The sequence below is a fragment of the Paramisgurnus dabryanus genome, chromosome 4, assembly GCF_030506205.2.
Source record: "Paramisgurnus dabryanus chromosome 4, PD_genome_1.1, whole genome shotgun sequence".
In the NCBI taxonomy this organism is placed as follows: domain Eukaryota; kingdom Metazoa; phylum Chordata; class Actinopteri; order Cypriniformes; family Cobitidae; genus Paramisgurnus; species Paramisgurnus dabryanus.
Genome location: NC_133340.1, coordinates 28,831,838 through 28,948,798, shown reverse-complemented (window position 1 = coordinate 28,948,798; position 116,961 = coordinate 28,831,838). Strand labels below are relative to the sequence as shown.

Genomic DNA, 116,961 nt, shown 5'->3' with positions numbered 1-116,961 from the left:
CACAAAAAGAGAAGTCAATTAAGATCATAAAAAAGATCAACACATTCGACTCAAAAGCAAGAAACAGGAAATTAGAACTAAACATATAAAAGCTAAGTCTATTTTTGGATTTGTTTTTATTGTAAAATTAGTTTAATGATAATTAACCACCCTGATTAATTTGTATGACCTAATTTGTATGTTTTTGTTTGATCTGCTTTTACCTGTGACTGAGTTTAGGGACGGAGTTGTGCGGCATCACAATTGTTTTTTTGTTTTATTTTTTCCACATACTACGAATTAGTCAGATCATAAAATAGGTGCAAAGAAATAAAAAACATTTATTGTAATGCAAAAATGATATAAATGTAATACACTGTAGTTTAAATAATACTCTCGTTTTTGAGTGCAATGCATTAAAATCTTAAAGTGTTACAGAAATTAGATTGAAAATCACCATTGCATTATGAAGTTTGGACAAAATATGTTTGAATTATCATGAAAAATAAGGTCAGAAACAATGCAAAACTTGTGAGGACCAAAACACTAACCACAAATCCAAGTGTGTGACCACAAAGCTAAGAGTTTTTTCCCAACATTTGAATAATTCATTGACAAGCAGATTTACATCTTTGTTAATTTCAGGTTTTAAAGAAGCACTGAGGCGCATCGAGAGCTCTGTTCTGCTTGGTCTGCGTAATTTGGTGAGCAGATTTCAATTTCTGAGAAGCATCTTAATGATTTCCTGGAAGCAGTTTTCATTCGGCAATTGGAAATGAAATGTGATTTTAGGGCCATTTCCAGGGCCTGCTGGGGGGCAGTGAAAGATCGAGATGAATCTGAGGAGCTTTTGACTCTCTATAAGATTATGAAGAACAATTTGGAGGATTTCACAATTCATTGCTTTTTCATCCTAAAAACAGCAGCCTTCATAGAGGCTGAAATGAAGTAAAATACTCTACCACATACGTGTACGCTTCTCTAGACAAGATTAACAATTTTGTTGGGTAGAAAAGTTGTTACTTTTTTAGTTGTTACTTTTTTTAGTTGTTGACTACGTTTTGAAACAGAGATTGTTTTAGTGGCTCATGTATGTTCATGGCATTTACTAATGCTTATTTGTTCAGTGTAATGAAAGAGGTGAAAGATCAGTGGCTCGTGTCAAATGATAAACCAGAATAGTTCAAGGTCTTCACCTTTTGCTCCAGGCTGAATTTAACTCATGGCCCTTTAAAATGAAGGTGCTGATATGAGCTGGTTGGTAATGGAGCCGCTGGATTACACCATGAGATGATCCACGGCTTGCTCTGCAGGACAGAAAACACAAAGAAGATGAGATGTAAAGCAAACGCAGATGTTTCTCCATGTGCTCACATTTTCCAAAATCATAACATGTGCAACTAAAAGTCAGATATTTTAAAGTGAGATTTGATTAATCTTTCAAAGCCCAAATGATCTGAAGTACTTTATGTGATACATATGTTATAACTCTGTACTCTTAGGGGCGGTTTCCCAGACAGTGACTAGTCCTAGACCAGAGGTGTCCAATCCTGCTCCTGGAGGGCCGGTGTCTCTGCAGAGTTTTATTCCAACCCTAATCAAACACACCTGATCCAGCTAATTAAAGTCTTACTAGGCAGGGGTGCGTTTCCCAAAAACATTGTTGCTATCTTGTTAGCAACTTAGTTGGTTGGCAATGGGAAATTGCATTGCAACTAGGGTGGCCATTTGTGCCAGTTCCGCCGGACACATCCCGAACATGTTTTCAGGTGCGTTCTCCGGAAGTCGCGGTAGTCGACCGCATACATCATCAAGGTTTAATATTTCAGGTTAAATTTCAGAAAAGCAACCGTAAAATTTCAAGGTAAGAATGAAACTACAATGATTGTATGTCTTAAAAGAAATAAATGTAAAAAATGTTATGTATTTTAACTGAAATGTGAGAACCTCGATGACGTATGCGGTCGAGCAACGCTCCTAAGAATAAGACGCTCTTACAGCCATATGCTGCTTCATGTATTTATGTAATTCAATGGATTCAGTAATGTGGAATGACAAGTATGTGAACTTCATGCTAGTTGGCTTGTTCGGTTAATTTAGCCTATTCAACCTTCCAGGTAAGTTTTGTAAGCTATTGTTAATTGTTAAAATAACTGATCATATTACTTTTAACATACAGACATCTATTCAGTCTGCTGTTCTGTCTGCTATTGTTTAGTTGAATATTGTCTGTTCTTCGGCTTGGCTTATTTTTTTAATAAACGCAACGTATAGTCCACTGTGTAACTTATATTTCATCTTAATGATGAATTTTTTAATGATGCGGCTTATATTCTGGTGCAGTTTATATTCCGGGAAGTACGGTAGATATTTTGAGGCTTGTGTGTTAAGGGAAGTTTTAGCTAAACTCTGCAGGACACCGGCCCTCCAGGACAGACTTAGGACACCCCTGTTATAGACTAAAATAAATGTAAGAGCTGTCCAAACTGAAAACAACTTGCACTGACATATCTTAAAATATATCAGTGCTCTTTGTTTTGCCTCAAAATTCACACAAGTAATATATTTAAAGTAAGGCTTGTTTGTTAAAACTAGTTATATTTACTAATTAAACTAAGGCCTAGTCCTGTCTTAAGATGTGTAAATATAAACAATTGTGAGAAACATCTGAATGTAGTTTATAACAAAATGAAAAATCACTCCATTAAGTCTTCTAAAAAGCACACTAAATATGTCCTTGGTTGCAATGAAACACTGAAATATGAAACACAAACTAAAAGACAGTCCAAACCCATTCCATCTCTTAAAGCATAATATAAACACGTGTTGTGTGATAGCTGCCAAAAATCTAATTATCGTTCGTTTAAAAACACCTGCTGTCCGGTTCTCCAAAGTCCCCAGATTCATAAATCTAAAGTAAATCAATACAAGTTTGAGGGAGAAGCACTTTGCTAATTAATGGAGAACCACACAAGACTGAAAGAATTTTTCAACACAATTTCATGTCAATGCATTCACCCATTTTATCTTATTCGGACACTTTAAAGAACTCAAGTGATATTGGGATTAGAGAGAAAGCTTTCTTTTTTCATCATACATTTACAGAATTATGGAGACCTTGTAAAATAGTTGCATTTTCAGTGAGATCAGGATTGATGTTTCTTAAATCTTTTTTTATAAAGGATTGAATCTTCTTCCATTTGCTTGGAGGAGGATTCTGCAGCACAAAGTATCAGTGATTATAAATAATACATGCGGCCATGTGTGCCACTGATATTTTATTAAAACATCCCCAAGTCTTACTGATCCATAAGCCGAGGACACACACAGGCGCACACACACACACACGCACACAATTAAAGTGAGACAGTGAAGGATGTGTGGATGTGAATATTGGCTCATAATGGCAGGCAGGAGATGCAGCAGGCAGGTATATGAATCCCCTGTGGCGATATAAACTGATGTTCGGTTCTCACTGACAAACGGCAGGCAGATGCTGAAAGACACCCAACAGATGTGACGTTATAGCCCTGACAAATTATCTTATTAGTGAAGGACAACCATTAGAATCAACCAGAAACAAGTCAAATCTTAACATCACATTGAAACGAGAACAATTGAGATTGATGGTTGCTAGGATGTTCTGGGTGGTGGCTAGGGCTTTACCAGGCAGTTGCTATGGCGATTGAGTGGTTTCTAGGACAGTGTTCATTCTTCAAGGCAGTTGATGGCATTTCTGCATGGTTTCTAGGGCATCGCTAAGTGTTTGCCAGGGTGTTTCAAGTGTTCCTGCAAATGCAGTGATGCTCCGGGTGGTGGCTAGGGCTTTACTATGCAGTTGCTTTGGCTATCAGAGTGGTTTCTAGGACACTCGCAGGCAGTTGCTAGGGTTTCTAGGGTATTGTTAAGTGGCTTCAGTGTGTTTTAATAAATTAGTTTTTAATGAATGCAATAATGATTTGGAATAAAAATATGGTGCTCCAGTTGTTGCAAGGGTGTTAATACAGTACTCCAGTGGTTGCTAGGGTGGTAAAATGGTGCTTCAGTGGTCGCTATGGTGATAATACAGGGCTCCCCTTGTTGCTAGGGTGTTATTACAGTGTCCATTGGTTGCTAGGGTGGTAATACAGTGCTCCAGTGGTTGATAGAAAAGTAATACAGTGCTCCAATTGTTGATAGTGTGTTAATACAGTGCTCCAGTGGTTGCTAGGGTTGTAATACTGTGCTCCAATGGTTGCTATGGGTGTAATACTGTGCTCCAGTGGTTGATTGTATGTTAATAGAGTACTCAAGTGGTTACTAGGGAGGTACTGTAGTGTTCCACTGGTTGCTAGGGTGTTAATACAGTGCTCCAGTGGTTGCTAGGGTTGTAATACTGTGCTCCAATGGTTGCTATGGGTGTAATACTGTGCTCCAGTGGTTGATTGTATGTTAATAGAGTACTCAAGTGGTTACTAGGGAGGTAATGTAGTGTTCCACTGGTTGCTAGGGTGTTAATACAGTGCTCCAGTGGTTGCTAGGGTGATAGAACTGTAATTTAGCAGTTACTAGTGTGTAAATACAGTGCTCCACTGGTTGCTAGCGTGGTAATACTGTGTTCCAATGGTTGCTAGGGTGGTAATACGGTGCTCCAGTAGTTGCTAGGATGGTAATACATTGTCCTACTGGTTGTTATGGTGGTAATACAGTGCTTCAATGGTTGATAGGATCTTAATACAGTGCTCTAGTGGTTGCTATGGTGGTAGAACTGTGATCCAGCAGTGGCTAGTGTGTTAATACAGTGCTCCAGTTATTGTTAGCATGTTAATAGGGTACTCAAGTGGGTACTAGGGAGGTAATGTAGTGCTCCACTGGTTGCTAGGGTGTTAATACAGTGCTCCAGTGGTTGCTATGGTGGTAATATTGTGTTTTAATGGTTGCTATAGTGTTAATACAGTGCCCCAGGGGTTGCTAGGGTGGTAGAACTGTAATTCAGCAGTTACTAGTGTGTAAATACAGTGCTCCAGTGTTTGATTGGATGTCAATAGGGTACTCCAGTGGTTACTGGGGTGCTAATACAGTGCTACACTGGTTGCTAGGGTGGTAATAAGGTTCTCCAGTAGTTGCTAGGATGGTAATACATTGTCCCACTGGTTGCTATGGTGTTAATACAGTGCTCCAGTGTTGCTATGGTGGTAATACAGTGCTTCAATGGTTGATATGATCTTAATACAGTGCTCCAGTGGTTGCTATGGTGGTAGAACTGTGATCTAGCAGTTGCTAGTGTGTTAATACAGTGCTCCAGTAATTGCTAGCATGTTAATAGAGTACTTAAGTGGTTACTAGGGAGGTAATGCAGTGCTCCACTGGTTGCTAGGGTGTTAATACAGTGCTACAGTGGTTGCTATGGTGGTAATATGGTGCTTTAATAGTTGCTATAGTGTTAATACACTGCTTCAGTAGTTGCTACGGTGCTAGAACTTTAATTCAGCAGTTACTAGTGTGTAAATACAGTGCTCCACTGGTTGCTAGGGTGGTAATACTGTGTTCCAATAGTTGCTAAATGTTCCAATGGTGCTCCAGGGGTTGCTAAGGTGATAATACTTGGCTTCAGTTGTTGCTAGGGTATTAATACAGTACTCCAGTGGTTGCTAGGGTGCTAAATGGTGCTCCAGTGGTTGCTAGGGTGGTAATACAGTGTTCCACTGGTTGCTAGTGTGTTTTCAGTGGCCACTACAACATTACTAGGTTCTCTATTTTATGGCCCAAAAATGTCTTGGGTCCATTCTATTAATTTAAGATGAAAAAATCGTGTGAAATTGGGCTAAGGTGCTTTCTTTCTCTTGCGTATATTTCTTGCTTCCATGATTTTTTGTAAACTTCATTGCGAGCCTTACACGGTTGCCCTTTGAGAATCACCCATTCAGTCTGTGTTCAGTAATTATTCTACAGACCATCTGTCATGAACATATGATGAAGTGTTGGGAATATCTCCTGACCAGACCTGGTGACTGTAGTACAGGAACATTTTACATTCCAGAAAGCAGCTATTTTTAGACTCATCGTCCCCCTGGGGAACCTCGCAGGGTTTTAGCTCTGTGCTTCGGCTCTGATTAGAATTGAATGAGGCTCCACATGAGACCACACACACAAAAACAGAGACACCCACACACACACACATTCTCATACAGTAGATGTACGTATTTGCCTACAGTATGCTGATATTTATGTGGGGCTTGTAATTGTCTCGGGATTTAGATTACATTTAGACAAAATGCAACATTCTCTTAATATTTATGTTGCCCAAAAGGTTATTTGTACTGTGAAAAAGTGAGAAAAATTAGATATTTGACTAAATGATTTTCAGGGCAAACCAAAAATGGTTCTTTTAAGGCATATACATCAGTATTATAAACCAGAGCTTGTATTTCATTCGAACAGTCCTCTAAACTCCAGGACATATGTGTCAGTGTGTTTTTGTGTTTTCTCTCCTATGGTTGTGTTTGTATAACTGGCATTACGCCTGGCATCTCAACAGGAGCTGGACGACGGGTACCGGCAGGCACCGGACCATTCCTGTCAACACCCACCCACAAATCCATCAGATTACACCAACCACTCACAGATATTGAGTCGAGGTGCCCGTGATGACTGCCTGCCAAATCTCTGAGGAACGCATTCAAGAATGATTTACAAAATCAATGAAATCCTTTCATTAAAAGAAAATAGCTTCATTCCCTAATGCAGCAGCAGAAATTACTCACATTCTGTGAAAATTCAAATGTTATGCTTTTCTTCCCCTGTTCGGCAGTATTCATGAAAAAAGATTATTCAGCGCTTAAGGTAATAATATAAATAAAGACAAATGAACTCATCAATGAACTCGCATGGTGATCATTCAGCTCGACGTAATCTTGTTTATTATGTACTATCATTTATCAGAAAAAAAACTTATTTAATGCTTTTTTTTGGTTATGTTGTTATATATGTGGTTCATTGCTTGTAATATGCAATCTGTATAGTTGGCCCATGTGCCAAAAATAATAAATTCACATGAACAATCCAGGATAAAGTCCTGCCCTCTGTAAACATTACGTGACGCACCATTGAAACGCAATCATTGTCATGAGAAAGTTATGTCAACAATATGTGAATGTTGCTATGTTTGGTCAGGACTATCATTATAGGTACTCATCTATTATAGATAATGAACAGCCTGCTTTTATAAGACAGATGTCTCCTGCAGTAACACAAATAAAAACACGAGACTCATCCACACAGTGACCACAGACAGCAGTCCCTCCAGAGGCAGAAACAATGATGTCTCTGTTAAATAAACACAATACTCAACTCAACCCTAACCCAAATACCAAACCGCATCTGAAATCAGTCGTAAATTATAGGTTAATCTTACACACATCATTTTAACCTCGGTAAAACCTTTAACTGATTACAACCTGGCAAAATCATGATCTGATTATTTCTTTTAGCAAACTCAACATCTATCACAATTAAATGTACGTATAAGAAAACGGCATCTCTTGATGCAAATATAAAATAAATGTTAGGCCCAAATGAAAGCAGATTTGACCATGATGCAACCCAGAAGCAACAGCAGCATCTGTGCACTGACACCATAATCAGTTTTTCTATGAAATAAGCTGAGTGGATTTCCTATTAGTGCATCATTTGAGTAACGAAATAAATCAACTTTGAGATGCAGAAGGAAAAATGTCACTGCCATCTCTGCCTGGGGGCGAAAGCAGATGGATCCTGGTGAGATAAGCCGGAGCCGGAAACTCCCCACACTGTCAGGTAAAGTAGTGAATCAATGACTGCATGAGACTCCCTTAGAGACAAATTACTGCTAAAATACTCAAAGCTCAGGAGACAAGAGAGTTCAGTAACTGTCCTACAAAAATAACAAACCCACAGTTTGGTTGTTCAAGCATCTTTTTACGACATACAGTAACGTTTTAGGGATAAGCGCCCCCTAGCGGCCAGCAGCTTATCTTACGTTTCAAGATTGTTTGCCTTATGCGTCACATTTAATGTTCTGCATTTTTAAAAGCAGAAAAGGTTTCATAAACATTTGTGTGTAACGTGCTGAGACTAGTGGTAGAATCCAAGTGCAGAAGTTTATTAATAAAGCAATGCAAACAACACAAAAGGGTAATCCATTAGCGTAATCCAATACAGGCAAAGGTCAAAATCCAAAATATAAACAAGAACATGAAACAGTGGCAAGACATTGACAAGGCTTGGTTTGCAGGTTACAACTGACAATACTTCGCAATACGACATTAAGATTGAACCGGTTATATATGCTGCGTCCGAAACCGCCTACTACATACTATATAGTACGCGAAAAGCAGTAGGCGAGGCGAGTAGTATGTCCGAATACATAGTATTCGAAAAACAGTATGCGAAAAGTACCCGGATGACGTACTACTTCCGGTTAGATTTTGCAGTGTGCATACGATGGACGCTTCACTATCCCATGATGCCCCGGACGAGGAGTTATCCAACGAAGAAGAAGAGGCACGCGGCTGTTTTCGCGCTGAAATGACATGACGTGATGACGACGTATGTCACGTGATGTAGCAACATGGCGGATGTAGTACGTCCGAATCTCATTCATACTACCAGGATTCATACTGTACAGTGCCTACTGTTTTAACGCCAAGTAAGTAGGTACTTCATCTTATTCAGTACCTACTATACAGTATGCGGTTTCGGACGCAGCCATAGTGACAAACAGGAAGTGAAGACAGAAGGAATGTGTGAGAGTCCAATGTCCAGTTGGTGGAGTGGGTGCCACCTGGTGGTGGGATGAATGGTATCCTAATCATCAATTACATTATGGTTTTAAAGATATTTCAAACAATATTTTTTGACAAATGAAATCCACTAAAATGGGAAGATTAGTATGGTCTATTAGTTGAGCCTTGTTAACAGGTTTAATCACTGCCTCCAACAACTTGCTCCAACAAATGCATCACACTGTGTAGTATGTGCGCTTATAATGTTTATGCATGTTTATAATGTACAATTGATTGTGCTGTGTATATATCTTGTGCCTGTTTAATTTATAAATATACAAAGAACAAGAGAAAAAATAGACTCATAATGCACTTTTTCATTTAATGTATTGTAAATTATAATAATTCCCCTGACCCTGTCTTTTTTGTTGTTAATATGAACATCTGATGGGAGGTGCAATCTTCATCACTTTCAATTAGTATTAATCCCTGAACGTTTTAAATTAAATTAAATTAAATTAAATTAAATTAAATTAAATTAAATTAAATTAAATTAAATTAAATTAAATTAAATTAAATTAAATTAAATTAAATTAAATTAAATTAAATTAAATTAATGCAGATCACAGTGCCAAAAACACTTCACCTATATGTTTTATGCATAAATATGCACTATGTACCGCCATTGCTTTTAATAGCCTCTCTAATTAAACAATGATGGAGGAATCTGCATTAAGAAAACTAAATTTACTATTATAATGCTTTGTGGTTTGTGTGTTGCTAATGTTATCCTCAGCCTGTCCTAGCCTGACCCGTTTTCTTCTAATATCCCCTAAATGTACAAATATAATGAGAAATAATCCACTAGAAAATCAATACTCTGTGGATGAATGTTTGTTGGAAATTGTGCCCATGTTGCCTTGTTTTTGAGATCTTCATGCATGATGACGTTTATAGTACCCAACTGTTAGCAAGCGCCCTTTTACAGACACATAAAAACTTTAAAAAGCACAAGTGGGGGTATTACTGGTGTGTTTTATGTCAAAGAATAAAACATGAAAATATCTTTCTTGTGTTCTTGTGTTCACCCAAAATCTTATTTAACCAAACCCTGTTCAAAAAGCCCATTGTATGTAGGATGATGGAACCGGAAGTGCTAACTTACTTTTGGGTTTTGCCTAACAATACGTCATCCCTGCGGCCCTCGGTTTAATAACTGTTTGAGATGTGACTTCTGATTCCAGACTTTGTTATCTTGGCAAATCTGAGCCCAGTTTGAGAATCAGGCGACGTTAGCAGAAGTGTCCAATTGCTCTCAATTACATTTAATCTGATTGCTGTCTAGAAGAAGTAATTAAGAAATTAAAGTTTCTATCCTAAGGGCTGGTTTGTCCCATCTGCATCCAAGTCTGTGCTTCAACCTTCATCAATTTAATCTCTCGGAAATGAAAAGCGATTGTGCGGTCGATGCAAATCAAAGTTCCCATCCAACACTGTCACGTTGAAAGAAGAATTATGAGAAGATCAACGCAACAGAGTTGTTAAAGACGATTTCAGAGTTTGTGTTGATCACACTCATCACATGCCTGCTAATGTCTTAATGCATTTATGTGGATATAAAGTAAACACACCATTAAGGATCATGAGATGTAGATTTATGTTTCCTGTGCTGATATATATTTAATTGAAATGGAAAGTCGAGACAGGACACATTAAAAGGTTCATGTCCTCTTTAAAATGGCCAATAGATTTAGTTTATGATTCAGCAAACAGATGCTTCACTTTGATCTGGTTAGTAGATGGCAGGTGGTGCTATAAGGAGAGACGTTCTCATCCACATACAGACAAGCTTTTTTCAAAAGACAAATAACATCAACCTTTAATATATGTATCTCCTTTTATCACCTTTTAAGAAGAGTACACTAGCATGCAGATAGACATCTACAAAACTGCATAATTGGATAACTTATGTAATCTTAAAGGGCTAAAATGGCATTGCTAAAAACACATTATTTTGTGCATTTGGTGTAATGCAATATGTTTGCATAGTTAATTTGCATTATCATATTGCATTATTTTCCATATACCCATATACCACACATTATTGTATCTCCTCTATGCCCCGCCTTTCTGTAACACCTCAATTTGCTCATCGTTGTGAGAAAGTGCGGTGTGATCTGATTGGCCAGCTATCCAATGCATTGTGATTGGCCGAATATCTCAAGTGCGTTAACAGAAATGTGACGTTCCTTACCATTTTTGGAAGATCAGCTCCCAAAGCAATAGTGAATGGCTTTACTATGAAAACGAGCCTGAATCTGACCCAGAAAACGCAGATGAGCAAGCTTTGGTGATAATATTCTTTGTCGTCAAATAAATAATTTATGTCTTTGGGAAGAACCCCTTAAACATCCATACCAGCATACAGACTCTTATGTGTTTTCAACAGGCTGTATAATGAGTTTAAATAGCAAGTATTTGGTCAAATTTTGAACAAAAAATAGCATTTTTGAAAAATGACTTTTGTTAGAGATCAAAACATACAGGAAGTTTTTACTGTTTTTGGATCAGTGTTTTATAAGTGTTTTATAAGTCGGGTAAGAGCACCACCTAGTGGATAATAGGGGAAATATGGATTGCCGTAAAAACTCATCATTGGCAGGGAAGCGTTTTGTGGGTTGGACCCAAAGTGGAATGAGGCGGGTCATGCAAAGTCGCTTGGTTGTTGCCTTAAAGGACACAAAAACAGTTTAGTCCAATTACTGACAAGCAATGACAATGATTTTGATATGATGATGATAAACCATAAGTTATTTTGGTATTGCAATTAATCTTACATTTTATTAATAAAATGTGATGAAAATAAGTTCCAAGGAAGTTCCATGAAAATGTCAACCTTATGAAAAGTAAACTTTTAACCACACTGATACCTCAGGTTTCTACCGAGCCCTTAAGGTGACATTGGAGTAAAAAAATCTAAAGTTTAGTTTTATGTGCTCACACGAAACCTTCGTGTGCAGAATCTTTTTTTTTAAGTTTTGAAACTATCGAGTATGCACGCGAAACAAAACTTTATTAAATTTTTGCTCCATGTCCCCTTAGGGGCTTCGTAGGTTTTAATATTTGGTTGTTTTAAATACACATGCAAAGTCTCTGTTAAAGTTTTTAAAGCATTTTGTAATTATTTTTCATAGTTAAGTAAGTGCAAATTTCAGAATTGTCTCATCCATAACAGAGAGCTGTCACCAAAATGGTTCTTCTAAGCACTAGGGCAGTGCCCTTTAAAGGGGACATTTCACAAGACCTTTTATAGATGTCAAATAAATCTGGTTTCCCCAAACTACACATGTGTAAGTTCTAGCTCAATAAACCATATAGATAATTTATGTTAAAACCTTTTAGGTGTGAGCCAAAATGTGCTGCTTTTGGGTATGTCCTTTAAAATGCAAATGAGGTGATCTCTGCACCAAATGGGAGTGCTGTGGTTGGATAGTGCAGATTAAGGAGTGGTATTATTATAATAAGATCCCCTTCTGACATCACAAGGGGAGCCAAATTTCAATGAGCTATTTTTTACATGCTTGCAGAGAGAATGGTTTACCAAAACTAAGTTACTGTGTTGATCTTTTTCACATTTTCTAGATGGAAAGAAGCACTGAGGACCCAATTATAGCACTTAAACATAGAAAAAGTCAAATTTTCATGACATTTCCCCTTTAAAAGCATCCTAATATGTACCATTAGGTACAGATTTGAATACATTTGATATCTATATTTACATCTGAGGCACTAAGATGAACTCTTTAGATGCAAACCTGTAAAGGGTACTGCCCCAGTGACAGCAAGATACCGCTTTTAATATTTTTAATGACAGTGTGTTTTTTTATTATGTATTGGCTCTCACAAATAGGTGCTAAAGCCTAATTGTGTCTTCTTCGAGTTTTTAACCTCCACTCATTAGCAATGCCTGCTGAGATCCCATCACTGAACAGTATGTATTGCTTATATTTATGATAAATGATTAAACTCTGAGACATTTAGAAACCAGAACATTAGACGTCTGGCTCTTTGGACCGGGTACACCTCAACAACCTGAGAGAGTTTTGCACGAGCAGCACTTTTCTTCAGAAAGTAAAACTCTTGCAATGCATTTTGTTTATCAAGACTTCCACAACAGAGCAGACTCAGAAACCGCTCCCGCAGCCGTCGTAAATTTGCTTATTAAGCTGAAAGCTTTTCAACGGCCAAAACGAGTCAATCTAGTGTTGCAGTGAAATCTTGCTGATTGTAGTTTATCTGGTATATCTGACCCAGGCCCCTCCTCACCGAGCTACACCTCCTGCTGTCTGCTGCACTGCGGTGCAACAGGGAGGCAGGGCGTTAGTGTTCATCGATGGACCGATGCGGCACACAAGATCCCCAGAGAGACGCTGATGAGAGTCTAGTGCACACTAGCTGTGATGTACGAGACAATAAAACTGCTAGAGCTCCAATGAATCGTCTCACAGACACTAATAGACCTGCAGTCGCTTCAGTCAAACCGTTCCTCAGACATCATCTAGTGGATCAAATATGTAAGAAACATTTTAGGTCATATAGGAAATAAAAAAGATGGTGGTCACGTATTAAAGATCATGTGAAGAACATTTTACCACAAAACAAAAGCAGTACAATATGTACTGTAACTAAAGGTCACAAAGATCGCATTTTAAATAAGATCACATCCAAAAACATTGGTCACGTATAAAGCTCAACATTGATAAAACAATTCACTTTCTAGTCTTCAAATTATCTAAACGCTTTGACCATGTAAATCAAAGAAAGCCTGTTTGAACCATATTGCAGATCTTATTTTCATCCATATGGCTTTAAGGAATCCCTATAGTTGCTTTTGAAATGTTGGCTGAAAGGATTAAAGGATTACAATGAGACCCAAACATGCCAAGGTTTGTCTTACGAGGACGTCCAGGTTCGCTCATTTCAAACACACCGACCCCGATTAACCAAACCTGTCTGAGTCAAAGCAAAACCTGTCATTCGACTTCATTTCCATATGGAAAGATTTTCCACTTCACAGGCATCTGTTATGCTGATATGAGTTACTGGCGTTGATCTCTGATTGTAAATGACTCTGTCAGCGAATCTGAGCGCCCGTACATCATGAGATTACTATCATAAAGGTTTTCATTCAACCAGGAGAGATTTTATTGTTGCCAATTAACAGCAAACAAGATCTTAAAACCAGTCAATTGTTATCTGTAATTGTTATCTATTGTCAGTTGTTAGCTATGCGGTAGCAACAATTTACAATAAGTTTCTATTTGTGACTCTGGACCATAGGGTCAATTTATGGAAATAGTTTGATGAAGATGTATGGTTGTTAGGAAAGGACCAGTGTTTGAATTATGTCAAAGATTATGATGGGGTCCCCTAGTTAAGCCCTCGCCCCTCGACTTATCATGGATCAACATTTTTTTGTATGTCCTGGATCAAAGTTTTAATCAAAGAAACCCCAAATTACCCTCAACTTGACCCTAACCATTTTGAACCCTTAAATTAGTGTGAAATAATAGTTTGAGAAGAATTTTTTAAAAGACTCTAACCCTAAAGAAAATAAATAAAGATTCTTTCAGTCAACAAGGTGACCCTTATGTGGTTATTGTGGTAAAAGTGTAGTAACCATATGTTTTTTTTTTTTCTTTTGGTTGTTTGATTACTACACTAGGCACCATTTGAAATGGATCAAACCTTTCATAAAAGTTGTCCTAAAAGCAAAATGTCATAGGACAACGTTGATTAATTTTTTTATCCACTTCAAATGTTGACTAGTATAATAGCAAAACCATGGTTTTACTACAGTAAGCATGGTTTAACTATGTTTTTTGAAAACTAATGATAAAGACTTTTTTTATATATTTACGGTAGGAAATTTACAGGATATCTTCATGGTCTTTGATCTTTACTTAATATCCTAAAGATTGGCATTACAAAAATCTATAATTGTGACCCATGCAATGTATTTTTGTTTACCTGTATTTCACATTAGTTAAACTAACATTAGAATGCAATGTCAGTTTTGTCTTCGTTCATCACTTGAAAGACAGTTTTAATCACTTTATCAGGAATTTGTTTCTGTGTGCTGCTTGTGAAAGAAAATAAAAGTTACCCATTTGTACCTGGTCTAGTATGGCCCCTTCCCAACACATGCACACACACACATAAATGATTCGACTATCAGTCAACTATAGAAAGATTCAAAAATTCAGATTCGAATGTGTAAATCCTTAGTCGAGGACAACCCTAATTAGAAGTAACATTTATCTTAACTAATGACAATGAATAAAGCATTATTGTGAAATGTTAGAGATAAAGTCTATAGAGATTGAAATGAATGCTCATCAGATCAGATGAGATCAAAGCTCAGCACTTCTTATCCGGTCACCTCCAGTCTGTCTCTTTCTGAACAATAGTTTGGACTTTAACACTTCTTATGTTTAAGGTCTCCTATGACTGTAAATGTTTAAGGTATAGAAAACTTTGGTCAGATTGTAAAGTGTGTGTCATTCTGTGATTTCTGTATAAATGTTATATGCTGGCCAGATGTACGAAAAGATAAGCTTACATTATCATCATAAAATGACACATTAGAATTAAAATGATGATTGAGACACAAGTGGTTGCCAAAACTTGTTTCTAAGCATTTTGTTTTTGCCGAGTTGTGTAGGATTTTTGAATGTTGTGCTGGTTGTTGCTGTTTTTGGTGGTTGCCAAAAAGTCCCAAATAGCACCTTTAACACTTCATTGACTTTCTGAAAAAAATCTGCCGTAAAGCTCGAACAAGTGCTGGCTCAAGAAAAGTGGGCATCAAGGGCACACAATGACTAAAAAGGGGGCCGAACACCTGTCTGAAACCTAAAATAACAAATGTGACACCCAATGGTTTTATGGACTTACCGGACACATGCACACGGCGGCCACTGTGAACAGTGTTGGCTTTATTCTTCATTCGCCTTCATTATTTAACTACGCCTTCTCTTAACTGTCTGTCATGTTACTGTGAATGACCTTTGACCTTTACTCATGTGACTAAACAATGAAACACTTCTTAGAGATTCTGAAACGTTCTACTCGTTACACAATCAGTCAAGCGTGAGCCGGTCAAACCATTAGTCCCACGGGAATCAGGGAAGGCTGAGTACTGGGCTGTATGATAATCTGATAAGAACATAAGTCAATGCATTACAGAGAAATCACATCATATTCACTGTTACTATAAGAAAATTATCTGCATGTTTCATTTCAACATGCATGATGATGTTATTTGCATTCAAACCAAACCTTTTAGACAATTTGCTAATTTGTGCACCACTGTTATGATTTAACACATCACATCCTCATATAGAGCCAACTACAAAGAACAACAAAGATACACACAGTCTAAACAATCTGATTTTTTTATTGCAAGTGAGAGAAAAGACTAAACAAGCTTTTCAGGAACTAAAGAAATATTTTTCAATTGCCTTTTTGTCTTCAATTTTTACAGGAGGCAAAACCACAACAAGCATCAAAAATTAATTTATCAGATGACAATCTCTCTTAGACGACAATCACACAAACTCTACTTGTGAACTGAAATAACACAGCCATTTACACAAATAAAGCACAAGAGAGGATTATTTACAATAGATGCTTATTTTAAAGCATACAAGCATTTTAATAAAAGCAGTTAAAACGCCAGCTGGATCAAGATGCTTGCACATGAAAAAAAAAAAAAACTAATTAACTGGGCAACTGTGCCATAACCAAAATTATATATATATATATATATATATATTCATCTGTTCACTTTCTGGCATTGTTTGATTCCAGCTCAGAGCTTTGACCTCCTGAACACATTACTGAACATTAGAAAACCTTCAGCTCCACCTTATGGCAATAAATGAAATCACAAATCATTTATTCAGTATGAAGAGAGCGCCACCTGTCTGATTTACGATGAAAGTGAACGACAGAAGCTCTCTTTGATTAGTTAAATACTTGTAAAACATTTTACACATGTTAAGATAACATTATTATTTAGTAAGTGTTTAATGCTCTAAAATGTATTTTGACATAACACCACGATTATTAGGGTAGCAAATGTTGTCTGTAGGTAGACAAAATATATTTTGTAGTCAAAAACAATAATGTTTTGTCAAATGCAACACGTGGGCTAACACATTTCAAAGCCCCCACACTTCTCTTATTTGGAATAATGACAATATAACAATTGACAATAAATCTCTATTTTAAAGGAATTTGTTAAACAGGGACATTAATCATCTTTTAAAGAGAGCAAAATCTGACTTTTTTAAGTGCTATAATTGGGTCACTAGTGCTTCTATCATCCTAGAAAATGTGAAAAAGATAAACCCAGTAACTTAGTTTTGGTAAACCATTCTCTGCAAGCATGTGAAAATATAGCTCATTCAGATTTCGCCTGTTTTGTGAAGTACAGTAGGTGGCGAGTGAGTCTAATTATGATAATACTGCCCCTTAATCTGAACTATCCAACCACGGCACTGACATTTAGTGAAGAGAGAAAGAAAGAGAGAAATAATTGACAGCACAATTGAGTTTCAATTTCAACAAACCATTATTATGGCGATCCGTGTTTGCATTTCATCAGCTCATTTGCATTTTAAAGGACACACCCAAAATGGCACATTTTTGCTGGCACCTACAAAGTGTTAATGCTAACATGTTATAATAAATTATCTGTGGGGTATATTGAGCCAAAACTTCACATGTGTACTCTGAGGACACCAAAGACTTATTTTACATTTTCTAAATATCTCATAATATGACCCTTTAAATATGTTTGATATTAATAATAATCCTTTAACTTTTTGAACAATTCATGCAAACCTACTGTTTCCTTTACAGTTTCTGTTATTAAAGCTTTTCCTTTAACCCTTACTCAGCTGGTTAAATGTCAAATTTTTTATAACTATTATAAATGTAATAACAAACACATCTACTCTATCTTTCAAAAGCAAAATAAAATTATATCTTGAGGGATTTTTTTTACTTCTATTTTTGATCATATTAACTGGATGAATGCTTGTTTAATACCATTTAAATATTGTATTACCAATAAAACAAAAAAGTACACTTTAAAATGTTGCATACCTACCCTGTTAAATCATTCATTTCAAAATACTTAGATTTTGTTGATTTATGATCTTTATACAAAAGTGAAAAGAAGATGCTGACTCATTTGTTTTTTGATGGCAAAATTGTCCAAAATGTTTTGTTAGAATTGTCAGATTTTGTTTTAAAATTCATTAAAGTCAAATTTTCTTTTACATTAAAGGATCTTATTATATATTAGAAAACAATGTTCACAAAGATCTTGAATATAATGTTAATATATTGTTGATTAGTAGTTGTTTTACTAATACTGCTGTCAAAATTTCATATAGGCTACAAAAGCAAAAATGTTTAAATTCATCCCCAATGATTATGTTGTTCATTGTGGAACTTGACAGCTTTATGTTTTCTTTGAAAATGTTAAATAATTTACGTGCTTAAAACCCTTTGGTTCCCCTGTTGAAAGTTAAAGTAATATTGGTATTACACTTTTACACTATTATACTTTATATGCTGACTCTCACAGTTGTTTTGTAAATGTTATTCTCAATAAATAAAAAACACATTTCAGAGCTTAACCTAAAATAAAGTAAACAAAGCATCCAAGCAAAATCCATGGTTTCACTGGAGAGAAAGAGTAAATAAATCAATTGTTAGTCAAATAACTCTCTTACCTTTATTTGTTGTGGACATTTGGTTTAGAAATCCATGATTTACAAATGCAGATGATGTAAACACGTCTTCATTAGGATTTTGTTTTGGACATCATGTGAAGGATTATAAAATTATATCCCAATGTTTGTGGTATTAAACCAGGTAAGTTTTCCAGTGCAAGTGCTTGTATCAAAATGTATATTTCTGTTAAACTGCATTAGACTTTGTATATAACGAAGAAACTACATGATAAAATAAACCTTTACCAAAGTGATCTGTTACATCCTTCCCACCACACATGTTCACGTGATTCTTTTGTAATTCCACCTGACCCAGGTGTAGTTTCAATATTTATTTTCTAAGTGGTTTGCCACCTAGTGGAAAATAAAAACATTGCAACACCAAAAAGCCCCACCGTTACAATCAAGTCATTATTTTATGCAACCAATCCTTAAATTAAAACAAATGTTATATTTTGCTGTTTTTAACTCTCTGTCTGCTTCACCAGTAACAAAGACATTTCGACAAGAGCTTCAGTTATTTATGTGTTTTAACAGAATATTGAACATCATACAGTACTGTACAGTAAATGCATAACTTTGTATCTTCTCAATATAAATGATCACTTTCAATAAACGAGCAGTTTGAGGTCTTAATATCTTCATCAGAAAGAGCATCAGTTCATTATTTTACTTTGGTGTGCGGTCTTGAGCTGAAAATTGTCATAGCAGGAAATGAGGTTTGTGGTCTGTGTTATTTGTTTTATATACATTAGTCACAGTTATTGTTTTATGTCTATCTCTAACCGTGACAGTATCCTGTATCCAGGACAGATTTTCTGATTGTTATGCCTTTAGACTGATGATCACATTAGTCATCTAAAAGCCTTCATTTCTACACAAATGACCTTGAACTTTCACATCAGGCACGTTCACGACAATTAAGGTAAAAAGAATTTGGATAATTTGTGAATGTTAAACTGAACGTTATTGTGAAGATGTAAATGTGATGATCTCCATCTGTGGTTACACGGATATATGGACACCTGTGAGGAGAACTGACTTCATGCATCCACTAGCCAATCAAAAGTTATTTATACTTCAATAAAAACTAAAGTTAAGTTTGTTTTAAGAAAAGCTTTGTAGAGAACACATGCTTTGATTATTTAGTTATCTAACATAATGCAATTTAAACAAACATGTGATGACTCTACAAATCATTTTTGGGCGACTGTTCCGTTTTAATTGTTACATTTCTGCATTTAGCAAATTTATTTTAAGTGGCTATCATTAAAATGTTATTCATTCACTTTTGGTGACCTGCAGTGCATTACAACATACACATGTGAGTCAGTATGTGTGTGTTTAAACCCATGACCTTTTGTGCTGCTAATGTAATGCTTGAACACTGAGGTATACTGAGGCAGACATTCTTATTCAAGATAAAGTCAACAAGTTTTTTAAGTGCCATAGGGATGACATATTTTTGTAAGCATTCACTTAAGGTTCCATCATCCCGAAATCAATAGTTTTTTTTCAAATGGGGTTTTGGTTAAACACCTTAAAGGGATAGTTCACCCCAAAATCAAAATTCTGTTATCGTTTTCTAACCTCTTGTTGATCTAAACCTGTATGAATTTCTATTTTCTGTTGAACACAAAAGAAAAAAATGATGGTAAACACACAGCTGATTGACTTTTATGAAACCATTGACTTTCATAGTAGGAAAAACAAATATGATGGAATTCAATGGGTATCATCAGCTATGTGCTTATCACGAGGGGCAACCTTCCGATCTCTCTGATGAAGCTAACACAGAAGTGACTTTAAATGCATTCATCGACTGGCCACTAGGGGGTGAATTTTTTTGTTACTCATCCTTTTCAATTATATAGAGACGCGTCATAGCCTGAAAACCACGCCGACCAGGGTGGAAACAATCCAACCGTCTCCATTGACTTTGTATTGCGAGAGGCTGCCTTCCTTGTCATTTCTGGCTTATAACAAAAAGCAGAATAATGCCTAAAAGCTGCTGTGTGACAATATGTACACCTAACAAGCCAAAAAAAACAGAAATAAGTTTTTATAAGCTGTCGACCCCAAAAAACATTGTACTAACTATGCCCACTGGAGGGAAACGTAATCGGCGATCCACTTTTTTCTCCTTAAAGGCTGAGTTTGAAGCTTATAAAAACGTATTTCATTTTATCGTCATTAAAACGGCATGCGCTGTCGTGAGTTTGTAATGTTTGTGCATCATGTTTCCATTTTGTTTGAGTTCGACTTCCCACAGCACTATGCAGAGCGAACAGATCATGATGTTGAAGGACCCATGAGAGCGATTCATGAGCACAGTTCAAAACTCGTTCTCCTTAAACTTTCATGTCATCATCACCGATCGGTCTGTGCAGCGCTGCATGAAGTGGACAACACCCATTAGCGCTGTGCCTTGAATTGATTAAAATGTCAACTGATGATTGACACCGTTTCATATACTCGCCAGTGTTGAATTTTAGGCCCTGGCTATAGCCCATAAACTGCTGGCTGTTATATGAAACATATGAATCATACGTCATCCTGATGAAAAGACATCTGTGCTGACCTACACCAGTAGTTATGTAGGCAGTGGGTTTGGCCCGAGAGGTTTTAGTCATAGGTTATGAATGAAGGGAGAGAGACTTTTCTCAGAATTCCTCTCTGGAGTTTTGGTTGAGTAAAGAAGCCGCAGTCCTGTGCTCTCTCTTTCTCTCTCTCTCTTTCTCTCTCTCTCTTTCTCTCTCTCTCTCTCTCTCTCTCTCTCTCTCTCTCTTTCTCTTTTCTCAGAAGACAAAAACTTCTGGCATCTGTAAACAGGATATAAGACAAAGAAAACACACACACACACACACACACACATTTTGCTTTAACGCAGTTTATTCTCTAAATACTGCATTTGTCCTTCTTTGGCTTGTCATTGTCATGACCACAACAGGCAGACGTTCAGTTTGATGTCATCATTGTGATAATGTGTCACAGTTGAGATTCTGCAATATTATATGGAAAAATGTCTGCAAATGCTTCATTTATATTTAAAATTTATACAAAAAATTAATAATGTAACATTTTCATTATACTTTTGCATCTAGGTTATATTTTAAATTATTTAAGTAATTTTTTGAGACATTTTTGCCTTTATTTGATAAACAGTATTTTAAGGAGACAACAGGAAAATGCAGGGTGGAGAGAGGGGTATTGGAACGGCAAAGGACCTCAAGCCAGGATTCAAACACGGTTCACCGGAAGTGCATCTGCACCATATGTCAGAGCAATGTCCCCTACACCATGGTCTCCAATATATTTAAAAAAATATATATTTAGCAGACACTTACACTCTAAAAAATATTTAACCCAGGGCTGGGTAACTATAGGACAGAACACATTTATGGGTGACCCAAATAATCGGTTGTTTTAACCCAACTGCTGGGTTATTGTTAATCAACCATGTTGAAACAACCCAGCAGTTGGGTTAAAACAACCCAGATGCTCTATTATGTTGAGATCTGGTGACTGTGGGGGCCATTTTAGTACAGTGAACTCATTGTCATGTTCAGGGAACCAATTTGAAATGATTCGAGCTTTGTGACATGGTGCATTATCCTGCTGGAAGTAACCATCAGAGGATGTGTACACAGTGGTCATAAAGGGATGGACATGGTTAGAAACAATGCTCAGGTAGGCCGTGGCATTTAAACAATGCCCAATTGGCACTAAGGGGCCTAAAGTGTGCCAAGAAAACATCCCCCACACCATTACACCACCACCACCAGCCTGCACATTGGTAACAAGGCATGATGGATCCATGTTCTCATTCTGTTTACGCCAAATTCTGACTTTACCATCTGAATGTCTCAACAGAAATCGAGACTCATCAGACCAGGCAACATTTTTCCAGTCTTCAATGTTCCAATTTTGGTGAGCTTGTGCAAATTGTAGAATCTTTTTCCTATTTGTAGTGGAGATGAGTGGTACCCGGTGGGGTCTTCTGCAGTTGTAGCCCATCCGCCTCAAGGTTGTGCGTGTTGTGGCTTCACAAATGCTTTGCTGCATACCTCGGTTGTAATGAGTGATAATTTCAGTCAAAGTTGCTCTTCTATCAGCTTGAATCCTAGTAACTGAGCAGATTGTGAAATACTCAGACCGATCCGTCTGGCACCAACAACCATGCCACGCTTAGAATTGCTTAAATCCTCTTTCTTTCCCATTCTGACATTCAGTTTGGAGTTCAGGAGATTGTCTTGACCAAGACCACCCATCTTAAGTTGCCTGTGCATGTGTGAATGTATGAAAGAAATAAATTACATTTACATTTATGCATTTGGCAGATGCTTTCATCCAAAACAACTTACAGCATTGCATTACAATGTATAGATTTTATCTTCATGTGTGTTCCCTGGGATTGAACCCACAAACTTTAATACTGCTAACACAGTGCTTCAGCATTGTAACCTGAACCGTACAGATATCTCTATCGATTTGTCTGCCTACGCTACATTAGTAACATTTTTAGTTGAATTTAATCATCAGAAATGTATCTCTGTGACATACTCTGAGAATAAAGATGCACATATTCCTGACAATGCCAAAAATAAACTTCTGAGTATTAAAACAGAGTTTGTTCTGCTAATTCATGAACCTCCTACTTCAGTATAACACTGACTCATAGAGACCGGACAAGTTAGACAGCTGCGCTAAACCACACATCATCATATCACAGGTTAATAAGTCACAGACTTTTATTAGAAACAAACAAACACAAATAATCAAATAGAGCTGCAAGCGATAGTTGTGCATGGGGCCAAGCAAACCTGCAAACACAACCTGAAGAAAAAGATGAAAGTTTAAAGGATTCATGAAACTAAATAAAAAAAGATTTAATGCAATCAAAACTTTTTGCTCAGTCCAAAAAAGCTTAGCAACTAATAAGAAACTAAACATTTAAATGCCTGTTGTGGTTTATTTTGATTGACCAGCTTCACCAGACGGACCATGCGGGTAGACCAGCATCACCAGCTCAGACTAACCAGCATAAATCAGTCTGGACCAGTATAGACGCTCATGCAGGTGTATGCAGGGCTTCTCATCCTGAATGCTCAAGCTTTTCATTCTATCGAGTCGTTAAAGCATGATAGTTTATTATTATTATTTAAATAAGCACTAAACCTTTAAGACAGTGTGAAGGACATGAGATCTGTGAGACTTTGTTGACTAGAAACAGAATGCAAACAGTTGACATAACACATAACACACATAACAATGTCCATCCCACACTGACATTCAGAAGACTTAAGGATTGAATCTGCCCACGTACATCATCACTTTATTCCATCCATTTTTTTTTTTTTTTTGGCAAAGCGTTTATGGTATACATACATCAATCACTTTCTGTAGAAGTGTTATTCAACTGAAGAGAGTAAGATTATCAAGACTTCTAAGTAGGCACCAAATGTCCATAAAGGTTAATAGTGGTTTGATACTGGTCTAGATGGTGGACCAGTATAACCATTGCTGGTAACCCTTATCCACCAGCATGTTCTTTCCTGTGAAACTCTTGTGTTGATTATTAAAGCTTTGCTGGTTAAGTTAAGAACCTGATGTGATCACCAGCATCCCATATAAACCATCATAAATTGGTGATCAGACATATGCTGGTCTATATAGAGGAACATACACTGTAAAAAAAAGTTTTTAAGTCATTTCAACTTGACAAGTGATGTGTTGCTTATTAAATGAAGTTGACTTTGCTTTAGTTATGTCATAACTTAATTTTATAAGTTACAGCAACTCATCACTAGTCAATACAGTTAAAATCAAAGCAATATTGATTTGTGTTTTTTTACATGATTCATATAAGATTTAAAAATGGACATACAGTAGTGATCATCTATGGAGTTATTTGATCGTCTGTAATAAGAATTTTATCCTACAGCGGTGAATGAAGAATGTAAATAAAGCATTCAGCTTCAAAGAAACCATAAAATATCCGCCTGATATCTATCAAAGTCGACTGTTTGTTCAGTTCCAGTTCATTCCACATCCAAATGCCCAAAAGGCCACAATGGTGAAATTTATCATCATTTTAAATCTTGTATTTCATAGAAAAAAGCCTCACATACATTGGTGTGTTGATGGAAATGATCAGGGGCCTCATTTATAAAACTGTGCGTAGGATCCTTACTAAAAGTCTACATACAGACAAAAGCCAAAAATGGCATACGCCATTTTTTAAGACTTATAAAACAAAGCAATGTTCCCTTTATAAATAACACATCACCTGCAAGTGTGCGTACATGAAGCATCCTCAGATCCCACCTTGCAAGCCCATTCTCCCATTTAGTTTTTTATAAATCACAACCTTTGCAATAGATAGATAGATAGATAGATAGATAGATAGATAGATAGATAGATAGATAGATAGATAGATAGATAGATAGATAGATAGATAGATAGATCTTACTACGATACATTTAAATCATTTTCACACTATTAAGAGTTCTTCTTCTCGCTGTCAAAAATAACCTGTCTGGATGAAGGTTACAATCAAAGGTTAAAGATGACAGCTGGTAAACTCCTCCCAAAATATGACAGAACTCCTCCCCAAAACACAGGTGAGATGGAAGAATATAAATTTTTTGATCCTAGGGTTGACAGTCAGGGACCTGGGTCTCCAAGGAACCTAACAGGAAGGAGGGTTTCCAAAATCTTAAGATCCAGATTTTGAGTTGAAATCAAGAAAATGGGTCTCGGCGTGAGTGCATTATGGTTATCTTCATGATCAATTGTTTTAGATGCTGGTCCCCGGCATGGGATGCCGATGGACAGATTTAAATTTTACCTTGACCAACTATGCTGAGTGACCAGCATCACCATCTGAGCTTCAACATATTATAAGACCTGCATAAACCAACCTGAATGTTCATGCTGGTCTATGCAGGATTCCTCACTAGAGATTTTATCTTCTGATGTCTCATTTGATTTAGTCTTTATTGGGATCAGGTAAGGTATCGGTTACGTGAGTTATACATTGTTTTGTATGTTTGCTAGACGGGGAATGATAAATACGAGCTGGCATCAACATCAGAGAATGAAATCAAAAAACCCAAGAAGGTAAAAAGAAACAAGAAGGATGTGGATGAACTGAAGAAAGAAGTCGATCTGGTATGAAATCTTTATTTGCATATATTTACATTACACATTCAATTTTAAGAACATGTAAACTACCACTACTAGTGAACTCTTAAATGACTATCACTGTTTACTACTTCACTCTAAAAAATGATGTGTTAATTTTTTACACATAGGTTGTGTCATTCCACTTAACACATTTATGTGTTATTTCATGTTAAAATAAATGAAAGGGACAACAAAAGTTGTGTTTAAAATAACACAAAATGTGTTGTCCCTAAACTAACACAGAATGTGTTGTTTTTAACACATCTGTTTTAGGAGTGTTGCTTGAGTTCTACACACAAAAAGATTATTTTCAGCATGTGCTTTATAGAAATTTATACCATGGGGTGTTGAATTTTTTTCTGATTGGTTGAGAAATGATCCACAGGTGTTGATTATTTTTCTGTAAAATGCACACCTGATCTGTCAAATGAGTGATGTTTGTGGTAACAGTGGTATAAGTGTAATAATTGACTCTGGTCCTTTGAATTATGTAATGAAAAATTGACGACAGGCCATTGAATTATTAGAAAAATAATGTTCACCCAAGGTGGTTACACCTGGGTATGCATTATTTTTAAATAATTCAACAACCCGAATTCAATTATTCCGCTTATACAACGGTAACCACACCTCAAAACATCGATCACATGATATATTTAAAGGAGCATTTCACCCGTAGAAACATTAATCGTAGAAAATGATGCACGACCATTAAAAAACATGACTGGGGTTCTAACTATACAAAGCTTAATGCAAATGGGTGAACTGTCCCTTTAAAGGTATTCGTCCGTTTTTTGTACTTCGCTATTGTGAGTAGGACTATTTCTTCCGCGTCTCATTCAACAGCTCTTTTGCTTGTTCCAAAAAGAAATTTTAAAGCTGGCAATGGAGGCTTGAGCCTTTTATAGCAATTTTTTTTACGTTTTTTTTTTTTTTGGCCATTTTAGCCTTTATTTGATAGATAGTAATTACAGAGATGACAGGAAAGTATTGGGTGCAGAGAGGGGTATGGGATTGGCAAAGGACCTTGAGCTGGGATTCGAACTCGGGTCACCAGAAGTACGTCTGTACCATGTGTCGGAGCACTGTCCACGACACCCTCGGCTCCGACTGTTGATAGAATTCTGATGCAGTTATTAATGAAGTTATTAGAAAGAGAGCAAGAGTGACAGAGACACAGAGAGAGAAAGAAAGAAAGAAAGAAAGAAAGAGAGAGAGAGAAAGCGAAAGAGAGATTGTGTGAACGAGGTTACCTCTGTGCGTCTCTAAACAGTGATGTTATGCGAAGTGATATGCAACTGTAATGCGGTCAAGAGAGCTGCCTGGAACTACGTTTGCCGTGTGTTTCCCAGAAAATACTCAGAATGTTCATTAGCCAATCAGATTCAAGCATTCAGCAGACCCGTAGTATGATTGAACATAATGCTCACTGCATTACCACCTTGGTTGTGAATTATGTTTGAATTATTCAACAGCCCTTCATCAATTATTCCTTATATATTATAATGATGATTGATGGCCAAAATGTGATCGAGGATTGTTTTTGTTCTTCTGTAGGATGATCACAAGTTGACACTGGACGAGCTACAACGCAAACACAACACTGACCTGAACAAGGTGAGCAGAGCTTTAGTGACACGCATTATAAATCTAAACTGGGACTGGCTTCCAAAACTGACAACATTCTGATGCCTTTTTACAGGGGTTGACTTCATCCCGTGCAAAAGAGGTCTTAGCTCGTGATGGGCCCAATTCTTTGACCCCACCTCCTACTACTCCAAATTGGGTGAAATTCTGCAGGCAGCTCTTTGGTGGATTTCAGACACTGCTGTGGTTTGGTGCTTTTCTTTGCTTCATGGCTTACGGAATCCAGGCTGCCTCAGAGGAAGAACCAGCACATGACAATGTATGAGAGAGATTTTTTTTGACTTGTAAGTAATTCTTTCAAAAAATAAAAGTACATAATTCATCATTCTTTCTTTGTAGCTGTACCTTGGAGTCGTGCTTGCTTTTGTTGTCATAGTCAATGGATGGTTTTCATACTATCAAGAGGCCAAGAGCTCCAGGATCATGGAATCTTTCAAGAACCTTGTCCCTCAGGTACACCACAGCAAGTATTCTGTGTTAAAGTGCAGTACACTAATTGAGTGATGATACATTATTTTATTCTGGTCATGTAGCAAGCACTGGTTATTCGTGATGGAGAGAAAAAGGTCATCAATGCTTCGGAGGTGGTTGTAGGAGATGTGGTGGAGGTCAAAGGTGGAGACAGAATCCCAGCTGATGTTCGTATTATTTCCTCGCAAGGATGCAAGGTATATCAAAACTTTAAAAAAAAATTGACAAACACTGAGTCTTCCAAAAAATACCTTTTAATAAAATCCTATTTTATTTCCAGGTGGACAACTCCTCCCTCACTGGTGAATCTGAGCCCCAGACTCGAAACCCTGACTTCTCCCATGACAACCCACTGGAGACGAAAAACATTGCGTTCTTCTCCACCAACTGTGTTGAAGGTATTAAAAAATGTCTGAAGTATGTTGGAAAACAGTTCATAGCAACTGTGGACTAAACGAGTGACATAAATGACGTGAATGTTGATTAATATTTAATACTAGGTACTGCCAGAGGTGTCGTCATCAACACTGGTGACCACACTGTTATGGGTCGCATTGCCATGCTTGCCACCAGCCTGGAAGGTGGACAGACACCAATAGCTAGAGAGATTGAACACTTCATTCACATCATCTCTGGCGTAGCTGTGTTCCTGGGTGTGTCCTTCCTAATTCTGTCCCTGATGCTTGGATATGGGTGGTTGGAAGCAGTCGTTTTTCTTATTGGCATCATTGTTGCTAATGTACCCGAGGGTCTCCCTGCCACTGTAACTGTAAGAATCTATTACTCTCAGACAATGTTTAATATTGTGTCACATCAACAGTACAACAGAGTTGTTCTGCTTTAATGCCGAAACTTTCTATTGGGTCTACTCATATAGGTGTGTCTGACTCTGACAGCCAAGCGTATGGCAAAGAAGAATTGTCTGGTGAAGAATCTTGAAGCTGTGGAGACTCTCGGCTCAACCTCCACCATCTGCTCTGACAAGACTGGAACTTTAACCCAGAACAGAATGACTGTGGCTCACATGTGGTTTGACAACCAGATTCACGAAGCTGACACAACAGAGAACCAAAGTGGAGCCTCGTTTGACAGAACCTCTCCTACATGGGCAGCTCTCGCACGCGTCGCTGGCCTGTGTAACCGCGCTGTCTTCCGTGCCGAACAGAACCATCTGCCAATTCTTAGGGTATGACATCTATAATATACTCTTTAAAGACACTCTCAGTATTGATATTGTGAGCAAAAATGTAATATCTCTTTTTCAGCGAGAAACAGCTGGTGATGCATCAGAGTCTGCTCTGCTGAAGTGTATTGAGCTTTGCTGTGGTTCAGTCACTGAAATGAGAGACAAGTACACAAAGCTTGCTGAGATCCCTTTCAACTCCACCAACAAATATCAGGTATTTTGTATATGCTGAGGTAATCTCTGGAAATCAGATTGTACAGATTTGACTGGGCTTGCTTACAAATTCTAATCTGCTTTGCTTCAGCTCTCAATCCACAAGAATCCCAATCCTTCAGAGCCTAAACACCTGCTGGTGATGAAAGGAGCTCCTGAGAGAATCTTGGATCGATGCTCCACTATTCTGATTGAAGGAAAACAACAACCTCTGGATGATGAAATGAAAGATTCGTTCCAAAATGCTTATGTTGAACTTGGGGGACTTGGAGAAAGAGTGTTGGGTAAAGCCTCCTCATGAACTTTATCTTATAACATTCCATTGAAAACTGCAGAAGAACCTGCTTGTGGTTTGCTGTAACACACATTAGTAATCCTGGGTTCTTTCTCTCACAGGTTTTTGCCACTTTAGCCTCCCTGATGACCAGTTTCCTGAAGGGTTTGCATTTGATTCTGATAATGTGAACTTCCCAACTGAGAATCTGTGTTTTGTTGGCCTCATGTCCATGATTGACCCTCCTCGTGCCGCTGTACCAGATGCTGTTGCCAAATGCAGAAGTGCTGGAATCAAGGTGTTGGGCTTGATTCAAGATTCACAACTTGAATCTGTATGAATCTGTATGAAGTGAATCAAATTATAAATCTTCTATTGCAGGTTATCATGGTTACTGGTGATCATCCGATTACAGCTAAAGCTATTGCAAAGGGTGTCGGCATCATCTCTGAAGGCAATGAGACTGTGGAAGATATTGCAGCTCGGCTAAACGTCCCTGTTGCGGAGGTTAATCCAAGGTATATCTCAACCATTTTAAACAACATCACTATGTTTTCTAATTTTCAAATTCTATAGAAACGACAAAAGCACCAAATTTACTTTAGATGTTTGCTAATACAAAGTATACCTCTTCAGAGATGCCAAGGCTTGTGTGGTTCATGGTGGAGAATTAAAACACATGTCTGAACATGTGCTGGATGATATCCTCAAATACCACACTGAAATCGTGTTTGCCAGAACTTCTCCACAACAAAAACTGATCATAGTGGAAGGTTGTCAGCGACAGGTACCATCAGATGGTTATTATTGCTCATCCTAGACGACTTTACCCAAGTCAGTATAACATGTTGAGTGTTTTTGTGTCTTTATCAGGGTGCCATCGTAGCTGTAACAGGTGATGGTGTAAATGACTCTCCTGCTCTGAAGAAGGCTGATATTGGTGTGGCTATGGGTATTGCTGGATCTGATGTATCCAAACAGGCCGCTGACATGATTCTGCTAGATGACAACTTTGCCTCAATCGTCACTGGAGTAGAAGAAGGTACGGAATGTTACTGAAGTCTTAACTCAATCAATAATAATAAAACTCATTTCTCAAACATGCAACTTTGATCATAGGCCGTCTGATCTTTGACAACTTGAAGAAGTCAATTGCCTACACCCTGACAAGTAAGATTCCAGAGATGTCACCCTTCCTGATGTTTGTCCTTGTTGGTATTCCTCTTCCATTGGGCACAGTCACCATTCTTTGTATTGACCTGGGCACTGACATGGTATGGAAATGATCAAATTTTGAAATGCATTTGAGATTTTATCCTTTATGGTTTAAAATTTATGATTGTTGTTACTCTACCACAGATTCCTGCAATCTCATTGGCCTATGAAAATGCTGAAAATGACATCATGAAGAGACAACCCAGAAATGCTCAGACAGACAGGCTGGTGAACCAGAGGTTAATCAGTATGGCCTATGGTCAAATTGGTAAGAGCAGACTAATATTACCAAAAAGCTCTTTATAATAGTGCACATTAGCGTCACCATTGTCTTATCAATTGTTAATATAGCATTTAATGAGTGTATACAATCAAAAGGTTCATTTTATTTTGCTATACTTCTTTTAAGGAATGATCCAAGCAGCTGCAGGGTTCTTCACCTACATTGTAGTTATGGCTGAGAGTGGATTCTGGCCCAGTGATCTGCCAGGGCTTCGAGTTGGCTGGGAAGACAGATCCATCAGCGACCTTGAAGATAGTTACGGCCAGCAATGGGTAGGTGTCTCAGCCCTGGCCAAACCTGAAAAAGATTAGTGCAAATATTTGAAAATACCTAACATTGTTATATATTGTAGATATAAATGTTATGAATGATATCACTTTCGCTTGTGTATTTAGACTTTTGAGAGCAGGAAAATTATCGAGTTCACATGCCACACAGCCTTCTTCGTCAGTATTGTGGTTGTCCAGTGGGGAGACCTGATCATTGTAAAGACCAGAAGGAATTCCATCATACAACAAGGAATGAAGTACGGAATCACATTATCACTCGTTTATATCTGCTTTTGTGTACTTGTCATTCAGTTTTAGCTCATGGCTGCTTGATACACCTTTAAAATGTCATTGTTTGCACCCTTGTTCTCTTTCATAGAAACAAAGTCCTCATCTTTGCATTTTTCGAGGAAGGTGCTATGGCAACATTCCTGTCTTACTGTCCAGGCATGGACGTGGCTGTCAGGATGTATCCTATCAGGTAAATCCTATCATGTTCAGTTCTTTACTTAAAAAACTTTCAAATTGTCAGATGCTGAACAATAATGTCTTTGCAAAAGATTATAATACTTGTGTTCTTTCATTTAGACCATTGTGGTGGTTCTGTGCCTTCCCATACTCACTGCTCATCTTCATCTATGATGAAGTTAGAAAATACATCCTACGACGGAATCCAGGAGGTAATAATAAATTCAGCTTACAAACCACAATACTTTTACCCATTATTGTGGGATAAACGTAAATTCTATAACTCTTATATTTGTGCTTTTTTTTCAGGCTGGGTGGAACAAGAAACATATTACTGACACGAAAAGACCTTCCTTTGCAATATTTTGCAAGGAGATGTTCTGTGTGGTATGCAAATGCAAATAAAAATGTCAATTAAGTGGAGTCCAGTTTTTCGAATATTTTTGTATACTGAACAAAAACTGTAAGGCAAAAGACAATAATGTTTAAATGCAACCATGTACAGCACAAACATTTTAAAATTGGAGTATCTAAATATCAAGCAAAGGATATAGCTAAACATAATTTGAATCAAACATAATCATAAGATATAATCATACCAAACATCAGCGTCTATGTAGAGATACCAACACATATTAAAACTAGATATATTAACTTAAATATACAATATAAACAGTGATGAGGAAAAAAACTAATTGCTGACTGCCACCTTTATTTTTGCAAATATGATTTGGGATAAGAAAAAGAGTACAAAACGACTGTACAAGTACTGTAAACTCAACAAATTTTATATTGCACCATATTGACAACAGAAAATATTTATATTGTAAACAATTCACAATACTATTTAAAACATTTAAGACTTTTTACATCACTGTTAAAAACTTTTAAAAGACCAGGGAACACCATGACAAATAGCAAATGGCAAGATTCACTCAAATGATACAGGTTTTGAGACAAACAAGCAAAACATTTTATTAAAAATTGCAGCTTAAAAATTGATAAAGAAAAGTTTTAGGACCTTTAGCTGTGTTAATGGAAAAACAAGTTTTCGTGAAGGACACGTGGGCTGTGAGCCTCTGTTGACTGACAACATTCAGCGAATCGTTTACAAAACAAATCAAGTCCATCCCAAATTTATATTTCCAATTCTAATAAAATGCCAATGAATGGAAACAGTTTTAGTTTTAGTATTAATGGGTGAGTGATTTCAAAACACATTCACATGAATTAACAACCACTTACCTCTCAAATGAAGAAAAAAGGCCAAAATTAAAAAAATCAGTTAGTGCCTACTGATCAACATATGATTTCATATAAACTAAGACTAACGAAGTACTCAAAAACCCAATTCAGACTAATGATAGGATAAATGAACATTTGTGAATACTAGCCACCACATGGATTTACTGCAATCACGAGACATAAGGTGTGTTCGAGATCATCCGGCGCTGCGCAGACCGATCGGCGAGGTTTGCCGCTTGCAGTCGAGGGAGGAACTGAAGACGGAGCTGTGAAGCCGGACACCTGCTGCTTGCCGTAGTGACGTGTGCGCCGTGTTTCCTTGTTATTAATCGCGAATGAAGTGAATTAGATGCTGAATTTGATAAAAACAAACCTTTTAATAAAAAGTTGCAACCAGAAACATTTTATATCGAATATTTTAATTGCTGCTTATACTGTATACCCGAAAATAACGGGAAACAAGCCTATATTATTAAAATACCAATAGAGTTTGATATTTTCCTTTTTATTTTATTACACGACAGAATATAACATATTTAAGCATATTAAAGTGTTTTTTCCTGTTTTAAAACATGAATTTATAATGTTTATTAGTGGAACTAAAGGTTGGATTAAACTTGAAACGCACGTGATCGTTGTCATCAGTGAGGCGACCAATCACGTCAAGCTATTACGTCATTACAACTCCGGGCAGCCGCTCTGGAGAAGCTGCACCGGCTGAGCTAGCCGGCTACTCTCGAAACGCTCTCGCGGTACTTAAAAACCATATGACACAGTCACGTGCATGCAGCGCCAGCTGAAGTCGGACAAACTTACTAACCGGAATGCACTAATTCAAGTCAGCCGTCGATCGGTCTGCGCAGCGCCGCATGAAGTCGAACACACCTATTATGAAGGTTAAAGCTAAAGGACACCTGTCAAACTCCTCCCAGATTTACCCAAACCCCACCCATAAAGCACAACAGGTGGCAGAATATAAATCTATGAGCCTGGTCCAGTCACACAATTACCGGAGTCACCAAGAGGATCACAAGAGGAGAAAGATTTTGAGTTGAATTAAATGAGGAACTGATGCTTGGCAAAGGATGAATATGGGTATTTTTGTTAATGTGCTTACATTGTTCTTCGTTTTCTTTCTGCTGATTTATTGTCATTTATTGTGTAGATGTTTGGTCTTTTCTGTGTTGGAGAGGTAAGGTGTGACTTTTCATGTTTATATGCATTGATACAAATTGATCAATCCTGGGAATTCTAGGAGACAATTAACCAATAATGGTAAATATTTAAATAGATATATAAATGACACAAGTTTGGACTTTATGAATGGTGGCAATATCATTTTAAAAGATGTCAACTACGTTAATAAACAGATTTGCTACTTCATTGTTTTATCGTTTGTGTGTTTTATACTGTATACAATAAAATTACTTTTAAAGTGAATTTTCTGTAAGGAGCTGAATTTTACATCTCTGGAAATTGTTCATTTAAAATTGGGTGGGTTTTTCCCGAGGTGACTTAAACTGCAATTCATGGACTGGCCACTAGAGGCTGTCTCCAAAAGGGAGTCAATTACCATAGAACCCCCATGTTAAAATGCCCAACTTTACAGCAGACAATAATATGTTTACAGCATGGTACAAAAATAGTTTTGGTCTGTATAGCTAATTTTTCCCTTGATGACAACTGTGAATGTTTTTGTAACTCATCCATTTAAATTATATAACATTTCTGCATAATTAAGGGCGTGGCCACTTGAGTGATGGGCGAACTGAGTCAAGCTAGGCAGGCGTGGTTTCAGCAACCAGCCACCTCAGCTTCACCCACGTCTCATCTCTTTACACATTTTCGGTAATCTACGAGTGATGCACGGTGACGTGTGGCCCAAGATGATGGCGGCAGGCACCGCCTACTTAAAGCTTCAAAAATGCTCTTCACAAACCTATGGGTGACGTCACGAATACTATGTCCATATTTTTTTTACGGTCTATGGTTTTTCCACAAAAACAGCACTGGCATGAACAAATATCTAGCAAACTGTGCATAAAGTTACACATCTTATTTACATATAATGCAGATTTAAAAAACATATTTATTAACCTCTTCAACCCTGAGGACCCTGTCCCGGGTCCAGAATTTCGTATTTTGACTTAATATAAAAGATTCTTTTAATCTTTGATGCTCCGTCATGGACCCCAGTAACACATATGAGATACTGTTTGAAAGCTTAGAGTCTCTACTTTCTGCAGATATGCATCACTTTGACACATCTTTTACTGTAAGAAAGTTATTTACACTTAATTTACACTATCACCCCCCCCAATATTTTATTATATCATTTAATATTTACATATTTCATATTTTTCAAAAATGACAAACATGGGCAAGTCTTATATCAAATGAAAGCTCTCATTCTCAGGAATAAGGCCACAGTGTTATTTTTGCTCTATTTTTAACACATATCCAACAATCATCGAATGAATAATAAGGTAAAAAATGGTCTTTTGTAAACATATGTGAAACTTGAGTGTGAACTGCCTCAGATAGCACATATAGCCACAAATGATACACCATCTTTTATCTTAGGTCCTACTCTAAACAATGAGTCCATTCACAGCATTTTCTTTGGTTGTGTGCATATATAATCCCTTGCTATTTATTATATGTGCAAAACAAAAAATTAATATTTATATGAAAAATGTATTTTCACACCCTTTAGTAAAATGAGAATAACTTTTGAATGCGACATGCTAAAGAGTTCATTCTTTTTTTGGGTGTTTACTGTCTGCTGCTGCTAACAACCAGAACTGTCTGCAGTCTGCTAGAGCACACAGAACCAGAGTTATACACTATCAAAGACAGTATTTACAACATAAAAAAGAAAATTTGGTGTTTCATCATATGAAAAACAACATAAATAACAAAATTTGTCACAAACAGCAGCTTTTTATGTAACTTCAAAGGGTTTTCTTTAAAATGATATAAAGAAATTGCATTTATTCCACTGTATGTGGTTATGGGGACACTTCAAATGTTCTTAGGCAGAAATTGTATACAAAAAGGGTATTATTCCTCCCTTTAGTTGGAGTAAAATAACTTTTGCATAGATTATGATAGAGAAAAAATTCCTTTTTCCTCTGTAAGCTGACAATTGTTGGAATCAAACAAAACTGTCTTCAGGGACCTGAGATACCCAGGGCCAGAGTTATATACTTTCAAATAAAAACTTTAGAAAAAAACATTAAAAAGCGCCTATTTATTTTTGTGTTTATTAGAGGCCTGACATCACATACAACCATGTTGAGCACTTTTAACAGTGTCTTATGTAATTTCAAAGGGTTACCTGTAAAATGATACCAAACTTTTGTATGTAAACCTCTGCATGTGGGTATGGGATGCTTTTGAAATTGGGTAGGCCAAATCCAGGCGAAAATCCCCAAAATAGCTTCAGGGTGTAAGAAGTTAACCCATACATGTATAAACGTACTGTAAATTATTCTCAAGCCAAACTGTGCAGCTTCTAAGATCTGACATGACTGAACAAAAGTCCTAAAAAAATATTATTTTCTTTTGATACAAAAGAGTGACACATCTTTAAAGGTCAAATCAAAACTCAGTGCTGTGTGAAGATGAAATGACGTCTAAGCCTCTGTTAAAGGGCCCAAGGCAGCTGATGGAAACGATTGAGGAGATCTGTTGGTATAGACACTCCTACCAAAGATTAACAGTAAAACTTTACAATAAGGTTGGAGGTACAGTATGGTAATAAAACACTTAGATAGATATGTCTTCAACCCTGCAAGCCGCTGTATGGGACTGTCTGACACAGTTATTACACTAAAATTCCGAGTAATTTATTTCAATCCTTTTTATTGATTTGACAGGCCAGTGATTTTACCTAGACGGAAGACCCACATATTCAGGATTGGGCGTTTCAAACAAATTTGATACAGAACACACCTCAAATATGCACCATGTACTGTTTATACTGTACACAAATAAACGTGTCTGATGTTGGCCCACTACTGCAACACAGTGTATGGGGTCAACACCTCAAATTTCAGACATATTTTAAATAAGGCATTAAGTTGAGAACATTGAGTCTTCATGTAAAGAAACCACAGTTGACCACAAAAGGCACGGACCAGCTGACTGTACCACATGCTTTTCAAAATCTGTCTCACATGCCAATAAGAAGACAATTATACTGATGACAAAAATGAACTGCAAATGAGTTTTTACTTTTTGTTAATTTGGTAATCCCAGTTCATTATCACACAATGGCAAATGCAAACATTATCCCAGTTTATCACAAAAAAATCACACGTATAATATAATGTAATCACACAATGTGGGATTTGGGGTAAAGCAGGTTAATTCTGCTTAAGTGAGAACAGAAATACTGTTAATTGTCTAATAGTAACATTACATTACGTTACAGATTAAAGTAGGCTATTATTACTAGTGGTAAAAATATAACTAGTATTGAATATGATGCACTTGCTTGTCATGGATGCTGTATGAAGTCAAAATCTCAATTCAACGAGTAATTATTCAAATTAAAAAAAAAACTTTGTTGTAAACATTTATGTGCTATAAAACAAAGCATTTGATTTCTAGTTTAAAACCATACATTCTGCTAAATGCAATATCTTATGCTAACATTATGCAGTTTATTTCTTGGCTCTGAATTGAACTGTTTTGAGGGAACTAAGACTTACCTTTTAGTCAGCAAATACTCAAAAAGCCTCTTAGTTCTTTTAAAATCCTCAACTTTTACACAATGATCCATCGCAATACTTTAACATCGCAAATAAAAACCACTCGGCAGTAAATGTGACCGTTAGGTTTTAAATTGAGCGAGCGCGCGCAGACTCCGTTCAGTGACTCCAGCAGGATCATAGAGATAGCGCGTGATAGCGGAAGCGCTTTAACGCAAGCGCAGACGCGAGCCAGAATGCGTCTTTTACGTTTCCCCAATTCCCCAATACGCTTCAATTAAGTTTGTCCCATGCTGTTGTACCCCTCCCTGAGCCCGAGCAGTCATCTGATGTTTGCCAAATTCGTTCATTTAAAACGTCATAAAAACACAGACTTCACGCATAGCCTGTATAACCTACATATATAATGCATCTAAGTGTGTTCATAACATTCATATTTAGACAAATGCCCAGTTCACGGTTAAATAAATTTGATAAGGTTCATAACAATATAAAATAAAAAATAAATACATTTACGATATAGATATATGTTTTGTTTATTTATTTATTTTTGCTGTCAACTAAAATTATGCACTTTACCAAAGAACAATAGAAATAATATAACCAGTATGAAAAAAGCTCATAAATTTCACTGCAATTTTTACTGCATTACATTTTTATTAATAATATCCTCTGTTCAAGGGTGCAGCAAATGCATGTTTAATGTTTAAGGTCCTTTAAGCTGAAATCAGTCAAGCCTCACCTCTTGATCCAGTTGACCAAGCATCTTATCAGATGCACAAATAATTAAGTTAGTAGACGTTCAAAACAGCCAATATCCAACTATACACCCTTCCTAAAAGAGAATATGGAAGGTCATGCCAGTACCTTATTTTTAAATGTTTGCGAATAAAGTTCAATGCCTGAATATAAATCGTGATTATTCTTTTAAGAAACCACAGTAATATCACATGTCTTCCTTTTTTTTTACAGTGCATTTATTCCCATCTCCTCCCTTTAAGTGTTTGCCTTCAGGAAAAGTAAAAAAAAAACGTATAAAGTATAACTGCATGTACTTTAAGCCAGTAAATAAAGCGACAGTCAAGAGCCGACTAACCAGTTTGAAGAAAGACTGTCTGTACAGAATGAGAAAGACAACTTGTCAACCAAAGAGAAAGACTCATTGTGTGTCTGTGAGAATAAATGTTTGCTGAATTGTTTGTTGAATTAGTAAAGCAAACTCACAGACACAGAATAAATTAAACACAATTACAGATGAATTTTGTGGGACTTTACTCCACATCTGAATCTGTTCTTATCTTGCTGGAATAGGATATAGTTTTTTTATTAATAACCTAATTTATAGTTAGATTTTTTTTATTTGTTGTCAGCCGAGGTCTGTCCTGTTAAATCCCTAGCTTTATGCTCATACTTTTGGAGGTCTGAAGAAAAATAACCTTGAATTCACTCGTTGTTGATGTGTATTTGTGTTGAAGATGTATGCATATGTTTCATGATGGTTCCGTACCCTCAGCTGTGTTGCTGATGGAGGTCGATGTGGACTAAACTTCTGAAACATTTTGAAGGACATGGTGGCTATGAAGCTACTGACTCTATATGTGTGTCTGTGATTTAGGTATAATTTTACAATTCGTACTACTATTATTTTTATTCGGTTCTTTTATTTTAAGAAAGCTGGTGGTTCACTGCTGTGTTATATTCAATGCATCTTTGTGTGAGAAAATGAGGTAATAGTGATCAGACTGTGTTATTAACCTCAACAAAAAGTGTTTTCATTTCAGAGGTATTAGATTTCTTGGTTTCACGAGAAGAAAGTTGCATTGTAAATGACTACTTCCATTTCATAACAATATTTACAAAATATACGTATTAAAAAAATTATTATGGGGCAGTTTCCTGGACAGGGTTTATCCTAGTACAATACTAAAATACATGTTTGAGCTGCCTTAATTTAAAATAACTATGTACTGACGTATCTGAACATATATCAGTGCCATTGTTTTGTCTGATCTGTAAGTTTTTTTTTTTGTAAATGTTCTAATAAAACAATGGTCCTGGATTAATCTAAACCCTGTCTGGTAAACCGCCCCACTGAGTCTGATTATTATCAGCTATTAAATTTGTTGGGATAAATTTTTTTAGTAATACAATCCTATTAGTCATGCTAATGCTAAAAATATTTACAAAAATAAACATTCTAAAATCTAATTGGTCATCAAAATCTTGAAGATTATAGAATTTAGATATTTAAATATGCAACTTTTATTTTTAAAATCAAAAGGCATGCTCTGTAAAAACACGCAGCATTTTTGTCAAATCAACATACATTTTTATGTTACGTTAACTTAATAAGTAAGGTTTAACAATTGCAACTTGATTTTATAAGTAATGTCAACTTTTGAAAAGCCACTTAAACTTAAATAGTATGTTGAATTGACTTGCAAAACCAAGTTGTTTTAACTTCATACTGCATTTTCTTACATTGTGTTGGCTTCGTCAGTTCAACCATCATTAAAACATTGGGATTTCTTTAGCAAATTCTCCATCCATCAGGCATTTTCTTTAACTATAACTGTTTTTGTGTGTTTTACTTTACAAATATATGAAATAAATGTTTAAACTGCATTGAAAAGTAAAGCGATGGTTTGTGGCCCTCAGCTGCTGGAGGCAGAAGTGTGGACTAAACTTTATCAGCTACTGTGAAGGACATGAGGGCTGTGAGATACTATTGACAGAAAACATTTGTTTCATAGTCAAATTCAGAAATCTAACCTTATTCTGCCCATGTACAGATCAAATACACTGTAAAAAAATTCCGTAGAAATTTCAATGTTATTGCAGCTGGGTTGCCGGTAATTTACCGTAGATTTACATTTATGTTATTTACTGGCAAGAGTTTGTTCAAAGTTAAATAAATTTCAAATATTAACAAGTCTTTATCTTTACAGAATAAAACTATACAATAACAGCCTCATGCAAAGCATTCTGGGAACCAGAAATCATCATCAACCTTTTTCTGTTTTTTGTCCAGATTTTGTTTCCCAGAATGTTTTGCTTGATGCTGTTTTTTAGTTTTACTCTGTAAAGATAAAGACTTGTAAATGTTTAATTTTCATTCAACTTTGAACAAAATGTTGCCAGTAAAAAACATAAATGTAAATCTACGGTAATTTACCGGCAACTCAGCTGCAATTTCTACGGAATTTTTTTACAGTGTATAAGTAATTCATTTAAATAACAGAATTTATTCATTTAGAGAAAAATGACCAAAAGGTCATATAAATAATGTAAATATAACGTAACTTATTTAAAAAATAAAACTCAACAATGCAGACAAACTAGGGCTTAAATTAACTTTTAAAAGAAGTTAATTTACTTATTGTTAATTATTATTAACTGGCCACTATATAGATCTATTGATAACACGATAGTTAATGGACCACTCCTTCACCTGGATGTCAGATGAATGACCTACCTGTATGGATGAAGGTTAAATAAATGATAAAACTAAATGACACCTGCCAAACTCCTCCCTAGTTTTCCCAGAAGACCTCCCCATTAAACAGGTGAGATGGCAGGGTATAAATGTGTGATTCTGGACCGGACACACAGACTTTTGTCTCCAGGAGGGGACGAAGTGGACTCCTCAATTCACCAGATTTTAAGTTGACATCAAAAAAAGAAGAAAATGGGGTTTGGGGTAAGTGAATTACAGCTAAAACCACTTCTGCTTCATTTGCTTAAACATGTATTTATCCTCTTCTGTAAATATATTTAGATTTTATTCCTTTAATAATGATTCATTGGTACAAGGTAAGAAACCTGATGTTTATATATTGTTTTATATGTATTACAGACAGGAACGGATGAGTATAAATTGGCACCAACTTCAGAGGATGGAGTTAAAAAGCTCAAAAAAGGAAAGAAAAAGCAGAAGGACATGGATGAACTGAAAAAAGAAGTGGAGCTGGTATGAATTTCATATAAAAATACATACAGATGTTGGAAAAATAATAGTCATGACATTCAAGAAAATAAGTTACAATGCAATGTACAAGGCTTGCAAAAAAGAAAACCCTACTAAAATATTGGTTATATGTTTAGGTTATTTTCAGAAGAAAAACAGAAAGAATGAAAGAGAGAGGGAGATGTATAAAAAGTTAAAACTAATTATTTAAATTATAGAATAGCATTATATTGCATTTACATAGGCTTTCCTAAACTTTCAAAGGATTTTATATTCCTTTACCTATATTGTTGTGCCAATAATGAATGAATCTGATTTCTGACAAAAATTAGATTTTTACACTGCGAGGGTAATCTGTAAATATTCTGCGTTCATCTTTGTGTGAATCTGAGCCTGTTTTCAGAATAAGAAAAAGTGCTGCGGTACAAAGGATTTGATTGACAGTCTATAAGTAAAAGTTATTGACTTTTTGACGTAGGGCAACTGAATAGATTACTAAAGACAGAAATGTGATGGCATTTTTTGGCCATTGAGTTCAAACTTTATCCAATTTACTGTTCAGTTTGTATGTTTCCTTTTTGAGGCAAAATTCTGACAAAATACGATTAAATTTACACCCCAACAATACTGTATGTGAAAAATTCAAGTTTTTTTCTTCCGCAGGAAGACCACAAGTTAACTTTGGAAGAAATTCATCGGAAATACAGTACTGACCTGAGCAGAGTGAGTAGAAGTTTGGTCAAACATTTACTAAATTTTATTGGTTAACATCAATGCATTTCTAATTTGTGTGTATTGTACCTTTAATTACGCCATTTTCATAACTCCTGGCAGGGTTTGTCCGCCTACCAAGCCAAAGAGATCTTAGCTCGCGATGGACCAAACGCCCTGACTCCACCTGTTACAACTCCAGAATGGGTGAAGTTCTGCAGGCAGCTCTTTGGTGGATTTCAAACACTGCTGTGGATTGGTGCTTTTCTTTGCTTCTTTGCATATTCAATCCAGGCCATCTCGGAAGAAGAACCAGCGAATGACAATGTATGAGAGAAAACACTTTGTATTTATATTTGTCAATAATCTAAGTAGCATATATGACTCATCTGTGAGCTACGACCACTATGCTTTTATACTAAAATACATACATTTTTGTAGCTGTATCTTGGACTCGTGCTAGCTTTTGTGGTGACCGTCAATGGGTGCTTCTCGTACTATCAAGAGGCCAAAAGCTCCAGGATCATGGAATCTTTCAAGAACCTTGTCCCTCAGGTACAGACAGAAACTATTTCTGGTTTATGAAGTGACTTTCAAAGAAAGAGTCTTACTCTAATTCATTCCGGTCGTGTAGCAAGCACTAGTTATTCGTGATGGAGAGAAGAAGATCATCAACGCTGAGGAAGTAGTTGTCGGTGATCTGGTGGAGGTCAAAGGTGGAGATAGAGTCCCAGCTGACCTTCGTGTCATCTCTGCACATGGGTGCAAGGTAGGACCAACAGCATTTTATGGCAAATGCAATATTTTTCATGCTGTAAATTACTTTATCTGAAATGTGCATTTCTTTTCAGGTGGACAACTCCTCCCTCACTGGTGAATCTGAGCCCCAGAGTCGAACCCCTGACTTCACCAGTGAAAACCCTCTGGAGACGAGAAACATTGCGTTCTTCTCTACCAACTGTGTTGAAGGTACATAAATAAAAACTTAATCTTCTCAACACTTCACAATAGTTAAGAATTAAATGACCAAATTGTGTAAAGATGATTAAACATCATGATATTTACTAGGTACTGCCAATGGTGTTGTCATCAACACTGGTGACCGCACTGTTATGGGTCGCATTGCCACACTTGCCTCCAGCCTGGAAGGTGGACAGACACCAATAGCTAGAGAGATTGAACACTTCATTCACATCATCACTGGTGTAGCTGTGTTCCTGGGTCTGACCTTCCTAATTCTCTCAGTGATTCTTGGCTACACTTGGTTGGAAGGGGTCATTTTCCTTATTGGCATCATTGTTGCTAATGTACCTGAGGGTCTCCCTGCAACTGTAACTGTAAGAATGTATTACTGTCAGACAATGTTTAATATCATGTCAAATCTACAATTTCTACAGTACAACTTTCTCTTGGGTCTACTTGTGTAGGTGTGTCTGACTCTGACCGCCAAACGTATGGCAAAGAAGAATTGTCTGGTGAAGAATCTTGAAGCTGTAGAGACTCTCGGCTCAACCTCCACCATCTGCTCAGACAAGACTGGAACTTTAACCCAGAACAGAATGACTGTGGCTCACATGTGGTTTGACAATCAAATTCATATTGCAGACACCACAGAGAACCAAACTGGAGCCTCATTTGAAAGAACATCTCCTACCTGGGCAGCCCTTGCACGCGTCGCTGGACTGTGCAACCGCGCTGTTTTTGAAGCTGACCAAGGCAATCTGCCAGTCCTTAAGGTGTGCTATCGATCTTAATATCTATATGGGCTTTATTGAGATTATAAAATGAATTAAAAGTTTGAAACTCATTGTCATTGTGGCTGATAATTTTTTTTAATTTGCAGCGAAAAACAGCTGGTGATGCATCAGAGTCTGCTCTGCTGAAGTGTATTGAGCTTTGCTGTGGTTCAGTCACTGAAATGAGAGACAAGTACACAAAGCTTGCTGAGATCCCTTTCAACTCCACCAACAAATATCAGGTATTTTGTATATGCTGAGGTAATCAGTGGAAATCAGATTGTACATATTTGGCTGGTCTTGCTTACAAGCAACATCAAATTTGTTTTTCTCCAGCTCTCAATCCACAAGAATCCCAATCCTTCAGAGTCTAAGCACCTGCTGGTGATGAAAGGAGCTCCTGAGAGAATCTTGGATCGATGCTCCACTATTCTGATTGAAGGAAAACAACAACCTCTGGATGATGAAATGAGAGATTCATTCCAAAATGCTTATTTAGAACTTGGAGGACTTGGAGAAAGAGTGTTGGGTAAAGCCACCTCATGAACTTTATCTTATAACAATCAATTGAAAACTGCAGAAGAACCTGCTTGTAGTTTGCTGTAACACACATTAGTAATTCTGGTTCTTTCTCTCACAGGTTTCTGCCACTTTAGCCTCCCAGATGACCAGTTTCCTGAAGGGTTCCCATTTGATTCTGATAATGTGAACTTCCCAACTGAGAATCTGTGTTTTGTTGGCCTCATGTCCATGATTGACCCTCCTCGTGCCGCTGTTCCAGATGCTGTTGCCAAATGCAGAAGTGCTGGAATTAAGGTGTTGGGCTTGATCCGTGATCCACAACTTAAATCTGTATCAATTTGTCTGTATTAAGTGACTTAAATTATAAATCTTCCATTGCAGGTTATCATGGTTACTGGTGACCATCCAATTACAGCTAAAGCTATTGCAAGGGGTGTCGGCATCATCTCTGAAGGCAATGAGACTGTGGAAGATATTGCAGCTCGGCTAAAAATCTCTGTTGAGGAGGTTAATCCAAGGTAAACTCAGAACAAATCTCTAGATCTGACAACAACAAAAAGTTGCTTTAGATGTTTGTTAATGCCAAATTATTTCCAGAGATGCTAAAGCCTGCGTGGTCCACGGTGGAGAATTGAAGACTATGACCCCAGAACAGCTGGATGAGATCCTCCAACACCACACTGAAATCGTGTTTGCCAGAACTTCTCCACAACAAAAACTGATCATAGTGGAAGGTTGTCAGCGACAGGTACCATCAGATGGTTATTATTGCTCATCCTAGACGACTTTACCCAGTTCAGTATAACATGTTGAGTGTTTTTGTGTCTTTATCAGGGTGCCATCGTAGCTGTGACAGGTGATGGTGTTAATGACTCTCCTGCTCTGAAGAAGGCTGATATTGGTGTGGCTATGGGTATTGCTGGATCTGATGTATCCAAACAAGCCGCTGACATGATTCTGCTGGACGACAACTTTGCCTCAATCGTCACTGGAGTAGAAGAAGGTATGAAATGTTGCTGAAGGTTTGAGAAGAATTCGCTGGAGAATTACGAAGATAAAACATTAATACTTAATCTACAATGTATGTCGTTCACACTAGGCCGTTTGATCTTTGACAACTTGAAGAAGTCTATTGCCTACACTCTGACAAGTAAGATCCCGGAGATGTCACCCTTCCTGATGTTTGTCCTTGTTGGTATTCCTCTTCCATTGGGCACAGTCACCATTCTTTGTATTGACCTGGGCACTGACATGGTATGGAAACAATAAATGTTGGCTACATTTTTGTAAAGATCTTTAAATTCTGTACTCAAATTATAGATTGAATTATTTCTATTTTTACTACAGGTTCCTGCAATCTCACTGGCCTATGAAACAGCTGAAAGTGACATCATGAAGAGAGAACCCAGAAACGCTCAAACAGACAGGCTGGTGAACGAGAGGTTAATCAGTATGAGCTACGGTCAGATCGGTACGAAGTTTATGTGCTTTCTTTCAAAGATAATAGATATTAAAAAGATGCAGCACTGCTATGACTGTGCAATACTTAGTATGGCTACTCTAGCAACGAAAGTCCCACCTTCCAGGAAAAAGAACCAATCATCATTCGATAAAGACACTTCGATAAAAACAGGGGAATCGCGACCTGTGCATATGCATTGTAGCTAAAGTAACCTTGAAAAAGATGTGTTTTTGGTTATGGTATAGATATCTGTCTTTCCCCATTCAAGACTTTATGTCTGCTTGATTGTGCATTGCAAACATGGCCAGAGTGGCTTGATTTGGTTCTTCGCACATCTCTCAAACTCGGGGGTCGGAATCCTGCAGAGTTTAGCCCCAATCAAACACACCTGAAGCAACTATTTAAGGTCTTACTAAGCATACGAGAAACTTCCAGGCAGGTGTACTGGGGCAAACTGAAACTAAACTCTGCAGGATGTTGGCCCTCCAGGACTGGGTTTGGGCATCTTCAGTGTGGCCAGTTCAGTATGTTTAATGTCATCTTACTTCACTTCAGGTATGATGCAAGCAGTTGGAGGGTTCTTTACCTACTTTGTAATACTTGCTGAAAACGGATTCCTACCCTGGGATCTGGTAGGAATTAGAGTCGGTTGGGAAGATAGATACCTCAATGATCTCCAAGACAGCTATGGTCAAGAGTGGGTGAGTACCAAAAATGAAACAAAATATTTAAGAAATATCAATCTTTTAATTATCGTTAATGTTTTCACTTGTGTACCGTAGACGTATGAGCGCAGAAAGATCGTGGAGTACACCTGTCACACAGCGTTCTTCACCAGCATTGTAATCGTGCAGTGGACTGACTTACTCATCTGTAAAACCAGAAGACTTTCAATCCTACAGCAGGGAATGAAGTATGCCAACACAGGGCCTAGCTTCATAGTGTCATAACATTTCCTGTTTGTTTAGTTCTAGCTCACAGCTCCTTATTCATCTATAAAAACCCATACAATGTGTCAAATGAGATTTATCCTCATGTATGTATGTGTCTTTTTGTAGAAACAAAGTCCTCTCCTTTGGACTGTTTGAAGAAACTGCTCTGGCTGCTTTCCTGTCCTACTGCCCGGGCATGGATGTGGCTGTCAGAATGTATCCTATGAAGTAGGTTTACATATTTTTTACACTAGTTAAAACTTGAATTCCTTTTTTAAATTATCGTATGCTTAGTTTACCTTAATTAAATTGATTTCTAATTATGGTTTTATTGTTTGTTTAGACCAATGTGGTGGTTCTGTGCTTTCCCATACTCACTACTTATCTTCATCTATGATGAAGTCAGAAAATATATCATCAGACAGAACCCAGGAGGTAAAAAACATTGTTTTTTTTTACATTATCTGAGATTTTAAAGTATAAGGAAAACTTCTTTACTTCAACAAACATAATTAAATTCAATATAATCATTCCTCTAAGAGGAAGTTGAAATAAATTAATATCTCTGCTTTATTGTTTCAGGCTGGGTGGAACTAGAAACATACTACTAAGACAAGACCTTCTTGTTGCAAACCTATGCAAGGAGAAATGTATTGTGAAATTTTTAAAACAATACACTATCTGGCAATTTTCTGTCAATAAAAATGTGCAAATTGACTTTTGTTGGTTTTGTGTGTTGTTCCCTTGTTTGGTTTAAAAAAAGAGAGTACAATGAAGATTACTAGTAGCATTATCATATTTAATGGCAAAAATCAAAGTATGTTTTTACAGACAATATGATATTTCAGAGCAATTAGACATTGGCAAAAAAGCTACTGTTTAAATATAAAATAACTAAATGCATTGCCACATTTACAGTGCAAAATTTCGCACAAAAAAGTTCAGTCTTTAAAATACTTAGTTTAGATGCAAACAAAGCTCCACCCACACAAAAGGTCAATGACAAACCAAGCATCTATTGGTCAATAATGAGATTTGTAAATTTCCCCTGCAAAATATAAATGCAACGGTAAATATGGCCATGCATGACAAGTACACAAACTTTTGTTTAACCAAAATAAACACATACAACTTAAAGGTGAATTGTGTAACCTTTAGAAGGATCTCTTGACAGAAATGCAATATAATAAACATAACAATATCATAAGTTGTGTATACAGACTTTAAATAATGAACTGCATTGGTTTTATAATCAAGATGAGCTGTTTTATCTCACCACCGGTCTTCTTACATGGAAGTCACTGGCAGTAGCCCTAAATGGGCAAACTTCTCTATAGAGCGTGTTTCGTCCCTACGATGCGATGCCCTGTTTCTCCTGTGACAGCTACCATATGTGTTTTGAAATTAAGGGGTGAGCTATTGGTTTTAATTTACAATCTCACCAATAGATGTCACTAAAGTTTACACACACCACCTTTAAGTTCATGTGCAATAAAGAAAAACATGAACACACATAAAAAAGCAAAATCATCTACGGCTGACCTATAACTGTTTGTGACAATTTACATTATTTTTAGAAGATCTTTAGAACAGCTGAAGCAAATTAATCTACAAATTCATTGTACGCAGATGACCTCTGCATTTTTTTCTAAGCATTTCTTAAAGAAAAACAGCCAGTTATTACCACTCTTTTAACCCAGGATTACTCTAAAACCTAAGCAAAACAACCACAGGATTATCTTTTCATTCATTTTCCTAATAAAAGAAAAATACAAACCAGAAGTTTCTGGAATATACGACTTATGATTGGTTTTCCGTTGCAAGCCTACTGTAACACTGTAAAGCTGTATGGTTTCTCACAAATTTACTTTGGTAACACAGTCTGGGGTTAACACTTAAAAAACTTTGCCAAGAATGCCAAGCTGGGTTACAAAACAAAGACTTACAACCCCCCACTCAAACCATCTAAAAATGACAAGTGTGAAATGTTAAAAGGGTTAAAGTATTTTAAACTCAGACTTAAAAATAAAAGCGTGGGTTAAGCTCAGTGTAAAAAAAGCCCTCAAAAGTCCCCCACCACAGTCACACTACATTTTTCCCCACTGACTTCCATTAATATGCACCGGAAATGCACGTTTGGGCAAAGGTATACGTTTAGACGTGATATAAAAGAACAGAGGTACGTCACTGTGTGACCGTTCTCTGAGCATGCACTTTTTTTTTTGCATCTCATTAAAGTCTAGTGTGACCACCCCATTACTGTAAGTCAGTTAGTTAGTGTTCAAGTGATGTTCCTCTTTTCGAAGAAAAAAAATAAAAAATAAAGTCAGCAACATGCAAGAAATAAACATGAGAACCTGATGCGTACATTCTATTAACATTCAAATGCCAGAAAACACACAACACAAAATCTTTAAAAGCATAGAAAGGTTTACAACCTCTCGTTTATAACATGGATCATTTTTGTCATAATCTAAACTGCATTATCATTTAATGGTGCTCTCTATATAGCAGACCTTTTAAAGTCAGTCACCTGATATCTGATTAACGTCATTCTTGCTTTAAAAACCAATGTTTCAAATGTAGTAGAAAAAACAATTATTAGAATTTCACCAACTAGAATTTCATCAATCAACTTTTTAATAATAAAAAGTGAAAAAGAAAGCAAAACATTTTAAATATACTAATATAAATAGACAGTGCTGTTTTAATAAAGAATGAAAAAATTAATAGAGTAATACAAACTACAAATTTGACTATTGATCTCTAAAAACAACAAACTAAAAGTGAGATGAGTCAAGATACACCACACCCAAACAGTGGAAAGTCCAAGAAATGCATAACAGGGTTTACACAGTTGGCTCAGAGCAGATGAGGTCCTGAAAAAGGGGAACTGCGGGCCGCTTAATCTTTCTGATTTGAAGGAAGACATTTAAAAAAATACTTCAGCATATTTTTATATGTTTGATTATTTAGAGGACCAACTGTGAGAGTGATCTCTCTGTGTTTATACGGTCCATGAAACTTTGATGCTTTTCCACATCTTATTTACACCATTAGGGTGCACGCATATCATACCCAACTTAACCAAACCGTGCCTAACACAATTGTCTCCCTCCCTACTCCCCCATAAGCATGCACTCACACTGTACTTTGACCGATCCGATGCTTTCATCATTAGGATGTGATTGTATTAAAGAAAACAGGAAATAAAGCGCTCTCTTAACATTAGAGCTCATTGGAATGTCAAGTCTGTTTTTTATTCTCCAAGTCGTTTAGTGAGCGTTGACACACAGCCCTCTCACATGGCTATTATATGGCTTAGTTGATCTGTCGCGTGTGCAGCTCAGACATTCACTTAACCCTGCTGTGTGAAAAGTTTTTCTTAAAAGGCAGATGAAGGTAGGTGGTCACACAATTAATGTCTCTTCTTCTGAACCACAATCACACGTTTCCGCGCATGAGCCCAAGTAAACTGTGCCCACCTCTGCAAGCCAGCCAGGGCGTGAATAACCAAACTGGGATCACACTAGTCAAACTAACCAGATTTTGGGAGTCAAACACGCTCTGTGCGGTTTGGTTGGGATAATGTGAGCGCGCCTTTTGTTTCTGAAACTCAAAATTCCTATTAAAATTCATAGAGAAGTTTATTCATAGAATTCATACAAAATAAACAGTGCTTCATTTAAAAAAAAATTGCATTTCAGTTGTTGACTGCTAGTGAACAGCTATTACATATAATATTAAAGCACATTTTGCTGACTGCAGTCAACACATGCACAAAATTCCTGGATGGACAACAACAATCTTGCAATATGAATACTATCGTGCCTCCAACTTACACAGGATAAAATCTGACTCATGACTTCAACTCGTATACCAAATGCTTTACTCAAAAGACCTTTGTCCTTACAAAAGCAGATATACTGTTAACTAATCCTTACCTGAGCACATAGATCAAAAAACAGTAAGGGGGCATGTACACCAAAGCCAGCAAAATTAAACATTGATTAAATGCCAATAAGACTGAATAAAAAAATAACAATTGTCCCAATTTTTAAAAAATTATCGGATGAAAGGGAGGCTTCATGTCGATGATCTGCAGAGAACAGACCAACATTTCTATGAAGCAGACATCTTATTTTCTAGAAAGTAAAATAAATAAGGGAAGTGACATTATACAAAAACAGTTTGGATGTATTAATGTAACTGAGATATAAACTCATTAACTTTAATAAAGAGACAATGATTCAGTATTCACTGACTGGACAATGCTCAACTGTTAATATGAATAAGAGAAATAATCGTCTGACCTCACAATTTGTTTATGTATTCCTCTTAGTTGGAAGTTTGAGATGCAAGAGGCACACCTATAAAAAGAACACAATCAGGGATTAATACAAGTCTATGGAAACATTTTAACATGGCGTGAAGTACAATACACATCTTTGTCCACATATAAAATAAAGACAATATGATAACAGTATGGTGTTTATATTAGTTTTATTTATATAGCTTATTTTTAAGGAACATGCAGTTGAAATCTACAAAACAAATGAGTGTATATTTAACTCGATATGATCATCAAGTAAATTACACAACAAAGTCAACATGATTTACATACACTGTTAATATCTTTTTATGATTGTAGAAGACAGTGATAGTAGCTTTAAAAAAATCAAGATCTCTTACCTGCTTGGGGGTCACGGTCAGCTCCTATTCCTATATAATCCACCAAATAACAAACAATTAGTTATTCAATAAAGTACAGCCACGGTACTTTATCTGGCCACGGTATAGTCGGCCATCTGCTAACTTCTATCCACTCCACTATAGTACACGGATCTGGTAGCTGGTTACCATTTGATAAAGTAAACTTTTTAAAATATCTTTCTCTGTCGGTGTTGCTTAATCCCCTTACGTAGTTTAACACACTGCTGATTCTCGCCATACTTCTGTAGCCAAAATCATCATTGTGTACAAACAGTAATAATAATATAATAATAATAATAATAATAATAATAATAATAATAATACATTTTATTTAAAGACGCCTTTCAGAGCACTCAAGGACACCGTACAGTAAAATGACAATCATAAAACAATTCAAGACAATATAACAGAACATCAACAGTAAAACATACAATATTTAAAACTGATCAGAAAAAGCTCATTTAAATAGGTACATTTTAAGACGTGATTTGAAAGTAGCCAGACAATCACTTTTTTGTAAGGATTTTGGAAGAGAGTTCCAGAGATGAGGGCCAGCAAAGCTGAACGCACTGGACCCCATAGTGACTAAGCGAACGGAGGGTACTACAAGGGAGATAGAAGAGGAAGATCGAAGTGTACGCTTCGGGGTGTAGATGTGAAGCAGTTCAGAGAGATATAAGGGTGCTAGATTATGAAGAGCTTTGAAAGTGAGAAGCAGAATCTTATACTCTACCCGATATTTAACAGGAAGTCAATGTAAGTGATAGAGAACGGGAGATATATGCTCAATGGAAGAGGTTCTAGTAAATATACGGGCAGCTGAGTTGTGGACCAGTTTGTGAGGTAAGCCAAATAGAAGAGAATTACAGTAATCAATGCGTGAAGTGACTAAAGCGTGAACAAGAATGGCTGTTGAATTGGGGCTGAGAAATGGTCGAAGACGGCTGATGTTCCGTAGGTGAAAGTATGCAGAGCGAGTAATATTATTTACATGTTTTTCAAAAGACAAAGTGCTATTGAGTACAACACCTAGACTCTTAACCTGAGAGGATGGAGATATTGTAGAGTTATCAATGGAAATTGTGAAACTATTAGATTTCGACAAATTGGATTTTGTGCCAACAAGAAGAACCTCTGGTTTATCAGTATTTAATTTGGTTAGGAGGGCCCAGAACAGAGCCTTGAGGGACACCAGCAGTGACAGATGACGAGTATGACCTGAAATTTTTGAGCTGAACAAATGGAGTGCGTCCGGAGAGATAGGATCTGAACCAGGTAAGAGGAATGCCAGTGATACCTAGAGAGAGTAATCTATCTAAGAGAACATGATGGGAAATTGTATCAAAGGCTGCACTTAGATCGAGTAAGATGAGTAATGTTAAGAGTCAGAGCCGGCCCAGCCACTAAACGACACTTGCAATTGCAAAGGGCCTCGTGGCCAGCAGAGGGCCCCCTAAAGTCACTTAGCTAGTGGTTGAAAAAAATCATTCATCAAAAGTAACATAAAATAAATATTCATTATTTATTATTATGGCAATGTTAAAAAGGCTGTTACTTGTTATTATAGTTATTATGAAAGTTCGCTAATAAATAAGATCTCTTTCTTGCCGAGATTGATTGACACACAACATCCAGCGCAGCAGCCAATCAGTGCCCGCGATCTATGTGCAGGCGAGCATCCCGCCCACAGAACGCAATGTTGAGTTGAGCCGGATCGCTGATACAGACGCGAACTTTTGCTGTTGCTTTAAGGACAATTTCTTTAATGTTATGTGTGTTTGTGCGTAAATGCGAAGTAAGTGGATCTTATTTGACTTCGGTTATGACCAAACCTGTGTTCTGTTTAACTTCTCTTTCTTATATTTGCCATCATAACGTGAATTGGTATATTAAGCTTAATAATTAATATTTTAACAGTTTAACGTGGTAAATTAATTCTGTTACGCTTATATTTCACGTATGCCATTGTCATTTCTAGATATGTATGTCATTAGTGTAATTATATTGTTAAACGTCTGAATTTAAAGTGTTTTATGTGTAAGAGTAAACAAACTCATGCGCATATGCGTGGTGGTACATGCCCAGACAGCGCACCGTTGTTAAATCACCTGCTAGCCTTTGCAAAAGTGTATAATGTCACGGTTCAGTGTTTAATATTTAAACTATAGCAATGCATATGACATACAGTAGTCAGCTTTGTTAGATTAATGTTATGAATGCAATGTTAATTGTTCATCTTCAATTATTAATATTATTTGCAAGTTAATTGTTATTATCCACAAACCTATGTTTGTGTCAGATTTAGCTCATCTCAAACAAGCCTATTAACTTTTGTTATGCTATTTACGTAAGGGATAATATATAGTGAGGCGAATGTTAGGTACTATTAACCTTGTTTGTGATGTTTTAGATATTATTGTTAATTTTGTTTATTTGAAAAATTTAAACATTTAAGTGTTATATTTATTATTTTATATAATATTTTATTTAAATGTTATTCTATTTACTCTATTTCGTTTAAATTATACATAGGCTGTTGTTTGTGCCTCTTAAACTCTGGTGTCAATTAAAAATGTTTCTTTGATGGTCAGTGAAAATCACTTTATCAGTCTTTTTATTCAGCAAGTTCATCAGTGTGTGTTCTTTGCACTGCACTGCCATTCAGTTCAGTGGTATCATATTTTTCTGTTAGACATCAAACATAGAACTCAAATCAAGAACTCAAGGGGGCAGTTTCCCTGACAGGAATTAAACTAGACCTAGACTAAAATAAAAGTAGGCTAAGACCTGTCCAAACTGAAAAAAGCTTGCACTGACATATCTTAAAATACACCAGTGCCCTTTGTTTTGCCTCAAAATCCACACAAATAATGTTTTTAGTAAGGCATTTTTGTTAAAATTAGTTATGTTTTCTAATTAAACTAAGGCGGAGTCCTGTCTTAAGATATTCCCTGTCCGGGACCACCCCAAGGTCTTTTATTGTCATTCTGTAGGCTACATGTTGCCACATAAGAACGAAATACGTACTCAGGACCAGCAATGTAAAAAAGATCATTAACATACAGTATACATAGAATAATTAAAACATAATTTAATAGACACATTTAAAAAAATATAACATAGTAGATATAATATGTGCAGTATAGTCATAAGGTAGTCATTGCTTTTCTTTAGGCCTTACTTAAAACGGTCAAAGGGGCCTCCAACCAAATTTTGCTTAGGGCCCCCAAAGGTCTAGGGCCGGCTCTGTTAAGAGTCCAGAATCAGCTGCCATCAATAGATCGTTAACGACTTTTACCATTGCGGTCTCTGTACTATGCCATGGTCAAAAACCAGATTGGAATTTTTCGAAAACAGACTATTCTTTGAGAGGTGGGCATGTACCTGAGATGCAACAACCTTTTCCAAGACTTTTGAAAGGAAATGTAGATTGGAGATTGGGCGAAAATGTGAAAAATTATTAGGATCTGCACCCGGTTTCTTAAGTCTTGGAGTTATAACAGCGACTTTAAAAGATGAAGGAACAACCCCAGAAGTAAAAGAAGAATGAATAATATCAGTTACTGTACCAGATAGAGTGGATAAGCAGGCTTTAACCAAGTGAGTTGGGAGTGGGTCTAACTGACAAGTGGAAGACTTAGATTGTCGGATAAAACGCGATATTTCTTTAACAGTCGGGAGTTCAAAGCTACAAAATAAAGAGAGGTGAATCATGATTAAGCAGAAACGGGAGATCGCATACCAGGCTATTTTGAGGAGCCAATTGTTGATGGATATTGTCAATTTTAGTTATAAAAAAGTCAGAAATTTATTACATAAGTCATTAGAGTATAAGTGGGAAGGAAAGCTATCAGGAGGCCATAGAATATTATTTACTGTTGTAAACAGGGACCTCCCTTCATCTGATCTAATTATAACAGAATAATAATCAGATTTAGCTGTCAGGAGTAGGGCTGTCACTTTTTATTCGATATTCGAATATGCATTCGAACATGACGTGAAATATCCGTATTCGAACTATAAATAAACCATCCGGTTTTTTAAATGCCATGTGTAGCACATTTTTTACAGTAACACCTCGTAATAGGAAGGAGGCTGAGAGTGAGACCGACGACTGCAACTGTGCGCAAGAGAGGGAATCAAATGGGACTAAAATGAACCTCATGTGCATGTCAAGATAGAATTATAGTTTGTATATAAAATGACATATTGTTTATAGTGTTAAATATTATAGCAGAATAAAAAGCTTGTGTTAATACGTTCGCATTATGAAATTAGCATGTATGAAGATAATTTCATCATTTTTACAACGCAATGCAAACTTTATTTTAAACAACAGCATTTGTCTTGTAAACGGATTTTAAATGATCATGTGCTGACTGTCGCGCGTCACATAGACGACAGAGTCAAGTGAGATCTGTTTAACTCATCTATAAGTTTAATTTCATCTCAAGTATCAAAGGGTTTGTGCTCTCTATCATTGAAAACGGGCAAGCAAACAGCACGCGCAGGGTTAATGTTCTTGTGAATGACGGCTCACAAACGCGCGGGATAGGCTTTGTATAAGTGTGCTTGTTGTCAATGACAGTTCTGGTCACAAACACGCTCAAGCGCGGGATATGTGTGCTAGTCAATGATGGGCATTAAATCCGCGAAAGTCCGCGGAGTTTTCTGCCGAAATCTGGGGGCGCGAATTCTGTTTGCGTCTGTCTATATACTCCTGCTGCTATTTAAGTTGTCACGTTATTGTTTGTAACTGTTCTGAATCATTTTTTTTATATATATATAAGTTATTCATAAGTTGATAACCTGCTGTTTCAAACATTAAGTAAAAAGTAATCCAGACAACCCTGTGTATGACTCTCACTGTTAATAATTTTGTGATTGAATCTCCATTACGGTGGGTTTTTGATGCGCGTGGGGGGCGGCGCCTAGATATTCGAATATATTCGGATACATTGCATGATATTCGAAATCCGTTCGAATTAGATTTTTCTCAAAAGTGACAGCCCTAGTCAGGAGAGCATCTCTTTATGAACAGTAAGACCAGTTTTAATGCATAGACGTTCCAGGCGACGTCCTTTAGTTTTTAGTTGTCTCAGTTCAGGTGTAAACCAAGGTGCAGAATGAGAAAAATATACAGTCCGAGTTTTTAGAGGTGCAAGCTTATCAAACACATTATGTAGTCCCTCGTTTTAGTAGGAAACTAAAGCCCTATTCGGACGGGATTTGTTTTACAGGGGGACCTCTGAGAAAATCGTGCTACTCAGAGGTCCTCTGTGTTTTTAATCCCATCCGAATCGGCCATGTCTGTGTTTTTCTCTGACGACCTCTGTAAGAATTCCAGAGCAATTTATCTACTGTTTTTCGCCGAACTCAGAGGTCCTCTGAGAAATTTAATCCCGTCCGGATGCAAATGTCTGTGTTTGCCCGCAATATCTTTTCGTGTTTTGGCCAACGTGATCTGCCGTAAGGTCTTACTAATGCGCGTATATTGTATTTCCTGAGTCCCATTCATTTAGATACGGATGTTTTTTCGCATTCGGCAAAATAAAATAATTAAATCAAGATGAGCTGAATATCAAACACTGTTAAGACTGGCCACTGTAATATCAGTAACGTTATAAGAAACTCCGTTCAAAGTTGTTCAGCTCCAGAATGGTAATGTTAATTAATAAAGATAATAAATTGTTATTAATAATTATTTCTTCATTTCTTTGGGTTTATTATAAGCAGACATAGTTATATAAAACACGTAGGCTAACGTTACTTTAGTAGGATTTGTATATTTTATTTTGATTTGTTAAAATTAAATTAATAAATTACATGTTCTGTAATAGTTTTACATTTAAAGCAAAATGTAAGAGCAGCAGATAAGGTCGAGAGTGTGGTCTTTACAGTGGGTTGGAAAATCAACGAATTGTTGTATTCCAAAACTGTCAAGGTGTGATATGAAATCTCTGGTAAGAGTGTCATTCACATTATCTATGTGTATATTAAAATCGCCCTATATAATAACATTTTGAGATGCAGGACACAACAGTGTTAAAAATACAGAAAAATCGTTTAAAAAATTTGAATTGCTCCTGGGCAGACGACATTAGCTATAATAGTAAAAGGGTCCATAAAATATACATGGTTAATAAGCTAAAGTCTCTGCGTTATTATTGGAACAACACATTTTGTGTTGTTTAAAGCAGCTCATTGGCATTTAAAGACAAACACAAAAAACAGCATGTTTCTTCTCTTACCCAAAAACTGGGTAGGGATAAACTGGGAAGGGTAATTTGAGCAGAAATTTCACAACGGGACACCTGAGACTAATATTACATACTCTAAAAAGGGGCATACAACTGTATAGTTGATATACTTAAAGCCTGTGTAAAGTCCAATACTACATTCTCAGTTTGTCACACCACAGAAAAATGTTTTATTAACCACCTAGCCAAATTTGAATGATTAAAAAACGCCATGTAAATAAAATCAGGCAGGATTCTCTGCTCTCAAACACTGGGGGCACACACCCACTCGCAGGAAAGCTGCCATCTCTCTCAACTTTAAAAACCACTACAACCTGAATGAATGCTTCGTGATTATCACCACCTTTATTGAATCTTTTTATTAATTATTTATTAATTGTAAATCTTATTATTTTTTAGCATTTATTAATATATTTTTTTAATCAAAGTTGAAACTGTTAGGGTTAGGGTCATTATTACTGACAGCCAGTAATAATGACCAATAAAATATCAAGCAATGTTAAATGTTAATCTACGTTAAATACACAGTACAGTGGGAACAAATGGCCATATTTAGCTTACTGGTCGTCATTACTACTGTATGATTGTGTTCTTTTACCATATCAAAGGAACACATACATTTATTTATCATATTTAATCATACAAACAAGCAAAAAAAGAAAAAATATTAGTAAGCTTTACCTTCTTTTTAATCTCTACAAGTGTCTGAAATGCATCTTTGAGGCAAGAAGTAATATTTTTCTTTCCTGTTTTACAGAGTAGCCAAAGATCTAGCAGTGCTGCTGCTGGCTCATCTTCAGCTGAAGCCATTTAGTCAAAGGTCAAAGAGGCATTCCAACATCAGGCTGCATATGAACCCTCATCTCTTTGTGCTAAAGAAATCAATCAGGCCATAGCATATTATATTGCTAAGGACATGATTCCCATTTACACAGTAGCAGAACCTGGATTTCAGAAACTGATGAAGCCTACAGTTTCACTCTGCAAAGTTCCTTCCCTCACAGTCTTTTTATCAAAGACAGAGATACCCAAAATGTACAACAATCTTAAAGTGGAAGTAACAAATTTGTAGCCCAAGGAAAATGGTATGCAGCAACCACTGACCTATGGACCAGCAGTGGAGGAAGTGGCCATCTATACATCAGCCTTACTATCCACTACATCAAAGATGAGAAACTTCAGTCAAATTACCTGGAAACAGTTCTTTCCAGAAGACCACAATGCAGATAAAAACAGGGATTTTTTTGAAAACATGTTGCAAGAGTGGGGCATCAGCAAAGAGCGTGTTGTTAGTGTAACAACAGATAACGCTACTAACATGAAGGAAGCATTTGAGAGTGATGCAATTGCCACCTTTCCCTATCAGTGGATTGGGTGCTTCGGCCACAACTTGATTTCATTCGCATCTTTCCATTGTCCAATCGAATGAGGGGAGAGGCGGGCCTTATGTTGTGGTGAGGGAAGTTTACAGTTGCTTTGAAGAACCGGACTTCACTCGCTCACTCTCTCCTGCGTGTTTGTGCACCTCTCACCCTCAAACAAGGTCAGAGCAAGCGTCCTCTTTTTAAAGTTTCTGCTAATATGACAGTTAACAGCAAAAGAGTGCTCACGCTTCAATATTTGATTGACAAGAAGCTGACTCGGTAGTTGCTTAGCAATATAAAAAGCCGTGTCGCACTGCTCTTTCTTAAATAAAAGCCGGGCGTCGTGCCTTGCGTTTCCAAGCGTTTAAAGCGCTTTTGGTGTGATCAGCCCCTAAGCCTGTCATTTAAAGCCAGTGCTGCTAAGTCACATCATGTCAGAGATTCTTGGGGTGAAAAATGAAGACAGTGCCTTCACCAGAGACCTGATGAGGTTAATAAAGTCAAAGCTTGAGACCAGGTACAATGACGATGAAAACAAGGTGATGGACTTGACAAGATTTGTTGATCACAGGTTTAAGGGAAGTTTTTCTGATAACCTTGAGGCCACAATCAACTGCTGCATTGAGGAAGCTTCAAACCAGACAGAAACAACAACTCTGAGTGAAAGAGCGATCCAAACCAGCGATCAAAGCTTAGGGCATAAAAAGTGAATATGCTAAACTTTTTGCACTTTAATCTGGAGTAAAACGCACTCTAGATACTGTACCTGGAAACTGGCTGAAGAATGTAAATTACTAGTTCTTTATCCACATATTCCTAAACCCCATGACGCTTTGCACAAATTATGGGTGCGACCTTCTGCTGTGTACTGTCACTGAACCAGAACTGGCGTTTTCCATGATGATTAAGGTCATGATTTCATGTATGAGCCAGTGTGAGGATGAAATTAAGAAGTGTCCTGATACATCATATTGAAGATATATTCAATCGTTTCATGTTGTTCCTTGGGAGTGACGGGTCTTCAATGCACAAATATAAAAGCACCGAGACATACCAGACATACCAGTATCTCTACAGTGGGACAGTCAGTCGAGTGTTTAATACATGATGGGATATACAGAGATTTCTTATTTTTAAGCTGGTTTAAAAAGCCATCACCTGAAAAGCTTAAAAACGTCACAACTGTCCCTCTGGTATGAGGTTTTTTGAAACAGCAATTTTTGATCGACTTGTTTGAGTTTTTATAGCGACACATCAAGCTTCACACGATCCAACAGCAGCACTAACTTATGCTTCTCATTCAACAACACATTGTAAGTTATTTAACCAAACCATAATAAACATATTAAACTATTATTACATGTTTTCAGTATTGTTTTCGTTTTATGGAAATATTATTATGCAGTAGATATGAAATTATTTGCTTATTTAAAAAAAAAACATTTAAAACATAACAAAAAAGTTACGTTACGCGCAAACACATCACAAACTGTTATAAACATTAACTAATAAGCAGTTTATGTCGTATGCTATATATTCTGTACTGTAATCTCATTTTTGTAATAATATATAGTAGCAGAATAAATAAACCAGATAAATCAGCATAATATTAGTTGTTTTTGAATAATTATTGTATTTATTGTTCACTGTCAGTTTCTATGAAAGGTTTTACTGGATGGATATGTGGATACAGTTATAGATGCACGTGCGCCACAAACACATTCAGTTCTTGTGCGTGTATTATAGTTAAAACAAATGTTTTGTAGAGATTTACTGCGTTTGTATCAGCTATTATGGCAACCTTTAACTGCACAAGTTATGCTTGTCTTCCTGGATTTCATAATAAGCATTAAAATGCCAGTCAAAACGGCAGACTCGTATCCCTCGCGATAAGATTGCCATTAGCTGTAGTGGCTCACCGGAAGTGTTACCCATCTGAGCTCAAAGATGGCGGCGCCCACATTTACGTCAAGAATAGTGTGGATAATAATGTTCTTTTGCACTTTAATCATTTAAACCACTAAAGTTGTCCGCTTTTGCACTTAATTCTGTTTGAATCCGATTGCTTCAGATTACATATTTCTACTCTGTATTGTTTATTAATATATTTTAACAAGTTTAAGTTATTAAATCTTTTATTAACACTTTAACAATGCAATTTGCTCCTCTTTTCAACCGTTTTTGTAATGCAATTCAACACCGTGGTAATACCATCTACCGTAATAATAAAACCTTCATCAATTACCGCAACATGAAAAGTAGTCCCTGGCACAAGCCTAGTTAATTCACAAAAAAATAAAAATAAATAAGGTTTCATCCTGAATACCCCCAGTATGTTTTCTCTTCAGATGTTCATGCATCGGAGCTGGTAATGCTGTAATATGCCAAAGAAACCTTACAGAGTTTACAAACCAGCCTTTTATTACAATCTGAAGAACTCCCATACTTTAGACCTCTTTGGCCTTTGAAAACTTTTGCAAACTAACTTGTTTGACATTGCACTCGACCCTTCAAACATCATCTTTGAAAATGGCGTACTGGTGGAGATGGCAATAGACATAAGGTTCGCGCCTACTAATGGTGTGAAGGACACAGTGGTTATTTTAGTGGGAACAAAATTTAAAAGGTAAAATAATGGAATCAATTAAAAATACTGATGCTGAAGAATTATCATCGTCGACATAGTCGACTGTGTCAACCAATCACGACAGCTCTACTGGAATTGCACAATAATTGTTTAAAGTGATAGGGTTATCCTTACCGTTATTCTTTCCTGCATCTGTGTCACTCTCCTCACCTCCTGTTAGAAAAAATTACACAATTTAAAAAGCTGATACTATCATTTATACTATTTATCCACAAAATATGTAAAACAGTAAACACATTCGATTCACTGAGTGAAATTGCATAATAATCGTATCAAGCGATGAGGTTATATTTATCTTTTTTCCTTTCCAAATTATTATGACTTTGTGGAGATCCTGTTAAAAAAATGTAAAAGCTGATCTTTATAAAGGACAATTTGTTTTTATTCAAAATGTTATATACATTTGTTTTCCCATGCCATGACATACTTATTGTGTTTCAGCAAATTTCAAGACAACCAATAAATCCTCAAAATATCATCTTAAAAATAACACGACAAATGTTCTTAATCAAAACAAGCTTACCATTGAACCATCTTATAATCTTTTGATATTGTTCACGAACAAATCCTGGGGTACAACAGAAAATGTCAAATTACATTAATAATAAGACATACAATTTTGCTATAATTACCACTTAATTTCTGTTTATGTATCTATTGAATATGTCTACTGTTGAGTACAAAAAAAAAAAACAGGTAACACTTTACAATAAAGTTGTATTTGTTAACATTAGTAAATGTACTGTATTTGTTAGCTAAATTGAACAATGGGCAATATTATATTGTTGTTTAACATTTCTTAATGTTAGTTATTGTCCATAAAGTTATTCATGTAAGTTCATGTTAAACAGTTGCAACTTCAGTGAATTAAGATAAAGCGCTGAAAGCTCATGGTTAGTTTGTGTTAAAAAAATACGATAACTTGTGTTATTACATGGTGCTTTAAAGGGGCCAAGTCACAAGACTTTTTTAAGATGTACAATAAATCTTTGGTGTCCCCAGAGCACATATGTGAAGTTTTAGCTCAAAATCTCATATAGATAATTTATTATAACATGTTAAATTTGACACTTTGTAGGTGTGTGCAAAAATTTGCTGTTTTGGGTGTGTCCTTTAAAATGCAAATGAGCTGATGAAATTCAAAGCGCAATAATGGTGGTTTGTTGCAATTGAAACTCAATTGTGCTGTGAATTTTTTTTCTTTCTCTCTGCACTAAATGGCTGTGCCATGGTTGGATAGTGCAGATTAAGGGGCGGTATTATTATAATAAGAACTCCTTATGACATCATGAGCCAAATTTCATTGACCTATTTTTTCACGTGCTTGCAAAGAATGGTTTACCAAAACTAAGTTACTGGGTTGGTCTTTTTCAAATTTTCTAGGTTGATAAAAGCACTGGGAGCCCAATTATATAGCACATAAGAATAGAAAAAAGTCCGATTTTCATGTCATGGCCCCTTTAATTGGAATGGTTTAATTAATCGTTTAAAGGTCACATTCTTCCTAATCCAGAGTTTCCGCTATATACATTCAAGCGTGGCGGCCCGCCACTCCTAAAACATCCCCGCCACGCCTGCGGTTGTGGATAGAAGGGATACAGCAAACGAAATCTCGTTGGATGAGCACTGTTTTATCCTAATCCTTTAACCAAACCCAACTCTAAACACAAAATTTCACACGATTGTAGGATGTATTTGTATCTAATTTAGCCAGAACCGCTGTTTTCATCCTAATAATCCTACCTCCAAATCTAATCCTTAACTTTTCGGCATTTGCTGTATCCCTTCTAGACAAAACCCACAGCGGCAGCTCGCAAAAAAACTACCGAAATGTCCGCTCTGCGAGACTGGCTGTCTAGAAATAAATTCCTTTCTGGATTTGCGTTGTTCACTCATTTATAAATAAGTCTCCTAAAATATCATAATTTCCTCCATGGGTTTAGTTTCATGAACAACTAGATTTAAATCAACAGAGGATTATTAAGCTACGTTTCTGTTTTGAGAAATAATAATAAAATAAATAAGCCTATACGAAATATGTTGCACTTAAATAATTATTAAATTGACAAAACGAATAAAAAAGTATTTGAGTTTCTGTTCTTTTTTTGTGACGCGCTCTAAAACCAAACCAGCAGAAAGCACGTCATGTTTTTAATGATTATAAATAAGCACAAGGTTTTCTCCTTATTGTGAGTTTACACAAATAAAAATACATCATTTGAAGTTTCGAATGTTGTTTTACTTTTATCTTTATGACTATAAATTTAGGGTAATTTAAGCTGCAAGGTCATCACGCATATGATGTTCACCGGCGCATATCTACACCAACACAGCGCAGGGCTGCGAGAAAAGACATTATTAAACTTTTGATTTAACATATTACGAGTTTTTTGGACATTCATTTGGAATCACTGTACTCATATTATCAACTTATCTGTCCGTTAGTTATTCAGTATAGGCTATAAGCACAGCGCGCTGCTGACCGCTCAGCTGTCAGTCAATCGTCTGTGCTTTAGATCGACACTCAGAAAGTTTCACATTAAATGATAAGATATTTGTCCAAAAACAAAAGGCTAAATACTGAATACTACTTATATGCGACTGCAAGACATTAATAGTCGAATCTGTTTGTAAGGAAACTTACATTATTCCCGTGGAAGAGAAGAACGTTGGTAATAGAAACTTGAGGCAGACGGTGAGACGGTTTTATCTGTTTTCAGACGAAACAGCAGGGTCGGGGTACCCGCGGATGAACCGCATAATATTTGATCTAACGGGTGTAATAGGCTATTCGCGTGTCATTTGTGTTGTAGATGCAGGTAGGGACTCAATAGACGAGTAAAATGCGGGTCTAACATCCAAGACCAAAATTCGACTCGTTTTTAAATGTCCCGTGCTTATTTGTGTTTAAGATCTGTCTGAAGACCGGTGTTGTGTCGAAGTCTGTTCCCCCTATGTTCCACCTATTTTTCCCTTCAGTGTAATGTTTTTATGGCGTTTTTATCACGTTATAGGTTTTATTATTTATATATTTAAAGTTTTAATGGCTACTGAGATGTATATGTGTGCATTTCTGTAATGTATCTGTATTGTTCTTAATGGTAAGTCAATTATTTTTACAGTATGAATCATATTATATGTATAATATTTATTTAATTATGTATGCAAACATTACATTTTTAAAACAACCAGTAAAGGAAAAAAAGAAAAAGACAGGCTATATTTTAAAAGAAATACCCTAATAGAAAACTGTCAAATGTATGAAATATTTAATAAATTGTATTATAAAATACATGATATTATGTCTTATTAGTATAACCAATTCAAATCTTTAATCTTTCTAAATGTAACGTGATGAAAACGCTATAAAAGCACTACACTAAAGGGAAACATAGGGGGAACTGAGTTCGACACAACACCTGTAAAGGTTTATATTTAACTGCGCGATTTGCGGTGTGACCGGCTCGGGGTCACAGTCTTTATGTCAAATGGTACGGGTGTGAAATAAAATTGCTGCTGATGTCGGATAACTGGTCGGTTGTTCTGTCAATCACAGCGGTGCGGATTTTCAAACAGGACTGCATGACTTTTTTAACAGCTCTGTACGCTAAACACGAGGATGAACTTGCAATGCACACTACATTAAAACTACAATGAAATATCCTAACTACGTACGTAGCTGTGTAACGTTTTTTTAATAAAATACAGTTTAGATCAAACATAGAAAAGCAATATGCTATAAGGAAAAGTAAATGACAGCGTGAAAATGATTAAAAAAAATACATGTTAGTTTACTGTAGCCTATATTTTACATTAAATTTTTTTTTACATTTATAATCATCATGGGCACCCCCTGCCGCCACAGCTGAAAAAAATCCTAGAGGAAACACTGCTAATCCCATTTTTAAAAACCTAGTGAGTGTGTAATGTCGCTGTTAGAGCATAAATAATATCTGTAAAATGATAAAGCTCAAAGTTCACTTCCAGGCAATATATTTTCTTTAACAGAATTTGCCTTTCAAAGCCTACAGCGAACAGCTGGTTTGGACTACAGCCCTCTACTTCCCGGTTTAATGACATCACAGCAAGAGTGTTTGACTAAACTCCGCCCAAAGGAAGCTAAGCTGCTGTCAAATCACAACACACTAAACAAACTACACAATCAGAACTCGATACGCATTTCTAAAGGAGGGACTTCATAGAACAAAGAAGACATCAGCCTGTTTTGAGGACAGTGAAAACAGCGCTGTACAGATAAGTAAAACCACATTTTTTAAGTGTTAAACATGGACACATGTTATATTGCGCACTGTAAACACCCTTGAACCCTAAAGCTTCAAAAACACAGAAAGAACGGGACCTTTAAGATCAAAAACTAGAAGTGTAGCGGTATCTGACTAAATTTGTAAACTATAATAAAAGCAGGTTATACATTTATGTAGCAGCTGAAAATAATAATACACCCTTATCCTATTCTGCGAGTCATCTTTACCACTACAGTTTAATACTTACAAATATACATAATTAATAACATATGCTAGCTATTATTTTTACAAATTATTAAACCAAATTAGTGACGTATGACAAATGCGAAGGGCTGTTTTACTACACGCTCTGTGCCTCCGCATTCATTACTACAAAAAGGGTGTACACTACAATGATAGTCTCTACTGAATGCAGAGTCGTCTAAGACAGTGGTTTTCAAACTGGGGGCCAGGGCCCCCACGGGGTCCGCGAGATGGTGCCAGGGGGGCCCCAGTTTTATGACATTTTATAAAATACATTAATTTATCATGAATTCTGTGTAATTAAACCTCAAAAATAATAAGCCAACTAACCAACAGCACTACTAGGAATAATTTATTATGTTTTGTTTAATTAAAATATTACATTTTAAAACTGTTTTTATCATAAATTTACTTTCGGGGGGCCACGAAAAAATGCACTGTACACAAGGGGGGCCGCACACTGAAAAAGTTTGGGAACCACTGGTCTAAGATAGTGCAGTTACCGGAAGCTAGTTATTTTCATTTGTAAAGTTTTGAATATCCCTTTAATGCAATTAAAAAACTTTTCATTCTTGCAGGTTTGCACTTCCTACAATTGAGCTAATAAAATATATAAATATATATAAACAAACGATATTTCATGTCTATATGCTTACTCATTTTGCAAGTAGCCATGCAATAAGCGGGATAATGTGCAGCCAAGCATTTGTTATCATCTGTTTCGTGTCGTGGTCTCAGACTTTGTCAGAACATATTCTGCGATAACAACTGGGTGGCTGTACATTATTCCCTACTTAACAAATACAACCTTGTGTGTGTTACCAAAAAATATATCCTGTAATAAAAAAGTATGTTTGTTTTACTGTGAACATTATAGCTAGAGTGCCATGTCCTGTTTGAACTAGTCTCAATAGTAAAAAAAATAATTCTTATACTATTTGTCTTAAAATTTCATCACTGTTTGATAGTCAACATACTATCTGCAAAGAGCTTGAAAAAAAAACTGGAAATGTGCAGTAAATTACAGACAAGTTTCAAGACCTTATCAATTATTTTTTAAAGAACACAAACATCTTACTATAAATGCAGTCATGGAAGTAGTACAAGACGAAGAGAATGATGATGATAAAGATGACAGTAATCACAATCCCAAAGATAGCTCCTACACCGAGACCTCCTGAAGAAGCTAAACACAAGTTGTTAGTAATCATGGGTATTTCTGTTAACATTACAGCCAAAACATTAAACTAGTCTATCTGAACTTACAAAGTTTTTTAGAATTAAAATACAGCTTCTGACTCACTGCACACAAACATCATTAGAACATCTGACGCAGAAGTACCTTACATCTATGCTATCTATGGGCATATCATGTTTTGTAATAAATAACACCAAAAACCTGATGCGGTCTAGTAAGGGTTAAAAAAAAGTGAGGACACTGTGCAGATAGTGGACAGGACAGCTGTAAGAGTTCTCAACGTTTCAGTTTTAAAAATGAGTGAGAAATGGCTAATGAATTTGCATTTTTATACTCAAATTCAAGCGACATCTAAACCCAAGCTTTTTAGTATAATGATGATAAAAGAAAATTTCTGTCTTACCAGGCAGATCTTTTATACAGAGCGTATTGCTGGTTTTCTCATCCACTTCATTGAAGAGTGTACAGTTGCAGCAGACATCTGGGTTCTTGGTTCTACTGATTGTTATGGACTCTCCTTGTTTTCCCTTTCCCGGATTTAGGATAAATGGATTTTTTCCTTCTGAACAAGTCCAGTTTATATTTTCATTATATTGTGATATAGGTATTATATTACAGTTCAAATATATTACATCAGGGTTTTCTTTTGTTTCCTCGTGTTCTAATTTTGGATTGTTGACACCCTCTGTGAAGAAAACAATTAAAACAGAGAAAACAACATCATCTTTACAGAAGAAATTACGTGATTTAGGGAATAGGGCTGGGATAAACGATTATTTTTTAAACGATTAATCTAGCGATTCTTTTTTCGATGCATCGATTAATCTAACGATTCATTTTATCAGTCCGATTCGACTTCGATTCGATTATCTCCCCATAAATTAACTAATAGCAATTTATACATGTTGTTTTACATATCTGAATGTAAACATTTCAATATATGTTGATTGCTCTTGAAATTTCAAAATAAAAAAAGACTATACAAGTGCAAAATAATGCATTCTTAGTCAGAGGTAGCATTTCATAAAGCGTTTGCAGCTCATTCTGTGCTGTTTAGTAACAGTATAAAAATCTCAAGTTCAAATGACTTTATTTTGCATGCATTTATGAGCAAAACCTCTTCAATGTGCCTTTTGATGGTCACACAGTGTAATTTTTATAACTTGATTTGTTTAATCCACATTGTTTTCGTGCTGTTCTAGTTTATTAAGATAGATGAGGACTCATTTATTGCTGTACAGAGAGTGAATGAAAACAGTGTGTTTTTACATATTTCATTGCTTTTTGTTAAATTGCTCTGTTTAAAACACACTTGGCATCACATTCATGATTTTATGGTAAAATGACACTCTTTCGCGTCAATCCACGAGCATTTAAACCATAAACAAAGCACTTTCACTTTAAATGAGCAGCGCAGCAGAACCGACGCAGAAACGATTGCAGCACTGTTGCTACAGAGTCGCGAGCTCGCACTCCTCATGCGGCAGGGTGCATGCTTGTTAACATGGGCGCTGAAAAAACATGCGCCGCTTACGCACTGCTCACACTTGCTGTGAAGCCGGCGGGGACTGGAGCCACTCGCGTTGCTACTACTCAACGGCGCCGTCTTTTTGGGTCTGACGAATCGACGCGCATTTTTTGCGTCGACGTATTTTTTGCGTCGACGCGTTGTCCCAGCCCTATTAGGGAAAGTACTGTACCCTGGAGTACCACAAAATAACATTGAAGGTTAATTTCAGTTAGTGTTTACATAATAAAATACCAAGGTATATCATTTAAGAGATAGTTCACCCAAAAATGAAAATTCTTTCATAATTTTCTAACTATCATGTTGTTACAAAGCTGTATACATTTCTTTGTTCTGATCAGCACAAAGGAAGATATTTTAAGGAATGATCATGAGCCCTATTGTCTTCCATAGTAGGAAAATACCATGGAAGTGAATGGGGCTATCCATTTAAGTTATAGCACAAACATACAACATTATTGTTGTATGCTTTTGCTATAACTTATGTAGGAAGCTAACGTCATGTATGATGAGTTTATATAGAGACAGAGCGCATTTATGCAAATTGGAAAACCACGCCCACCGGGGAGAAAACAATCCAACCGTATCCATTGACTTTGTATTGCGAGAGGCCGCCTCCTTGTCATTTCTGGTTTATAACAAAAACAGAATAATGCCTAAAAGCTGCTGTGTGACAAGATGTACAGCTCACAAGCCAAAAAACCCAGAAATACGTTTTTATAAGCTGTCGAGTCGTAAAACCCAGCCTTTAAGGAGAAAAAAGTGAATCGCCAACTACGTTTCCTCCTAGTGAGCGCCGTTTTTTGGGGGGGCTCGACAGTTTATAAAAACGTATTTCTTTGTTTTTATTGCTTGTTAGCTGTACATCTTGTCTCACAGCAGCTTTTAGGCATTATTTTGTTTTTTTGTTATAAGCCAGAAATGACAAGGAGGCAGCCTCTCGTAATACAAAGTCAATGGAGACAGATGGATTGTTTCCCCCCCGGTGGGCGTGATTTTCAGGTTATGACACGCTGCGCTCTGTCTCTATAGAAAAAGAGTAAATCCCAAAAAAGCTTTAGCTGAGTTTCACATGCAGTCACAAATATTACCATAGTACTACCTAGACATTGTATCTTGTTTTTATTTTAACATAACAGCACAACAATAGCTTTTCAGTGTAAGTTACATTTGGGTACTTTTGTGTAAATGGACTTAAAATAACATTTACAGAACATGTAATTAGCAGGTTGTTATATTTGCTCACCTTTAACAATCAAGCTGATTTTTTTCTCCTCTTTATTGTTGATCTCAATGGAATAACTTCCAGTATCGCCCAGCTGTAAATTTCTTATGGTGAGTTCTCCATTGTTCCTATCGAGAGCTACACGATTCTTGAATTTAGGATTCAGAATTTCTTCAGTCTGAAAGTCATTGTCCCATTCAACCACCTTTATCACCTCACCACCAGCTGAATATTTCCATGTGATGCTGCTGTCTTTAAGAGCAGTTTTGTCAGATTGAAAACGAGCTTCATCTCCCACTTTCTTCCTCACAACCCCCACCACACCTGTGAACACAGACAATATGTTCATATAGAGTCAATGATAAATTACAGAAAACCTCATCTAGTATCTCAACATAGTATCTTAGTGATAAAAATCTGCTAAAACGATCACTCACAGCCTTCAAAAAGAACTTTTCAACATTATTATTATAATTAACAACATATATTCACATATTTCACATTTATTTCCAGTGCCTTTACAAATTTGCATTGCTGCAAAGCATATTCACAGATAAAAACATTTTACCACAAAGAGTAAACAGTATACAAGTTATTAAAAACTATATATAAGCATAAAACTAATCGAATCCGTTACAAATGCTCTTTTGTGCTGTTCTTTATAGCCTTTATACCTGTAACGTTACACATAGCATTGTATACCCTGCTGAAAACACCAGCATCAAACCAGCATGGGAATCATGCTGGTCTATGCTGGTTTAGGTGGTTCCAGCATACCAGCATCAAAACACAACATGATATGACCAGCATGGGATGCTGGTACTAATGCTGGTTTAGCTGGTGCTAATGCTGTTTGGGTGCTGGTTTAGCTGGTGCTAATGCTGGTGCTGGTTTGATGCTGGTTTAGCTGGTGTTCACTAGCAAACCAGCACCAAAACACAACATATGCTGGTCTTGCTGGTATGCTGTTTTTTTCAGCAGGGTACTGTACTAATTTTAAGCGTCTGCTAAATAAACGCATAAATAAATATAATTGTAGTTATACTATGGTATATTCTTTTTGAGTCTCGTTTAAATATTACGGTAATAATTCAATAAAGTGTTATTACGGCAAGATACCGTCTATGCACGCACTATCATGGTGTCACTGTAGGTTAGCATAGTTATGGTAAAGGCTCGGGCCTGTTGCTAACAACGTCTGATAAAAACAGTACATACGACTGCTAACGTAAATAGTTCATATATAAATAACAATAATGACTAGACAAACAGTAAATTGAATCTGTAAACTATAATATTACAGAAATTAAGTTCGGTTTACAACGGGCCGCGCCCTCAAGTTTAAAGCTTAAACAGAATAAAAATCGCTAACCTGAAACAACAGCGATGAACAAGACCACCAGCAGCAGCATGTAACCACATCCACGCGACATCTTCATATTTATTTAAGTTTATTTACTTTCAACCTTATCGACTAATCGATATTACATTCTAATCAAGAGCTGTGGAAGCACACCAGCAGCCATGCAAAAGGCGGAAGTTTCTAACGAAAGCGAAATCAACGCCCAGCAGCAGCCCTCCGCCATTTTGGAGTGAAAGTCCAGTAGCTTCTTGCTGTTGCCATGGCATTATCAGCTGTTTAAATAAACAATTAGAATGTTGACAATACAGAATAACGTACTATCACTAGTGATCATCAAATCCTTTTAGTTTATTCTACAGACTTGATGTCTTCCATATTTTTTTTCACAAAACCCTAGCTGTCCAGTAGAAACCATGTCAGTTTCTATTCAAATTATTATTTTTAAGTTCAAGCATTATCATTGTAAACACTAAATTAATAACAACATATGAAATTAAATTAAAGACATGCATCAGAGAATTAGGAGTATTGAACAACAAATATATAACTGCTTGATAGTAAACTGTTTTTGCAGTGTTGTCTTATGTATATTAATGTCCAGCAATATTGTAAACAAAAAAACTTTGTATGTAACAAAAACAGCCACTGTCTCCAAAATTATTTAATTATGACATACACACGAATGCATTATGTTCTATAAGATCATCATGTTTGTAGTGTGTTATTTCAAACTTAGTGGAGTAATAGTAGCTATTAATAGTAGCCTAATAGTAAATATCTATAAAGTCACATAAAAGGAAATTCTCATAAAGTAAAGCTCTCAGATGTGTACTAATGGTTGGATTCCTCCACTGACAGCATAAAACACCTATCAGACAAAACAACATTTACTGTAGGCGTCATAAAATTTACTGATGATTTAATTTGAAAAAGTTTCTATTTTCCATTCTGATTTGGCTGAGATTCATTAATGTTAGATTTCTCTCTCAATTAAATATGACATGCAAGAATGAAGTGATATGAGTTCATTTAACATAGGTTAATAGACCGTTTCCCAGGAGGTACACATAACTTTACATAAAAAAATAAGAAATAAATTAATTCAGCAAATTACTTTAATAAGCTCATTTTAACTTAGTGTCATCATTATTATGGTTTCTATGGCTAGGAATTAAGTTACTATTAGTGTTGTAGTTCTCCAAGTTCGGTCTTGGTCTCGAGACCGGTCTTGAGACCACTTTTTAAAGGTCTTGGTCTCGTCTCGGAATCGACCGCATTTTTACTCCGTCTTGTCTTGGTCTCAGACGAAGAGGACTCTGGATATTATTTCAAGACCACAACTGATGGCATATCACGAAATTATTTTTTATCATGAATTATTAAATAATTATTATAATTTACAGATTTTTACGGTGGCAATTTATTATTATTATTATTTTATCAACTTCTCTCATGGCACACACACACACGCACGCGCACGCACGCACGCACGCACGCACGCACACACACACACACACACACACACACACACACACAAGAAGTGCCTAATCATATCCATATTCCACATTTTATCATAAATGATTTAATGCAGTGACTTGCACTGGTCTTGACTTAGTCTCGACCCTTCAAAGTCTTGGTCTTGTCTCGGTCTCGGCCTGTCTTGGTCTTGGTCATGACTTCTTTTCGTTGCAATTCTTTGTCTGTGCTGTTGTCCGGTTGGCATTTTCACCCCAACATGGCGGCCGCGCTACAGAGTTTCGCCTCTTGAGTTCTACGAAATCGGATTCGTTTTTATTTAAATAATTATACAAATATTAAACGGTAAACTATAAAAATAATTGTTTTATTTTATAATGAACATGAAGTGTTTTTGAAGTTTCATTTATTCATTAGATTTATTGGTTTACAATAATATATGAATGCATTATTTATTTATTTTTAAATATTTCCCTAGGTGTTTGTTTGTTAGTTTGTTTATGTGTTAAGTGTTTGATCTAACTTGTCTTTTTGCCCCCCCTGCACTGTATGAGTTTTTATTTGCTCTCTCCTCATATTCTCCCTTTCCACATATTACTTTATGTACAGTACATACAGTACAGTGTGCTGCACGCTCACGTCACGCGTGTTATCATTCTTCTATGATTCTCACCTGTGACCATCGGTCTCTGTGTCTGGGCCCGGTCATTCAGCCCTTACGAAAATTCACCAGGGTTTTTTGTGGTAAAAGTGTAACCATGCTTTTTTGGTGTATTGATTATTAGTTAATAGTTAGAAAGTTGATTCATAATGATATTTCTAATGAAAATAATTATAATTTCTATTGTTTATTTTTAAAATGTGAATGTTGTGTCAAACATAAACAAGTTTTCAAAGGGGTTTAAATGTCAACAATGTCATGTGGACACCTGACTAATGATTACCACTTTTATCATAGCCTAGTCTTTCATGATGTTCATTTAATAGTTTTCACTTACTTTAAGTTGACATAATTCTCTCACTGAATTATGGCTACATTAAGCCCACTTCCCACCCTGTAAAATTTGTTATTTTGTGACCAAAACAACTGTTTGATTGGTTATCATTCCATTTCACGTGAATTGTTTTGTTTCAGCTCACAGTCCATTAAATAGCCTTAACTTTAAATACAGATATGTTGAGGAAAATGGCATTGGTATTCTTTATTGAATCAATAAATGGACCAACAAACTACGACAACATACCCCATATAGTGTGAAAACATGTCCCTTTACAAATTTAAACAAAAGCATAAAGTTTTAGCTTTGGTATATTTCAATATTCAGTTGGATAACAAGTATGAAACATCTGTGATCTGTGACACCTAGTTTTACAAAACAAACCCTTAGGATTTTTCCTATATTGTCCAGAGGTCACAGAACCAAAAACAAAGGGACAGATGATAGTGAAATACATTTTTTATTGCTAAACGTGCATATGTGTATACACTGAAGATGACAAACATACAAAAGGTTTACAAAAGCTATACAGACTTTCGTATGCATAACACTTGGTGTTGCTTAAAGTTAACAGCAGTACATTTAACATATGTTTAATAATTCACCAATATAATTACATTGAATTTTCAAGCACTCATTTCCTCCCTCCAACACACTTACATTAGGATTTATTCTGCTATCCAAACTAATAAAAGTTAATTTTTACTTCAGTCAAAAATTTCCGCCAAATGTGAACATAATGAATCTGAGTTTTAAATGAAACTGGTGTTAACATGACATGAGGGAATAAGATATAAAATAGGCAAACTTAAATGATTTTTGAAAACATGCAGATTATTTTCAGTCCATGGTAACATTTCTGAGAAGGCTCTTATTTTCTAGAAAGTAAAATACATAAAGTAAGTGACATTATCAGCAATAAACAGTAAGAATGCAATGAAAAATCATTAAACAATTTCCTGAGTATTCACTGGACGATGAGCTCAGCTGTAAATATAAATGAGAAATAAAAATCATCTGACCTCACAATTTGACTCTTCTTCGGTGGACTTTTAGCATTTGGTTCATGTGGAAGAGGTTTCTGTAAAAACACAACATTACAAAAACAAACAATGAGTACTAATAACTAACTAACAGTGAAACTAAACCTCTATGGAAAGATTTTAACATAGTGTAAAGTAATATAAACATCTGTGTTTATATAAAATATCGGCAGATTTTTCATCTGATAAAGTCTTTATATTGCTCACTATGAAAGAGTGTATGAACAACACAAATCACTGTAAGCTCAATAGGATCATCAAGTTATTATACAACAAAGACAGCATAAAATACACAATAATAACATTATCAGAATTAATGTTAGGAGCTGTACTATCACTGAGAGAATCACTTGTTTTAATTCTGGTTTGGAGATGAAAAATGTAACTGTTTAAAAAAAACCTTCACCTGGAATCAAAAACAACTCCAGTACCCCATGCTACATGAACCTTAGTACCATCATATACATTAAATGTTTACCATTTAATATCATATTGCAATTCCTTTTTTACTGTACATTTACCTTTTGTTACTTCAAATAATATTTAAAGAATATTAATAAAACTAACAATAATAATATGTTGTTAAAATCTTTCTATGATATTTATATTTACTCACCTACAACAGTCAATGTGAATTTTTTCTCTTGCTCTTTGTTGTTGATCTCAAAGGTATAAAGTCCAGTATGCTCCAGCTGTAAATCTCTTATAGTGAGTTCTCCAGTGGTCCTATCGAGAGCTACACGTGTCTTGAATTTAGGATTCAGACTTTCTTCAGTCAGAAAGTCACGGTCCCATTCAATCACCTTTAACATGTCAGTAGCAGTCTTATATCTCCATGTGATGCTACGGTCTTTAAGAGATGTTCCTTCAGGAATGTCAGGTTTAAAATGAACTTCACCGCCCACTACTGCCTTAATATCCATATCTGTGAACACAAACAATATGTTTATATAAAGTCAATGATCAAGAACAGCTCACTGACAGAAAACATCATCTATCATGATATCTCAACAGGGTATAGTGATAAAATTGTGCTGAGACCATCACAACCTTAAAAAACAAATATAGTAAATAATAATCATAATCAATCATTTTGTTTGCGTGTTTATTCGCTTTCCCGTTAGATCATGTGAGACTCTCGCTCTTGTAGACCATGATTTTCGAATCTTGTAGTGTGAGCATGTTTAAAATTTGATCAAAGAAAATCTGTCATGATTCTTCTTACTGTCACAGCCCAATTCTTTGTACCCTCATGTTTTCCCCTCTATTCACAATCTGGACTGCATTTCCCATGATCCCTCACTCTTCCTCACCTGATCTTCATTTGTAATCATCATAAAAATATATTTATATTCACTCACCCATAACAGTCAATGTGAATTTTTTCTCTTGCTCTTTATAGTTGATCTTAATGGTATAAAGTCCAGTATCCTCCAGTTGTAAATCTCTTATAGTGAGTTCTCCAGTGGTCCTATCGAGAGCTACACGAGTCTTGAATTTAGGATTCAGACTTTCTTCAGTCTGAAAGTCATTGTCCCATTCAATCACCTTTATCAAGTCAGTAGCAGTCTTATATATCCATGTGATGCTGGCGTCTTTAAGAGATCCTTCAGGGATGTCAGGTTTAAAACGAACTTCACCGCCCACTACTGCCTTAATATCCACATCTGTGAACACAAACAATGGGTCAGTTTCCCGGACAGGGTTTTAGTCTGGGACTAGGATAAGGGCCGTTCCTGGAAATCGCCCCAATATGTTCATGAACATAAAATAATATTAATGATAAATAGTCATCAATCAATAACAGTTAACCAACAAAAAACAGCATCCACCATGGTAGATCAACATACCTTAGTAATACAAGTCTGCTGAGACCTTCACAACCTTCAAAAGTAAATACATTTCTGGTGCCTCCTTGGAAAGCAAAATATGTGTTTGGGTATTGTGTTGCTCGTCATGTCAAAATATGTGTTTGGTGTGAACCGAAGTGCATCATTTCAAAATATGTGCCTGCTGCACACGCATCAAAAGAGTTTATGATAAAAGAGACGCTTATGTTTACAAAATACCCGCAAGACACCCTTAACACTAAACTCTGATTACACATGAGATTAGTGAGTATCTGGCAAACATGAGCATCACTTTTATCATAAACCCTTACAAAGCGTCTGTAGCAGGCACTTATTTTGACATGACGAGCCACACACATGACAATGTTTTGACCAGCTTTACATTCGTGCCTCCTTGGAAAAGAAGTCACGAGCCTTAATAAAAGTACGAGATATTGTATAGGCAGCAGGTTGTTATTACAGAAATAAGCCTCAACAGTGTGATCCCAAACCGAAGTGGAGGGTCTTGTTTCATACTAAAGGGGCTTACGTAAGGAGTAATTGATAAAAGGGCCGTTGAATTATTCGAGAATAATGCACACCCAGCGTGGTACTGTGGCACGATGCAAACCGGAGTGCCGTTACACCACGGGTGTGCATTATTTTCAAATAATTCAAAGTCAATTTTCCGCCTATACCACGCTACCACAGACAATGCTCTGGTGACTATTTTTAAAACATTTGACAGGTTAGGTGTGCGGTTTACAGAAAAATAATCAACACCCATGTTATAAAATGTTTGTGTAATATTAAACTGTACGTCAAAATGATTTGCAGAATCCAGGTTAACATGTTTTATTCTTTTTAAGCGGTTGTTATCTCAGAATAACCTTGGAATGTCAAGACTGGCCAATTCTCACGAAGTGCATATAATAGCAAGTGTGAAAAGTCATGCAGTGTATATGCCAAATTCCAATTTTGCATGCATATAATAAGCAAGTCCTTCCCGTTCACTTATGCAGTGCATCTTTTTCATGTCGATTAATTTTTTTTATTGTTGAAATTATTTACTTGGAGAGAAGGAGGGTATGTGTTGAGAGGAAAATTAAATTTCATATTACCAATGGTACATAGTAGGAAGAAAAGTTTTTGTGTTTCCATACAAGGGGTAAAACTGTGGAATAACCTAAATGAGAAGCTTAAGAAATGTCTAAATATAAAACAATTTAGGAAAAGATTTAAAGAAATGATTTTTGAATGTTATAAAAATAGGAAATAGGAATATGAGTTGGTTAAGCCAGAATGCCTGTTGCTAACATATTGTATAAATGCATGAAGATTATGGGTTTGTGTTGTGTAAGAAATGTAATTTATAAGTTGTGTAAGGAAATGTAATGTATTAAGAGTTTGAAGGAGGGGTGGGAATTAATAATTGTTAAACTTCAGCCCACTCCTTTTCAAGCATGCAATGAATCTTGATGGTTGGTTTATCAGTAGGTTTTTTTTTGTTCTTGTTTTTAATTGTTGTTGTGTTGTACATATTGTACATTTTGCATTGTATGGTTGAAATAAATTTGCTGAACTGAAAAAAAAGTTGTAACTAGGGCCGTGTAAGTGAAAGGGAAGGACTGGCTTATCATATTTTTTCATTTTTTTTTACTATTGTCGCTAGGGCAATATAAGTGAACGGGAGAAACTGTGTATCATATGCACGCTAAATTAAAATTTGGCGTATGTATTGCACAACTTTTCAACTGCGTGCTATTTATACACATTTCATGCGAATGGGTTGCAGAATCAAGCATTTTAGAGTGCCGTTTAATAAATAATAATCATTTTGTTTATATACGCTTCCCGGTTCGACTATGTGAGACGCTCCCTCTGGCACAATAGTCTTTATTAGATCTTGTAGTTTGCAATAGACCACGATTTTTTACAAAATAATTTTATCAAAGAAATATTCTTCTTATGTGTTTAATACTGAAGTATTTTTTGTATATTTCTTTCATGTGTATTCAATGTCTGATGTGTTACGTTGCAACTGTGCCCTGATGTTTTCAACTTTATTATTGTTTACCCAAATGATCCATACAATCAGATTCTTGTAGGTTCTCTCATTGTCACTTCAGAGATCAAAGCATTATGGGTCCTCCATGGGGTGCCATCATATTGTTTGTGTACCATGTCTTATACCTCACAAGCAGTACCTTGGGTTAAGAATGTAGAAGAGAAACTATGCTACACAGATCCTCATAAAATCTCTTTCCCCCATAAGCACTTGGTCCTGCTTATTATTTTACATATTAGATGCATTCCAATGCGTTGGCGAGCCGCAAAAGACTGAGCAGCCAAATTCAATAAAATCTAACAATGCCATCAGATTTCAGTATCAGGATTTTAAAAACAAAGGATTAGGAGACACTAATAATTTATGAGTTGTGTTCATTCACTGTGAGAAGAGTGTGAACATTTTAAAATAACATTTAATAATAATAATAATACGTGTTGTTGTTAATGTCATATTTATATTAACTCACCCACAACAGTCAATGTGATTTGTTTCTCTTGCTCTTTGTTGTTGATCTCTATGGTATAAAGTCCAGTATCCTCCAGTTGTAAATCTGTTATAGTGAGTTCTCCATTGTTCCTATCGAGAGCTACACGAGTCTTGAATTTAGGATTTAAACTTTCTAAAGTCTGAAAGTCATTGTCCCATTCAATCACATTTATCACATCACCACCAGCCTTATATATCCATGTGATGCTGCGGTCTTTAAGAGATCCTTCAGGGATGTCAGGTTTAAAACGAACTTCACCGCCCACTACTGCCTTAATATCCACATCTGTCTTCATATCCACACCTGGAACACAGACAATATGTTTATATACACTCAATGATTTCTAAAATTAGTAAATTGCATGTGAACATTTTAAAAATAATAATAATATCATATGTTGTTGTTAAACATATTGTATTTATACTAACTCACCCTTAACAGTCAATGTGAATCTTTTGTATAGCTCTTTATTGTTGATCTCAATGGTATAAAGTCCAGTATGCTCCAGCTGTAAATTTCTTATAGTGAGTTCTCCTGTGGTCCTATCGAGAGCTACACGAGTCTTGAATTTAGGAATCAAACTTTCTAAAGTCTTAAAGTCATTGTCCCATTCAATCACCTTCATCACCTCACCACCAGCCGTATATTTCCATGTGATGCTGCTGTCTTTAAGAGATGATTTAATGTCTGGATTAAAACGAACTTCATCTCCCACTGCAGCCTTCACATCCACACCTGTGAACACACACACACACGCACGCACGCACGCACGCACGCACGCACACACACACACACACACACACACACACACACACACACACACACACACATTCTGGTTTCCATGTTTTGTGGGGACATTTCATAGACGTAATGCATTTTATACTGTACAAACTGTATATTCTATCCCCCTTACCTACCCCATTCCCTAACCCCAACCATCACAGAAACCATTCTGCTACTTCACATTTTCAATAAACATCATTCTGTTTGATTTATAAGCTTGTTTCCTCATGGGGACATCAAAATGTCCCCACAAGGTCACAAAAACACTGGTATTCCTATCTTTGTGGGGACAATTGGTCCCCACAACGTGATAATTACCAGGTACACACACACACACACACATTCTGGTTTCCATGTTTTGTGGGGACATTCCATAGACATAATGCATTTTATACTGTACAAACTATATATTCCAGGGGTCCCCAATCCTGATCCATCCTGATCCATCCTGAAGGGCCTTTGTCTCTGCAGAGTTTAGGTACGTTGTAACACCCTAAACAAATACACCTGAAGCACCTTAATTAGCTGCTTCAGGTGTGTGGAGCTAAACTTTGCAGAGACACTGGCCCTCCAGGACCAGGATTGGTGACCACTGGTATATTCTATTCTCTAACCTAAACCGTAACCCAACCATCACAGAAAACTTGTTTCCTAATGGGGACCTCAAATGTTTAAAATATGTACTTTTATTCCTATCAACGTGATAAATACCAGTGTGTGTGTGTGTGCATCTGTATGTTAATTTATAGTCAAAGATCTATAACAGCTCACTTACAGTAAACATCATTTACCATATTATCTCAGCGTTAGTCATAAGATTCTGCTGAGTCTGAGACCATCATAACCTTCAAACTAAAGACACATACTAAACAATACTTAACTAAACAATACTTAACTTTATCATTAACAATATGTATTCAGTTAAATTCATATTTATTTTCATAATGCTGCGTAAAATTGACCACTAACAGTAAAGATGTAAAAGATCAGAGTTTCTTAAAAGCAACCTGCATGTGTGCTTTATTTGTTATTAGAAAATTGAATAAATACTATAATTTACTTACCCATATATGTATTTCATTTATTAACATTTACAAATTGTATGTAGTCATTGATTCTATTGTTTATTATTAATATTATTCATTATTGCCGTGTAATGTACATTACTGTCTTTACAAATTGATTTTTGGCATCTTCTAAAGGTTTTTAATAACATGACAATACATATTCTGACCTGAGTTCAGTAAGTGTCTCCAATGATAGCATAAGATTAAAATTTAACAGACATCAATGTTTTGCTGATATGTTGAGTGCATCTGTTGTTGGATTTTGGAGTACCTTACACTATATATAAAAAAATGTTGGGTTATTTTCAACCCAGCATTGGGTCAAAAAGGGACAAACCAATCCGTTGGGTTAAATTAACCCAAATAAAGTGTTTATATTTGACCCAATAAAGGGTTCAAACTACCCAACCTTTTTGGGTTGAAACGACCTAGCATAAATAAATTGGAACCCAATGGGTCCCTTTTTGCCCCACTGATGGGATGAAAATAACAAGCGGATAAACAGCGGGAAAAAAGGAGAATAATATTGTTTTGGGAAGAGCACTGTGACCTCTGGCACAGTAACATCATCACTCCTGTGAGTGACCCCCCCCCCCCCCTCTTGTTCAAACCTATTTTTTACAGTCTATGGTTTAAACTCAGTGAGAGGAGGAATAACTAAAACTGGAAGTTGTTTGAACACAACAAAAAGCATTTGATGATTAATTCAAGATGTGGGCAAATTTAAATTACGTAATGGACAAAAGGCACAGTTCAGTTTTTGTGACAGCTCAGACATAGAAACATCATTGAAACAAACTGAAATAAGTACAGTGAAGTTATCCTTTGTGGGACCTGAAATTGTTCAAGTTCAAAAGATAATCAGGACATGTTAAATTACTCAAACCTAAGAGCTATTTCACAACAAAGAGAAGCAAACTGTACAGAAATAATGATGGGAAACGAAATTCAAGTATAAAGGTTATAAAACGTATTTAAAAAATCTTTAGCCTCCATTGATGTGCTCAATGTCGACTAAATGAAAAAAGAATAAATAAATAGTGTGATACCATCTCTGTACCATATGTTACCGCTTTTCAGTAGGCTACTGTTATGCTGTTGCTAACAACTTTAATGATAAAACATGATAAAAATAAACCCACGACTGACACTGTGAGCAATTAAGAGATAAATAATACAAATTAATCCACACCAATAGTAGTGCAATCTGCCAACTAAACTCTGGTATTTTGTGCATTAAAGAGTTTGGGTGATAAACATAAACGGGCCGCGCCCTTAAATATGTTTACTTTAAAATGAAACATGCACGCGAACCTGAAACCACGGCGACGAGCGCGAGCAGAAGTACGCAGCAACATCCACGCGACATCTTTACACTGACTTAATCACTGTTATTCACTTTTGATTATAATACAACTCGGTTTTAAAACTGAAATCAACTGAAACTACGAAAACGAAACTTATCAGGCGCGTTCATGTAGAAGTTCGATATGCACGAGCAGTGAATTGTAAGAGTTCGGCTGGTTCTGTTTAAATCAGTCCAGTTATTCACCTGATCCATCACCTTAATATACGATAACATGTTTGCATTATAAAATTATGAAGATGAAAAACATAGGCCCTATTCTTAAATTTTTAAATAACATTGTAAATGACAAAGTATTAAACTGTACAATAAAATATAAATATATTATTTCATCACTGTTATATATATATATATATATATATATATATATATATATATATATATATATATATATATTTATATATATATATATATTTATTTATTTATTTCCAGTCTCATTGTAGCGACCAGCAGCGAGGCACGTCTTGTTTGTTTTTTGTTTTATGTTTTATGTTTTGTTTGCTTGCTTGTAGCTTTGTTTAATTCCCTGCACAAATAGAAACGGTCTGAGTGAGTGAAAAGAAATTCATTTGACTTTTTTCCTACGCTGTTTTGTTGGGAAACAAATAGCGATGGAGTGGATCGTTTTGATTGTATGGTGGACGGTGCTCCACTTCGGGGAAACTCTGAATGAGCCACCTAATCCAACGCATATTCGATACAGCAGAGACTTTCTATTAAAATGGAGCAACTTTCAGGTCAATAATCCTCCCCTCGATTTGATCTTCCCTGATCTAAACTGTTTCCCTGATCAATCGAGAGGAAAAAGGAAAGGGGAATTTACTGGTGCGCTTCCACGCAAAAACAGGAAGCGGGGAAAGCGAGGTGGCGTACTTCAAAGACTGAGAAAACAATCTTTCTCCCGGATCCCCCTACCTTCTATGATTCTATCAAATGCCCAGTCACTTCGTAATAAAACTGATGAGCTGCAAGCCCATGTAGGCTTCCAGCATGAATTCAGAGATGCGTGTTTACTGGCGATTACAGAGACATGGCTTTCGGAAAGTGATTTGGACTCGGAACTGGTCATTGATGGCTTCGGCGCGCCTATACGCCTGGACAGAGATGCCGATGTTACAGGTATGTCGCGAGGTGGGGGGGTTTGCTTATATGTGAACCAAAGATACTGTAAAAATGTTCTCATTAGAGAAAGTTTGTGCACCACAGATGTTGAACTACTATCAGTTTCTTTGCGCCCCCCATACTTGCCTCGGGAGTTTCCACAAATATTTGTTATAGTGGTATATATTCATCCAAGAGCAAATGCGGATAAAGCCGCGGAGTCGATTTTGAAAGTTACCCAAAAATTGCAAGCAATATCGCCCGAAGCACCTGTCTTCGTCCTGGGTGATTTTAATCATTGCTCACTGAAGACGTGCCTGAGAAACTTTTATCAATATGTTACGTGTCCGACTAGAAAAAATAAGACACTGGACCTGTGTTATGGTTCTATTAAAGGTGCCTATAAAGCTCTTCCTCTTCCCCCGCTGGGCGGGGCTGACCACAACTGTGTCCATCTCATCCCGTCGTATCGCACGGCTCTGAGGAGGGGTAAAACTCTCACTAAACGTGTTAAGATCTGGACTGAGGAAGCTATCTTGAGCCTTCAAGGCTGTTTTGACTGTACTGACTGGGGCATGTTTAAGGATTCCTGTTCCAACATAGATGATCTTACAGATGTTGTCAGTTGTTATGCTTCCTATTGTGCTGATAATGTAATCCCTGATAAAATTGTAAAGGTATATCCCAACAATAAGCCATGGGTAAGAAAATCACTTAAGCTGCTATTAAATAAAAAGAGGCAGGCATTTAGGGAAGGCAACTTATTAGAATTGAACAAGTTGAAAAGGGAAATAAGAAGTGATATAAAGAGAGCAAAGCAGGATTATAAGGAAAAAATTGAGAGAGATTTTAGTGGAAGAAATCTACGTTCAGCCTGGGATGGTATGAAAACCGTTATTGGGACCAGGTCAGAAAAGAATGTTAAGGTCATGTTGGAAGGTTTTAGTTGTGACAGTCTTGCATCTGAATTAAACACGTTTTATTTGAGGTTTGACACCTCTAATTTTACAAATGTCATTTTAGAACAGAAATCTTATTTATCTGGAAATGGTTTTGTCCCCTTTTTTGATGAACTAGCGGTGGTTAACATGTTTAAACACTCTAGAATTGGAAAAAGTTCTGGGCCTGACAATATAAGTAGTCGTCTGCTCATTTCTTGTGCTGATCAATTAGGCCCCATTTTTCATTATATTTTCCAGTTATCTTTAAAGCAACAGAAAGTACCTAATATATGGAAACAGTCAACTGTTATTCCAGTGGCTAAACATAATCACCCAAAAGTTTTAAATGACTTTAGGCCGGTGGCTCTAACTTCATTAGTTATGAAGTGTTTTGAAAAACTGGTTAAAAAAGTAGTTCTCACACAAACAGAGCAGCTCATGGATCCCCTACAGTTTGCTTATAGGGCTAAGCGCGGGGTAGATGATGCCACTACTACTCTGCTAAATATGTTATTTAAACACCTTGAAGGTAGTAAAACACATGCAAGGATTTTATTTATGGATTTTACATCTGCTTTTAATACAATCCAACCACATATTTTAGTTGATAAGCTTTTAAAGAATTTTAACCTTGATTTTAATATTGTGGGATGGATTCTTGACTTTTTAACAAATAGGACTCAGAGAGTAAGGGTGAATGGTTGTTTGTCAGAGGTGATGTCATCATCCACGGGGTCTCCTCAGGGGTGTGTCCTCTCACCACTACTTTACATCCTTTATTCTGATGATTGCCGTAGCCAGCATGAAAACAGACACATTTTAAAATTTGCAGATGACTCTGCTATTGTCAGTCTCCTCTCCTCTGAGGAGAGTGATCATGGTCCAGTTGTGGATGACTTTGCGCTCTGGTGTGATAGGGCATTCCTTAAATTAAATGTAGAGAAGACAAAGGAAATGCTGATTGATTTTAGGCGCAAGCCAATAATTCCACAGAACACTATCATAAACGGGCAGATGGTGGAATTTGTAGAAACATACAAGTATCTGGGCAGTTTGATTGATAACAAATTAAATTTTAATTCTAACACTGAAATGATCTGCAAAAAAGGCCAGCAAAGACTGTTTTGCCTTCGAAAGCTGTCAAAATTCCGCATCGATAAGACCTTGATGACCCTTTTTTATAAATCATACATTGAGTCTGTACTAACATTTTCAGCAGTCTGCTGGTATGGAAATCTCACTGTTAAGGCCAAAACTGCTCTTTCAAATATAGTGAAGGTTAGCAGTAAAATTATAGGTGTCCAGCAGTACAGTCTTACTGACCTGTATAACAGACAGGTAGTAAGGAAGGCAAAATCTGTAATTTCTGATGATTCCCATCCTCTTCACTTAGAGTTTCAGCTCTTGCCTTCTGGGTCTCGGTTTAGACTACCTTTAGTAAAGAGCAACAGATACAGGCACTCGTTCGTTCCGACAGCCATTTCTCTCTTAAACGCAGCCCAGAGGACTTGACAATAAATTAGTGATGGGTCTGTTATATAGCATGAATAATACTCATTGAGGTTTCATGATGTTGTGATGTAATGGTGATTGTATTGTAATGTAAGTATTTCATGTGTCTTGATTTTTGTATTTGTGTTTGTCTAGTGTATATGTCTTGCTGCAGAACAAATTGCCCTAAGGGGACAAATAAAGGTTTAACTAACTAACTATTGTCAAAACAAAAAGACGTTTTAATGGTAAAAATATTTTTATTTATTATGGTTTGCCCACAACATGAATTCCACTTTCATATCCTTTTAATTTAACATCAGGTTGATACCCAAACTGTTGCTTTCTCATTGAACAATTAAAGACAACTCCTATCTTTTAGATATACATTTGTTGTTGACCTACAGGAATTCCTTCATTTATGGGTTACATCATTTGCACTATTGTTTTACATATAAAAACAAATGTCAGTGTCTTCAACAACACGTTACTTAATTATTGTTTACATTAAATGTATTATCATTATTTTATTAAGTCCATACATTCTTTAGGAATGTTTATAAATCTTTATAAAAAGACTCAAGTTTCCTTGATCGGCCTTGGAGCTTTTCAGTCCCTGGTCAAAATTCCTTGTTGAATCTTGGCCGACAGAAACTAGTTTTTGTGTCATTACTTTACTCATGAGTACTTATGAATTGACTTATGAATTCATACAATCTCCGGCAGAACAGAACCCTTAGCTTAGACTCATCTGTAAAACATTAGTGTAGTGTAAAGTATGTGCAGTTGTCAAGGTTTATCAGTTTTATCAGTATTAGTATTGAATCACAGAATCCGTTTTAATAAAATCTGTTAATAAATCTTAATGTCATCAAGCTACAGATGTTGAGGTTAGGAGGTCCAGTTGCAATAGTAAAGCTGGGAGTCCCATGAGAAGATCCGGCGTCAGTCATTTGTACTGCACAAAGGTCAGTTTTCTATGGAAAAAGCAAAACAGAATAAAATGGATAGATTCATAGTTTTGGTCCTACATATTTGTTGCTCATTGCTGATTGTCCTAGACTAGAAAATATTTGATGTAGGGGTGGTTTTCCAGACAGGGTTTCAATTAACCTAGAACTAGGCCTTAGTTATATTATGACATTTAAGTCGTTTTTACAAACATAAATGAGAAAAAAATACTGTTGTGCATCTTAAGAAAAAACAATGGCACTGATGTATGTTAAGAGACGTCAGGGAAAGATGTTTTACCTTAAGCCATCTTAAACATGCATTTTAATCTGGGACTAGGATAAGCATGGTCTGAAGTATATTAAGTATATTAAGATTTATCATTTATGAGGGAAATCAGATTAATGGGGTCTTATGGTTTGTCATATTTTTGACTTTATGTAGTATCTAGTGTTGCTGTTTGAGAATGGGACATTTCAAACACAATCTTATGGAAATTTGTACGTATTTTAAGAGATGGTTCATTTATATTCGTTTGTACGACCAAATTTGTTCCGTTTTTTACACTTTGCTTTTGCTTCTGTGTCATTAGGGGTGGGGTTTCAATTTAGTTATAATATTTATACATTTTTGTACAATTCACTTTGTACGAATTCATACAAATTAGCCAACTCATAAAATACGTAGGAATTCACATGAGATCTAAGCAGGCAAGCAATCACACCAGACTGAAGAAGCTTGATATAACGTAAAATTTGCATATAAGCATGAAAACTTATTTAAAAAACAAAAAAGAGCATAATAGGACCCCTTTATGATTTTCAAACAAACTCGCACTGTCATTAGTGTGTTTGACACTGCACACATGTACAATCTCTCTACAAAGAATTGATAAAATGAACTTACTTAGAAAATCCCTTAGAAGAGCGAGAGCGACGACTGGCATCCTTGGGTAAAATCAACCTTAAAACAAAATGTATTTATTAATACTAATTTGCTGCTGTTATGATGAGATTCGTCTGGAGTTTTGTGGCAATTTTGTTCACAAAATAAAATAGTACTCTTACCATGTTTTAAAGAAGATGCGCCGGCAAAGGATGACAGTAATTACAATAAAAAGACAGACTGATAGAACTCCAATGATTACAATCCAACAGATGAATGTAATGCTTAAATCTAAAAAGAGAAACAAAATTAAGTATATTTTATATATTATAATAATTTTATTCACTTTATATTCCATTTTTCAGTGTGTATTATTTACATAGTTATTTACAATATAACTGAATAAATATATAACTTTGCAACTATAATTTACTTAACCCCTCTGCTCCTAACCGCCACCATTTCAAAGACAAAATAGTGCAAGGCCTATGCTATGACACTGGCTCCTCTCTTGTTACCTAAACATAATAGGCGGAGTTTCGGGTTTGTGCTTGGGAGGGGCACCGACCGGCAAACAAGGTCAAGGATACTGTAATACTTTGTGATTAGCAAGAGAGAGCAGCTTCATGGTTTTAAAATAAAGTTAATTAATTAAAACTATTTTAGCCTTAAGTAACTCAGTCTATCCATTAAAATTTTAAGATCAGACAAATAAAATATGATTTCTCATATTTCTATTTCATTAATAGCTCAATAATTTTTCTCTTTAATAAAAGTGTTGAAGTAAATTTCTGTCTTACCATAAAAGAGATCATTCACACAGACCGGATCACTGGTTTTCTCACTCACATCATTTTTAAGTGTACAGGTGCAGCAGACGTCTTGGTTTTCGCTTCTTCTGAATGTAATAAACTCTCCTTGTCTTGGCTTTGCTAGCTTTGTGATTTGTGGTTTTTCACCATCAGAACAAGCCCAGCGGATCATTGCGTTATACTCGCATGTCAAATACCTTACATTATTATCACTTGTTTCCTCTTGTTTTAATTGTGGTTTGGGGACGCCCTCTGTGAAGAAAACAAAGCCCACAGAAAAAACAACATTATAACAAAGGGCAAAAACAACTACAGTACTAAAAATACTCCAGCACTACTGGTGAAACATTGTTGGTAATACAGTAAACCAGATGCTAATACCATTGCGTACGTTCATGCAAGGGAAAGTACTGTAGTGGTTCCTGGTACTTTCATGGGTTTTCTGAACATATTAACCATGCTATATTGTTGTATTGTAGGAAGTACCATGTACCATTCTGCATGACCTAGCATGGTATACCTCAAAGTAGCATACATGGTTTCATACCATAACAAACCTTTTTATTGTAAGTAAACATTTAGGTCCCTTTGTGTAAATGTACTTTAAAAAATATCCTAAAACATTTGTGTAATAATAACAGTTGTAGGTTTGTAATAAAAATAGCATTTGTATGATATTATTATTTACTCACCCTTAACAGTCAATGTGAATCTTTTGTATAGCTCTTTATTGTTGATCTCAATGGTATAAAGTCCAGTATGCCCCAGCTGTAAATCTTTTATAGTGAGTTCTCCAGTGGTCCTATCGAGAGCTACACGAGTCTTGAATTTAGGATTCAGCTTTTCTAAAGTCTTAAAGTCATTGTCCCATTCAATCACCTTTATCACATCACCACGAGTCGTATATTTCCATGTGATGCTGCTGTCTTTAAGAGATCCAATGTCAGGTTTAAAACTAACTTCATCTCCCACTTCAGCCTTCACATCAACACCTGTGAACACACACACACATTCTGGTTTCCATGTTTTGTGGGGACATTCCATAGACATAATGCATTTTATACCATACAAACTATATATTCTATAACCCAAACCCCAACCATCACAAAAAACCTCAAAATGTCCCCACAAGGTGAAAAATTGACTAGTCTCAACGTGACAATTACAAGGGACGGACGGACGTATGCACACACACACACACACACACACACGCACACAACCTGTGTGCTTTATTTATTATTAGACCATTGAATAAATACTATATTTTACTTACCCATATATGTATTTCATCTATTAACATTTACAAATTTGATGTATTAATTTGATTATTTGTTAATATAACTTATTATTGCGGTGTAATGTACAGTATTGTCTTTACAAGTATGGTTTAAAATGGGCATCTTCTAAAGGTTTTTAATAACATGACAACACAGATACAAAATTCTGACCTGAGTTCAGTGAGTGTCTCCAATGCTAGCATAACATTTGAATTTAACAGACATCAATATTTTGCTGATATGTTGAGTGCATCTGTTGTTGGATTTTGTAGTACCTTACATTATTAAAAAATGGATGAACCCAGTCCGGGTTAAATTAACCTTACAAAAGTGTTTATATTAGACCCAACAATGGGTTAAAACAAACCTAACCTTTTGGGGTTGAAACAATCTAGCATATTAAATTGGAACCCAATGGGTCCCTTTATTCCCCAATGATGGGTTGAAAATAACACACAAGTGTTTGCCTTGTCAACAAGGTTTTTACAGTTCTGTGATTTATATGCATGAAGTTTGATAAATTTTGCTTAATGACATCTCTGCTAAAACAACAACAATAGAAAGCATTACAGAAATTCGAGTGGATTTAATACAAATTTAACAACTGATATAACTTCAGGAGGTGTTGCAAACATGGCCGCATAGTGGCGAGACTTTCCTAAAGTTGCTCATAATGGACACAACACTATCTGTTGCCAACAGTCGATGTCACTCGTGTCACCAGAAATTGCCAAGCTTCCATTGAAATAAATAATAGCATTGCTCCAACATTGCTGTAGTCGCTGTCGGTGTGCTGTTTCTTCAGGGATTTATTGTTTTATTTAACCCAATACAAATCCCATTATAACCTTTAAATCCATTATAATTATTTCTGTGATGGTTTCTGTTGTTTTCAGCGGGGATGTGCATTTAAATGCATTTAGGGTTTCAGTCCTGTATTTTAATGCAAATTCAAAGCCCCTCTATTTAAGAGAAACCCCTGGAAGAGCTTTAAAAGCTAAAACTCATTAAATCCTATCAGAGGTACACCAAGTAAATGTTATTATGAGTTATGATGAGTTTATAAAAATGTAGCTTAAATGTGTAAAATGAATAAACAGTGCCAATAAACAGCTCTTTAAATCGTAGTCAGCTGAGGCGTGGACCCAGAAATTGAATTCCTTGCATCACAAGTTAACAAGTGGATAACATTTTGAACAAACAAAAATCTCTGATATTCCCTGACTTTCAATGTCTGAAAAAGACCTTTTAAATTCCATGATATTCCAGAAATTCCATAACCTGTGAGAACCTTGTTAATAACAGAACATTAAAGAATCTGGTATTGGTCAGGGATTGGGTAAATTTAGTCTTTAGTGTTTAGTTTTCTGTGAAACACACTTACTTTTGTGCTTCTTATTATTTCAGGTGCTTGTTTTGTTTAAAATTATTATTTGTGTTGTTATAAATGACTTTATAAAGCAAGTGCAAAATTATGCTTTTTAACTAGCAGGTAGGGACGGAGTGGTAGTGATGGGAGGTTATCTGGCGTTGTTAAGTTCATCCAGGCCGGGGAATCACACGAGCTCCTGTAGATAACAACGTAATATTATGATTAAAAACCTTTTAATCCCGCAAAAGCAAGTTATTAATAAATAAATAATAACAATTAATACACAACAGGGATGTAAAATCTGTATACTAAACTGTAATATTACAAAGTTGAAAAGTTTAGTGTTGGTTAAAAACAAGCCGCGCCCTTTGTTATTTAAACAGCGCGAACCTGAAACTGCGGTGACGAGCGCGAGCACCAGCGCGACGTAACATCCACGAGATATCTTCATCCTGACTTATTTAAATTAATTGTATTAACTGATCGAGTTTATCAAATAACTTCTCGATAAATCCAAACCAGTCGAGATGGACCCACGCAGAAGCCGCCGTGAAAGATACGCAGAAGGCGGAAGTGATGAAACGAAACTTAAGGCGCGTTCATGTAGACGTGCAGCGGGGTGATGCTGCCATCTTGTGCGCCAGCATTAAAATGTCAGAGTTTGACTGGTTTATGTCTAGTATTAAATAATACTGAATAAAAAATGAACATTAAAATATGCTTACGAAGATGAAAATCGTATTCGTTTATATTTAAACCATTCTATGATTATTAAATTGTCATATAAATACAACTATTAATTAAATCACAATATTACTTTATTTATATTTTTGGTTACTGGGTATTTTATGCACAAACCTCTAAAATAAAAAAATATTTCAGGTATTTCTTAATTTATTTCCATTTTTTGTTTGTTTGTTATGGATTGCACATAAATGCCAATCTTTAATCTGGTTAGTCTTTTATTACTTAAATTTTTTATAAACTTCAAGTTGACACCCAAACTGTTGTTTTGGCATTGAGCAATTAAATACACTTCAAGAAATAAAAAAGACATCATATGAGGTAAGTCATTTATATTATTATTATTTTAAATATAAAATCAGATGCCAGTGTATCTGTCTTTATCACAACATTTATTTATTGTTTGTTTCTTACTCCTGTCACTTGTATATGAAGTCTTGAGGAATATTTTCTAGGTTTACTTTTCAAACAGATCCAATTTTCCTGGATCGATCTTGCATCCAACTTTTCAGGACACACAACAAATCCTTCACATCCAATCTTGGCAAAAAGAAAACCTTTGTGTAATTAAAAAATGCTGTAATTAAATAGTAGCTGTTACAATTTTTTTATTTATGAGCTCAAAGCAATACAAGCACTTGAAGAACCATCAGGTTGGTTCCCCAAGATCATCTTCTCTCGACTTTAAAAGAAAAAAGTTATCAGGTTTATCAATTCACAATCATGGAAAAATGGTTCAATGTTGTCAAGACACAGATGTTGAGGTTATGATGTCCAGTCGCAATAGTAAAGCTGATTTAGAGCATGCAAGATCTGCTAGCAGTGCATTTGATGACGATATCATTATTCATGTATAAAAGACTTTCATTTCTAAAGAAAGAAGAAAACAGAATAAAATACATTATTTAAACACTTTAAAACTGATAGTGCTAATCTACCTGCTTAATAATGATATGCTAAAATATACAATATAGAAATAACTGCACTGTAAAAAAAACTTTGCTGCCTTAAAATTCTTTGTTAAATCAACGCAGATTTACAAGTCATGTCAACAGAAATTAGTTGTCACAACTTATAAAATATAGTTGAGAAAAGTCAACTTAAATGTATAAGTTATAATAACTCACCTGTAGTTATAGCAACTCATCTCTAGTCAAGATAAATAATAGTAAGTTGATCTGACTTGTAAATCAAAGTTGATTCAACAAAAAATTTTAAGGCAGCAAAGTATTTTTTACAGTGTGTGATATAAAACACCTGTTTGTCATCATAACATCATCTTTTAGCTGTGAATCTATTCATAATTCACTGTTGCATGACTTACATTTTATTGCTTAAGTATAAAATAAAATGTTTAAAATAATATTTCCTCATCAATCTGATTTAAAATTCCTGAAGAAAACAGATTTACATGAGTGCTATTATGCTTTTTTACATTTTAATTTAAGTGTTTGAGCATGAAAAGGTTAGCTAAAAGTCCACTCAAAAGGAGATCTTTTATTTACAGAATGTTAAGAAAATTTAAGTATTGCATATACTGTAAAGTGTTGGAATAATCAAGCATGAAAACCTATACACCTCAAAACTCCTTTGTTATTTTCAAACACATTTACATTCTGTATTGTGTGCGATATTACACACATCATGTACAACTTACCATTAGGAATTTACTAAATTAACTTACTTTAAATCTTGCGTCTCTCACAGCAAGCAACACAACGGCCTTATAAAAGACAAAAAATGATTAATACACATTACTGGCTTTACAGTGAGATTCTTATAGAGTTTTGTGGCTAAAGAGGTTAAAAAAGCAGTCACAAGGCAAGAAGCAACAAAAAAACTACTTTTTGTAGTCTTACCATAGAAAGGTGTATGGCCGATAAACAGGTAAAGGAGAATAACAGTAACACTGATCAAAGGAATTAAAACTCCAATGATAGATTCGGTGCTTAAACCTAAAAAACAAAAAGTATATTTTATGTATGATGATAAAAAAAAGCTGTCAATGTTTTAATGAAGAAATAAAACATCAGGAGTCAGTAACATGTATTACAGACAAGGCTTAAGGCTAGTCCTAGACTAAAACACATGTTTGTCTCAACTGAAAATGCCTAAAACTCTTAAAAAAAGTCCTGACTAATAAAGTAATGTAAAACAACATCTGCAAGTCACCTGACACAGAATTACACCTGCATAGCTCAGGTAGAGCATTGTCTTAGCTGTGCATGAGGTCATGGGTTTAAACCCAGGAAACACACATACTAATGAAAATTTTTTCACCTGTAATGCACTGTAAATTGTTTATGGTAAAAGCATCTGCCGAAGGGATAAATGTCAATACCTTATATTTGTGATATGGCATCAGAATTTATTAAAGTGCTATAAAATACCCCAGAAAAGAAGTTGAGAATACATATCTTATTTTTTTGACAGGAGCTGGATTCTGTCTGGTTTAGCAACTGCTTTTAAGACTAGCTCATCCAAAAATATAAGATATTATTGCTAATAAAAGGAGTCTGATAGACTACGATGACATGAAAGAAGTATTTGTCCCAGCATGTTTTTGTCCACTCCCACAGCAAAGGTTAAACTCCAAACCCCATGCAGCCTGTCTTCGTATGTTCTCTCCAAAACATATTGGCAATCTTTGTCATATATGCATAGCTATTTATTGTTTCATTCATTTGCGTTCATTTATTTATTCCACTGGTAAACATATTAGAATAAAAGTCTCTTGCGCTGGAATGAGCTTCTCTCCCATATACGATTAAACTGAAACTTCATTACGACTGCCACTAGGGGGCGAACTCCGACTGTTGTTTACGTATGTCGTGTGCAGTGGAAGGAGGCTTTAAGGCAGTGGTCACCAATCCTGGTCCTGGAGGGCCGGTGTGTCTGCAGAGTTTAGCTCCAACCCTAATCAAACACACCTGAAGCAGCTAATTAAGGTGCTTCAGGTGTGTTTGATTAGGGTTGGAGCTAAACTCTGCAGACACACCGGCCCTCCAGGACCAGGATTGGTGACCACTGCTTTAAGGAATGGTTTCCCAGTCAGAGATTATCATAGTCTCAGACGCATGTCTGAGCTGACAACTTAACATATAGTGTTATTGTTTTGTCTCAAGATGTACACCAGTATTGTTTTTTGTAAGGGTTTGTAAAAACTACTTAGATGTCCCAGGACTGGCCGGTTGCATAAACACATGTACACTAGATGTCGCCTTGGCCTCAGCAGTTTATTGGACCAAATGCGTCAAACAGAGCTGCCATCTTGAAACAGGGGAACCCCTCATCAGCGTCATTGTAGGCAATGGTGTAACGGAAATAAAATCACCATAAATCATAATGAATGCGATTTTCTTGGTTTTCTTTTGGTTCATTTCAACAGTCAGACATGTATTAAGCATTGAGTCCAGAAAAAAGTTTTGATATTTTGAAAATCTACTTTTTCTAACTATAATGCATAGTGCTAGTAGCCCTAACATCAATACGCAGGGAAAAAGTCCGGCATCGTCCATGAATTCGAAGAACAGGCGGAGATAGCAGCTTTACCTAGATACTTCCTATGACAAGACCCCTGTTCTTAAATGACGGCAGTTTTGACGCATGCTCAGAGCCCCAAGGCGACATCTAGTGTATATATCTATGGCATAAACATAGCCATATGTGTCTTATGAACAAGTCTTAAGAACAAGTCTGACTAACTAGCAGTTAGTTAAGGGTAAGCAGTCTTATATTTAACTTTAAATAAGACCAATTTACCTTTTTATGTAGTTCCGATCAATCTTGAAGAAAAAAATAGATGACTAACTTTTAAGACTAGTCTAAGAAGTTTATGCAACTGTCCACTCAGCAGGTTTCAAAGTCAAGGCTTAGTTAAAGCCAAGACTAGGCCTTTGTTAAATTAAGATGTTTAAGTATAAACATGCCTTGGAAAAATATGTTAATAGTGTGTATCTTGAAACAAATCAATGGCACTGGCTTATTTTAAGATCTGTCATATTGCAAGTTATTTTCCGTTGAGACAACATGTACAGTATTTTAGTCTAGGACACCCTTGTCTGTGAAACCTGTATTCTATAACTATAACTACGGCCTTGTCCAGGATCTGAAAAACATAATAGCATAAAAGCATAATTGAGTTCATAGCCCCACTTACATTAAAATCAAACCAATTCTTTAAAGTGCTCTAAAATAAACATGATAAGTGACTAAACATCAGTATTAAATATGCTGTCAGAAATGAGTCTACATTTACAATAACTTGATGATTAATGCTTAGATATTTTCATGTTGGAATATGATTTCTTAAAGTTACGATGAAGGGAAAAGAGAATTTATGTGTGCTTTATGGTTAGTCACACTTCCGCATAGGATACACTTGTGTAACCTCACTTAAGACTTATCTGAAAGACTCATCAATTCTCGTTCATCACTTCCTCACAGCACAATTATAGAATTGAGATGGAAGACAAGATGGAGAAACTCAATTGAGGAAATAATAAAGCATCATTTTGAGTACTGAGAAGCACCCAGTATCAACATTTGAAGTGTGCAATTTCACCAGAAGCAGTAGACCACTCAGGTACTTTAAGGATACTCATTTCAACATACTGCAGTTTGGGATTCTGATTTCCAACACTGAACAGAGACTAGGTGAATTAGGGAGTGTTGTGGGGTCAATATGACTTAAATAAACATAAGTATAATTTCGTAAGGAACATATGAACACATGTCACCTAAATACAAACTTTTTCTGACTTTAAATACATTTTTGTCTTACCAGTAAACAGATGTTTCTCACAGAGTGGATCGCTGGTTTCCTCACTCACATCATTGAAGAGTGTACAGGTGCAGCAGACGTCTGGGTTTCCACTTTTTTTGAATGTTAAAGACTGTCCTTGTCTTGGCTTCTCTAGGTTTGTGATTTGTGGTTTTTCACCATTAGAACAATTCCAGCGGATCATTGAATTATACTCACATGTCAAATACATAACATCAACAGGATTGCTTGAGATCTCTTGATTCAGTTTGGGTTTGGGGATGCTCTCTGTGAAGAAAACCAGTACTGTTTTAAAGGCCCACAGTGAAAACGTATTAGAGTCAAAAAATCTGAGGTTGCGTTATCCAAATAAAGTGTCAGTTTAATTCATACATTCAATTAAACTTTAATTCAAATTCTAAGTTTTTCTAAGATTGTTTATGTCATTCATTTTCTTTGGGGGGTAAAGGGATGCACCCTATACAAGGGGGGTGCACACCAAAAAGTTTGAGAACAACTGCTTTAGATCAACATGAAGCTTTGAAAGAGCGATTAGTCAGCACTGGTTATAAAACGCTGTTGTAGTACTTGTCGTGCGTTAATCTGTATGCAAAGTGCTTAATGAAGTTGACGCCTTTACAGTGTGTTGGAGAAGTGTGGATTTAGTCTCAAGAAAAAAAATTAAAACTGCAATAAGAAGTCTTCTGTCCGAGAAAAAGACACAAAATCTAATTATAATAGTCTGAAGATGAAAATATTGTACAAGTTCAGTTCAGTTTTTACATGTTTTGTTCATATTTTAATCATAACTGTATTAAAGGGGACATCTGTTTTTTTTTCATGTTTAAGTGTTGGGTCCCCAGTGCTTCTATCAATCTAGAAAATGTGATAAAGATCAACCCAGTAACTTAGTTTTGGTAAACCATTCTCTGCAAGCATGTGAAAAAATAGCTCATTGAAATTTGGCTCCCCTTGTGATGTCAGAAGGGGATCTTATTATAACAATACCACCCATTAATGTGCACTATCCAACCAAAGCACTGCCATTTAATGCAGAGATCAGTTCATTTGCATTTTAAAGGACACACCCAAAAACGTCACTTTTACCTACAATTTTAACGTATCATAATAAATTATCTGTGGGGTATTTTGAGTTAATAATTCACACACATGTTCTGGGGACACCAAAGATATATTTGAAATCTTAAAAAAGTCTTGTGAAATGTCCCCTTTAAAGGGCACCTATTATAGCCTTTATACAGGATGTAATATAAGTCTCAGGTGTATCCAGAATGTGTGTCATTTATTAAAGCATGTCCAAAATGTCCCTATTTGGGTTGGAGCAAAAACGCACTGTTTTAATGTCTGTACCTTCAAATGCAAATGAGTAACAACTCCTTACTTCTTTACCAACAGACAGTGAGCGCTTTAAGTTATAATATATCTGATTAATACAGTCTGAGACAATAATATCTAGTGTTAAGAAGTGTTAGGAGGAACCCAAAATCAGACAGCAGTTTCTCAACAAAAGACTTTTATTCTATAACAAAACTGAAAACAAAACCCATGAGGGGGCAAAACCAGAGTCGTATAATAATAGAGTTACGACACTCACATAGACGTCCGTTGTAAGAATGGAATGCGGAAGTAACAGCGTTTCATGTAGTGACCGGTAGTGACGCATAGTTCCAAACGCAGCACTGAAGCCCATTCATTTCAATGGCACCTGCTGGTAAATCGATGAAATTACCGTTTCTCTTTACATTTTCGGACATTTCATTAATATAGTCAACAGTGATATTTTATGAACTCTGCTGTAGGTAATGATTATCGTTAATAATAACTAGTAAAATGTTTATATTTTAATGAGTTGTGTATAATGTGTGAATAATATAGATTTAATGGTTTAATATTTTATTACTGGTGGCCATCTACTTTATACTTATCTTTTTTATATATTACGAGTAACACTAGGGGGCAACAGCAACAAGCTAAATGCCTTATAAGAAAGTCACACTGCTTCACAATGCTGCTATGTGTTTCATTGTGTTTGGTAAGTAATACGAGTGATGTATCCTCGAAAATCATGTATGATTATATTAACATTTAATGTGAATTTAAAATATGAATTTAGTGTGTTTCGGTTATGCTTCACTGTTACAATTAACTGCGTTTGCGATCTTTTTTGTGATTTTAATATATTAAAAGTGTAGGAATTATGTTTTTAGCAGATTGATAGCCATTTATATAGCCATATTTTGCTACAAAAATAAAAGATAAACTGTGTTGCTGTAGTTGGTATAGATAACCACAGTTATATTTGGGTCACAATTAACTGTTTATCTTTATTAACTGATTTACTGTATTTCCATCACTCCCTAGTAAAAAAACGTTATAAACACAGTAAGTATAGTGATCAATTCCCATTACAAGCTAATATTTACCTAAAATAGCTGAAAACCTATGCAAACAGATTGACAGCCCTGCTTGGTTTGGAACTGTAGAACGTTACATGAATCACGTGACCGCGCGGCGGCGAGATCAAAGCGTTTCGTGACTCTGTTATTATACGACTCTGGGCAAAACAACATAAACAGGATACTTAAACAGAAGGGGTGAACACTAAACAGGACGAGATCTAAACTACACTAAACAGGATGACACTTAACAAGGAACTTGACTAAACACAAAATATATAATAAACTTGACTTGACTAGACTAGACAGCTTACTCACAGGATGTAGGAACAATGAACAAGCACAAAGCAACAAACACAAGAGCCGTTACTCAATACCAAGTACGCCAAACTCGGACTTGTGTCCTTCGTAGTTCAAACTTGCAAGTTCAGACTCGGAAGAACGAACTCCTGACGTGAAATGCGAAACTACGCTGTCATAAGTCCAACAAATCTCCTCTGATGCATCCTCGATAAAATGGGCGGATCAAGAACACATATAGGGATTTTATGTGAATTTGGGCTTGATGCTAACTTTGATTTGGAACAGTACTTGGTCCGCGACTGATGACGTTTCATAAGTCCACAAGAACACAAGTACAGACAGAAACGCATATTGAGAAACGGCCAAGGACCTAAATAGGGGAGAACTAATGAGGACAACAGGTGACATGGGTTAAACAATAAGGATGAGGATGACAAGAGCGGGGTAAAAGTGACAAGACACCGGGAACACGTGGTCTAGATAAACCAATACTGAGACCACGTGATCCCACACAAAACATGGGTCTGTCATGATCCTGCCACAAGACTAGATTAAACAAAGGACAAGATGGCAGAATCATGATAGAACCCCCCCCAAGGAGCGGATACCAGACGCTCCCCAGGGGAACACTAGACACGGGACGTGACAGACTGACAGATAGACCGGCTGTGGCAGAGGCTGCACCGGCTGTGGCAGAGCGGGGATGAGACAGGCACCATGACAGGAGGCGCCGGCTGTGGCTCAAAATACCCCACAGATAATTTATTATGATACGTTAAAATTGCCACCTTGTAGGTAAATGTGACGTTTTTGGGTGTGTCCTTTAAAATGCAAATGAACTGATCTCTGCATTAAATGGCAATGCAGTGGTTGGATAGTGCACATTAACTCTTTCCCCGCCATGGACGAGATAGCTCGTCAATCAAGAGAAAATGCTTCCCCGCCAATGACGAGTTTTTCCGTCTTTCCGCAATACCGCTATTATCCACTAGGTGGCGCCTTTCCACAACTTTTTAAACCCGGAAGTATTGCCCTATGGCAAGCTGCTGCATGTCCGTGTCTGTTTTAAAGATCGCTCAGAATGGGAACTCTATGAATAGTCCGTCACAAAAATGGAATTATTTCTGCTTTTAGCTCAAAATGTGGTGTTTTTGCAGAAACCTACCCATATTTAAAAGCTGATTACAAAAGAACTAGTGAAGGTAGGATGAAACGGGTTTTTTTTTTGAAAGCAGAGGGTCTGTTCTTTCATTTGATATATTGTATGTTTATATATTTGAAGAAGAACATTTTCTGGAAGACATTAAACTTTTGTGAAAATCATGAAAAACGCTGGCGCTGGCAGGCAACTTTATTTTTAAACGCTGGCAGTGAAAGAGTTAAGGGGCGGTATTATTATTATAATAAGATCCCCTTCTGACATCACAAGGGGAGCCAAATTTCAATGAGCTATTTTTTCACATGCTTGCAGAGAATGGAACAAAGGAGCAGGAAGATTTTTACATCGTATGGTGGTTGTGTTCACGCACTGACACTGCCAACACACATTATATCCAAACACCTTGTAAAAGTGGATTTTGCATAATAGGTGCCCTTCAAATAATATTGTTTTGTTCATATGATATATTTGTCTGTTCAAGTTAGCATGTTATACCGCTGTCACTGCAGAAAAACAAACTTTCATTTATTTGTTTCATTTGTTCTCTTCACAAATAAATCAAGTCATAATCTAGCTTATATGCTTGTTTTGTAAATGTATGATTAAAAATGAAAATATGAATAAAAACAACAGCAATTAAATGTCGTATCATAAAAATATGAAATGACAGATACTAATTGATTATGACAACTTTCTTTGTTGAAGAGAAATTTAATTAACCCTGTATTGCTGGCAGTACTGTCATACTGTGATGCTACCAGTGTTGGGTGTAACTAGTTACTAAGTAATTCGTTTCTTTAATTTAATTACTTTTCCCTTGATAATGTAAAGTAAGGGATTACTCTTTTTTTCCTTGTAATCTAATTACAGTTACTTCTGATGTAACTTAATACTGTGTATGGACACTAAAACAATTATGTATACTATAATACAATAGTGGATTTAACCAGTGGCGGAGCCAGAGGGGTAATTGGGGTGGCAATTGCCACCCCAGACGAAATCCTTGCCACCCCTGTTGCCACCCTGCTGAAAACATTACACTGTTTGATTTTTACGAACATTTCTCAAATCTCCCAGCGGATGTGAATGCGCTGCTACACTTTTCATTAGGCTTGTTCGACTTCATGCGGCAAGAACCGACAGCCGGTGACGTCAAAGTTCCACGGGAGCAACTTAAAAGCAAACTCCTCCGTATGATTTTGTGAATCGCTCTCGCGGTACTTTGACGTAATCCGGCTGTCGATTCTTGAGGCGCCGCTTGAAGTCGAACAAGCCTATTGGTTAAGCTGACACGCAGCTCCTTCATGCTCCAAAACATAACGTGGCAGCACACACATGATCAATGAAGAGCGTTTTGCTGGTATGTAACGGCTTTTATTGGTATTAAATTAAACATGGTACTGTTTTAACGGCGAGTAAGGGAGACATTGCACTTTAGTGCTTAGCATTTATACTTCAATGAGCATTACTAGTCTTGTGAAACTTGACTAATACCGTCACGCCTGCATAAAGATGCTTAAAACAATAAAAACATGTTGTTAGGTTTATTCAATTTACCATAACAACAATTAAGACACATCAGACCAAGAATAAAGGTTTAAAACTCGCGAGGGAAAGAACCAGAGAGATTCCTCTTAAATAAATGCTCAAGCTGCCTCTCTCCGTTTCTTTGTCTGCAAATGGGTCAACACCCAAAAAAAGATAAGTGCAAGACAACATACATCATGAATGTAACACACACATACACACACATCTAAAAGCATCTTTAAACTAGACTATAGAAAAAACTGTGTTCTAAATAGATAAGCTTTAATTTAATTTAATCTATATACACTTTGTGGAAAATTATTTATTTTTAGTGTAATTGAACACTTTGTATATTGACCCCCCAAAATAATACCTTGCCACCCCTTTGCCACCCCAGTTTTAAAAGTCTAGCTCTGCCACTGGATTTAACATGGTTTAAGTTTACATTCTCACTATTAACTGGTTGATTATTAGCATTAATATTAATGAGATGCTGGCTGTTTATTAATACTTAATAGCACATATTAATGCCGGATTCTGCAAAACCTTATTCCCATTTCTACCACTACTTAAAATTAACAACTTCTTTAGTATTAATAAGCAGTAGTTGGAGTATATTAAGGCAAAAGTAGTTAATAGTTAGTTAATAGATGGAAGTGGGACCAGAACAATTGATGTACTTTTATATATTATTTCTTCAAGCCATTTCAAGCCTATCCTTGCATCTTGTACTAAATAGGATTTAGAAAGTAATTAGTAATAAGTAATTAAATTTTTGGAGAGAGTAATTTGTAAAGTAATCTAATTACATGATTGAAGATGTAATTAGTAATGTAAGAAAAAAATGAGGAGGACGTTGACGGTCTCAATCAAAAAGTAGTTTATTCAATCGAAGCAGTAGCAAAGTACATGAAGCACTCTGGGTTCATCGGAGTTGGAGTGAACCCTGAGCAAAGTCAGCCATAACACTTTATAGTTTCATACCTATTTTCCCACCCCTAATGCTAATGAAGTATGACTTTAAATGTAAATTAAGACTAATACTACAAATGACCTCTATATCTCCCACTGTGCCCAAATGGGTCATTGTAGTATCCAACTGTGTGCTCAACCAAAACCCCATTCACACAGACCTCTGGTACCAGAAAATACCCGTAAAATTTGCTAGACAAGCGTCTGTGTGAACAAAAACTCGTTCCGTTAATCTTCTTGGATCGCTGCCGAAAAGAGGACCTAGTAAGATACGCGGGTAACCCTCTGTGTGAACAAAAAGCCGCAAGAATGCCATAATGGGCGTGTCGAAGTGAGGACGCGCACGTCATCATCACAACACAAGTTATGGTTCAGCTCCTTACAACGAGAGATAACATGCATATAAAAATTCACCACGAGAAATGTTGCAAACTAGATTGAAGCAGTTATCAGGAAATGATATATGAGACGCATAAACAATGACGCACGTGCCGTATGGAGGACGCGCGTGTCATGGCAACATGAAGTTGGTTCAACTCTTTAAAATGATGGATTTACAACATTCACGACGAGAAATGTCAGCAAACTGGACTGAAGCAGATATCAGGTAAGTTAGCTTGTCATTTACTGCGTTGAAACGGAGATCATCAGCAGCATAAAAGAATATCGCGTCACGTGCTCATTTGAGCTTATAATAAATGAAAATACCCGCGCGTCATCCCACCAAGATATATCGTTTAGCTCCTCAAAATGCGGGGTTTAAATGCATATAAACAATCACGATGAGAAATGTCTGAAAACTGTATTAAAGCAGAGATCAGGGCTCGTCAAATATTCACTCTGAAGCTGAGATCATTCACCAGCATAGAACTGTGCATTCACGCGCTCCTTTGTAGTCTTATTATAAACAAAAATGCACGCGAGTTGTTTCTGGAGAGAGGAATAATAAATACTTTGCAAACTTCAGACGCTGCTGCGTAGAAGAGAGGGCGGGACTTTCAACAGGTCACGTGTCTTTCCGGGACCATCAGATGCCGTGTAATCTTGGCAGTGTGAATGAACAAAAACTAACCATTCCGGAAAAATCCAGGATGCATTTTACGTGTATTTTCCGGAATGTCTGTGTGAAAAGGGCTCAAGTGATCAGATAATGTTTAGATAGATGTCTTTCTATCATGAGCCCTCTTTGACCTGCGTTGGTTAAAGAAGTCTCACATTTGCTTCCATACTAAGAAAATATTACTTCAGGTTATATTATTGTATTGCTTGAACTGAGATTTCCTTTTATGATTATCAAGCCTTTTAGAGGGATGAGCTTTATTCAACAGCTAAATTGGAGTGGAATCTTTGTCAAGGCTGACTATAAATTCTTACAGTAACTAGTAATGAATTACTTTTTTTGAGTAACTTACCCAACACTGGATGCTACTAGATAATGCTATACTTTAATAAACCTGTTGTAGAGGAAGCTTATTGTGGTGGAAAAGATATCCCAAAAGTACAACAGTATGGTATTTTAGACATGTACCATGCTGATACTGTCGTATTTTTGGAAGTACCGTGTAAATACTATGTTGTATACATTTCAGTACCATACATTAAGTACCAACTGATATGCCATACATGGTTTTACCATTTGATGCCATAACATTTTTAGTTGGTTTCCAGCTCCTTTTGTAAATATACTTTTAAAACATTAGCAGAACAATAACAGTAATGATAATAATAATATTTCTATGATATTTATATTTACTCACCCATAACAGTCAAGCTGATTCTTTTCTCCTCTTTATTGTTGATCTCAATGGAGTAACTTCCCGTATGCTCCAGCTGTAAATCTCTTATAGTGAGTTCTCCAGTGGTCCTATCGAGAGCTACACGAGTCTTGAATTTAGGCATCAGACTTTCTAAAGTCTTAAAATCATTGTCCCATTCAATTACCTTCATCACATCAAAACCTTTCGTATATTTCCATGTGATGCTGCTGTCTTTAAGAGATGATCCTGCAGTGATGTCAGGTTTAAAACGAACTTCACTGCCCACTTTCTTTTTTACACCCACGCCTGTGAACACAGACAATATGTTCATATAGAGTCAATGATCAATGACAGCTCATTAAAGGAAAACATCATCTAGCGTGGTATCTCAACATGGTAATAGTAATTATTCAGTATTACACCCTCAAGTTTAAAGTTAAACAGATTAAAAAGCACAAACCTAAAACTGCAGCGACAAGTGCAAGCAGCAGCACACAGCAACATCCACTGATCATACTGACTTATTTACTTTCATTTACTTGCAAATATCCAAATATCACCATCAACCAACAACAGCCACCTAAGGACAGAATATGACGAGGAAGTGAAAAATAGAACATACATACAAGGGGAAGCAGCAAAAAACTGCCAATACAAACATCTATTTGCAGGAAGAATAAACCACAGTACAGAGTTTTATTTAGCTTTTAACGCAGTTTAACAGCAGTGCACTGACAAACCATAGCACAGAGAAAGAAAACTGTTAACCACACCCCAGTAAAGTGACAGGGACACTATACTGTCAAAAAGCACCATCTTTCGGATGAGACGTTAATCCGAGGTCCTGACTCTCTGTGGTCATTAAAAATCCCAGGATGTCATTCGAAAAAGAGTAGGGGTGTGCCCCGGCATCCTGGCCAAACTTGCCCATTGTCCTACTAATCATCCCCATATATATATATATATATATATATATATATATATATATATATATATATATATTATAATATGGCGCAACACGGCTGCCGTCGCATCATCCAGGTGGATGCTGCACATTGGTGGTGGTTGAGAAGATTCTCCCATTCATATGTAAAGCGCTTTAAGTGCTGCAGAAAAGCGCTATATAAATGTAACGAATTAGTATTCATTATTATAGTAGGTGAACGGCTTTACAACACTCCACAAAACTCATTTTAAAAATGTTTTAACCCTTTCATGCATGAATTATAATAATCTCTGTCTGGATATCTATGTCTGTTTTTATTGTTGAGGCATGAAAGAGTTTACACAAATACTCAAAAATTTTAAACACTGGGTATTCCCTTTGAGGTATAAATTGTACCTGAAATACATCCACTTATCCCTAATATCCAATTTAGTGGTCTAAAATTAATACTTGGAAAATGTAACAATGGCACGGCGCCTTAGATGTCACTTGATGTTACCTCTATTTGTTTTTACTGACAAATTGGATTGTAAGTAGATGACAGTATATAGGGTGATGCACACAAATGCTGATGAAATAAAAGCGTCTGCCAAATGCATAAATGTAGTTTAAGTATCTGGTTTACTGCTGTTAGTCCATGATAATTTCTTTATACTCTCAACAGTTCAATGTTTCTCTATCAGAGATGATGTCACTTCACAGATCATGTGTCACACACTAGCATCTCTTGTACTAGGAAACACAGATCTGATAAATGGAGTGAAGCTAAGATAGGTGACAAGTTTATCAACTATAACTAACTTTAAGTACCAAAAGCACAATGGTACTCTGGTATTCTTTAAAGTACCTTGGAGTGCCATATAATAAGTACTGCACACAATTATATTCATTTCGTTTTTATCATGGTATACCAACAATGGGTACCATACCATAGCAATTCCCGCATTTTATCCACATCTGGAAAACATCATGTAACCTTTATAAATTCACCACTGTTTCATTTCATTCCATTCACAGCAGAATATTTAGAGGAATATACACATGAGAATTTACAAAATATAATTAAGTTTAAATATATCTTATCTCTCAGGGTTCCTGGCCCTGTTAAAATTTTATTAAATGATAATCTGATCTTCATGACATTTTACTTCAAAAAACATTTCAGCTGTGGATGTCTGATGAAACGGATAACTTTATTGTCTGATTATATGTCATGCATTTAAAAAAAGGCCACAAGATGTCAGTATCATATAACATTTACATTGTCATTTATAAATGCATGAGCAAAAACTTTCATTTATTTACATTTTTGGTTTCTGGGTGCTGTTATGGACAAACCTCTAAAATTAAAAATATTTCAGCTGTTTCTTCATTTATTTCCTTTTGTTTCATTGTCCAGTGTCAAACAGAAACATGTTAGGTTTTTGTTTGTTATGGATTGCATGTAGCAATCCACAGCAAATACACTTCATATCTTTCAAATATTCATGTTTTGTTTGCAGAATTCCCTCTAGAAATTAAGAGACACCGTATGTTTGTCTGTTTTTATTGTCACATTTATTGTTTGCTTCTAACTTCTGTCAAGTCTTCAGGAATATTTTCTAGGTTTACCTTTTCAAACAGATCAAATTTTTCCTGTATTGACTAAAAGATGGTTTGTATGCTTTATTTTTATATATATAAAAAAATGCTGTAATTAAATAGCTGGTTACAATGTTTCATTTATGAGCTCATATCAACACAATCACCTGAAGAATTATCAACTTGGTTCCCCAAGATCATCTTCTCTCAAGAAAAGGTTCAATGTTATCAAGACACAGATGTTAAGTTTTATGAGGTCCAGTCGCAATAGTAAAGCTGAAATTTAAAGGAACACGCCCACATTTTGGGAATTTAGCTTATTCACCGTATCCCCCAGAGTTAGATAAGTCCATACATACCTTTCTCATCTCCGTGCGTACTGTAACTCTGTCTGACGCAGCCCCCGCTAGCTTAGCTTAGCACAAAGACTGGAAGTTAATGGCTCCAACTAGCAAAACTGCTCCCAATAAGTGACAACATAATGCAAACATTTTCCTATTTATGTGTTGTGATTTGTATAGTCACAACGTGTACAATTAACAAGGTCATATGAGACACAGCCATCTTTTAACAGTATATATACTGAGAACTATATTCTCAGAAGATGAAGCACTGCTACTTGGGCGGAGTGATTTGCACAACTCTGACCGAACCAAGGGCGTAGGTTTGCTCCTGGCATTGGTGGGGACATAAATAAAATGGTCGCATTAAAACTGTTTATCACTGTTTACTTGACATAACCAACAGACAACTCAGTATGCACGTTACTCAGTGACATCTGACTCGCCACCCCCGGTGCCATCCCAAATTTAATGTACTATAATAAACAATTCCTTATGTCCTAGAGCCTAATAAACAGTAACTGTTAAAGTCTTTGTCAAAAAAATCACTTTGTAACATATATCAAGAAAATCACTTTGTAACATATATGAATCCATATTTACTTTATAACATTGAAGAATATGCAATTAATATTTAATTCTTAATTTAATTTTGCCAAAAAATCCCAGTGTTGAAGATGGTATGTATATCATGCTGTTTCCTGAACAACGTTTATTGACGTTTCTGTAGTTCACATTAAATCTTCTTTTCATTAACAGACAGTTAATCAGGGTGAAAAAAATAGTTTGTTTAAAATGCAACCTTACATTATGTCTACATCTGTGCAAGTAATGACCACAGTGCAGTAATGTAAAGTATTCAGCAATCATGACATGAATTCATGTTTTTACCATGTTGGGGTTATTTTCTTTCATGGATTAGGGACCCCCTAAAACACCTTACAACCCCATTTATAAAAGGTTGACACAAGTTTGCAACTCCTCAGGTTAACATGGGATTGTCGTGTATTGGTGAAAAGACTGTCCTTGAATCATTATGTGACACAACTTGTTCCGTATTTTGTGCATGAAACAGTTACAGTGGGTATAATAAAACTTTCTTCATCACTTACCTGTAGCCCGAATAATCACGCGCGTCTTGTTGAGTGAACTTTGGCGCGTTGTACAAAGTGAAACCATCCTATCACACGTAGCGAGTAAAGACATAAAGTGATGTGAGTTAGAGTGGCGGGACTCAAGAAATGCTAATCCAATCATATTAGCAATGTGAGTTACGGAGGCGGGCATTGCAGAGAACGAAAGCTGTTAACTGTTTGTGTACCACATAGAGCGTTATTTTTACAGAACGGGATTGCAAAAGATTTCTAATCTCATTTAAATGATTCCTGAAAAAATATAATAAGTAAAAAATAGAAAACACAAGAATAAGTAGGACATCAGTGGTTATATATAAATACAGATTAATTTTGGTCGAAATTATTGCTAGGGACAATTCAGTCTTCCCTAAATATTGGTAAGGACATGTCCCTAGCGTCCCACCCTAAATCTACGCCCATGGACCGAACTCTCTGCTCCTCACCAGGGGCTTCTCGGTTGCTGCGAGCAAATCACTCCGCCCAAGTAGCAGTGCTTCGCCTTCAGAGAATATAGTTCCCAGTATGTATACTGTTAAAAGATGGCTGTGTCTCATATCACCTTGTTATTTGTACACGCTGTGACTATACAAATCACAACACATAAATAGGAAAATGTTTGCGTTATTTTGTCACTTATTAGGAGCAGTTTGCTAGCTGGAGCCATTCACTTCCAGTCTATGTGCTAAGCTAAGCTAGCGGGGGCTGCGTCAGACCCAGTTACAGCACGCACGGAGATGAGAAAGGTATGTATGGACTTATCTAACTCTGGGGGATACAGTGAATAAGCTAACTTCCCAAAATGTGGGCGTGTTCCTTTAAAGTCCCATGCAAGATCCATTAGCAATGCATTTGATGGCGGTAGCGTCAGTCATTTATACAAGACTGATATTTCTAAGGAAAGAAGAAAACAAAGTAAAATACACATTATTTAAACACATTCACACGGATAATTCTGATCCTAGATACTGGTTGCTAAATACTGATTCTTCCAGCCATGCTTAAAATATACAATATAGTGATAACTGTTATATAAAACACCTGGCTGTCATCATAACATTAACTTTTAGCTGTGATTCTATGCATAATGCACTGTTGCATGGCTTATCATACATTTTTTTAAGTATAAAATTAAATGATCACATTTTTTTGAAGAAGAAAACAGAAATAAATGAGTGCTATTCTGCTTTTTCACATGTCATTCTGTAAAGTATGTAAAGTTACAAAGCTGAAAGTCCACTCAAAACTAGATATTTTAGTTACAGTATGTTCATAAATGAAATGAAAATAAAATAAAATTCTTACATATACGGTACAGTAAAATTTCTACAGGAAGTCCTGTACAATTTAACCAATCAGAACGACTTCAGAAATGTATTAACAATTGAGGATTTGAGCGATTAAAGGAAGAAAGGTAATGCAATAATGGAGGAAAAAAGTAAAGTGTTTTTGAATAATCAAGCATGAAAACTTATTCTAGTAGGCTACACCTCAAAGACAAGGCTTTGTAAAAAACATAATAGACCCCTTTATTATTTTCAAACACATTCACATTATGTATTGTGTGTTTGATATTACACACATCATGTACAACTTTTCATAAGAAATTTACTAATTAACAAAAATTAAATCTTACATCTCTCACAGCAAGCAGCACAGCGCTCTTATAAAAGACAAGAACAGAGTTAACCTCAATTATTTAAAGTCAACAGCAAAATAAAATGCATTTATTAATACATTACTGGCTTCATGGTGAGATTCTTATAGAGTTTGGTGGCTAAAGAGCTTGAAAACATTCAAAGCAACAACAACAACAAAAACTATATTATAGTCTTACCATAAAAAGTTGTATGTCAGATAAACAGGTTAAGGATAACAGTAACACTGATCAAAGGAATTAAAAATCCACTGGTAGTTTTGGTGCTTAAACCTATTAAAGAAACAAAGAGAAGTATATTTATCCTATATGATAATGGCAGAAACCCCCAGGTCAATGTTTGATTAATTGAAAAATCAAAACATCAGGTGTCAGTAATCCTCAGATTATAGTTTTTATAACACAGCTTTATTTGTAATGTAATTTCAAATAATACCACACAAACTAAATCAGGTCACATGACACAGAAGTATCTTTGTGCTATGGGCGGTCTGGTCACTATACTGAGATGTTTTATCAAATATGATTTCTGCCATAAATAAACACTCAAATAAACTTAATCTGACCCTCAATAATTTCCTTCTTTTATAAAAAAGTACATTTCTGTCCTACCATTCACCCAGATTGATGTCACATTACTACTGTAGGATTACCTGAGGTGCCTTCGCCATCTGTGAAGGAAATGATTAAAACTCTTTTAAAAGGCCACAAAGAAAACAACATCATAATGCAAGGAAGACTTTAGAGCTGATTCTGAACCAGGATCAGGGCACAGAGTCAGGGCTTTTTTGTGCCAGTAACAAGTGACTCAACATTTCATATTCATCTTTCGTGTACATTGAGGCCTTTGCTGAAAAGTTGGAGTGACTTTTAATCAGTGTTCGAATTGAAGGGGGTCTGGGGGGGTCCCGGACCTCCTATAAGCCTTTAGGGACCCCCCATAAAGCACAAAATTATAAATTAGGGGGGTCCCCTGGTTTAAAAAAAAATTAAAATACTACATTAATTTAAAATTCTCGTTGTAAGCTGCCACAAAGTGATACTGTTTGTTATTTGTCCCTTATTTCGAAATAAACGAATCCAAAAGATTTCTGTCTGAAATAAATGTAAACACTCAAGTGCGCCCCCTGCTGTTTTCCGGAGGAATCGACAGACGAGTCAATAGCTGTCTCTGCGTGGATGATTTTCACCTCGTTGATGGTAAGATGGAATTCTTAATTGATTTATGATTGTTGTATCGAATCTACCAATATTGAATAGGCGTTTGTGTTGTAACTGAAAAAATATTAGGGTATTTATACAATTTCGATATACAAGAAGTCTTTCTTTCATGCTATTTTACACACAATACTAAGGTTAGCTCACTGTCATTTGTAATTAGCAACAGGAAATGTGACGCATTATATTAGACTTTTAAAAAGTTTACATCTGTTTATGTGCTTAAATGCATGTTTACTGTTCCCTGTTGTTCTAATGCCATGGGATGGCGGTGGCATGTGTTGGAGGGCCCTTCCATCAATGCTTGCAGTTTTAATTATAATTAATAATGTATTTTCAGTGACTGCTGATGTGTTTCTTTTTACAAATACACTCACGGTAACAACAATGCGAAAATAATATATCACTTGCCGTTTTAGAGATGGACAAGGGAAGGAAAAGAAAAACCATCACTGACTTTTTTGAAGGGTAGCCTAAGTCTTATTGTTATTATAATTATTTCTGCTCTTAAATGTTGTTGAAAAAATCAGTTAACGTTAGCTCTTTCCCCGCTATTGACGAGTAAATATTCAAAAGAAAACACTTTCCTGCCAAATACGAGTTTTAGGGCAATCCATATTCCGCTATTATCCACTAGGTGGTGCTTTTACACAACTTCTAAAACACTAACTTTTGTGAAAATCATAAAAATGCTGTTGGGGAAGGAGTTAATCAGAAATAAGAAAGACACTTAGTCAGGCATAGAGTATATATGGAAAATATTGTGAAAATACTGTTTTTAAATACTTTTTTTAGCATTCAGCCTAAGAAGAGCCTTGTCAGTGAAATGAAAAGTCAGGACACTCAAACAGTACAGAATTTAGAGCCCAGTCTCCAGGCTACAAGGCTACAAGAAATTCAGACAGCCCAGCCCGAGTGCAGGACACAAGTCAGCACATCTACAACACATTGTGTACACCCAGCCCAGGGAGAAAGCACAGCTTCACCCCTTCTTACAAGTACAGATCAGATTTTAAGACACTTTAGCAGGCAACAGCTTGAGGCATGGACACAGCAATACTCCCCATGGTTATTCATAAATGGAAATAAATTAGGATGCACATTCTGCAGAGATGCAAAGCGCCTTTTTGGTACACAAAAGGGAGTACAGGTCTCAGAGGAGTGGACTTCTGGAGAGGTTTCAGCTAAAGATGTTAGGTCCATGAGAAAGAAAATCTACAAACACAAAGACAGCATAACTCACAAGAAAGCAACAGAAATAAAACAGCTGAGAGAGAAAGAGGTGTTGACCACATTGACAGAAACAATAAATGCTAAAGTTCTGTCAGAGACAGAGCATTCATTTAGAACAGCATATTTTGTTGCAAAAGAGAAGTTAGCTTTCTCAAAAATGAATGGATTGGTTGAATTACAGGAAATGAATGGTGTAAAAACTGGCTCTTGCCACAAATCTGATCATTCTTGCATTAATATAATAGCACATATTGCTAGTAAAATGAAGAAAAAAATTGTATTGACTATTAAAAGTGTTGGCTCTTGGATTGGTCTTACAGTTGATGAAAGCACTGTATTTGGAATAAGCTACCTCATTCTGTACCTCAGAGGGGATGTAACAGGAGAAGGTGAGATTGAAAACATATTTTTGGATTTGATTGAGCTGGAGGAAGGAACAACTGCTGATGCCATATACAAAGCAGTAAAAAAGAGTCTCATGGAAGCTGACCTGGATGATGAATATCTCAAGTCTCATCTGATTTGCATAACAACTGATGGGGCATCTGTGATGACTGGAAGAGAAAGTGGTCTTATCACAAGGCTAAAAAAAGACTACAGTCTACTGGAGAGTATCCACTGCCTTGCACACAGGCTTGAGTTGTCAGTAAATGATGCACTAAAGTCAGTCACAGGTTGCAATTACTTTGAGATATTTATTTCAAAACTGTACACACTGTACCATCAGTCCCCAAAGAATGCAAGACAACTGGCAGAGGCAGCCTCTCAGGTCAATGTCAGCCTGCTTAAGATTGGTCAAATCTTTACCATTCGTTGGGTAGCAAGTAGTTTTTTGACAGTACAAGCTGTTTGGAGAGACTACCCTGCTTTGGCTGAACAGATGAAAAAAGCAGCTGAAGATGGATCACGTTGTGATGGAGAAAGAAAAAAATTCAATGGCCTTTTGAATCACATCACAGCCACTGGGTTTGTTAAAGACCTGGCAACTATAAAAGATGTGCTACGTGAACTTAGGAGTCTATCTCTAAAACTGCAAGTATGTAGTGGCTTTCTTTTACTTTAGTATGAACAAGAAAATTACATTGAAATGCTATGTTGATTATATTTAGAATTGTTTTGTCTTTTTTCAGAACAGAAACACTTCTCTTATGGATGCCACACAAGAAATAAAAATGACAATTGAGGTGTTGAAGGCTTTCAAAACCACCCCAGGGAAGTCAATGGACAAAGCAGAGGAAAGTATTCAGTCTGGAGAATTTAAAGGAGTGCCCTTGCATTTCAGCAAAGAACATATAAATAGACTGCAGTTCCTCCAAGCACTCATTGATAGTCTCTCTTCAAGAATGCCTGACACTAAGCTTACAAAAATTGTAGCACCACTGAATCCTGGTAACTGGCCAAAATCCAGAGACCTTCTTGTTCTCTTTGGGGAGAAAGAAATCCATGACCTGGCAAAGATGCTTGGAGTATCAAGTAGGGAAGCAGTTGAAGACTTCAGAAACTGGAAGCTCAACAATGACCAGAATGGAAAGGTCCTCAAAAAACTGTTGAATGCCAGTAAAACATACCTGGCAAGTTCTGCTGAGTGTGAGAGAGGCTTTTCTGCCCTCAATGCCACTGCCACAGATGCTAGGAATCGCCTTCGTGTTAGGAGCCTCTCTGCTGTTCTTTTCATTGACCTTAATGGCCCCCCTCTAAACATGTTTGATCCTCAACTCTATATTCAGTCCTGGCTTAAGGAGAAACATTGTCTGTCTACAGCCAGTAAAACAGGGAGAGACAAATCTGCCCAAAAAATCAGGCCGCTGTGGGCCATTCTATCCAGTGGAAAATGAAGTGTTTTATAAAAGTCCTTCACATCATTTGTTTTGCTCTGTTTGCATGTTTACAATGGCAGAAAGGACGTAAATGAAAAATTTTAAAGAATTGTGATATATTTTTTGTTAGATTTACATTAAATGTGTAAAATGTAATGTAAAAGTAAAATAAAATATTTTTTGGTTATTGCATCTGACTATCACTATAATGATGGGGGGGCTTAGCTAGGGGACCCCCCATAATCTTTGACACAATTCGAACACTGCTTTTAATGGATTCTGCCAACAAAGCAGTATTTCTGAATGGCCTGAGGCCAAGATCTCTGTGTGTTTGTAAATAAAAAAATAATTCAAGAAAATGTGCAATATTTATTTCAAGGCTTAAGGCTTAATTGTTTCATATACTTGAGAAGTTTATTAGTCTAGTATTTGTCATTAAGTCATACAGACAATACTGCCTGCATAGAACTTCATTTTATATCAATTAAAAATGACTTTCCTCTTAACCAGATAGCTGGTTTCCTCACTCACATCATTGCTAAGTGTACAGGTGCAGCAGATGTCTGGCAACCTGGCTTAAATGTTATGGACTGTCCTTGTCTTGGCTTTTCTAGTTTTGTGGTTTGTCAACATTAAAACTCTTCTATTGAATTGTTGCGCTATACTCACATGTCAAATACATATCATCATCAGGACGATTTGTATTCTCCAGTTTCAATTTTGGTTTGGTGACACCCTCTGTGAACAAAAGTTTTAAAAGTCCACAGAGAAAACATCATCATAATGGGTTCAAAAACAACTAAAATACTCTAAACATAGATAGTAGTACCATCTTACTGTGGTACCATAACACATATGAATTTTAATACCATGGTATTCATCAAAGTATCATCTGATGTGGCACATGGTTTTACCATTTCATACCATTACATACATTTTAAGGTTGTTTTCTGTTTTTGTTTTTTGTTTGTAAATGACCTTAAAAAGAAATAGAAACAGTAACATAATAACAACAACAAATGAATCTATGATATTTATATTTACCCACCCATAACAGTCAAATTGATTTTTTTTTGCTCTTTATTGTTGATCTCAATGGTATAAAGTCCAGTATCCTCCAGCTGTAAATCTTCTATAGCGAGTTCTCCAGTGGTCATATCGAGAGTTACACGAGTCTTGAATTTAGGATTTAAACTTTCTAAAGTCTTAAAGTCATTGTCCCATTCAATCACCTTTATCACATTAGGACCATCCGTATATTTCCATGTGATGCTGCTGTCTTCAAGAGATGTTGTGATGTCAGGTTTAAAATGAACTTCATCTCCCTCTTTCTTCTTCACATCAACTACCACCCCACCTGTGAACACTGACAAGTTCATAAATGATTGTCTAGTGTGGTTTCTCAGAACGGTAATACCTTGGAAATCATTTTATATTATCATATCATACCATCACTAACTAGTATAATATTCCATTCAGTTAAGAAGTTCAGTGTGGGTTAAAACTAGCCGTGTCCTCATATTTAAAGTTAAACAGATTAATGAGCGCAAACCTGAAACTGTAGCGACGAGCGCAATCAGCATCACGCCGCAACATCCATGTGAC

At 36.2% G+C, this 116,961-nt stretch overlaps 7 protein-coding genes and 1 long non-coding RNA gene across 11 annotated transcripts; 3 read left to right on the top strand and 5 right to left on the bottom strand.

The window, feature by feature from the left end:
• Positions 1–25,184: 25,184 nt before the first annotated feature.
• On the top strand, positions 25,185–32,163 carry LOC135735650 (sodium/potassium-transporting ATPase subunit alpha-1-like). Its single transcript, XM_065254119.1, has 22 exons — positions 25,185–25,289; positions 25,586–25,699; positions 27,272–27,331; positions 27,417–27,620; positions 27,701–27,814; positions 27,895–28,029; positions 28,113–28,230; positions 28,333–28,601; positions 28,710–29,018; positions 29,098–29,232; positions 29,323–29,515; positions 29,628–29,803; positions 29,887–30,023; positions 30,142–30,292; positions 30,379–30,547; positions 30,625–30,779; positions 30,865–30,988; positions 31,130–31,275; positions 31,399–31,529; positions 31,652–31,753; positions 31,861–31,952; positions 32,050–32,163. Exons 1-22 carry the CDS (start codon positions 25,278–25,280, stop codon positions 32,076–32,078), a joined length of 3,075 nt encoding a protein of 1,024 aa, XP_065110191.1. The 5' UTR covers positions 25,185–25,277; the 3' UTR covers positions 32,079–32,163.
• Positions 32,164–41,305: 9,142 nt separating this feature from the next.
• LOC135735649 (sodium/potassium-transporting ATPase subunit alpha-1-like) lies at positions 41,306–47,750 on the top strand. Its single transcript, XM_065254118.1, has 22 exons — positions 41,306–41,403; positions 41,560–41,673; positions 42,334–42,393; positions 42,505–42,708; positions 42,823–42,936; positions 43,016–43,150; positions 43,233–43,350; positions 43,450–43,718; positions 43,809–44,117; positions 44,225–44,359; positions 44,454–44,646; positions 44,758–44,933; positions 45,021–45,157; positions 45,237–45,387; positions 45,474–45,642; positions 45,739–45,893; positions 45,987–46,110; positions 46,657–46,802; positions 46,884–47,014; positions 47,160–47,261; positions 47,377–47,468; positions 47,616–47,750. Exons 1-22 carry the CDS (start codon positions 41,392–41,394, stop codon positions 47,642–47,644), a joined length of 3,075 nt encoding a protein of 1,024 aa, XP_065110190.1. The 5' UTR covers positions 41,306–41,391; the 3' UTR covers positions 47,645–47,750.
• Positions 47,751–47,811: 61 nt separating this feature from the next.
• LOC135735651 (CD48 antigen-like) lies at positions 47,812–72,052 on the bottom strand. 3 transcript variants are annotated; one of them, XM_065254120.1, is made up of 9 exons: positions 71,849–72,052; positions 70,498–70,800; positions 68,127–68,408; positions 67,604–67,711; positions 62,541–62,585; positions 62,132–62,170; positions 51,726–51,755; positions 51,347–51,403; positions 47,812–51,178 (listed from the first exon to the last, which is right to left on the bottom strand). In XM_065254120.1, exons 1-8 carry the CDS (start codon positions 71,913–71,915, stop codon positions 51,372–51,374), a joined length of 906 nt encoding a protein of 301 aa, XP_065110192.1. In that variant the 5' UTR covers positions 71,916–72,052; the 3' UTR covers positions 47,812–51,178; positions 51,347–51,371. The 3 variants fall into 3 exon arrangements, with proteins under 3 accessions (XP_065110192.1, XP_065110194.1, XP_065110193.1); XM_065254122.1 differs by having other exon boundaries at positions 47,812–51,132; XM_065254121.1 differs by having other exon boundaries at positions 51,352–51,403.
• A 3,283-nt stretch (positions 72,053–75,335) lies between these two features.
• LOC135735663 (cell adhesion molecule CEACAM3-like) lies at positions 75,336–83,102 on the bottom strand. Its single transcript, XM_065254139.2, has 6 exons — positions 82,908–83,102; positions 80,176–80,478; positions 79,723–80,046; positions 76,718–77,023; positions 75,973–76,281; positions 75,336–75,394 (listed from the first exon to the last, which is right to left on the bottom strand). Exons 1-6 carry the CDS (start codon positions 82,960–82,962, stop codon positions 75,378–75,380), a joined length of 1,314 nt encoding a protein of 437 aa, XP_065110211.1. The 5' UTR covers positions 82,963–83,102; the 3' UTR covers positions 75,336–75,377.
• Positions 83,103–86,735: 3,633 nt separating this feature from the next.
• On the bottom strand, positions 86,736–92,371 carry LOC135735652 (CD48 antigen-like). The gene is made up of 6 exons (XM_065254123.1): positions 92,180–92,371; positions 89,833–90,132; positions 89,129–89,392; positions 88,511–88,619; positions 88,350–88,406; positions 86,736–87,469 (listed from the first exon to the last, which is right to left on the bottom strand). The coding sequence occupies exons 1-6, from the start codon at positions 92,238–92,240 to the stop codon at positions 87,442–87,444; spliced, it is 819 nt and encodes a 272-aa protein (XP_065110195.1). The 5' UTR covers positions 92,241–92,371; the 3' UTR covers positions 86,736–87,441.
• A 545-nt stretch (positions 92,372–92,916) lies between these two features.
• Positions 92,917–106,004, bottom strand: LOC135735452 (CD48 antigen-like). 2 transcript variants are annotated; one of them, XM_065253878.1, is made up of 6 exons: positions 105,891–106,004; positions 105,431–105,736; positions 97,317–97,583; positions 94,393–94,488; positions 94,218–94,256; positions 92,917–93,403 (listed from the first exon to the last, which is right to left on the bottom strand). In XM_065253878.1, exons 1-5 carry the CDS (start codon positions 105,943–105,945, stop codon positions 94,219–94,221), a joined length of 762 nt encoding a protein of 253 aa, XP_065109950.1. In that variant the 5' UTR covers positions 105,946–106,004; the 3' UTR covers positions 92,917–93,403; position 94,218. The 2 variants fall into 2 exon arrangements, with proteins under 2 accessions (XP_065109950.1, XP_073670658.1); XM_073814557.1 differs by lacking the exons at positions 92,917–93,403; positions 94,218–94,256; positions 94,393–94,488 and adding an exon at positions 95,583–96,641.
• A 4,244-nt stretch (positions 106,005–110,248) lies between these two features.
• On the bottom strand, positions 110,249–111,766 carry LOC135735569 (uncharacterized). Its single transcript, XR_010527654.2, has 3 exons — positions 111,742–111,766; positions 111,269–111,361; positions 110,249–110,325 (listed from the first exon to the last, which is right to left on the bottom strand). It is a non-coding gene; the product is annotated as an uncharacterized lncRNA (long non-coding RNA).
• Positions 111,767–113,132: 1,366 nt separating this feature from the next.
• Positions 113,133–115,456, top strand: LOC141282099 (E3 SUMO-protein ligase KIAA1586-like). The gene is made up of 2 exons (XM_073814604.1): positions 113,133–114,575; positions 114,670–115,456. The coding sequence occupies exons 1-2, from the start codon at positions 113,133–113,135 to the stop codon at positions 115,372–115,374; spliced, it is 2,148 nt and encodes a 715-aa protein (XP_073670705.1). The 3' UTR covers positions 115,375–115,456.
• Positions 115,457–116,961: the final 1,505 nt, after the last annotated feature.

Excerpts from the sequence above, each read along its gene's own strand:
- LOC135735650 (XM_065254119.1), top strand. Across the intron at positions 30,780-30,864 it reads TTGACCTGGGCACTGACATG|ATTCCTGCAATCTCATTGGC; the intron begins GTATGGAAATGA and ends ACTCTACCACAG. Across the intron at positions 31,754-31,860 it reads GTCAGGATGTATCCTATCAG|ACCATTGTGGTGGTTCTGTG; the intron begins GTAAATCCTATC and ends TCTTTCATTTAG.
- LOC135735649 (XM_065254118.1), top strand. Across the intron at positions 43,719-43,808 it reads GTCTCCCTGCAACTGTAACT|GTGTGTCTGACTCTGACCGC; the intron begins GTAAGAATGTAT and ends CTACTTGTGTAG. Across the intron at positions 45,643-45,738 it reads CGTCACTGGAGTAGAAGAAG|GCCGTTTGATCTTTGACAAC; the intron begins GTATGAAATGTT and ends CGTTCACACTAG.
- LOC135735651 (XM_065254120.1), bottom strand. The coding sequence starts at position 71,915 with ATGAAGATGTCGCGTGGATGTGGTTACATGCTGCTGCTGGTGGTCTTG. Across the intron at positions 68,409-70,497 it reads AATCAGCTTGATTGTTAAAG|AGGGTGTCAACAATCCAAAA; the intron begins GTGAGCAAATAT and ends TTTTCTTCACAG. Across the intron at positions 62,586-67,603 it reads CTTCCATGACTGCATTTATA|GATTTGTTCGTGAACAATAT; the intron begins GTAAGATGTTTG and ends GTTGTACCCCAG.
- LOC135735663 (XM_065254139.2), bottom strand. The coding sequence starts at position 82,962 with ATGTCGCGTGGATGTTGCTGCGTACTTCTGCTCGCGCTCGTCGCCGTG. Across the intron at positions 80,047-80,175 it reads ATTCACATTGACTGTTAAGG|GTGTGGATATGAAGACAGAT; the intron begins GTGAGTTAGTAT and ends TCTGTGTTCCAG. Across the intron at positions 76,282-76,717 it reads ATTCACATTGACTGTTATGG|ATATGGATATTAAGGCAGTA; the intron begins GTGAGTGAATAT and ends TTGTGTTCACAG.
- LOC135735652 (XM_065254123.1), bottom strand. The coding sequence starts at position 92,240 with ATGAAGATATCTCGTGGATGTTACGTCGCGCTGGTGCTCGCGCTCGTC. Across the intron at positions 90,133-92,179 it reads GCTCGTCACCGCAGTTTCAG|GTGTTGATGTGAAGGCTGAA; the intron begins GTTCGCGCTGTT and ends GTGTGTTCACAG. Across the intron at positions 89,393-89,832 it reads ATTCACATTGACTGTTAAGG|AGGGCGTCCCCAAACCACAA; the intron begins GTGAGTAAATAA and ends TTTTCTTCACAG.
- LOC135735452 (XM_065253878.1), bottom strand. The coding sequence starts at position 105,945 with ATGATCAGTGGATGTTGCTGTGTGCTGCTGCTTGCACTTGTCGCTGCA. Across the intron at positions 105,737-105,890 it reads ACTTGTCGCTGCAGTTTTAG|GCGTGGGTGTAAAAAAGAAA; the intron begins GTTTGTGCTTTT and ends CTGTGTTCACAG. Across the intron at positions 97,584-105,430 it reads AATCAGCTTGACTGTTATGG|AGAGCATCCCCAAACCCAAA; the intron begins GTGAGTAAATAT and ends TTTTCTTCACAG.
- LOC141282099 (XM_073814604.1), top strand. The coding sequence starts at position 113,133 with ATGAAAAGTCAGGACACTCAAACAGTACAGAATTTAGAGCCCAGTCTC. Across the intron at positions 114,576-114,669 it reads GTCTATCTCTAAAACTGCAA|AACAGAAACACTTCTCTTAT; the intron begins GTATGTAGTGGC and ends GTCTTTTTTCAG.